The 144179-nt window shown below is 34.9% G+C and overlaps 7 protein-coding genes across 7 annotated transcripts; 1 reads left to right on the top strand and 6 right to left on the bottom strand.

Moving 5' to 3' along the window:
* Positions 1–4330: 4330 nt before the first annotated feature.
* On the bottom strand, positions 4331–11110 carry LOC134280394 (uncharacterized). Its single transcript, XM_062762803.1, has one exon. The coding sequence runs from the start codon at positions 11108–11110 to the stop codon at positions 4331–4333; it is 6780 nt and encodes a 2259-aa protein (XP_062618787.1).
* Positions 11111–27150: 16040 nt separating this feature from the next.
* LOC134280393 (protein HtrL-like) lies at positions 27151–28220 on the bottom strand. The gene is made up of 2 exons (XM_062762802.1): positions 28202–28220; positions 27151–27950 (listed from the first exon to the last, which is right to left on the bottom strand). The coding sequence occupies exons 1-2, from the start codon at positions 28218–28220 to the stop codon at positions 27151–27153; spliced, it is 819 nt and encodes a 272-aa protein (XP_062618786.1).
* Positions 28221–38613: 10393 nt separating this feature from the next.
* On the bottom strand, positions 38614–59720 carry LOC134280392 (intraflagellar transport protein 122 homolog). Its single transcript, XM_062762801.1, is given in 30 exon segments — positions 38614–39079; positions 39632–39796; positions 39943–40028; positions 42083–42211; positions 42425–42536; positions 42670–42835; positions 43114–43214; positions 43481–43578; positions 44158–44166; positions 45080–45220; positions 45318–45420; positions 45846–46017; positions 46235–46401; positions 46621–46782; positions 46923–47076; positions 47532–47650; positions 48648–48805; positions 49872–49906; positions 50305–50453; positions 50558–50616; positions 51045–51224; positions 54932–55070; positions 55487–55678; positions 56260–56335; positions 57001–57080; positions 58052–58185; positions 58409–58447; positions 58574–58650; positions 59098–59328; positions 59585–59720. Coding segments are annotated over 30 exon segments (3573 nt in total). The 5' UTR covers positions 59644–59720; the 3' UTR covers positions 38614–38998.
* A 1497-nt stretch (positions 59721–61217) lies between these two features.
* On the bottom strand, positions 61218–78652 carry LOC134280398 (contactin-like). The gene is made up of 24 exons (XM_062762806.1): positions 78577–78652; positions 78110–78204; positions 76609–76694; positions 76234–76385; positions 75690–75797; positions 75202–75528; positions 74401–74502; positions 74019–74255; positions 73544–73649; positions 72951–73141; positions 72303–72569; positions 67107–67400; positions 66053–66216; positions 65699–65822; positions 65260–65430; positions 64833–64970; positions 64557–64651; positions 64264–64362; positions 63751–63901; positions 63496–63617; positions 62851–63040; positions 62521–62636; positions 62009–62186; positions 61218–61517 (listed from the first exon to the last, which is right to left on the bottom strand). The coding sequence occupies exons 1-24, from the start codon at positions 78650–78652 to the stop codon at positions 61357–61359; spliced, it is 3750 nt and encodes a 1249-aa protein (XP_062618790.1). The 3' UTR covers positions 61218–61356.
* On the top strand, positions 69119–71697 carry LOC134280397 (uncharacterized). Its single transcript, XM_062762805.1, has 2 exons — positions 69119–69232; positions 69562–71697. The coding sequence occupies exon 2, from the start codon at positions 69581–69583 to the stop codon at positions 71636–71638; it is 2058 nt and encodes a 685-aa protein (XP_062618789.1). The 5' UTR covers positions 69119–69232; positions 69562–69580; the 3' UTR covers positions 71639–71697.
* Positions 78653–82400: 3748 nt separating the features above from the next.
* Positions 82401–83537, bottom strand: LOC134280391 (acetylcholine receptor subunit beta-like). The gene has a single exon (XM_062762800.1). The coding sequence runs from the start codon at positions 83535–83537 to the stop codon at positions 82401–82403; it is 1137 nt and encodes a 378-aa protein (XP_062618784.1).
* A 12026-nt stretch (positions 83538–95563) lies between these two features.
* Positions 95564–98486, bottom strand: LOC134280390 (uncharacterized). Its single transcript, XM_062762799.1, has 2 exons — positions 97144–98486; positions 95564–95579 (listed from the first exon to the last, which is right to left on the bottom strand). The coding sequence occupies exons 1-2, from the start codon at positions 98484–98486 to the stop codon at positions 95564–95566; spliced, it is 1359 nt and encodes a 452-aa protein (XP_062618783.1).
* Positions 98487–144179: the final 45693 nt, after the last annotated feature.

Raw genomic sequence — 144179 nt, 5'->3', positions numbered from 1 at the left:
AGCTTAAAAGAAACAAGAGAATGGGAAAATCTACTTTTGTTTCAAAACTACCATTATTCCTCTCTAGTATAACAACATAATTTTTTAAAAACTGTTATTCTACATAATGGCTTAACAACGCTTAGCTTTGGGGATTTTGGATTTTTGCCAAATTGAGAAAATTGCCATTTTAGACCCTTTTTCTAAGCGATTTTTTAATACTTTGCACACTGATTAGAAATTCAGGAAACAGTGCATTGTATAGATGGTACATAAGTTAGTTTAAACACATTAAAATATTTATGGGACACTTAAAAATTTTTTTTTAAAAAAGCTAATGAAAAATTACCCAAAATCTGCAAAATTTCCGTATTTCAAGGAACATATGCACATTTAATTAAGTTCATATAGAAAAGAAATGTTCCTTTCTACCTGTTTTGATGTCATTTACAGTAAAATTAGTCCATATCTAGGTGAAGTGTCATGTAAAAATATTCACATCCCATTTCCAAGAGCATTAATACATGTAAATATGTTCTTAGATAGGAGAACTGTGAACACCTGCACAAAATGCCCCCCCCCCTTTCCGTAAAATTGACAATTTTGAAGTACATGTAGACTAACCAGGGCATGTTTCAAGTTTCCTGAAACTATCTCCTTAGATTGAAACTAATATGAAATAAAATTTTCCCTATCCATTCTTTATTACTATGGAAACAGGAATGCAAAATTTTTTACCATGGAGACAGGAATACCAGATTTTTAACCAAAATGGCTGCGTTTAACATAACAATATTCCCAAACTACACTTATTTACTCTTTTATAAAACATGTGTAATGAGTTAAATGTAAATGTGAACTAAATTTTTTGGCATCTTAAATTTGCATCTTTATGATGTTGCAAAATTATATTGCATTTTGTAATGCTATGTCAAATAATTGCAAAACCTTGTGGCTTTTACTTTTTCAAGATTTGGTCAAACTTGAAAAATTCTGAAATGAAACTAAAACATGCAGGACATTCATAATATTTTACTCATTTCAACTTGTTGCTTTGTATAATTATTTATTAAATTCATGGGCAACTGCAAACCACAGATACTTTGAATGAAGTCAAAAATTTACCCCCTCCCCCTTCTGATTTTTTCATTAAAACTTATGAAACACTGCTTTAAACTTGAGAAAAATTACATTGGTTAAAAAAAAATCACATCCTCTTGGGTAAGTTATCTTGGATTTAAACATAAATATCCAACAATGGAAAACTTTAAACATAGTGTTTGGCATATAATTGATAATTAGGTATGCAATGGATCTTTTGTATTCTGTAAAGTCAGTTGAAACAATCCCCCCATGAGACACTCTCCCCTACAAGTATCATTTTAAGGAAGTTCTTCCTTTTATTTTACTAGGTTCCTGCCAACATCTCATCACACCAACTATATCAACCTCCTTTTCTTTTTTTCACATGTAAATATAAATTCTGAAAACAAGAGAACTTTTTGCTTTTTTCTTTTTTATATATGCAACATTTAGAGTACATTTATTCTCAGCTACGGTACATATCATTAGATTTACATGACAAATTCTACTGTTTCTGCTGCTCTGAAAATCTTGACTCTGATTTTTCAATTTTAGAGTTTTAGTTGGTCAGGCATGTACCAGTAATGACCTACATTGACATACGCAAGTAACAATGATAATTAGTTAATGAGAATTATGCTGAGTTGAGTTTTTTTTTTGGCAAGGTACAGAATAAAGCTTGATAAGTTCTAAAACATATTGTTATACAACATAAGATTTGAGGATGCCATCACATAATATGATAAACATGTTCCTATTATATTTGAACTTTGACGTCTCAAACACTGATATCTTGAAGACAGTGGGTACAAGTATGTTGAAGTAGGTTGGAATTCAGCTTTCACTTGCCTGGTTTCAAACCTAAAATATGGCATCCCTTCTCAACCTGCAATGGTAAATAATTCCTGCACTTTCCAATATACTAGTACACCGATTTCAAGCTAATTTAATGTGTATGTATACAATCCTTTAGAAAGTTGTTTTCTTTATTCTAGTATAATAATTCTTCTGTTACTGGACAGGTATTAAATTTTGTTTAAAAAAAAAAGAAACTAGTGCTAATTGTAACGGGAACCGTTACAGATGTTCCCCAAACGCTCCCCAACTCCCTTTCGGTGCCATATTCCCTGTAAGTTTCATTAAATAAGACAAACTCTGTGCATTTTTGACTTTAACAACGTTTTTCTAGAAGGATACTAATTATATTCAATTTTTAGCATTGCACCCAAGCGCATGTGAATGCATGTGCGTTATGACCATATCATCTTGTCTTTCAAGAGTATTTTAAAATATACTCGTTTCAAATGCACGCACGTGCGTGCACGTGCATGATGATCATACCTTTTTGTAGGAGTCCCTTACATCTATCTATGTTCTAAATCCCATCCTGTTTGGTTGAAAAACAAGGGAGTTATAGCCATTTAAAGTTTCAGCCAATCAGATTGCAGCACACGTGCATGCGCGTAATTTCATGATTTTTTTAATATCATTTTGTAGGATATCCTAATGCATGACTATATTTTAAATTTCAAAGAATTTCGTCAAAAAAACAAAGGAGAAATAGCAATTTAAAGTTTCAGCCAATCAAATTGCAGCTCACGTGCATGCGCGTGATTTCATGATATTTTTTTTCTACATCATTTTGTAGGATATCCCAATGCATGACCATTTTGGTGTCCTATTTCTTGTGCGGTTTATTAGATAAGGCAATGAAGAATGTTTGCATTTTAAGACATTCCATCTATTGTACAGTGTATCTCCAGTGTACCAGATGAGAGCCATTTTAAATAAATAAAAATGACCCCCACTCCGACGTACCGGTAGAGAATCATTTTGATAATAATAAAAAAGGCCCCCACTCCGGCGTACCGGGTGAGAGCTATTTTGAATAAATAAAAAAAGCCCCCACTCCGGCGTACCGGGTGAGAGCTATTTTGAATAGATAAAAAAAAAAGCCCCCACTCCGGCGTACCGGGTGAGAGCTATTTTGAATAAATAAAAAAAGCCCCCACTCCGGCGTACCGGGTGAGAGCTATTTCGAATAAATAAAAAAAAAAAAAACCCACTCCGGCGTACCGGGTGAGAGCTATTTTGAATAAATAAAAAAAGCCCCCACTCCGGCGTACCGGGTGAGAGCTATTTTGAATAAATAAAAAAAGCCCCCACTCCGGCGTACCGGGTGAGAGCTATTTCGAATAAATAAAAAAAGCCCCCACTCCGGCGTACCGTGTGAGAGCCATTTTTAATGACAAAGTCCCTGTTTTGCTCTTGAAGACCCGAAATAAGTGTCGGATTATTAAGTATAATAGGAGGTGCACAACGGCATTATGTAATAAAGAATCTGTGAAATTATCATAAAATTTTATTCAGTGGTGTAGGAGGAGTTGCGGATAAGAGATGAGTAACCATCCATGTTATAGAAAAAGGCAGTGTCAATGTTTTGCTGTAGAAAATTCAAAATATGTGTCCGATCAAAAAGTAAAATATGAGGTGCACAATTACACTATATAACAAAGATTTTGTGAAAGTCTCATTTTTGTTTAAGATATCCATTCAGTGGTAACTGTAAAGAGGAGTTGCAGAAAAGAGATGGGTACCCGAAAGCGTAACAGACGAATGGACATTTCGATTTCTATATATCCTCGCACTTTTCTAGCGGGGGTATAATAAATAAAAAAAAAAGCCCTCATCTCGGCGTACCGGATGAGAGCCATGTATTTTCCTAATTAATTTTTTTGTAGCTTGCACCTAAAATTTAATTATTTCCTCAGAAAGTATTCAAAGTGTGGTTGAATCTTTTTTCTTATTTGAAGACAAAATCGAGTTGGAGATATTTGATAGAGTGGAGATGCTAAGAACACTGTTTCGCCCTGTAAGGGCTCGTCAGGTCGCCTGGCAGACGACGACAGTGTTTTTTTTTTTTTTTCTTTTTTTTTTTTTTTTTTTTTTTTTTTTTTCTTTTTTTCTTTTTTTTTTTACAATAATATATACAAGTACATTAAAATATACACCTACACATGTTAGTCTTTCTCAACATTCGGTTAAATGGACATGATAGGATTGATTGTGAATAAATTATACACATAGCATGTTTATATCGATTTACAATAGAATATTAGAGACATCATCTTTACGACTTGACTTAAATTTATCAAAATGAAAAAAAAACAACATATTTACAGCATTGCAATGGACAATTGTTTTAGATTTAATTTACAATGTACATTAATTTATATCGTTCACTCAAATGCATATTCAGTCAAAGTGATTATGTTTTACATTCAATGTAGATAACATCGTGAAAACTATAATAAATGGGTTTCACAGTCACTCTTGGAAGCTCATCAAAACCTTTTACTAGAGCCAGATCGAGGCATGTCCCAGACTCTGTTGTTGGTGATTTTACAAGCTGTTGGTAACCATATTTGGTAAATATTTCCTGCAAACACGGTGCTGTGTTGAGCGCGTTATCATTAAAATCCCCAAGAATGATAACTGGTGAAGATATGTCTGCAGCGATCCGGAGAAGAAGACTCTCTAGGCGCTCTTTAAATTTGGTTAAAGAGTATATTGGAGGGCGGTAGATAACCAGCACTGCTACACTGATTGGTTTCTTTATCATTACCGCTACGCACTCCAAATTTGCAGTACGGGTATCGTATAATGTACTTTCCACGTCTCTTGTAAATATTGCAACACCTCCTCTTTCCATTGTCGCAAATTGTCGAAATGTCTGGTCAGCAGAAGAGTAGGCTTCTTTTCGAGGCATTGAATATACCATCGAGTTTGGTAAGATTGATTTTGGGATATAGTCATCTTTTTTCAACCAGGTTTCGGTGAAACATATCACGTGTGCATCATTAAGAATCTGTGCGCTTTCAATGTCCCTTTTGTGGATAATAAGGCCTTCTGTATTGTGTAAAGCTATCTTTAACGAGTTACTTTCAATGTTTGGATCGTTCGGGGGGAGAAAGTCTGGCATATTTTCCAAAGCTTTTTTGATATCTTCAGAGGCAAATATGCTATTCATATCAAAGTTTATTATGCGTAATCCTTCAAGGGCAGTTGCTCTGCTTAGTGCAACATATGCCATGCCAGGCTGAAATACTCTGTTAAGTGAAACAATTACACGATTGGAAGTCATTCCTTGTACTTTGTGTATTGTTGCAGCCCAGCCAAGCTTGAGAGGAAATTGCCTTCTAACTGCATTTTTACCAGCAAGAGAATCTTCAAATAGTGTGATTCTGACTGCACCTTCTGATCCTGGTATGTCTGAGACTGCTTTGGATTTTGCTTTTCTTCCTATTGTGTTGTTGTCAAATTTAACGTAAACAGCTCTAACATTATTTTCCTGAGGTTGGTCTATAGCAGTAATAGTTCCAAATGCGCCATTCACAAGACCGTCTTCGGTGTCGATATTTCGAGTTAACATCACCCTTGCATTCAGTCCTAATTTTAGTACTTCTGGGAGGTCTTCTTGTGATGAGGAGCTGTAAGGTTGGTACCTTAAGACCAAGTTTCCAGTTACACTACTCCTTGTATAGTCCTTTGCTGTGGATAAAATACAAGGATGACAAATTGCATCGACCATAGCCTCATTATGCGTTGCAACATCTTTATTCAGAGAATAAATGTGAAGAGCATCTTGCATATTCTTAGGTGCCAAATCACATGATACAGATTGCAGCATTTCAATATCTTGTTGAAGTAACGGTTCTCCTCGACCTCGAATTCGTAAACGATTCAACATCTCTGCAAATTTAGCATCGTCTTTCTGGCGCATAATCTCAGTCAACGTAGCTTTAGAGAACAAGGGGTTCCAAAGATCCACCATAACAGACTCCTTAACTTTATAGAGTGGTGATGCTTTCACTGGTGGCAGTTGGTAGAAATCTCCAAAGGCCAATACTGCAACATTCCCAAAAACTTTCTTTGACTGCTTAATTTGAGTTAATCTGCCGTGGACATAGGTGAGAAGTTTATGGTCCACCATTGATATTTCATCAATAATGATGAGTTTCAAATTTTCATACTTTGCTCTTAATGTGTTTAAAATATTTTCTCCCAAAGGTGTATAAGGAAGTTTAATGTTCTTGCTGATACCAAATGCCGAATGGAGAGTCATGCCCCCAATGTTGAAAGCAGCTGTACCTGTTGGAGCTGCTATAAGAGTTGTCGCTGAATCGGGGTTTTCTACTGTTTTAGATAGAATTCTGTTTGTCTCATGGTAAATACATTTAATAAGATGTGATTTTCCTGTGCCAGCACCTCCAGTTACAAATACATGTAGAGGCTCGGGATGCTGATTCCATGAAACTTTTAGAACCCATTCTCTAACTTGATAGAATATTCTTTGTTGCTTTTCGTTCATGTTTCTCAGCGAATCTTGGATTTCTTTTTGGGAGAGTTTTGGCCTCTGATATTGTGTAACACATTTAGTCATACTTTTCTCTTTTTCTGAAGATGCCAAAAGTTCAATATCAGGTGAAATTTCTTCTTCGTTCTCTTTTTCTTGAGTAAGCTGCTTGTTTTCCTCTTGAATGTTCAGTCTCTCTGCCTCACACTCTGGGGCAACTGCTGACCAGGCATCTTCTCCAATACGGCCCTCTTGAACATCTTCCCAAGCTCGTTCCAGGTCCTGTACATCTTTCTCGAAGAGACCTCTGTTTTGATTAACAATATCTAATACATTTTTGTCCCCAACTTTTGCATGCTGAATATATTCTTCTAAGTCTTTAGACGCTAAGTCTATTGGTCTTCTGTGAGGCAAGTATAGTTGTAACAGAGACAAGTAGAAGTCGTTTGGATTTTTAAGACGATTGAATCTTGGGTACCGAATAATAGCCTCTTTTCCCTCCATTCTTCTTTTAATATATCCTAATCCTTTCTGGAGTTCATGAATTGAGGAAATGTCTTTATTCTTTTTGGATGCCTTTGGAGGTCTTGATTTTGGATAGAAGCAATAGTTGGAACAGAACTCTGCTAGACATTGGTCATCAAAGTCTTCTGTATCAGGGCGAGAGTAATACTTATCCATGATAGATGGCATCCATATATCCTCGCTGCTTCCTTCTTTTGAATGAAGAGCACTCAAAGGAAGACTCATTCTAAAAGCATCATTTCCTGTAGGGATAAAAAGAACCTGTCTTGAACATTCTTTCAGATGCATACTGCAAATTCTGTATACTGCTTCTTGGGCCGACACCTCTCTGTTTTGTATATAAACGTGTGATATTTGTTTCATTGCCGAAGCTGCGTCTTTATTTCCCTCCCTAGCTTCTTTTTGTGCATCTGCTAGCAGTTCTCCGATTTCTGCTTCTGCTTTGCTGATGTAAGATAGAATGTAAGCTACGCATGAGTACGGGTCCATAATATATTGTATATCCATGTTGGCGTTCCAGGCTCTGAGTAGGGTTTGATTGTAATTATTTACCCAAGTGTCAGATAGACCTCTTTTGTGATATATGCAGTTTCTTTTGGTGATAGTTTTCAAACTGTCTACAAATGCTGAGTAGGAGACGTTGCATGACTGTAGGATGTTATCTATTGTTGATTCTTCTACATTCTCTGTAGAGCTAATGATACTCCATACATCTTTTACTATTTGTTTTGGTGATCTTTGATTTGCTGCTTTGCACATTTTGTTTATTTCCTCTATAGTTGGCATATCTGATCCTCCCTCTTTAAATTTTGTTGTATCTTTGTCGTCAGGCACTTTTGCGATAAAACTCTCCAAAATGGGAGGTCTTGGGAAGTTGAATCTGCATGTTGTAGAATGTTTCTTACATGACTTTGTATGTGATTTATTGTGCATTTGAACTGCTTTTACAATGTCATTAAGATCGGGATCTTTTTCAGGATCAGGCAGAGAACAGGTGATGTATTTATCGACAAACGAGCAAATTTCTTTGTCTGTGTTTTTGCCTAGTCTTGGAGCGTTCTTTACCCACAACAAACAGTGTATGTGTGGGGAACCACGCTGTTGGAACTCTGTTCTATAGAAAAAGTCAGTGACTTCTCCAACTGGTTGCGCAGGAGACATGATGAGATCGGTAAAAAGTCTTTGTACCCGATGATTAAATAGTCTTGCACACATAACTGGATTTTCTCTAATAAGTTGACATTTCTCTGTCCATTCAATATCTTGTATAGGTCGAATATCATTTTTGTTCTTAAGTGCATCAATTGTCTCTTCCCAACGCGTTTCACCTGCAGAGAAAGTCACAAACCATGTTGGTATTCCTAGTTGACGAATCATTGCATATAGATCCTTCATGGTCCTTTGCCAGTATGGTGGCGAGCCTCTTACGGGTTGTAGAAAGCGAAATCCAGCGTCTGTCTTTAATATCTGTTGTAAGTTTTCTGAATTAGTAAGCATTGAGGCTGTTATTTTTTTCCCATCATCTGTTTTTGCCTTTCCTTTTCGCAGAGCAATAGATAAGTTTGATTTTATGTTACTCATCTCTATCATAAACTGTGCGAAGAAAATAAATTTATTGTCTTTTGCAAAACGTGTGTCAGCACAAAACAGGCGTGAGTTAAAGTATTTTGAGGGTGAAAGTTTTATTTTTCTTTCTTCTGAAAACCCGTATTTTCCATTTGGAAGAAGGGCTGGAAATGCCATTGCCTCTGCCCCCTTTTCTTGAAAAATACTTTGTGGCGTTTGCCCTTCACCAGGTGCTACACAGAAAATTTTGTTATCTGTGTCAAGAAATTCCTGTCCTAGATCAAGAGGTTCTGAGCACGTTTCTATTGGATGAATTTGTGCATCTTTATCTTGTGAATCACTTTCTGCACTTTCTGAGTCTGCACTTTGTGTATCGTGAGGGTTTTCATCATCTGAGCTCTCTTGCATATTCTCCTCCCGTACTAAGTCCGAATCATTGTTTGTGTCAAACCAATTGTCGTTTAAGGTAATTTGAGAGTACCAACAGTTATTTTCCACAAGGTATTTGACAGCCTCTATGACTTTTGTAGGACGTATCCACTCATACTGTTGATATCCTTTGTATGATAGTTTTCGTTTCAGTTTCACTTTAATCATCTGGGCACCTTCTATGCTTCTAGGGAGTGAAGACGTTACACTGTTAATATTGGAAGGTACATTCACAACTTGGCCTTTCACACCCCGTTGTCCACCACGGGGTAGTGATAAAATTTTCATGAATGGAATACGAAGTGCGACTAGTTGCCTTTCTAGACTGTTCAGGCTACTCAGTTCCTCCGGCATTGGATTGAGATGCAATCCATTGGCAAGAGCTTGAGGGGGCATGTTGCCACAGCTCAAATGTTTGTCACAGGTTATGCATATCCATTCTTTCGAGTCGCACACAAAGTTTCCTATCAAACATTTCTTAGCATTTTCTGCATATTTGCTTTCTATATATTTAGATTTATTGCACAACTTAACTTGTTCTTTAAACAATATTCGTGCACATACTGTACAGGTGTATTTCGGAGTTTTTCCTATATTTCTCAGAAATGTCTGCAAGGCTTTGTCTAAGGATTTTCTTCTTAGTCGGACAGTTTCTTTTTTCTTACGTTTTATACTCCTATCGCTGTGATATTGATGAGAGAGATACTTCTTCAGCTTGTATCGAAATAATGGTCTTGATGCGTATCTTTTCAAGGACGAAGCTCTGACACATTGTCTGAAATCTGCGTTTACTTTATATTTCATTTTGGAGTATGACTTCACATGCTGCTTAAAGTCTTTGTCTTCATTGTATTTTTGTTTAGAATAGTTTTTCACATTTTTAGACGACTCTTTAACACTTTGACGAAAGTCTGGATTGGCTTTGTACTTTTTCTTAGACGACTGTTTAACACTTTGACGAAAGTCTGGATTGGTCTTGTACTTCTTCTTAGACGACTGTTTAACACTTTGACGAAAGTCTGGATTGGTCTTGTACTTTTTCTTAGACGAGTGTTTAACACTTTGACGAAAGCCTGGATTGGTCTTGTACTTCTTCTTGGATGACTCTTTCACACTTTGGCGAAAGCCTGTATTGGTCTTGTACTTCTTTTTAGATGCAGTTTTCATTTTGTTCTGATAGGTATAGTCCTCAATGTACCGTTTTCTTGCAATTTTTTGAATTGATTGCCTAAACACTGCGTTTGACAGGTATCTCATTCGTGATAACATGAGTTTAAGGTTTCTATATGTGCTTGATGTTTCATAATGGTGCTTCACACGTTGTTTTTGTTTACGTCTAAACGCAGTGTTAGAGTTGTACTTCTTCTTTTGTCTTTCATTGTTTGTCTTCCTGATATATTCTCTGCTTTTAACATCACTATGGTATTTAACTTTCATTTTAAGTTTCTTTGCTTCACGCGCAGAAGAGTCACTAGCATACTTTGTTCTTTTGCGATTCCTTTCATTTTCCCTATTTGAAAAATAACGTTCTTGGTTTTTCAGATTCTTTGAATTTTGTTTAGCGACTTCGAGAACGACTTCGTAATGATTCAAATTATGATGATACAAGTAAATACCCAAAGTGTTTGCAGGTTCAGGTGGGCTGTGTCGTAACCATTTCCATTGCCATCCATATTTGGTATAGACGTAAATTTCTGTATTTAACATGTAAGCAGCTGCAAAAATTTCTGTCTCTGACGCCCAAGTACCTATCACTCTCATTGATGAATCATTTAAATATTTTTTTCCATCTCCTTGACAGGTGTTTGGTAAAAATTCTTGCAAGTCTGCAGAGTGAGTAGAAATAAAATCACACACATTTGCCCTTATTTGGCTGTGAAACTTCTCTGTTCCAGTTAGGATAAATGATAGTGCATTGAAGAAACAGTTACCATTCGGAGAAGTTGGTTGAAGCTTAGAGGGGTGTCCTAGCTTTGTAGAAGACGTATTATCATAAAGATGATGATCATTTTGTAAAGTCAATTTTTGTTCCTCTCTTTTTTGAGCAGCCCATGATTTAGTAATTGGACTATACGTAAGAGTTCGTGGTTTTTCCTCCCGTTTTCTCCTTTTCCTATATCTTTCTTTGGCTTTTTTCTCTCGACCACTAAATGTTCGTTTCCTTTTGGACATTGGTTAATCCTTACACTAAGACGGGTCCATCTGAAAAAAGATATTTATTGTAAATCTATATTTTTTTGGAGACACTTTTACAGTTATTAAGTGTCTCTTTAAGAGCTCTTCTGAAATCTTGATAAAGATTAATGAAAGTTAACATCTTTCAATTTAAGGAGATACCCAGGGACTTTAGAAAAGCTCTTTCAACATACAATAAAACAATCATTTATTGTATTTTCTATTATACAAAAGTTCGATAGAAAATAAAGTTTTTATGAAGAAAAATTATTAATAAGACCTAGTAAAAAATTGACCTCTTCGGGTGATGTATTAAGCATTACACAAAAGGATTTTTTTAACATATGTATTTGTACATAACATACATTAATTGCTCTATACACAACTATAACATAATTGCTTTAAAACTATGAGTACATATTCACGCATTGATGTTAAACAAAATCACAAATGCAAAACAAATAAGCTCTATTATAGTCGTTAAAGTTTTTTCTCTGTTTTTTCTCTGTGTTCAGTTTTCTCTCCTATTCTTTGGTTTTTGCGGTATTCTCCTCATTTCTCGCCTCTCCTTTTTCATTTTGCTTTCCTTCTTCATTGGCACCTGTATCCAGTTCTATATCTTCAACCCAGCTAGAATCAAGGTCTTTTTCTAGATCTGTACATTTTGCCTTCAGTTCCGTCGTCGTTTTTTCTAATTTCTGATTTTTTATTTTGAGTGCTTCGACTTCCTTCTTTAATGCTTGAAATTTTCGTTTTAACGTCGCTTCTTCCTTTTTGGAGTCGACTGTTCTTTTTTCCATCGCTTCAAACTCTTTCTTTATATTTGAAACCTCTTCGCTTAGTTTATTTGTAAGAGTGTTGAACATTTGTACTTGCTCTTTGGACATCGATTTGCTTTGTTGGACCTTAAAACTCAACCCCAACACTTGCAGCAATGTTCCATCGATTGAATCCATTATCTGGAAAAGAAGTTATTTTAACAATACTGCGTAGAAATATATTCTTAAGGTATTTTAATACGCATACATACCAATTTTTTTTTCTTCGTTTTTTCCCCCTTAATTTATATTCCCCCTCCTCGGTTTACAAGTTAACTATTATAACCTTTTGACAAAATAGGACTGTATTTCGTATTAAAATACCTTTTGCGTTGTATTCTCACAAATAGTGCAAATTTTTTTTTCCAGTCCACCGGGACAAATTGGCTATTTGCCATCACACATTCACACTTTTAAACCAGGGAAAAAATGATTTGCGCATACAAATGATGCTGGAAGTATTTAAAATGAAAGACTTTCTTCTGTTTAAAGGAATTGGTGTGAAGGTGTGACGCCCAGCACCGCGACGGGGACGCCAGCCATATATTTAAGCCATGTGTAATTTTTGAAATATTTCAAGAACAATATACTTTGTATTAAAACGGTTTTAACATGTTAAGATTAAATTAAAATTTTTATTACACATGACTTAAATGGTGCCATAATTAGATTCCACGGTGACTGTTACAACAAAATGTCTATGAAAAATATTATATACATGTTATCCACTAATACTTCATCTCAATACATTAAAATTGAAGAAAAAAAACAGTATCTTTCATTACAATATATACAAATGACTCGAAAGCATTGGAACAAATACAATTGAGGTATGGTATAATAGAGAACAATACCAGTATAATGTCTTTTTGAACAATGTTCGGAAAATGAAGATATTTACATCACTAGACCTTCAAGTCATGTAAAAAGCAAAAGATAACGGGGACTATCACAGCTAGTCCGAGTCGCAGTCGGACTCATTTGTGATTTACTACAATAAAATGCAAGCAAAATAAATTACATTACAAACAATTCCCAATATATAATTATAACCGGGTTCCCAAAATAATCGGGTTTTGAATATGGTCCCGAAAACCACGACATTTGCATCACTAGACCTTTTAGGGCAAGTAAATTGCAATAGTAATCAGCGACCATAAGTATGCCCAGGTCGCGGTCGGGCTCATTTTTGCTTCAATGAATATTTGCGACCACACTGCTTTACCCGGGTCGCGGTCGGGTTTAATTGTCTTGCTTTACTTGTTAGCGACCACACTGCTTTACCCGGGTCGCGGTCGGGTTTATTTGTCCTGCAATTCTTGTTAGCGACCACACTGCTTTACCCGGGTCGCGGTCGGGTTTATTTGTCCTGCAATTTATATTAGCGACCACACTGCTTTACCCGGGTCGCGGTCGGGTTTATTTGTCAAGCAATTTATATTAGCGACCACACTGCTTTACCCGGGTCGCGGTCGGGTTTATTTGTCCTGCAATTTATATTAGCGACCACACTGCTTTACCCGGGTCGCGGTCGGGTTTATTTGTCCTGCAATTTATATTAGCGACCACACTGCTTTACCCGGGTCGCGGTCGGGTTTATTTGTCCTGCAATTCTTGTTAGCGACCACACTGCTTTACCCGGGTCGCGGTCGGGTTTATTTGTCCTGCAATTGCGACCACACTGCTTTACCCGGGTCGCGACCACACTGCTTTACCCGGGTCGCGGTCGGGTTTAATTTGTCCTCCAATTTATTGCTATGTTAGCGACCACACTGCTTTACCCGGGTCGCGGTCGGGTTTAATTTTCTTGCTTTGCTTGTTAGCGACCACACTGCTTTACCCGGGTCGCGGTCGGGTTTAATTGTCCTCCAATTGTCTTGCTATGCTTGTTAGCGACCACACTGCTTTACCCGGGTCGCGGTCGGGTTTAATTGTCCTGCAATGCTTGTTAGCGACCACACTGCTTTACCCGGGTCGCGGTCGGGTTTAATTGTCTTGCTTTACTTGTTAGCGACCACACTGCTTTACCCGGGTCGCGGTCGGGTTTAATTGTCATGCAATGCTTGTTAGCGACCACACTGCTTTACCCGGGTCGCGGTCGGGTTTAATTGTCCTCCAATTGTCTTGCTTGTCATGCTCCCTCTTACAGTAAGGTTTGGCATGTGGGATATACCTACGTTAGCAGTATTGAGCAGTTTTTACCTTTGTGTCCCCTGTTGTGTCCCCTCACTGCAGGCTAGAAGGCACTCTATGGTGGTAGCTAGTAATCGGCAGTCGTCCACTGGCAAGCTTCTTAATGGTCGAATTGATGGTCAAAGTAGGAAGAGTGGATTGAAATAAGTATATTGTAAACTAATGCGCCGCGTCCGAGCCTCGAACCAGCGACTCTCTGGACTTGTAGACGAGATTAATATTTTTTTTATACTGACTGAGCTACGCCGAAGCACATTTATATAGGTATTGTATTGCCTTTAAACACAGTTGGGTGAAAAAGATTTTCATGAAGGGTGCTATTCGCCGCAGGCAGGGCTCGATCCAGGTACCTTCGGGTTTGTGGACGAGACCTTAACTGACTGAGCTACGCAGTAATATGAATAATTCAGGAAATAAACTGAAGTCATTGTGTCGCTATTTTATTATTTTTGTCACTGTGCTGATCTGAACTTAAAATAACCGCTTTATTATTTAAATTGTAGAGGATATATTATTCTTAAAACCAAACTAATACAAACTTAGGAATAATTAATAATGACAACTTTATCCCACCTAAAATTAGAAACCTAAATTGTATACGCAATCAGCAATCTAATTCAGGTTATAATTGTTTCATCAAAGTAGCTGATATTGAGTTTGTCGAAATATTTATATGTTCACGGATTATATAGAAATCATTATGAATTTCGGTTTCAATTGCATGCACTTATTTTATTTTCTTTTTTTTAGCGATCGAGTTATATCCACACTGAGGTGCCTTTTCATGTTTTAAGTGACCTTATGATGAACCAATTTATCACAGAGAAGTCACTTTTATTTTATTGATCCCTTTATACCTATATGGAGGGAAACGGTTCAGACAACAATGCAGGGGCGTAGCAACAGGGGGGCCTGGCCCCACACTTATTTCCCCAACATTACCTTTACTATAGGAAATGTTAATTGAGAGGATGGTTGCCCCCCCCCCCACTTATTACCATAGTATAAATGTTACCAATGTAGGTATAAATGTACGAAAAAAATTGGAAGTGAAAGAAACTTGGCTTTGAAAATGTTGGCCGCCCACTAACCCCCCCCCCCCCCCCCCTCCCACGAAATAGGATTTTCGAGTTTGGGCAACTTGTAATTTTCCTGTTTTTTTGGGGGGGGGGGGGGGCTTGTTAAGTTAATCAGGTGAGTAGCAAAAAAAATTCTCTGGCAGGCCCCCCCACTTTCAAAAACGATGCTACGCGCCTGCAATGTACGCAATGATGCATAAATTCTCACTTATTAAAACTCCAATATTTGAATGTAACAGGCACATGACATCGCTCTTAAAATTAGGAGAAGGGGGATGTGAATAACGTTGTAATCATTATGTTTGACTTTAAAAAAATTCGTGAAAAAAAAATTAGAATGTTCAGATACTTTTAAATATTTCAATAAAGCGCAATAATGATAATTACTTTCAAGCTTTGATTTGAAGCATGCAGATAATCTTCCTTTTTTGGCAAGGATTGCAAGGTTTCCATATTATAAACAAAAGTGAAAAATTGGGGTACACCTGGCTTTTGAATGAAAATATCCAGTATGACGGAATTATCTCCTGCTAGTAGCATGTGTCTGTGTCAAAATGATCTGAAATAAAAGCTGTAGAAAAATCAAGAGGTATTGATTTGATTGTCTATTTTAATTTAAAAGGGTTTTGAATTCTAATTTCCTTTTCCCATGCACTAATTCGCTTCTACAATGGAGTTGTAAGAAAGCGGTTTTATTACTTGAGAACATTGGATTTAATTTTTTCTTATAACAACTTTGTACCCTCGTTTTTGCTGTAAAGGTATTAAAATCCTTTTTGTTGTCTTGTACAGGAAGAAAAAAATAAGATGTGTATTATCCGTTCTGTATATTTTGGATCCGCACTAGGTTACTATTAAATGTGTATATTTCCCTTTTCCGATTTTTTTAATTTTGCTTATAACATTGAGTATTCCATTAAACTTTTAATTCATTTGTAATGTTTAATGCAAATAAAATGACATTTAGGGTACGACCATTTGATTCTGAGAGTGGGGTTGGCATTTATTTTTCGAGTCAGATTATTTATTTTCATGCCGGTGAAGGAGGGATTATTTTTTTCCAGTAAGATCAAGGACAAATTATTTATTTTCAACATTTTCGAGGACAAATTTGCCAGCCCCCCCCCCTTCAGAATCAAATGGTCGTCCCCTTACGTCTTGTAGCACAAGCTAGAACCCCCAGTTTTCATAGTACTTGAAGTGACTGGTTAGTGATCCATACGCACGTGCACTGAGCGCTCACCATGTAGTTATGTTACACGCTAGCCTGCATACTACAGAGGGTGATTAAGGATCAAAGGGTACATATACTACTGGCCGCTGGTAGACTTAGAATATATCCATTTATTTAAATACAGTGAGAACTATTTGAATTTCAGTCGTGTACATGCACATCATTGCATTTTTATTAGTGATGTTAGTTTCCGTAACTTTAATTAAACAATTTCGCAGCTTAAAAAAAATATATATAAGTATCTATCAACCTTTTAATTGCATTTTTAGCATGTCTATTTTTCAAAATGATCTTTTCTTCATTCTCCTTTTAGTACTTCATGATGAATCTTCCCCAAAAATGAACATGATGCAATGGCGCCTAAGTATTTGTTTCGCTTAAATTAAATCAGTAGAATATTTTAGACCAATGAGTTGAAGGTCTCGTTCAATTAAAAAAAAATGATGTCTTGGTGCAGAAAGATATACTACCGGTATACGTGTTTCAACCGTTTTGCAGTATGTACGTGCATGCATGTTAATTCTTGCATTTAATTTTGATGGTCGCATAATGCAGGAATCCATTATACGTATAATTTATTTTTAAATTTTATATTGTTTAAGCATTGCACGCGTTCTCACGATGCATGCATGTCCAGAATGAGCATATCAGGCGCGGATCCAGACATTTTTCCAGGGGGGGGGGGCATAAAATATATCGCAAATTTTAGCATTGCACGTGAGAGCACGTGCAACCATATGCAAAATGATCATATTATTTTATCTACACTATCAATATACTTTAATGTACCTAATATTAAGGCATATTATCGAAAAGTATTCAAAAAGAGGCTAAATCAAGTGTATTTTTGATTTTACTCATTGCACGTGCACGCACGTGCATGCATGTGCATGATGACCAAATCATCCTGTAGGAGTCCATTATGTCTGTCTATGGTCTAAATCCCATTCTAATTGGTTGGTAAACAAGGGAGTTATAGCCATTTAAAGTTTAAGCCAATCAGATTAAAGCGCTCGTGCATGCGCGTGACTTCATGATAATTTGTATATATCAAATTGTAGCATATCCTAAGGTATGTTAATATTCAAAATTTCAAAGCATTTCGTCAACAAACAGAAAAGATATTGAGATTTTTGTTTCAGCCAATCGGAGCGAAGCGCACGTGTGTGCGCGTATGTTCTTGCTAATTTGACATTGTCGTATTATCTACACTATAAATATATCCTTCTATAATGAGTTTCAAAGCATTTAATTAAAAAATGTAAAAGTTATGGCTATTTTAAGTATATCAGTCATTTCACTCATTTCACGTGCCCGCACGTGCAGGCGTATGCGCGCAAAATGACCTTCGTTCCGCACACCTACACTACACACCTATTAACCCTAAAAAGGTTTTAGCTACACACCTATTAACCCTAAAAAGGTTTTATGATACTTAGTTGGGTGAACAATATCGTGTCTATATGAAATGAATTTTTGCATTCAAATAAAGATTTAGATGTATATATGTCAAAGTAAAATAAAATAGTCAATAACCTTTCAGTACTTGCAGTACTATGATTTTTTTGACTGAAAAAAATAAGCTTCCATAGGTAACTTATTGTATGCATTGATGTTTATGTGTAAGAAAAACATGCCTGTTTATACTACATACATGTACATGTACACTTTAGTGAGAAAAATGTTGGTATCTAAAGCAGTCCTCTCAGTACTTAAGGTACTTTGATTTTCATTGCAATTATGTTATCTCAATCCTGATATAAATGAGTCTGTATGTCTTGATTTTTGTATGCAGAAAAAAAGTAAACGTAACCTTCATGTAATTTAAAGTAAGAAATGCCCCTTTAGTACTTTCAGTACTTTGATTTTATAAATGCAAAACGAAAGTAGCTGAAATCTACAAAAGGAGTGATCTGATTTCAAAACAAATTATTTATTTGGCTATTGTGGACCTATCTCTATTATGCCTAGAAATATCTTGAAAAAATTATGAAAAACAAAAAAGTCGAAAATTGACCGAAACACAAATTCACTTCCGGTGCGGACAGGAAGTATCAGAAACACATGAAAACTACTTCAAAACAAAAAGAATGTCATGACCTAATAATCCTGAAAATTTCACACCTTTCAACCCGTTTTGAAAAATTCAAAAAGTCCATTTAAAATTTAGAAAATCGGCCAAACTTCAGACCGCAAGCGCATTTTTCAAAAAACGGAATTTTATATAAACTTGATATATCAGCCTACTAACATGTGAAAATTTGTGAAAATATCCAACCATTCTGATAATCGCGCTTCAAAATTTGGGATCAAAATAATAATAATAATAATAAAAAGAAACAATACAATCATTTACGTCTTCCGCACGTGAACGGAAGCGCTTAATGATAACTAGGTGCTAATTGTAACGGGGACAAAAAAGTACGTTACAGATTTAACCCAAAAACGCTCCCCAACTCCCTTTTGGTGCCATATTCCCTGTAAGCTTCATTAAATAAGACAAACTTTGCATTTGAGACTTTAACAACGTTTTCCCAGAAGTGTACCAATATTCAAATTTTAGCATTGCACGCGTGCACATGTGAATGCAGATGCGTAATGACCATATCATCTTGTCTACACAATCTATATATTTCAATATACTAAATATTTTTTAATCCAAAAGTATTAAAAAATACTCTCATTCAAGTGTAATTTTGAATTTACTCATTTCACGTGCACGCACGTGCATACATGAGCATGGTGACCATACCTTCTTGTAGAAGTCCATTACATCTATCTATGTTCTAAATCCCACCCTGTTTAGTTGAAAACCAAGGGAGTTATAGGATTTTAAGTTTTCAGATTGCAGCCCAAGTACACGCACGTGTATGCATGTGCATGGTGACCATACCTTTTTGTAGAAGTCTATTATATCTATCTATGTTCCAAATCCCATCCTGTTTGGTTGAAAACCAAGGGAGTTATAGCTATTTAAAGTTTGAGCCAATCAGATTGCAGCGCACGTGCATGCACGTGTTTTCATGAAAATTGCTATATATCATGTTGTAGAATATCCTAATGCATGGCAAAGTTCAGAATTTCAAAGGATTTTGTCAAAAAACAGGAAAGATATTGAGACTTTAGTTTCAACCAATCAGAGCAAAGCGCACGTGCATGCGCGTGAGATCTTGCTATTTTGACTACATGTATGTCATATTGTCTGTGTTACTAATATATCCTAATATTGTCAGTTTCAAAGCATTTCATCAAAAATGTAAAAAGTTACGCTTATATTCATTATATTGACCATTTCTCGTGTTGCACGTGCGCGCTCTTGCAAGCACGTGCGCGCAAAATGACCTTCGTTCCGCAAATCTACATAACATGTCTACTGACCCTAAAAACATTTCACCTTAGTCGGATGTGTAGTTTACGAGATCATTCGCGGACAAAAAAGTGCCCAGGAAGAAGAAAAATAATAATAAGAAACAGAGTAAAAACAATATGTTCCCCAACTTCGTTTGGGGAACATAATAATAAGAAACCGAGTAAAAACAATATGTTCCCAAACTCCGTTTGGGGAACATAACTAGGGCTAATTGTAACGGGAACCGTTACAGATGTTCCCCAAACGCTCCCCACCTCCCTTTTGGTGCCTTATTCCCTGTAAGCTTCATTAAATAAGACAAACGCGATACATTTAAGACTTTAACAAAGTTTTACCAGAAGTATTCAATTTCAGCATTGCACACATGCGCATTTGAATGCATGTGCATAATGACCATATCATCTTGTCTACACTACTGATATATTTTAATATGCTAAATATTACAGCATTTAATCCAAAAATATGTTTAATCTAGTGTATTTTGAATTTTACTCATTTAACGTGCACGCACGTGCATGCATGTGCATGATGACCATTCCCTGTTGTGGGAGTCTACAATATCTATCTATGTTCTGAATCCCATCCTGTTTGGTTGAAAACCAAGGGAGTTATTGCCATTTAAAGTTTCAGCCAATTAGATTGCAGCGCACGTGCATGCGCGTGATTGGATGAAAATTATTATATATCATATTGTAGGATATCCTAAAGCATGCCTATGTTTTAAATTTCAAAGCATTTCGTTCAAAAAACAAAAAAGATATTGAGATTTTTGTTTCAGCCAATCAGAGCTAAGCGCACGTTCATGCACGCGCAAGCATGTTCATCATGACCATACCTTCTTCTAGGAGTCCATTAAGTTTGTCTATGTTCTAAATCCCATGCTGTTTGGTTGAAAAACAAGGGAGTTATAGCCATTTAAAGTTTAAGCCAATCAGATTGCAGCGCACGTGCATGCGCGTGATTTGATGAAAATTCTTATATACCGTATTGTAGGATATCCTAAAGCATGCCTATGTCTTAAATTTCAAAGCATTTCGGCAAAAAACAGAGAAGATATTGAGATTTTTGTTTCAGCCAATCAGAGCAAAGCGCACGTGCATGCGCGTGAGTTCGTGCTAATTTGACAGTGTCACATTATCTACACTATTAATATATCTTTATATAATGAGTTTCAAATAATTTTAATAAAAATGTAAAAAGTTATAGCTTTATTAAGTATATCAGTCATTTCACTCATATCACGCGCACGCACGTGCAGGCGCATGCGCGCAAAATGACCTTCGTTCCGCACACCTACACTACACACCTATTAACCCTAAAAAGGTTTTAACTTAGTTGGGTGAACAGTTTCTGAGAACACTTCCGGACAAAAAAGTACCGGAGAACAAATAAGAAAAAAAAGAATAATAATAATAATAACTAGAAAAGAAACTCGTTGCGAGCAACGAGAGGTCTTCCGTCCGATTCTGACCCACCCCCCCCCCCTTTCGAAAAATCGAGCTGAAAAAGTGATAAAACTTTTTATGGAAACAAAGGAGATTGAACCCGGGTCGCCAGCATGGAAATATAAAGCGCTTACTGTTACGCTATTGGGACCAAATCTCTAAATCTACTTGTATATTACTTCTGAAACAATTCATCTGTCTTAGAATAATAAAAGGCGGTCACTATTCATAATTTTGTGTTAAACGCCACGAGTTAATCTTCGCGCCAAACTTGCTCAAGATGATCACTTCGGAACTTGTTACTTGAGTTTTAACAGTAATTTTTAGGATAGATAATCTATTAGTGATGAACAGATGATACTGTTTTCTTTCCTTTATTCGATATGTATTCAACTTTTTATTCCATGCAAAACCATATACAGGCATGTCAATGTTATATATTTCTGCACTATTGTCGCCATTTGTCTACTACTGAAGTCGGCCATGATACATTATTTCGTGCCAAACGTCACAAGTAGTTCTTCGCGCTATTCCTTTGAAATGTTTGATCTATTTAATGGATCTGATAGCTTCAATGAAAATTAGAAATGTATGTTCTTATAACCGGAATTTCGAGCGTAAGAAAGTATATTTATCACATGGTACAAATATAATATCGTATACGGCCAAGTAACACTAAAGCTGTGAATTCGGTGAGATTTTCCACGAATTTTGTATCCTGTTTACCCCCAAAGTGGAGATGAGTTACACGTTCATGAAAAGACTGGAATGTTTCACTGAAAAAAGAATTCACTCGCCCTCCGACGGTCAAGGAATCTGATACTCTTCATGTTCAATAACTTGCATTTATTACAAGAATATTTATATTACCTTTAATAAACAATCTTTAAAAAAAAATGTTTTTCTTATTTTTGTCTTTTCTATTCATTTAATATGTCATAAGACTGCGAGGTAAAATAAACAGAAGTCAAGTAATACTTCAGAAACATAGTGAATATTAAGTCAGGCAAGTTTCTTGAAAAGCTATTACTTATAACCATGGTTTAGGATAAGTTTTCCCTGGTGCAAAACAAAAGACTGTATTCATCGTATTTCCACTTGTAGTCATGTTGTATTCTACTATGAGATGCAGACAAAAGCAATTTCAATAAAAGTTTGAGGAAATCTCACATTAAAACTATACTCAATGCAACGTAATTGCGATGTAGCAATCTAAAGAATCCTTTACATTTCATAAATCTTTTTTGTAGAAGTTTCGTTTATCTAAACGCTCAGCTGACCTTCTAGAACCCGATTTGCTTAATGGCGGAGTTTACGGAGACCGCCGCCATCTTGGACACGCTTCAGATTTTTAAATGCGAATATCTAGTGTGTGGATTGATCAATTCTTAAATAAATTATATATTTGGCCTTTCCAGTTGGATCTTAATTACCATTAATTATATCAAAGAAAAATATTGAAAAACAAAAAAAGTTGAAAAAGTGCACATTTTGAATTCATTTCCTGTAGCGACCGGAAGTACTGACGACGCAAACGAAGGCAAAATTGCACATCTATAACTCATGGTCTATCATCTCTAACAAGTCTCCAGTTAATATCTTGAGCCGTTTTCGAGAACATTCGAAGACAAAATTGCATTTTAAAATCAGGAAATTGCCCATAACTTGGCACTGGTAGCGAATTTTCCAACAAACGGAATTTTATATAAAATTCATATAATGACCTATAATTCCTAAAATTTTCATTGAAATCCACCGAATAGTTTACGAGAAATCGTCTGCACAAAATTTTGTCTAAAAAAAAAGAATAATAATAAGAAACAATAGAATAACTATAAGGTCTTCCGTGAAGACGGAAGACCTTAATAATAAGAAACCGAGTAAAAACAATATGTTCCCAAACTCCGTTTGGGGAACATAACTAGAAAAGAAACTCGTTGCGAGCAACGAGAGGTCTTCCGTCCGATTCAGAAAAAAAGTAAAATCAAACTGAAAAAGTGACTTTAAAAATCGGAAACATGGGGGATCGAACCCGGGTTGCCAGCGTGAAAATCCATTGCGGTACCCATTACACCTTTGGGAACCCGCTTAAAATTAACATTCGAATATCGCGAGATTGTTTTCTTATTCAAACATACATTACATTTTTTTAAAATTCAGTTTGGAATTATAACACGAGAGCTAGCTTGCCAAACTTTGATCAAGATGATCACATCGGAATTTGTTGCTTGAGTTTTAACAGTTATTTTTAGGATAGATAATCTATTAATGATGAACAGATGATACAGTTTTCTTTCCTTTTTTCGATATGTATTCAACTTTTTATCCCATGCAACTCCATATACAGACATGCCAATGTTATATATTTCTGCACTATTGTCGCCATTTGTCTACTACTAAGTCGGGTCATGATGCATTATTTCGTGCCAAACGTCACAAGTAGTTCTTAACGCTATTCTTTTGAAATGTTTGATTTATTTAATAGATGTGATAGCTTCAATGGAAATTAGAAATGTATGTTCTGATAACCAGAATTTCGAGCGTTAGAAAGTACGAGAATATTTATCACATTATACAAATATAATTTCGTATACGGCCACGTAACAATAAAGCTGTGAATTCGGTTAGATTTTCCACGAAATTTGTATCCTGTTTACCCCCAAAGTGGAGATGAGTTACACGTTCATGAAAAGACTGGAATGTTTCGCAAAAAAAAAAAATCACTCGTCCTCCGACGGTCAAGGAATCTGATACTATTTATGTCAATAACTTGCATTTATTACAAGAATATTCATATAACCTTTAATAAACAATCTTTTAAAAATGTTTTTCTTATTTTTGTCTTTTCTATTCCTTTAATATATCTCAAGCCTGCGTAAAGAAAAATAAACAGAAGTCAAGTCATACTTCAGAAACATAGTTAATATTAAGTCAGGCAAGTTTCTTGAAAAGTATTATAACCATGGTTTAGGATACGTTTTCCCTGGTGCAAAATAAAAGACTGAAGTCATCGTATTTCCACTTGTAGTCAAGTTGTATTCTAACTTTGAGATGCAGACAAAAGCGATTTCAATAGAAGTTTGAGGAAACCTCATGTTAAAAGTATACTCAATGCAACGTAATTGCGATGTAGCAATCAAAAGAATCCTTTACATTTCATAAATCTTTTTGGTAGAAGTTTCCTTCATCTAAACGCTCAGCTGACCTTCTAGAACCCGACTTGCGTAATGGCGGAGTTTACCGAGACCGCCGCCATCTTTGACACGCTTCAGATTTTCAAATGCGAATATCTAGTGTGTGGATTGATCAATTCATAGATAAATTATATATTTGGCCTTTCCAGTAGGGTCTTTATTACCATTAATCATATCAAAGAAAAATATTGAAAAACAAAAAAAGTTGAAAAAGTGTACATTTTGAATTCACTTCCTGTAGCGACCGGAAGTACTTACGACGCAAACAAAGTCAAAATTGCACATCTATAACTCATGGTCTATCATCTCTAACAAGTCTCCAGTTAATATCTTTAGCCGTTTTCGAGAACACTCGAAGACAAAATTGCATTTTAAAATCAGGAAATTGCCCATAACTTGGCACTGGTACCGAATTTTCCAACAAACGGAATTTTATATAAAATTCATATAATGACCTATAATTCCTGAAATTTTCATTGAAATCCACCAAATAGTTTACGAGAAATCGCCTGCACAAAATTTTGTCTAAAAAAAAAAGAATAATAATAATAATAATAATAATAATAAGAAACAATAGAATCGCTATAAGGTCTTCCGTGAAGACGGAAGACCTTAAAAAACAGTAGAATCACTATAAGGTCTTCCGTCTGAAACGGAAGACCTTAATTAATATTATTTTACAAAATTGTGTATGGGTTAGCACCACAGTACCTTCAAGATCTTCTAAGACCTTGTATTCCACCCCAAACCTCATATTCATTAAGAAACAATGATGGTCTTACTTTTCTTATTCCTCAGACGAGGACCACATCATATATGAATAGTTATTTCCCATCTACAATTAAATTATGGAATAGTTTACCATACCATATTAGGAGTTTACCAACACTATCTTCTTTCATTAATGCCATTAAAAAGACTCATTATAGAACACCCAATAAGCTTTTTAATCATGGAAATCGTAGTCAAAATATTATTCATTGTCAGCTAAGAAATAATGCTAGTAGTTTAAATGGTGATTTACTGAAAGATTATATAAGTGATAGCTCAAAATGTGAAAATTGTGATTTTCATATAGAAAATGCATATCATTTTTTCTTTGAATGCCCATGTTATGTTGAGCAAAGAAACACTCTGTTTAATTGTATATCTAGTATAGACCTACAAAATCCTATTCCTATTTCCCTTAATCTTTTATTATTTGGTGATAGTAATATTTCTTATGCAAATAATATGAAATTATTTGATTGTGTTCACAAATATATATCACAAACCAAAAGGTTTCATAAATGAAGTGTAACTATGAAATACTTATTCCAGTTTATGTCCTAAATTAAATACACATTCATTGTATGTTTATAAATTGCTGTAGTTCTCATTTTTTCCCTTTCATTTCCACATTTACAAACCGGTATTCATTTGTTGTTGTGTTTTTTTTTTCTTTTTCTCTCTTCAATCATGTATTTTTTCTTTCCCCTTTAATCCATTTAAATTTGTGTCAGTTATATATAACTTATTGGTCATATATAAACCTGTTACTATATGTGTATTAATTAACCTTGTACCTATGGAGAGGGCTTATATAGGCTATGCCTGCTGCCCAATCCAATTATGTATTTTACATAATAAAATATGTTCAAATCAAATCGAAATATGCACGCAGATTAAACAATATTACAAATAGAAAAAATAAAGCGTGCATATGTAAGTCTCTTTTATTTACAAAGTCGGGCTTATAGCGTCCATCCTTCCGTATACATTGTATATTGTTTGTCACTGTCCAAATATTAAGAAAAAGTGTAATCACGTTTCATAAAAAAGATTTTCAATATCGAAACACATTTGCATCAGTTTATAATTGTAACTGCGCCTCTCATGCACCTCGCTCACCTGTATCCACCCATAAACACTGACCCCCTCCCCCTTCATCTTATCAAAGTTTTCTCCCCACTGCATGTGGTACTCAATTACTGGATTAGTATCTCTTTTAGAATAAGTCACTGATTTTATAATAGATTTAGGTTTGACAATTTCATATCGGGGATATCAGGCACTTTTTGACAATATGAGAAAAGAAAGATAACTCTCATTCAAAGAAGGCGCTTTTCTGACTTTAAGGACCCTCTCTACACCAGTGCAAAATGTTTTTTGGACATTGAGAAAAATATATTGTATAAAGGTGTCAATATTGAGCTTATCTCTTTAATTTTCACTGTATGGGGCTTGGCATTTACCCCGGGGAAAATGTCCAAAGACAACATTGTAGCAGTGAATAGAAATCACGGTTGTTTACTTCCATAGGGAAAATGCATGGAAATAACATGTTCAATTAATTCATCCTGACCACTTAAAATGTTAAGAATACCTGAAATAATTACAAATTGAGTAATATATTGTTAATTTCTATTTTTTAGAATTAAGATCTAATGGTATAGATCACTCTAACTGCAGAAAAATACCATATAATCAGAACTCTTTAGTGTGCAGTGTAGATAGGGTTCTTAAAAAAATATATGATATTATAATATGTGAAAAGGAAAATGAATGAAAATCATGCGAGCCACCTTTTCCTCCATATGTACAAATATAGTATATTTCACAACGTTGTTTCTCTCTCTCTCTCTCTCTCTCTCTCTCTCTCTCTCTCTCTCTCTCTCTCTCTCTCTCTCTCTCTCTCTCTCTCTCTCTCTCTCTCTCTCAGCTATTATGAAAACAATTTAAAGGCATCAAACCAGTGTCCACGAATATTTTCAAACAGATTAGGATTCTCTACGTAACACTGAAATGCCACATTCTGATCATCGTCCACTATGTTTTCCGTGAGGAGTTTTCGAAAAGTTTTCTTGTAGAGTTTTTCATATTTCAAAATGGCCGCCGCATCCCCTCCAAAAAACCCGCCACAAAAAGCAGGCGACATTTGAACTTTATGAGGTTCATTGATATCTTTATATAACGCTGGATCGTTCAATTCAATATATGTAATCTTGTTGTGTTTGTTTAAAAGAACTCTAGGCAGAAAGTTCTTCCATTGGGTAAGGTTATCACCATGTCCATACCCGGCGTCAATCCAGAAGAAATGCGTGCTGTTAAAAGGATTTTTTCGTACAGCATCTGACAAAAATGAAACTTTGTTGTTCATCAGGATTAAATATTTCACTGAAAAAGCTTCCGGATGATTAAGCATTTCGTTGGAATCTCGGAACTCAGGGGAGACAAGAACGTTTCCAATATGCTGTCTGTATCGATAGAACTCTAAATCAGTGAATGGTAGTGCATAGATCTGTGTTTTCTGATGTAGATTTTTTCTTTCGTTCAAGACAAATTTTTGAACCGATTCGTCAGAATAGATGATCATTTTTACATTCAAACCCAGGACATTCCTGAAATAAGATAGGTATTCGTCGAAACTTCGCCGAAAGTGTGTCCAATGTTCACGACCTATGTCGTATAGAGCCGTTACGAACACCGCCTCCTGGGTTGGTGGGGATACCTGGTCGTTTTGAACTGGATTGAAAAAAAGATGACCTCTTCGAGTTATGACTTAAGAAGGAAGCAAATAACACGAAAAAACATATGATTCGTAAAAATAAAAACAACTTCAAATAAACTTACCAATATTGAGACACAGCAAAAATAGTAAGAATATTTCGGCATACATATACCTATACATTTTAGTATTCTATACATGTATACTGTTTATTTTGTTTATACTATGACTGGTCAATAATTTGGTGCGTACTTTAGTCTTATCTCACACAGGTCACTACTGGACATTATAGATTTAGTCCAGTGGGGGACAGGTGGTCATCTGCCAAGTAGCCATGATCTCAGATTTTGAACTTTCTACATGAATTCTACAATATGCAATACAAATGAATATGAGTATTTTTACTTTTTGATTTACTTTTTAAAGAAGGTGGGTGAACAAGGATTGCAAAATGCTTATAGCCTCAAATGTATAAAAGTAATTGTAAGTTTTTATCATCGAAAGGTATGATATTTATAAGAAATTAAACTTTTCTGCGAAAATTTCTTTCTGCAAAAATCATAATCCTTATTTTTTTTAAATGTGGTATTCTTGGGGAATGAACCTAAGAAATAAAAATCCTTAGTTTACCTTCAAGACTAGCATTTTTACCAATATGCCATACCACTCAGAACAAAAAAGGCATTTCAATCATGTTTGAGATATGGCCCTTGACTAAATGGATTTCCAATATTTCTGTGAAAGATATAAATGCTGTGTCATAAACATAGGTAATCAAAGATTACGAAGCTCACCTCGACCAATGTTATCAGTTTAAGTAATGCAAATATCACATCATATTTTCTTAATATTTAGTATTCATCCCAACAACATTATTCTTGCAAGTTGTGTTTAACCCCTTACATGGTATATACACATTTCTACGCGTGTAGCGTGAAAAACATGTATAGTGTAAATAAATATTCATAACTGTTAATACTGCAGATATCAAGGACTTCAAATTCATTCGGATTCATCTGTTCCCAAAACTTTAACCTGGCCTCTTGTATGGAAAATATAGGTCAGATCCAGCATCTGAAGCAAGTCTGATAGTGTCCATCCTTAGCTGCATCATCCATGCAAGTTTGGTTTAGCTAGGGCTTATAGTTACTTAGGAATGAAAATGTAGGTCAGATCCAGCATCCGAAGCAAGTCTGGTAGTGTACATCCCTAGATACATCATCCATGCAAGTTTGGTTTAGCTAGGGCTTATAGTTATTTAGGAATGAAAATGTAGGTCAGATCCAGCATCCGAAGCAAGTCTGGTAGTGTCCATCCCTAGATACATCATCCATGCAAGTTTGGTTTAGCTAGGGCTTATAGTTACTTAGGAATGAAAATGTAGGTCAGATCCAGCATCCGAAGCAAGTCTGGTAGTGTCCATCCCTAGATACATCATCCATGCAAGTTTGGTTTAGCTAGGGCTTATAGTTACTTAGGAATGAAAATGTAGGTCAGATTCAGCATCCGAAGCAAGTCTGGTAGTGTCCATCCCTAGATACATCATCCATGCAAGTTTGGTTTAGCTAGGGCTTATAGTGTAATGATATAGAATATTGATGTTGGATTTAAATGCTTGTGAAATCGACCAATCATATCATTTTATATTTGACCAATCAGCACTTGATATCATAGCCAATCAGAGTTTTAGAATCATCAACCAATCATTAGTTATTAGAAAGAGTATAAATATAAACACCCATGAAGTATTTGGCTACTTGGTCGTTACTCATCGTTTGAGTAACACCTCCTGGACTAGGTTCTTGGGCTGTGTCGGGAAACAACACAATTGTTCGTTAGACCACTCAGCTCAGGAACCTAGTTCCTTAATAGTGTGTCTCAGTGACTAAAGTGTCTTGGTGACTTTAAATAGTGTCTTGGTGACTTTTATTAAAAGGTGTCTCAGTGACTTTTAGGGTGTGTTTTTAGGTAGTTGCAGACTGTGTCGGGAAACAACAGGATTGTTGGTTAAACCACTCAGTCTGCAACTACAGTGTTATAACTTCATATTTGATTATTTGCTTGATCGTTAGTGATTCAATTGTGGTTGATTCTTTTCTTATAATTCGTTGTCGTTAAGTTCATATTTGTTTGCTAATCATTTATCCAGATAGGACCGAGGAAAAAGTATATATACATAGTGAATTTCAGTCAGTTTCTTGTTATAGTGCCATTGTTGTTGAAGTTTGTTTGATTCATATTATAAACGTGATACTTAGGAAGGAATCCTAAGCGGACCTATTAAATAATTATTTGTACTTTGTAAAAAACGTTACAAATTTGGTGGCAGCGGTTTTAGGAATATTACGTTTATATATTTTGTATCATTTGTTGATCTATCATTTGTTTTTATTTTGTGGGCATATTGTAAAACATGGCTGACAAGGACATTACCGACATTGACAAAGAAATAACGTTCATAGAGCAGAAGCTACAAGAGTTGAAAAATGACAGTTTAAGCATTCACAATGCTAGTTTAGCCAAGGATACAAGTGCTAATAAAACAAGTACCCCAGATGTTCGATCAGATACGAAATCAAAAGATTTAGGTTTTGCATCAGGGAGATTTTCTGATATAGACTTTCACGGTGATGTTAAACCGAAAAAGCATCCCATGGGAAAAGTTTCTTGGGAAGATGAAATGTTGTTTGGTACAAGTAGTGTTCCTTCCGATGAGGGCAAAAGACCTGGTTATTTAATGTCAACACCAGTCTCTGGAAGTGCAACAGAGTCAAACATTACTAATCGCCGAAAGGATCGTCGATTTAGTAGACAAGATACAGAGACCGATATCATAACGGCAACAGAGAAGAAACCACAGACCCATATAAAACCTGCAACATTTGATGGTACTGGATCCTGGTTAGATTATTGTTCCCATTTTGATGCATGCGCCATGTTGAACAAGTGGACGGAACAAGAGAAAGGTTTATATTTAGCAGTTTCCTTGAGGGGACAGGCTCAGGGTGTACTGGGGAATTTGCCTAATACACACAAGCATGACTATGTCTTACTTGTGAATGCATTAGAGGAGAGATTTGCACCTTCGAATCAAAATGACTTGTATAGAACCCAACTGCGAGAACGCCGACAACGAGCAACGGAAACTTTACCAGAACTGGGACAATCCATAAGAAGACTCACAAGCTTGGCATACCCAACGGCGCCAAGAGATGTACAAGAAACGCTGGCAAAAGAACAGTTTATTGATGCCCTCCTAGATGCTGACATGAGATTGAGAATAAAACAAGCAAGGCCATTAAATCTCAATGATGCTATTCGACATGCTGTCGAATTGGAAGCATTTGTTAAATCTGATCGTAAAATGATAGAAAAACAAACCCACTTACGACCAATGCAGTCAGAGAAAACTGAGGGAAACAAGAAAGACAGATCACATCAGATCAGCACAAGTATATTGGTAGAGCTAAAGGATGAAATAAGAAAACTTCGTAAGGAAGTTAATGACATGAAAGCAAAGAATTCCCAGGATGTTGTATACAAAAAGAAATTTGGAGCTACCAGCAACAGACGCTGCTATTTGTGTGGATCTCCAAATCATTTCCGATATGACTGTCCACAAGGTTATAGAACTCAACAAAACGCACCAGCACAAAAGAAATACACATATAGTACAAAGAAACATCCTGTACAAAACACATTCAAATGCATCAAGTCTTACAAAGCTCAAGTTGGTGTAAACCAGAATGACCCTGAAGCTGGAATGTACGTGAAAGCTACCATCCAGGGGATTGAAGCGAATTTGCTTGTTGACACGGGAGCAACACTATCAGTACTGTCAAGTAAAGTTTATGAGGCTATACAAAACAAACCAGTTTTGTACAAAACCGATCAAATAGTCTCTTCCGCATGTGGGACCGACTTAACTGTGAAAGGAAAAAGTAGCATTTGCATTAATCTGGGTGAGAGTTTTTATAGCCAAGATGTCATCGTAGCAGATTTTTCTCTTGATGGAGTCATTGGACTTGACTTTATGAAGAAATACAATTGTACAATAGACGTAGTTAATGGGTATTTGAAGGTAAACGACAAAGTTTACAAAGTTGATTTCTGTGGCAAAATTGGTTGCTTTAGAATTAACTCCAAAGAGATGATTGTTGTTCCTGCCAGAAGTGAGATAGTGACTTATTGTAAGGTCTCAATGCCGTCAAAATCCTACGACATGAAAGAAGTTTTAGGTATGATAGAACCATCGGAGAAGTTCCTGAAATCAGGAAAGGCATTAATAGCAAGATCAGTTGGATATGTAAAAGATGGAGAAATACCAGTCCGAATGATGAATCCATCCCATGAACATCAAACAGTGTATCCAGAAACATTTATTGCAAATATGAGTTCAGTTGACAATGTTTTTGAACCAACCTCTACTGTAAATAAGCCATGCAAGGATCTGCCGTCCCATCTGCAGGATCTGTTTGAGAGATCTAAAGTTAATCTAAATGGTGGTGAAATACCTCAATTACAAAAGTTTTTGGCTAGGTATGCAGATATATTTGCGAAGTCAGACAGAGACTTGGGACGTACTTCACTGGTTAAACACACGATTGATACCAAGGACGCACGCCCACTGAAAGAACCTCCTAGAAGAATTCCACATCATTTACAGGATGAGATGAACAAGCAATTAGACGACATGCTTGACAGGAAAATCATAGAGAAATCGAATAGTCCATGGGCATCGGGAGTCGTTTTAGCCAAAAAGAAAGATGGTTCTTTGCGATTTTGTGTGGATTACAGGCGTTTAAATGCAGCTACAGTCAAAGACGCCTACCCACTTCCACGCATCGATGACTCGTTAGACAGTCTTGCCGGAGCAAAGTGGTTCTCAACCCTTGATTTGTGCTCCGGGTATTGGCAAGTTAGCATGGATGACTCAGATAAACTAAAAACGGCATTTGCAACTAAACGTGGTCTATACCATTTTAATGTTATGCCGTTTGGCCTTTGCAATGCCCCGGCAACCTTCGAAAGGCTAATGGAAACTGTTCTGAGTGGCTTGCAATGGCAAATATGTTTGGTATACCTAGATGACATCATTGTTATCGGTACATCGTTTACCAACATGTTAGAAAACCTCACACAGGTATTTGATAGACTGTCATCTGCTAACCTGAACCTGAAAGCAAGAAAGTGTCACTTGTTTCATAAGACTGTTGAATTTCTCGGACACGTGGTATCAGAGGAAGGAGTAAGCACAGATCCTTCAAAAATTTCTGCAGTACAAAATTTGTCTGTGCCTACTAATCTGACAGAGGTGAAAAGCTTCTTAGGTCTTTGCAGCTACTACAGACGTTTTATACACAACTTCGCAGAAAAGGCAAAGCCACTGAACAAATTGACTGAGAAGGGATCAAATTTCAAATGGACAGATGATTGTCAAGCATCCTTTGACTCCCTTCGACATGCACTTATCTCCGCACCAATTCTTGCCCATCCTGACTTTACACAGTCATTTATTTTGGATACAGATGCTAGCGACGTAGCAATAGGGGCAGTTCTTTCACAGACACAAAACGGAGTAGAAAGAGTAATTGCTTTTGGAAGCAGAACCTTATCAAAAGCAGAACGGAAATATTGCGTCACAAGGAAAGAGCTGTTGGCTGTTGTCTACTTTACAAAGTATTACAAACACTACTTGTATGGCAAACAGTTTTTAGTCAGAACAGATCACAGTTCTTTGAAATGGCTAATGAACAGCAAGAATCCAGAAGGCCAGCTTGCTCGATGGTTTGAATCGCTGAGCAATTTTCAAATGACCATTGAACACAGACCAGGGAATAAGCATGCAAATGCTGATGCCCTTAGCCGTTTACCTTGCAGAAAAGCATGTTGTACATCTTCTGAAAGTATAGTTAATACTATAAGTAGTGTAACACCTAAGGATAATTTGTCTTTGAAAGCCAAACAAAACGACGACAGAGATATAAATCAACTGATCAAATGGGTTGAAAAAGGTGTTAAGCCGGAGTCATCAGAGATTTCTGGTCAAAGCAACTTCATTAAGTCTCTATGCTCTCAGTGGGATGCTCTGGTATTAGAGGATGGAATGCTCTTCCGAAAGAAAAAGCACGAAAATGGCAAAGTTTCTCTGCAAGCTGTTGTGCCATACAGTGAAAGACGAACAGTGTTAGGACAGTTCCATGATGAAAGGACATCTGCACATCTTGGGATAAAGAAAACATTGGCGAAAATAAACTGCAAATACTATTGGCCAGGATTGCAGAAAGATGTTAAATTGTACATTGCTGGTTGTGAAAAATGCCAAAGGCGAAAATCACCAAATACTACTAAACGTGCCCCGATGCAAGTTGTCACTTGCGGCGCACCAATGGAACGTATTGCTACAGATATATTAGGCGAACTTCCCATGTCCAATAATGGTAACCGATATATACTAGTCGTATCGGATTACTTTACTAAATGGACAGAAAGTTTTCCTATGGCTAATATGGAAGCCGCAACTGTAGCTAAGGTGATAGTGGAAGAAGTCATAGCCCGCTTTGGAGTGCCTGGAACTATTCACTCCGATCAAGGAGTCCAGTTTGAAAGCAATCTTTTTACAGAAATGTGCCGGCTTTTGAATATAAAGAAAACACACACCACCCCGTACCACCCCCAATCGAACGGGATGGTCGAAAGATTTAACAAAACTCTTGCTACCATGTTATCAGCCTATGTCAATGAGCACCATACGGATTGGGACGAGCATCTCCCATACGTAATGATGGCATACAGAGCAGCAGTCCACGAATCAACGGGTGCAACTCCAAACAAAATGATGTTAGGTAGAGAGGTCGCTACACCTTTGGATATCGTATACGAGGTCCATTCTGATATTAAGAGAATTCCACAGAATAGATGGGTTTGGGAGTTACAAGAAAAATTAGAAGAAGCACATGCAGTTGTCAAGGAAATGACAAAAGAGAGTATAGAACGACAGAAGTGGTATCATGATAGAAAATTAAACTGGCAGTCATTTAAGCCAGGTGACAGAGTTTACGTTTACTTTCCAAAACGTAAGACTGGTACATCTCCCAAATTTACATCATATTGGCAAGGACCATTTGAAATTATTGAGAAATGTTCCAATGTTACTTATAAAGTAAACTGTGGATACAGAGGTGCAAACCAAGTCATTCATACTGACAGGATAAGGCTAATGAAAGACCAAATCCTAACATCAGAACCTTTGCAAGCGAATAACATTGCAGAAAATACAATGTCTGATTCCTCTGAAAACATTGCTGAAGATGCTGAGGAAACATATGAAAAGGAGAGTTTTCAGGCAGATGGCAAACGAAAGAGAAGCAGACCAGCCTACCTTAGTGATTATGTCTCTTTCTGAATACAGTATGTAAATAAAAATGAGTTGGGTAGGAAATACTACTGCAGTTTTAAAGTTCAATGTTTTTAACCATCTTATTTACCTATGCAAGGACGCATATTTTTTTCGAAGGCGTGGGTAATGTAATGATATAGAATATCGATGGTGGATTGAAATGCCTTTAAAATCGTCCAATCATATCATTTTATATTTGACCAATCAGCACTTGATATTATAGCCAATCAGAGTTTTAGAATCATCAACCAATCATTAGTTATTAGAAAGAGTATAAATATAAACACCCATGAAGTATTTGGCTACTTGGTCGTTACTCATCGTTTGAGTAACACCTCCTGGACTAGGTTCTTGGGCTGTGTCGGGAAACAACACAATTGTTCGTTAGACCACTCAGCTCAGGAACCTAGTTCCTTAATAGTGTGTCTCAGTGACTAAAGTGTCTTGGTGACTTTAAATAGTGTCTTGGTGACTTTTATTAAAAGGTGTCTCAGTGACTTTTAGGGTGTGTTTTTAAGGTAGTTGCAGACTGTGTCGGGAAACAACAGGATTGTTGGTTAAACCACTCAGTCTGCAACTACAGTGTTATAACTTCATATTTGATTATTTGCTTGATCGTTAGTGATTCAATTGTGGTTGATTCTTTTCTTATAATTCGTTGTCGTTAAGTTCATATTTGTTTGCTAATCATTTATCCAGATAGGACCGAGGAAAAAGTATATATACATAGTGAATTTCAGTCAGTTTCTTGTTATCGTGCCATTGTTGTTGAAGTTTGTTTGATTCATATTATAAACGTGATACTTAGGAAGGAATCCTAAGCGGACCTATTAAATAATTATTTGTACTTTGTAAAAAACGTTACAATAGTAACTTGGGAATGAAAATGTAGGTCAGATCCAGCATCCGAAGTTAGTCTGGTAGTGTCCATTCATAGATACACACCCATGCAAGTTTGGTTCAGGTAGAGGCTTATAGTTACTTGGGAATGAAAATGTAGATCAGATCCAACATCCGAAGCAAGTCTGGTAGTGTCCATCGCTAGATGCAAGTTTGGTCCAAATAGGGCTTATAGTTACTTGGGAATGAAAATGTAGGTCAGATCCAGCATCTGAAGCTAGTCTGGTAGTGTACATCCCTAGATACATCATCCATGCAAGTTTGGTTCAGGTAGGGCTTATAGTTATTTGGGAATGAAAATGTAGGTCAGATCCAGCATCCGAAGCAAGTCTGGTAGTGTCCATCTCTAGATGCATCATCCAAGCAAGTTTGGTCAAAATAGGGCTTATAATTCCTGTGGAATGGACCTGCTCCAAAAACTTTAACCTGGTCACTCATCTGGAAAATGTAGGTCAGATCCAGCATCCGAAGCAAGTCTGGTAGTGTACATCCCTAGATGCATCATCCATGCAAGTTTGGTTTAGCTAGGGCTTATAGTTACTTAGGAATGGACCTGCTCCAAAAACTTTAACCTGCTCCAAAAACTTTAACCTGGTCACTCATCTAGAAAATGTAGGTCAGATCCAGCATCCGAAGCAAGTCCGGTAGTGTACATCCCTAGATGCATCATCCATGCAAATTTGGTCCAGGTAGGGCTTATAGTTCCTTGGGAATGGACCTGCTCCAAAAACTTTAATCTGGTCACTCATCTAGAAAATGTAGGTCAGATCCAGCATCCGAAGCAAGTTCTAGTACTGTACATCCCTAGATGCATCATCCATGCAAGTTTGGTTCAGGTAGGGCTTATAGTTACTTGGGAATGGACTTGCTCCTAAAACTTTAACCTGGGACGCCGACGCTAACGCCGACGCCGACGCCAACGCCGGGGGTATAGCATAAGCTCATCTCGACTTCGTTGAGGTGAGCTAAAAAGTATTTTTAAAGTATAGTGGGACATTGTTTAATATTTTTGTACATTTTACGCATACCTTGAATATAATTTTTGAAGAAAATGAAGCGAAAACTACGACGGCGTATTCGTGCCATTTTAACAATGTAGAATTTTTTTTTTAAATCGTTTGAACGAGTTAATAAATCGTTTGTACGATTTAATAAATCGTTTGTACAATTTAATAAATCGTTTGTACAATTTAATAAGTCGTTTGTACAATTTAATAAATCGTACAATTTGTTTGTTAAATCGTTTGTACAATTTATTGAATCGTTTGTACAATTTATTAAATTGTTTATACAATTTTTTAAAATAGTTTGTACGATTTTTATAAATCGTTTGAACAATTTAGGAAACCGTTTTTACGATTTAAGAAAACGTTTGTACGATTTAAAAAATTGTTTGTACGATTTAATAAATTGTACAAACGATTTAATAAACTGACTTGTACAAACGATTTAACAAACAAATTGTACAAACGATTAATTAAATTGTACAAACGATTTACTAAATTGTACAAACAATTTATTAAATCGTACAAACGACTTATTAAATCGTACAAACGATTTATTAAATTGTACAAACGATTTATTAAATTTTACAAACAATTTTGTTAAATCGTACAAATTTTTTTTTTAAATCGTTCAAACGATTTAAAAAAAAATTTCTACATTGTTGAAATGGCACGAGTACGCCGTCGTAGAAAACCCTTTTATACATGAATGAAAAAATAGTTGGGGTATAAAGAAATGATAATTTTCCCCTCTCTGGAATATGCAATTTCAAAGATGACTAATTTCAATCTTTGAGAGATTGTTGCGCTTTGTGGACATTTGACCTGAAGCATACATTAATTCTTAATGAAATGTCAAAGAATATTTTGTTATAACTGAATTTTAATTTAGTCACATAATAAACATTTGTCCCCTTTATTCACCCATCTTTGCTTTATTTGAAAATATTGTCCCTAAACAGCAGACAAGTGAATTAAAAATATCCTCAAATACATTAGACTGGACCCCCCCCCCCTTTCCCTTTTTAAAAATCAGGGTCAGAAAATGAGCTACGGTTGCTAAATATTTGTAACTTTGTATTAATAAATCACTTCAATCAATATTTCTTCTAAAAAAGTAACTTCAAAACATTACAATTTACTTTAAAAAATTAATGGGTATTTAATTTTGAAAAAAAATTAATCATTCCAATCCATCACTTCAACAACCCCCTCCCACTTGCCCCTTTCAAAATTGATTTTAAATTAAGCATTGGTCTAACTCATCCTTTGATAGGCAACTTTCTACATATACCTTTCATTCATTTGGGACATCCTCCGAACATACGTGGATAAATTTTGATAAATCTTAAATATTTAATATTTTTTTATTGGTCATATCATCATTATACAACATTAATCTTACAGTGTAAATAAATTACTGAGAATGTTCTTCTTTTCAACAGTGAACTTACAAAAATATAAATTACAAAATCCTTTCATCACACTTAAATACAAATATCAGTTTAAAGATGGATTTACCCAAAATAAAGACATTAACAAAACAGCATCAGAGGATTTGCCGAGAGGAAATATGAAGGACTTCCCCCCACTGAAGTTGAACAAGAGATTCTGAGAGATGCATACACTATATTTTAGGCAGGACTTTCACTAGGACTTTGTATCCGAGTTTTCTTTCTTGGTTTAGATCATGATTCGTGATCACTAGCTTTTCTTCCTCATTGTAAAATGGGTTCTAATTCCTTTTTTGCTCCTTAATTTTTCAGTCCTCTAAGGTGCTCCTACAGAATGGGCAGTGACCTTTCTGAAGATACTGGAGTTCAAAGTCATCAGTGTGGAACAACTGACAATAGAACAAATAATCACATTTACTGAATGATAACAACAAAATAATCTCTATGAGAGTGAATAAAAAACTGCTGAATTTTCTTTTTTTTGTAGGTTTCAAAATATTTTTTGGCAGTGTAATGATGATTAAATTAATTAAACTACACTGCATTTCCCATAAAAAATTCTTTAATATAACTTATTATTACACTTGGGACAAAGAGTAATAGTGATCAAATACTGGCAATACATTATACTTTAGGAAATTTGAAAGTTTTGACCTAAGACCTTAGTACTGTAGATCACTTAATTTTCGCGACACCTTATTTTCGCGAGATAGTCATTGACTCTTGATTAGCAAGACAAAATTTTCACGAATTGTGGTTATTACTCTATATAATCATAAGGAATGCTATAATACGCGAGAATTAAATTTTCGCGAGCACACTGTCTCGCGTAATTACGCGAAAATAAAGTTCTCGTGAATAAATAGTGATTTACAGTATGTTTGCTGCATGCAAACCGTGTAATGATTTGACATTTTACACTAAGAAATGTAATATATTACCTTATTACACTTAGGACACTGAGTTATAGTGACATCAGGCAGTAGGGATCTGAAGAACTGGTATCTCAGTGGTTTAGGCCACTTAAGAATGTAAACCTCTGATCTAGATAAAGTTTGTAGAACAGATTTTGTTACAACCACGGGACGGAATTCTGTTTCTTCTTGCTGTAAATAGTAAAATGTAATACAAACTTAATTTCCATTAAATGAATAGAGTGCATAAAACAATACTGAATTTAAAAGACAGAAACAACCCCAAAAAACCTTTACTATCAAATTCCTATTTGCACTATAAATCCCTCTTTACTTACATCAAAGGTCATGAGTTTGGCTGAGAATGGGTCCTCATCCTCAGGTTCATCATCCTGAGCTTGACCTAAACTCAGAGTCTGGGCATCTTAAAGCCAGTCAAGGCAAACTACTACCTCCTACATTAACTCATATATGGGCCAAATTCATCACACTTATACACGGATATAGAAATATATACAAGAGGCCCACGGGCCTTATAGGTCACCTGAGTATATTGTAACAACTTTCAAACAATTAAATTTGGTTCGCGTTTTAAACCAGAGGCCATGAAATTCACAATTCACAATTTTGAAAGAGGCACCATTGCTTATCATAATTATTAACTTAGCATGCTTACTCTATTTACTTAATACCCAGAGGTAGATCAGAGTAACAAAGAGAAAATGCACTTCCACTTTATACCCAGTTGTGCACCTCACCCCAAAGGAACCACTGACCTGGGGCCACATATTTAAAAATTTTGCAAATTTTATCATAAAATGGTTGATTAATACCAAAGAGCAGATTTCAAAGCATTAATTTATTTTCAGACTATGTACCCCCCCCCACCCTTCTGACCCAGGGGGCATAAAAAAAAACTCTTTGCAAGATGCACCTTTCTTTATCATAAATATATATACATGTACTTGGATCATTGGCATAAAACCAAGAAGCAAAGGAAAATATTTTCAAAGAATTAATGTATTTTTACTTTATAATCAATAGAGCCCCGCCCTAACACCAGAACCCCTAATCCTGGGGCCATAAAATTCACAATTTTGGAAAAGGCACTCTTGCTAATCATAACTATGTACTTACTTAGTTTTTTTAATACCCAGAAGCAGAGAAGAAGATTTTCAAAGAATTAATGCATTTTCACTATATATTCTATAGAGCCCTGCCCTAGCACTAGAACCCCTGACCCTGGGGCCATGAAATTCACAATTTTGGAAAAGGCTCTCTTGCCTATCATAACTATGTACTTAATTAGTTTATTTAATACCCAGAAGTAGAGAAGAAGATTTTCAAAGAATAAATGCATTTTCACTATATAATCAATAGAGCCCCGCCCTAACACCAGAACCCCTGAACCTGGGGCCATGAAATTTATGATTTTGGAAAAGGCTCTCTTACTCATTATAACTATGTGCTTAGTTAGTTTATTTGATATCCAGAAGCAGAGAAGAAGATTTTCAAAGAATAAATGCATTTTCACTATATAATCAATAGAGCCCCGCCCTAACACCAGAACCCCTGAACCTGGGGCCATGAAATTTATGATTTTGGAAAAGGCTCTCTTACTCATTATAACTATGTGCTTAGTTAGTTTATTTGATATCCAGAAGCAGAGAAGAAGATTTTCAAAGAATAAATGCATTTTCACTATATAATCAATAGAGCCCCGCCCTAACACCAGAACCCCTGACCCTGGGGCCATAAAATTCACAAATCTGGAAGAGGCACTCTTGCTCATCATAACTATGTACTCAGTTAGTTTATTTAATACCCAGGAGCAGAGAAGAAGATTTTCAAAGAAATAATGCATTTTCACTATATAATCTATATAGCCCCGTCCTAGCACTAGAACCCCTGACCCTGGGGCCATGAATTTCACAATTTTGGTAGAAGACTCAATGCTCATTACATTCATGCCAACAGTTTGCCTGCTTAATGTTCAGGAGTAAAGAAGAAGATTTTTAAAGATTGCACTAATTTTAGAGGTTTTGGCCCCACCCCTCAGGCCCCAGGGGGGCAGGGATCATGAAATTCACAATTTTTGTTTCCCTTCACCCATAGATACTGTATAGCAAATTTGGTTGACATTGGTTCAGTGGTTTCAGAGAAGAAGCTGAAAATGTTCAAATGTTAACACACGACGCACAACGGACGACTGACGACGACAGACGAAAACGGATAGCAATAGGTCACCTGAGTTACTCAGGTGACCTAAAAATGCAAAAATTATCCTTGGAACAGGAAAACAAATTTAAAATTCTCTCATGAACTTCTCTTGAATTTATCTTTGATATGTAATTCATAAATTTTATTACTCTCAGACAAAAGATCCTGAGCATATCTTGGAACATATCTCTCTAAAACTGCATAAATCTAATGTCAGTTTGACTCAGCATGACTTTATCATTGTGATATTAAGGATACGTCCGATGCGCCCCTCCTTCCAGCCTCGATCCTCTTTCTTCTGTTTGGGTATAGACAGGTCCAGGATCTGTACAGCCTCCTCGTCCGTCAGACTGCTGTCTAACACAAACTCCACCAGCGGCAGCACCTCTGTAAAACAACAGATAAACATGTATTAAGTCTTCATTAAGCAAAGACTATCTTTATTAAATTTTGCATCTTTTTCATCACATTTTAAAAATAAATCTGTCGCGCAGATTTCCGTTTCCCTATTCGCTTATTTTCAATTTCATTTTTTTTCAATTTAACAAAAATATTGCTTTTAAGTGTAAAAGAAATTAAGTTATAAAAAAAAAACCTCACCAAATGAGACAAAAGAGTGGACAAATGGTTGTCTACAGTTGACACAGCAGTTTCCTCCATTGTTCAGAAGAGGGTTTGTGGTGGAACAGCGGTAACACATGGGAAGGAGCTCCTAAATCAAAACAACAACCAAATTCAGATTTAAACAAAAAAAAAAAACTTTCAAATTGAAAATGCATCATACTTATTAACGATACATAAAACATAAAATTAGCCATTGTCCAATTTATACACATGTACAATACCTCGGAGTCTTGGAATGCCTTGGATCGGATCATCACACTACCTAGATCTACAGCCTCCTGGAATCTACTGGGTATCCTCAGTGTCTGTAACTTCTCATAGGCGTAACGAGCCAACTTAAAGGCTCCCAGGTTCTTACTCTGCTTGGCTAATGCATATAGTGTCCCTCTTAACACTCAATTAAGGAATATTCAAAAATGAGCAATTTCTTTACTGATTTCTATAGTTCAAAATGGTTCTAACTGAAAAAATTTCATTCTTTGAAATATTTTTGTTTGCAATGTACCAGAACTGTATGGACTTGTAAATTTCTTCTGAAGTCTGTTTAAGTTATTTTAAATAAGAAGAATTAAATTGAAAGGCATTCATATTTTAAAGTAGCACATGGATCTTTAACCAAAGTTAAATGTACTGTATTAAAACCAAATCAATTAAACGAAGGATACACTTTAGAGATTCCGTGTGGTATTCCACTCTGGATCATATGAAGCAGATATCGAGAAATGTTAAACAGGGCTTCTGGTAGATGTGATGTGAAAGGCTCATCCTGAAACAGACACATTCAATTCAAGTGATTACTAGTACTGACATGAAACAACACATATCATATTGAATGCAAGGACTATGGGATATCAAAAAAACCTATTCATTAAATAATAGTGCAATAATGTACAAAGATTTTTGGGGATCCTGAAAGAGATACCCTTTTCTAAACAAATACATGTGCATGCTTGCAAATTGTATTTCAAGACATTTAAAACAAAGCTACAGAGTTAAATCTAAACTTGCTTCTCTCTAGAATGCTAGACTTACTGTATATCTTTGAATGGAATGGTAGGCGTAATACATGTCAGCCTTCCTCTGATAGTCTTGGAACTTGGCAAACATTTCTTCTCGTTTCTCTGAATCCTCTACAAAAGGAGCCAAGATAAAACTGATGAAATTAAGGTGGAAAAAAGGATGATAATATAGAGTGCAGAGCTCACAATAAATATGATCCCAGTTAAGCTACTTAATTCATGCTCCTGAGCAGTAAAAACATGACAGGTCAAAAAATATTCCGAAGATCAGAAGTTACAAGTTAAACAATAACATAATTTTTGTCAATATTCACACTTCAAGATACCAAGTATTACAATATCATAAACAGTGTAACAACAAAAAAGGATAAGAACACTCAATATACTTTTTTGTACCCCCATTAATTAACATTTTATTAAAAAACAAAAAAAAATTTATATCACAGCAAGCACACAAAGTAAAATCAGACTAAAATTCGTGTTACATGTTATCAGAAAACTAAAACTTAATTAGGTCAGGTTCTGTGCAGGGAGTATATTTGTCATTTTTTCATCGAATCTTTGGGGGTGGGGGTGTTTCTGCATGAATAAAATTTCAACACATGGGTCAACAATAATAAATCTGAATGTCACTCCAATCTTAATTGTGTGGTATAAAATGAAAGGGTGCAAGTTTACAATTATTCATACCACTGTTCTCTGTATAAAGCAGAAATTTAGAAAGATCAGACATATGTACATGTGCAAGAACTAAAACATACAACTCTTCTTCTTAATACTCAATATACATCATACTAAACATAGATTTGTAGCTCTCTAATACATGATATATCAAATTCTTTTTCTCATTTTAAGGGGTATCAACTAAAGCTCTTGTAAATCTTTCATGCTAGTTTCATTTTCCACCAGCTATTAGCATCTTTTTAGCATTTCTAAGCATATACAACCATTTCAATCTCCCAATCATGCTTAGAACTATATCTTTTACAGAATGGCTGACAAATTTGCAAACAATTTTTAACTCGCCATGATAACCGTTCATACTAGCTCAAAAAATTGGAATTCAGCGATATCTATTTCTTGAAACTCCTAAAAATGGACTTTCTGGCTGTTACATAGGTACTGTGGAATCATTTTAATTTGTGGTTGCCAAAATTTGAGGATAACTAAAAATTTAGAGTTTGTGGGAAATATTTTTCAATTTTTAAGAAGCTGAATGTCTTGTTGAAGATTTCAATTACGATTTTTGATGAGACTGTAAATTCTTGAAAATAAAACTTCTGAAAAATACTGACATAAATTCCACAGTAAAAAAGACTGGCACTATAACAAACCCTTGTTTTTCAAAGACTTATAGCTGGACTAGGGACAATGAACTTCTAATTTTTTTTCACATATCAAGAATATTTTAATGTTAGCCATTGAAGCAACAAAATAACCCTGAATACAAATACAAACCATCTTCTTCTTCTGAAAACAGGCAAAAACAACTCAGATTTTCAGAAAGGTAGTTTTATATTATATTACTACAACTGACAAAAATACAAAAAAAACAACGAAAAGCATCATGGAAAAAAATCTTAAGTGATGTTGCTCTTGTTAGGTCACCCACCTCTTGCTATATCCAGACACTGCATGGAGATTTTCCAGAAATATTACCCGGCATCATTGAAGCGACTCTCAATAACAGCATTGTGTGTTAGCTGTTCCAGGACCTTGACTGCCTCCCCCTGCAGACCAGCCTTATGGAATGCTACAAAAAAAGAACATTTCAACTCCCTTCCCTTAAATTTATGTCTCTTGTTAAAAAAAAATCAGACATTTTAACAGAAATAGTTTAGAATATTCACCCTCTTGAGCATCATCAAACTTGTCGTTCTCGGCGAGCCATTGAGCGTACGGTACATAAACCTCCTCCTTGTACTCAGGGTGTTTTTCAGCCAGAGCGAAGGCCTGCCACAGAGATACAGTCATTATTAAAAGGGATATATATTTTAAATTATCACTACTTGTCATAAAACTATCAAGAGCTTGGCCTTGCAGTAGATGTTGACATGCCTTTATTCAAATTACTGTAGATTCCTAAATATACGCGTGTAATTAATTATCGCGTAATTTCGCGAGAAGCGCCACGTGCGAAATAAAATTACTCGCCTTTATTTTTCTGGTGCTGAAATCTATGTAAAATCTCTTGATCAACTGTCCATTCGCAAATTGTTATTCTCGCAATTTGACGGTGAAGAGCCCATTCGCGATAATAAGTACTCGCGAAAAATAAGGAATCTACAGTACACCAAACAGCCAAACAGTGCATACTGCAAGACTTTAGGGGGTAAAATTTTATTTTTAACAAGAAATCAAGTGAAAGTTATTCATACATCTTCCCAGTGTTTGGCCTCTACATGAAGGTTTATGAGGGCTTTAATATCTCCCATTTTACTGTACACTTCAGCAGCGAAGGGGTACTGCTCCATTTTGGTCAAGTGCATGGCGGCTCGACTCAGAGCTTCACGGTCAGCCTTGTCTAGCTTACGGGCCAGGTCTATCATCCTGTAAATAGGTCAATTTTCAAATATATATCATTTTTGTTTTAGTCACAGGAACATTCAGAACTCTACATGATCAAGATAATAAAGAAACAAATCCAAGTTCTTGTTCATAATACCAAAATGGTTTACAAATGCAGAAGCATGCATATATGTCCATGTAAATAAATACATGTATCATTTGGACCAAAACCTTCATTGTAGTTAAAATTAAATCTTACATGTCAGCCCATCCGTGTTCCCCTACAATGTCAATAGCCTTACAGTACTCCCCAGCTGAAATGTACATTTCAGCAGCAGCCTTTGGCTCATTACTGCTCTTGGCCCAGTCAGCCTGCTTAGTAATTAGCATCTTCTTATCCAGAGGGTCTCCAGAGCCAATGTATTCCTGTAAATACAGCTTACTTACTTAATATCTGAATCCTAAATAAACATATTCCAATCGATTCAGTACACCTGGTCAGTGACAAATATCTTGATATTCTAACATCAGTGCTAACTTTTTATTGTAAAATGAGCACATGTTTAATAATTTTATTTAAAATGTAATTTGCAATTTATTATGAAAACATTTTAAGAATTCTGTATATAATGTTGTTTATTAAACCTTGGCTTGGTCAAACATCCTGAGGTCTGTATACATATTCATGGCCTTCTGTTCTCCTCCGGCTTTTTTGTACAGTTTGGCGGCCTCGTTGAATTTCCCTTGGTAACTGTACACATCTCCAAGGAAGATCATGTTGTCATTTTCACCTCTCTTTTTCCTCTCCTGAAATCAAATAAAATTCTTTTTTAAATACTGCTCTAATATTATTATTTTATTCAGATTTATCCATTCTTTTTTACTCTTTTCTCCTCAGTTGAACACACCTAACATTTCCATACACTGTAACCAGAGAAAATACAGACCTCTATGGAGTGGATGAGCTCCAGATAGCGGAGATCCTTGATTCTGATGAAGGCTTTCTTGGCCGTGTCGAAGTCCAACCCCTCAAGAGCCTCATGGGCCAGAACTTCCCAGTCCCCGTCTGTCACCCCTAAACAGGCTACCTTGTAGGCATCCCTAGAAATTAAAGGGTTCAGTGAGCTTATATGCAAGCAATTATAGTAATTCACATGAGAATATTTAAAGTCTTTTGCTTTGTTATCATTTAACTTTTTTAAAGAACATCAATGGTTATGTTAGGAGCAGAATACAATCAGCACACTTTGTTATTACACCAATCAAGATATCCTTTGCAAATACCCTACAAAGGGCTAGTACTTTCTATCATGTTTATTTTGCCCTATTACACTTTCAATTTCTTTCCTTTTGAATTTTCCCATGAACAGTTGTGTTAAAGAAAAGTTAATTGTCCCATTGTTGGAGGCAATATTAGGATGAAATTTACCCAAACACATTACTTGGAAACCATTTTCTTTACAAAAAATAATGTCCCCTACCCCTTTCTATACAAATATCTGGATAGAAATTTCTTATAAACAAGACTTGGCAGTGTGTTGGATGTCTGTACTTACTTGAAGAGTTTCTTTTCTAGGTACTGGTACATGGAGGCTGATTGTGGAACATCCACTGAGGACATGGAGTAGATGTGGAGACAGAAAATCTTAGATCCACTGAAGCCCACCACAAAACCCTGTAAACACAATATACATTGTTAGATCAAAATCTTAGATCCAATGAAACCTATAAAACCCCGTCATAAAAACACACAATGTAAATTTTAATTCTACAGTGTCATATAGAAAATTAGTAAGTAAAGTACAGATTTATGTCAGCCCTACAAACTAAATTATGAATATGCTGTCATCCTTATTCTATTTTATACTGAAACCATCATTCAGTTTAATTAAACCAAAAGGGCCAAGTACATGTTATAGCAAACAAACAATAACAGCAATAATTTCATGAATGTAAATGTACATGCGTGTACAACTGTGTTCACATTTTTTTATGGATGTATCTTTTTTTTCAAGTACATATTAATAAATGTACACTGTGTTAAGTGAAAAAAATCCCATCTAAATCTAAGTTGATATACAGCTGTAACCATGACCATTTTTCACAGCAATACCTTCTATCCCTTAAGAATTTAAAGATATTCAGCTTTGCAAAGAGTGCAGTAAAGAGTGCAGCAACTTGGAACAAGAGGCCCATGGGCAAAAACACTTAGCCAAGCACTCTCCCCCTACCCCTTTACCAGATAAATTTATGTAAAGGAAACACCTTTTTTGGAACCAAAGTAAGTCAAATGATTGAAAAAACACTAATTAGTTTGCAAATAATCAATATGAAATATTTTTCTTAATGGCCCAAGCTTAAACTATACTGAATATGCTCATAGTATACACATATACACTAAATGTAAATAAATACAGACAGTCAGACATATGGACCATTTTAATCAGAAAAGCTCACTTGAGCCTTTGGCTTTGCAGAGCTAAGAACTAATCAAACATGTCAACAAAGTACAAAAAAAAACTGAACAATCATAAATCACTCTTACCTCCTAATAACCAAAGAAAAAAAAAATTAGGATTAAATACAAATTAGTGAATGTAAGATAGTCTTTCTACATAAATTTGTATCATTTCTTTATAAGATTCCACACAAACTCCAAAGTCGACCCTTACTTGAAGCTTCTGAACATGAACTGGGAAATTGCTGGCCTTGATGTTGAGTAACCCATTCCCAGAAAAACAGAGCATGTCTTCATAGTGTGTATTCCAGGCTACACTGTTAGCATTCGGTTCCTGTAGAAAGAAAGCCAAAAATATTAAATCAATAAGTACTACTTATCTATCAACAGATTCATATTAAAACTTAAGTTTTTGAAATACATGAAATTGAAATATTGCATTCATGAAACAATTGAATTTCAAATTTTTCTTATGTTAACAAAATCAATGTCACTAAATTTAGCAAAATACATGTAAATGTACAAAAAAATTGCAGTTAAGGATGTAAACACACCTAGCTAAATAATTCCTGAAAATGATTAATTTTCGTTATTTTTGAAAATTTTACAAACTTTCAACTTTATTTAAAATGCAAAATCATTGTTTAAATGCAGCTTTCGAATCCCAAATAATTAAAATTTTACTTCACTATTTACCTCCCTGTACATTGTATATACAAGGAGAGAAAAATTTTAATGTTGATGTCATACACCAGACCGTTGTGTTTCCAAAAAGCCAGCTTTGTTAGGCATAAATGTCAAATTTCATTGACTTACTCTGCTTTAAGCATTTAACACAAAAACATTGTCATCTTTTTGATATACATATCATCAAAATAATTTTTAAAATTATTTGTTTCAATGAATTTTCAAGGCATAATTGTTAAAATTCAAAATTTTTTTTATACTTCATGTTATCTTGGTAAAAAACTGCAATTAGAGCTATATGCACAGTATATGTATATTCAAAACTTTATCAAAATTCCTGAAAGTATGTCGAAATGAGAAAAAGAGACATTACCCCCTCCCCACAACATAACAGAACCATTACCAAAAGTATATGTATATCAGTACAAGTGTTGAATTAAGATACACATTTTATAAAAAAACAATAGTGCAGGAATATACTTTTGACATAAACAGAACAATATATTAATTACAAATATTCAGGTTGGCCTTTAATGAAAAGGTGGTTAAAGGATGACCTTGTGGAGGTGAATTTTTGAAAGGTCAAGCACCCACCTGACCATTCTTCAGGCCAACCAGAAGAGCCTCGCTGCCCAGCGGGTGATTGGGCGTGACACGTACCTGCCCATTTTTAAACCAATGAGCCCCTCGCGACCTAAATATGACCTTGATGTAAATCGATATATGGACTCCATCAGCCATTCCCGCTCACATGATTCCTTGGAACTTGAGTAGCACTGATTTTTCCTATTCAAATATAGAACAATATGGTACAAAATCCTACATCTATATAAATCAATTAAATGTTAGACACGCTCTGTATGTCTTTGATTTTGACTGCACACTTAGGAACATACTGCATGCTTTCTAAACTGTAACTTTCATATTTTACATCATATAGCAAAAATGGCTGCATGTAGACATAAAATTGCAAAATATCAAACATAAACTTATAATTTCAATTTATATCAAATCTCAACATTTATTTACAAAAAAAAAAAAAAAAATCAAAGCTTGTGATTCTATTTTGCAAATGGTGCTTCAATCAAAATTATGTAGTTATGAGAATATTTAGAAGATGAATTTAAGATAATATTGTATTCAGAATTATAAAATTTATCTACAAGGTTTTTATTTCAGCTTACCTGACAAAGAATGATATTTTGGGAAAACAAACCACAAGGAGATTACACTCAAACTTCTTGTTAATCTTCTCCTTGACTTTGTAACATATCAATTTTACATCGTCCGAGTACAGCTTTTTGTATATAACTATCTTGTCCGGTAGCTGTACCTAAAATGAAAAGTTTTATCTTTCAATGGTTAAAATTTGTACTAACTTATGATTTATTACATTAATTATTTTGTATGAATGAAAGCAAATACTAAATGACTTACTGCTAGTCTGTGTCTATAAATAGCTATCTTCTTAACCAAGTCTCTGCATTTGATCCTCACTGAAATATGGACAATTTTTGTTATGTCCAATAGTACATTTACAGTCTATGTAACAGGGACAAGAAAAAATGATCTATAAAGTATTGAAAGTATTCTATTTAATCACAGCCATACATGTATATCAGTATACTTTTGTTAAAAAAGAATAAAACTTAATACTTCTATGTAATAAACAATTCACAAGAAAATCTTTAATTTATATAACATGAAATGGAAAACACAAAATTAATACCATACTTTATAAATAAATTAGAATTCCTGATTCAAAAAAAAAATAAAATAAAATACCCTGATAAGGTAATGAGAAAAATAACCCAGTAAACCTTAAAATACACGAATCAAATCCATGCAAGAAAAAAGAAAAAGAAAAAAATTTAAAACCAGGAAAATATATGCAACCAAACTAAAAATGTCAGAACCAGAAAACCTGATAGACTTCTGTGGCCTCTATATATTGGGGACTGACAAACTCCCAACTCAGACACAACTTTGTTTTTGGCTTTTGACAGAACTGAGTCTTTATCATAATACATTTCCTGCACAAATCTACAGTTGTGCAAGACTTGATATCCATTCTTTATCAACATTTCCTGCCTCAGGCATTTCACTAAAGGGCAAAAGAAGAATTTCATAAATTATAAAATTTACAGTTTCATAAAATATAAACTTTACAGCACTTGGATTACACAATGTATGCAGTACCCAAGCTATTTAAATTGAAGATATAAATTTATAAATGTATATCTGTAATTTTTCCAAAAGAAATAAAAACTTATCTCGAATTTATAATTGCATAAATATTTTGAATATCGTGGAGGCATTAGCCAAATGCTTAACTAAACAAATAGGTTGACTGAACGGATTTCAATGGGCATAAATGGAGTGTTTTGTGCCTGTAGTTTTTCATACTTATTCACTTCAGGTTCAAGAAAGATAGATTCATGAGAGCTTTTGGACTTAACATTTTTTAGAAAAAAAATTACGTCATTCTACTGATACTAAGTTTATTTTTCTGTAATTTTGCTAGTCATTATAATAAATTTAAAAATACCAAGGCCTTTCATAAATAAAACAGACATAAAACATAGGTAATCAGAGATTACAGAGCTCACCTCAACGAATGTTGTCTTTAAGTAAGGCAAAGTCACACAATTAACCAACAAAAAGTATACATTCCAAAAATGAAAATATTTTTAAAAGCAATTTTGATCTGATACTTTGAAATAGACCTACATAAAAATTTTTAACTACTTCTTCTTCATGAAAATGTAATGAAAATCCAGCATCTGAAGCAAATTTGAGAGTTTTCATCTCTTGATGCAGCATTTGTGCAAGTTTGGTTTATACAATGTTATATAAGCCTTATAGTTTTTGGTAATAGACCTGCAACCATAACTTTTACCTTGTCTATTATCTGAAAAATGTATGTCCAATTCAGCATCCGAAGCAAGTCCATTAGTGTGCATCCTCAGATGTATCATCCACGCAAGTTTGCTCATTATAGGGCTCATAGTTTATTGGAAATGAAACATGCATCAAAACTAACATTTTCACTCATCCACAAAAAGAAGGTCATTTTCAGCATCCGAAGCAAGCCTGGAAGTATGCATCCTTAGATGTATCATCTATGCAAGATTGGTCATTAAAGAACTCATAGTTCCTTGGAAATGAAACCTGCACTAAAAACTTTTAACTATTCACTCAACCGGAAAATGTAGGTCAGATTCAGCATCCGAAGCAAGCCTGTAGTGTGCATCCTTAGATGTATCATCCATGCAAGTTTGGTCAACATAGAGCTTAAAGTTACTTGCAAATGAAACCTGCAAAAAAAACATTAACCTATTCGCTCAACTGGAAAATGTACAAATTCAGCATCCGAAGCAAGCCCGGTAAATTTGCATCCTTAGATGTATCATCCATGCAAGTTTGGTCAACATAGGGCTTATAGTTACTTGGAAATGAAACCTGCACCAAAAACTTTAACCTCAACTGGAAAATGTAGGTCAGATTCAGCAGATCCTTAGATGTATCAACCATGCAAGATTGGTCAACAGAGGGCTTATAGTTACTTGTTAATTGGAAATGAAACCTGCACCAAAAACTTTAACCTGTTTACTCAACTAGAAAATGTAGGTCAGATTCAGCATCCGAAGCAAGCCCGGTAGTATGCATCCTTAGATGTATCATCCATGCAAGTTTGGTCAACATAGGGCTTATAGTTACTTGGAAATGAAACCTGCACCAAAAACTTTTACCTGTTCACTCAACCGGAATATGTAGGTCAGATTCAGCATCCGAAGCAAGCTTGGTAGTGTGCATCCTTAAATGTATCATCCATGCAAGTTTGGTCAACATAGGGCTTATAGTTACTTTGAAATGAAACCCACACCAAAAACTGCACCAAAAATGTTAACCTGCTCCAAAAACATTAACCTGGTACATGTAATTCCTTTGCTGAAATTGCAGCATCTGAAACTTTGTCTGGTACAATAAAACACACTAAAACCATCTTCCATGCATGTCTAATCAGTATAGGACAGTGCAGTACTTAAAGTGAAAACTGCTCCAAAAAACTTAACCTTAACCTGGGACGCCGACGCCGACACCGACACCGACGCCGACGCCGATTATATAAATTTAAAAATACCAACTTCGTTGAGGTGAGCTAAAAAGGAAAATTACATTACTACAACATATTAAGAAATAAATTTCATGTGATGATCCCAAAATGACTACAAATCAGAGAAAAGAATACATTTCCAGACAGCCAATGAGAATAAAGCACTATAGGACTATTGACCAATCAGACGTGAGAAGCCTCACCAAGGTAACTGTCCTGACTAAGTGAAAAATTGTGTGTTTTCTCTGCTATTGCCAGAATGGAAAGGACAAGAATTCTAATCAGTAGCTATTCAAAATGTATGTACATCAACCAAAATTCATGAAAAAAATTTATATTCTAAAAATCTAATCATATCACATCAACATGATCAAAATCAACAATAAATCTTCAATTTAAAAAGAATGGATTTAATACATTAATAATTTTCTGTTTTGTGATATACTCTTCATAGTTTTTTGAATTTATTTTATACTAAAATTGTTTTTTTTTTCAGAAATAGAAAACTGATAAGACATTTTATAATATCATACATGTTAACCTGTTGTGATGAAAAATAGGGAGATTCAGACCTCAAAAGCGGTAGCATTGCGCACGTTGTTTTACACTTGGATTTATGACGATATATTGCTTGTAATATATACATGTTTGGTCTTAAATGAAAACTACAAGAATTAATCTTTAATATCAACTGCAAAGAAGTAGACAGAAACACCTTAAGTTTGATATAAATTATACAAATTCAAATATTTTTCATGCTCATCATTTTGCTTTGATTGGCTCTTAACTTAGCCTTTTGAAGAGTGATCTTTGCTGATATAGCCTAGAAGCAATAATTCTGAATGTTTATTCAGTTATCAAACACAACAAATGATGACATAGTTTAATCTACATCTGAAACTAGTTCCCAGTCTAGACGCTCCTATCTTTCGTTAAATATATCGGATTTCCCGCGATGATCGAAAACAAAAGTAGAGATGTGCCTCATGAATTGGTCAAACGAGTGATTTCTATTGACTTTATTGATAAAACTGTGAGCTTCTGTGCTTTTATAGATGATGTCAAACGTTTTCATCCAATTCTAAAATGCTGTATCTTCTTTTTCATGGCAGTAATTTCGACAAAATATATCATAACAAATGTAATCACTGACTTTTGTTCTGTAGTCGTTGTCAAATACGTGCTTGAAATCTATGTACACATCAGTACAAAAAAAGCGTTTGTAAGCTTCCGGGTCAAATTACGTGATATCTTACGAGATTTTATGACGAGTGGCTTCAAAAATGGATACCCAAACAAACCAAAAATACTTTAGACAAAACTTATGTAGAAAAGCGGTAGATTTACGAATAAAATCGGTAGGCGGGAGATGGAGTGAAAAAGCGGTAGACTCCCGCCTAAATCGGTAGAGTTAACATGTATGATAATATATAAGTCAAAAACTTAAAGCCTAGAAAAATATTGTGCATTTTGAGAGATCTCCATATGCATACTTTAAACTTCATTCAAAAAATCTAGTGCTAATCAAGTCCCTCATTCAGCAATCTCTTTCAAAAAGCACAAAGGATAACACAGCACACTGTTCATCTACCATAAAAATCAAATCAACTTAAAGCTGCATATTTACACATTAGGCTACTATTTTGTGTGGGCATATTTACACACTAGGCTACTATTTTTGTGTGACTTCTTACCTTTCTGGTCTGTGATAAGATGCTGGATAATGACATCAGTCATGTTGTCTCTGTAGGCATATCTGTCCTTATACAAACCGTGGACAGTACTGAAAATCAGCTGGTAATAGGCGATAGTCCCATCCTGGCAACCTACAGCCTGAAAGAATAAAAAAAATTAGGTGAAGTTTAACTTCTGTATCTCAAACATTGATATCTCCTATACCATGAATGTGTCTAAGTGATTTGGAATTCCAAACCACTTTTTATTGTTTTACCCTCAATATCTTGAATTTTCGGATTTCTCTGAGTTTTTTCTTGGTTCCATTGAGTTTCAGATAATGATGTTTATATCTGCAGTTAATGTGACTTTTAACAACAGCTTTAAATTCTAATTTTCTTATATTAATATTTTGATCATACAAGAATTAAATTCTTTGACAACTGTTAAATTTTGTTTTTAGTAACAATATTTAATATTTGACACTGGTTTATCAATTATCATTATCATGTCTGAGTTTTGCTGACCACATAGTTTGAGTCTGGGTTTGACCATTAAATTGGATTTTTACTGACCACATAGTTTGAGTCTGGCTTGATTGCTGCTGACCATGTCCATGTAGACTGGTCTCCAATGACCCCCAGTTTGACCCCTTCCTTTGTGTGGAGACAGCACTGTTTGTTGGAGCCTCCCACTACCACATACTCCCCACGGGAAAACCAGCGGACATAGTTAGGGTCATAACCAAGATTTCTGTCTTTTCCAATCTACAAAATTATTATCACATTTGAAAAATCCATACATGTATATAAATACTATTCAAATGAAAATTCTCATAATAAAGTTACAGTAAAACTTGGTTATAATGAAGTCACTGGGACCCATGAAATTACTTCGCTATATCCTAATTCGTTATATCCGTATAAGAAATTTGTGAAATTTATATACTGTAGATTGGTAAATAATCACGATAGTTTTAATTTCGCTATGTTCGCGATTTTTCATTTTTCTGCGATATTAAACCCATCGTGAATTCTATTACTATTTCTTAGATACGTTTAGATGCTTACATAAAATTTGAATTAATTTCCTGCAGCGTGAAATTAAAACCATCACAATTGGTACTTTTTGAGCTATCGTGAAATCTTAACACCGTGGAAATAAAACGATTTAATACAGTAGTTGGCCAACTTGGGGATCCATGATAACTTCACTATATGTGTGAATTCGCAATATCCCTGTTTGTACTAAACAAGTTTTACTGTATGCTTAATTCTAAATCTGATTTTAACAATATTCTTTTCACTATGACATGGTTTGCCACTTCAGTTACTAAATGTATGCTTACCTGTTTCCCAGACAACTGATAGAAACATAACCTTTGACCCCAGTCTGCCACTGCTAGGACATCATAGGATTCGTCTCTGAAAATATTGTATGGCACATTAACTTCACTGACGTTTACTGGTATATCTCAATTGTTTCACTCTCAGTGTTAAAACATACATTTTATGATCAAAATGTACAAGAATTGATACAACTTTTTTTTTCTTATATATATAACATACACTGTATACCCACTCATAAATTTGAATGTGACAGTGATCTATCACTCATTTTATCTAGCATACAAAATGAGTATGTGAAAAAAATATCCCTTTCACCGAAAATCACTACCATTGTAATACATGTACCAAATAACCTGGCCAATCTGTGACTTACTTTTTATTCTTTTGAAATAAATTGATCTCAGACGATCTAAAACAATAGTATGGGACTAAAATATGTATAAGTGTATGAAAGCAAATTACACTGCAAGGTAAGGATTTATCAGTATTCATAAATACTAGTAAAAACCTTGAATTAATGGCTTTTAACAAATATACACCGGATTACACCCACTTAAACATAAAGTATACATTCACTGTTTCTTTTAAAACATATTCTTACACAAAATATATAAGTCTTTAGTTTGACAGGTTGAAGGGACTCCAGTTCAAGAATTAAAGGCTACACTATCATTTTAATTTTACCTTTAAAACAGACCCTGTATTAAAATATTAAAACTTTGGCTATCTTTGTAATGTACCTGCTTGGGTTCCATTGTAAAGACCACACTGGGGAGGTGGCAGCATTAGGTCTCTCTATTTTCACTTTCTCTTCTCCACCCTGTAAATATGAATTGGTTCCATAGAAAATATATAGATAAAGCTACCAGCTTGTGCGAATGTGCATTTACACACTGTATGACTTTTCATGAACTTGCCACAATTCCAGGGATTTATCTAGCTATTTTGTTTTACTACCGTTTTATATGTAAAGAAGAAGCAAGTTCGATCAGTGTTAGAGGCGCGAACACAAAGAAATCACCCCGAAAATTTTTAAATAAATGGAGCAAAATCCTGCATTCTTAGAGCTTCTGAGGGTCATTTGTAGACCTTTACAAAGGCCACAAAAACCACTTTTTAGGCAAAATACTAAATAACACACACAAAAAAAATTAAACCAGGTCAGAACTTTATCTAATTTTTTCTCTAAATATCTATCACAAATCAATTCTGTTTTTCATGTTTCACTACTAACATTGTTTTTGTCGTTACTCCATTTTCAGATTCATAGTGATCTATATAAGCTCCATCTTACTCATCCACACCTTTCTATTTAACTCTGCAATCACTGTATCTTTAAATCATGGACTTGGCACATGTTTACTTCAATATCAAATAAAAGCTTGAATAATATATTCTTTCTTTTAAAAGCGTTTGAATGACTAGGATGGTAAATTAGCTGTAAAACTTCAATTGGACAAAAACGGAAAATTTCAGAACGATGTTTTATATATTCTCTGTTTAATCGGAGAATTTTCTATCTGAAAAAGGGGAATTTTTGCACCTTTAACAAGAGGGGAAAGGTACCGTTTACCGGTAGTAAAAACAGCCTTGATAAATCCCTGAATTCAAATCTAATTCTTCTCTGATAAGTAAGAAGAAGCAAGTTAGACATGTTAGATAACACAAAGAAATCACTGACTATACATAGACTCACCTTATTTCTAATGCTGACTAGTCCATTACACAGTCCCAGAGCTAAGCACTGTCCATCATTTGTCAAGCTATATAACTGACTATAAATAGACTCACCTTATTTCTAATGCTGACCAGTCCATTATACAGTCCCAGAGCCAGGTACTGTCCATCATTTGTCCAGCTACAACAGGTGATTCTGCTGTTGACTTTGTGTTTGGACACATTCTTCTGTTCAGGTGACCATAACCCTAAAAGACATTCATAAGTAAAGAACCAGTAAACAAGAAACGCATTCGCTTTAAATAGTAATACAATGTACAAATATTAGTTAACAATAAATATTAGTTAACAACAATTCTTTTTACATACAAAAACCATTAATGAAAATGAAATAGAGCAATAAAATCAATTTAAAACAAATTCCATGAACATGAAGAATATCAACAAACAAAATTTAACGGAAACATATACCTTTAGCCTTACTCTTTCTTGCCTCATATTCTACAATGGCTTCAGAAAAAATGGATATTTATGAAAGACACTAACTTTCTACTTTATGTTAAAGACCATGTGTCATCATGTAAGCTTGTGTGCTTGATTGTGCTAGCAGAGAAATTTGAAGAAATTGATATTTACCAAAGTCACTGACTGCACAGCTAGCTAATTGGTGGGTAACAGGGTTGTAAGCTAAACACTGTATAGCATCATTGTGTCTGTAAGAAATAAAACCATAATAATTACCTGATGTGTCATAACATTTTAAATTTCTACATTCAGGTCTCAACATCAACCAGTGTTTTCCTTTTATTTCAAAGTAAAGGGTTAGAGATCAGTTGTAAAAGTCTAGGGTATGAGGTTTATGAACAAAATCTCTGTGTACCTTACAACAAATTGTTATTTCAAAGCGGCATTTTTGTCCATTGAAGTGGTCAATTTGGCTGGTTGCCGGTTCTTAGGGAAAACACTGTCAACTCAAATATCCACTTGTTGTCCAAATTCATTGTTTACTTGTCCAACTCGGATAAGATATTAAGAAGTTTGTGGAACATTATTTTCAAGAATGAGGTTGTTCAAAATAATTTTTGGCATAAAAAGTTTTAATTAATGAAAGGAAAATGATCAAAAATATATTTTTCTTATTTGTTTGTTGTTAAACTTACGTATACTTTAAAATTCCTTCTAATTTACTCGTCCAAATGATGACACTTTTGTCCGCTGCCCCTGAGGCGAATCTCTTGCCATCCTTGGCATAACAAACGCAATATACAGTGTCTTTGTGGCCTTTCAATGGCTGAATTAGTGTACCATCGTTTGTGTCATAGACCAATACTCTGTTTCCCGCAGCAACAATAAGCTGACTTCCATCAGGTTTGAAACAAAGATCCCAGATACTGTAAAGAAGTTCACATGTTAACTGAATAAATACTGTAACAGTAAAAGTTCTTGAAAATAAGTACTGGGAACCACATCCAAATTCTCTCTTTTTAAATGAAAAACAACCGTTTCGTTGCTCGTTTCTGATATTTCTTTAATCAGTTAAAATTAGAGAAAATTCGAACAATCAAAAAAGGTTTCTAAGGTAAACAATATTTGAATTTATCTATAGACTATATTTCACACAGTTTTAGATTCTAAATATAATTTTACCATTGGTCAACTTTATCTCTGTCGTGTACTTTATCAACCCAGGTTGGTACCGCACGCATCGCTTTGGTTATCTCATGAAAAACTCTTAGCAAGAAAGTTTTTCTGCAACAATTCAGCTATGGAATTCAGCGCACTGCGCAAGTCAATTGAAACCGGAAGTAGAAATTTTCTATTTTAGAAAATGCTGTTGTGCACACCTGCCGTTTCCGCAGAGAACACAATGCATTACAGAAACAAACATTTCATATAATGTTAATTCAATGTCAAATATTTCATATTTGGTATAACTGGAAAAAGCATTGCACATTTAAACTGGTAATAAAACAAGAAGAAATGCTATAATTTTTAGGATTATTTTAAAAACAAATACCCCCTCCTTTTTCTCCAAAGACAAAGTCCAATATGTATTATGCCCTCAACTTTTTCTTTTTGCAAAATAGTTGAAAATTTTAATAAAATCCCTGTTTTTTATTCCTAAGGTATGTTGAGGTACCTGTTAATTGTCAGTTGTTCAGAGATCATTCCTATTTGCAAATGTATCAGAGACAAATCAATTAAAGGTCTTAAAAAAAATTATGATTCATGTTGCATTTTTTAATTTTGTCTCTAAATGGCATGATGGCAAAATAATAAATTCTAGTGGTATCTTAAATATCTTTGAAATTTTTTTCTTAAATTAAATTGTAAAGTCATAAAATGTGAATATATTGGATAATCTTTGTAAATTAATTTCTCTGACCTTGGATTAATAAGAACTTGTATCTCAACTAGTGCTAGTAGTGTTTCACTCTACTTTAAGAGTGGCTGGGGCCTTGTTCAACCTCCAGGTAACACATGTACAAGTCATTCTGCATAGGAATACTCCTGTATTTTGCCTCTGAATTAATCAATATTACTGTAAACCAACTTTTATTTGCGTGCGAGAAATTTTCGCGAAGTTCGCGACAGCCTCATCATCACGAATATTTCTCGCCGCGAACCGGTACTTAAAGTCTCTCTGTCTATTTACAACAGATCGAAAAAACATCTGATCGCGAAAATTAATCGTCGCCAACTAGTTTTACCCTGGTAAATTTCGAAATAAAGTCGTCGTTAATAAAAGTTGGTTTACAGTATGTGTTGTCCTTACATAACAGTATACAAGGATGCATATGGGGGTGATGGAGTGGGATAATCAACTCTTTCAACACTTCACAGATTGAAATAAAATGCATTTTTTTTTAAATTTGTATACATCGAAAACCAGATTTGGGCTGGATGCAAAAACATTTATTCAAATATACAAGTAATACTAAACTTTTAATTTTTAAATGAAAAAACATTTCTTAAATTAATACCTATAAATGAGCACCAGCTAGACAAAATAAACAATGCAAATAACAAAATAAAGACATCTGAATTATGATATATATAATCAATGCCAAATGTGTACATAAATATATAATCTGTAAAAAAAAAAATATATATATATATATATGCTGAATGCTGAAAGACAAGTGGATTTCACATTGTTTATCATACATGTATCATATATCACATATAGCATGTTTTTACAAATTACAAAAAATAATTGTGTGTATGAAAGACATATAAATCTATGGAAATATAACTCATAAAACTGAGTTTTTATAAATTACAAAAAATAATTGTATGTATGAAAGACATATAAATATACGGAAATATAACTCATAAAACTGAAAATATATATAAATAGGGTTACATTTTGAAAACTTCCCTCTTGAATTTATTAGTCCATATAATCTGTATTTAATTTACAAAGATTTCTGGAAAAGTTCACTCAATCTGAGTAGCACTGTTATTACCATTCCGAGTAGTACTGATTGTGAAGTGACTGAGATTGAGAACAAAGTACTCCCACAACTTCTGGCTGGTAGTACTACAGTACTGGTACTATCAAAGAAGATGTAGCCACCTGCAATTATAAATCATCAATGGTTTCATTTATCATTACTTTATTGATATATATACTATTATTCCATTGATCTCAATTACATGTAATTGAATTTTTGAACTTAGTATTTTATTGGCAAGTTTGGTCATAGGTCTTGTTACAGTTACTTTAGAATGAATCAGCTCCAAAAACCACTAACCTGGTCATTAATCTGAAACATACTAAATGCATTCCCCTAACTTTGTTGAGGGGAACTAAAAACTGTGAATTAATAATGATGTTAAATGTATGTAATAAAATATGTACAGCAAAACTCTCTTATAACAAAGTCACTGGGAATTATGAAATTACTTGGCAATATACGTGATTCATTATATACGTATAAGGAATTGTTAAATTTATGCATCTGGGGATCAACGACAACTTCGCTATATCAGTGAATTTGCAATATCAGTGTTCGCACTAAATGAGTTTTACTGTATATCATAAGTATATGTATTGTAAATATTTACCCAGAGTGAAGTAGGTGGGTGGGGAGCTCATGGTGCCGTCTCCTCCCCTGCTGTACCCCAGGACCCTTAGTTTGTACACCGAGTGTTTCTTGATCCCAGTCACTATGCCCTGTACTGTCCGACCAACATCAATGTCGTAAGCCTGTCGTACATCATCTGACATCTCCCAAACACGGATCTGAAATCCAGACATGAAAAGAAATAATATCTAACTGTGTTTAATTGGATCCAATTAATATATATTTTTAAAAAATTGAAACCAATCATATTAAAAATGTACCATATTTATTTTTGTGGTTGAAATGCAATAAGCTGAAGTCTTGGCAGAAATAAAACCCTACTAAAACTGTGATTTTAATTGATTAATGATATTATTATATCTTTAACCATTTACACTCAGTCTTCTATTAAATATGAATGTGAAAATGGAGAAGAGAAATTAATCAAAATTAATATCTCCACCCTAACTTCAAACTTAGGAAGGGGAGGGGAGATTAAAATTGTATCCCTGCCTTGTATCCTCTTAATGGTTCCTCCTCCACTTCAGTTGACACGCCCCTAAATGTGACCTTGACAGAGTCTGAACTGTACGAGTGGACGTAAACTTCTGTGGGGTACATATGGGGTGCTATGAAAGAAATATTACACGGATTTAATAAAGAAAGTTGAAAATAAGACCACAATATACACTAATATATGTATGAATTTTTGTTTTATTATCGAAATACCTATGTCTATAGTTACAGAAATCTGCTTTGCATGCATATATTTAACATAAATACATTTGAATTCTTTTATAACGTGTTTACAAGTTAACCCTTTCTATGGCCTGTAGTATTTACCTCTTCTAAATGTTCTCTGAGGGTAATTCTCACTTTTCTGTCCATCTCCAGCATCATTATACACCTGTACAGTAACGTAGTACCAGGTATCTGGCAGTAAGCCAATAATAAGAGCGTGGTCAGCCTGTCCACTAAAACTGGCCTGGATTGCCTGGTTCTCGTCCTCTCCGTATCGTCGCCAGTAATTCACCTGCTCAACAAATTAAATTCAAATTATATTTTTCTTCATAACTTAAGAGATTATAATTTTGATAATTCAGCAACTCCGAAAGACAGAAGGATTTAAATTGTACAACTCAATTAAGATACACAGACTACATCTTGATTTTCTAATTTTTCCCCCTCCAAAATATAAAATAATTTCAAAATATCCTAAACCTATATATTTCAATACCAACAGATATAAGGAGGTGAGTTTTTCTTTGTATGTTTTAGTCTTGATGTCTCAACTCCTCAAATTCTTTATGATTTTCATTGGTCCATTCACATTTGAGATAACAAGGTTTGACCATTTTCATTCAAATGTTATCCATGTACACTGCCTTGAGGAGCTTTCGAAGTTCTTATTGTACAGAAATTTAAAGTACTTATTCTACAAGACTTCTAAGTATGGTACTTATTGTAAGGAATCTAAGTTTATCCTGCCTTGTATCCCCTGAGCCTCCCTTTCATGCTCTCTCTGTTGTCAGGGACCTGGTCCCAGTGTACTGTCAGGGCTGTACTGTTATAGGCCTCCACCCACACCAAACCAGGCACCGCCACAGGAACTGAAAGATCAAAATAAAAATTTGCTTTAAGTTTAAACTGGCTCCATCAAGCTGGTAAATCTTAATTTCTTCTTCTTAACAAATATCAATTCTTTCACAAAGTTTGTATCCCTTAAGAGGGAAGGAGCCTTACTGTCATCAGCGGAGTGTATGTACTGTACTGGGGAGGGTCTCCCCACACCAAACATGTTATAGGCCGTCACTCTCACTTCATACTGAATGTAGTACTGATCTGTCCCAGCAATGGTTGTCACAAACTCACTCCTGTTATCTGGCAGGATTTTCTACAAAGAGACAGGTTCAACTTAAACTGATTGCACTGGACTGACACCCCTGCAGAATCAAAATAAAAATATGCATTTATTGACAGATCCATTGACGGATATACCCATTTCAACTGTTTCAATTTGGAGACACATACCCCTTGAAATAAGCAAAAATGAACTTAACTCTGAGCTTAAGCTTCAGCTTATGACTTTAGACAAAAAGTCAATAAACAGTCTGACAGAGAATGTGATTCCAGTGTATCCTCTTTCATTGCAGAGGTATAAATGTAAAAGTTTTTACTGCAAACAAACAGATGTATATCAATTAAGATGTTAAAAAACTTTTACAAAAATATCTGGTCATTGTGTTATTTGACTACCTTTTCCCAAGCGTTCTCTGTCCGAATGTCCTGTCTAGGAAGCCTCCATTCTACAATATAACCAATACCCCAACCATTCCGGTCCTCAGGGGGAAGGGGCTACAATGTAAAATCAAAGAATGAGGGACATTAAAACATTTCTCCTGAAGCATATGGTTTTTTTTTTTAATTCTTTCACAGTTTTGGGATTTCACAATTAAAAGATGAAGTCACAGATTTAAGAAAATTTTATGTATGCAATTTAGGTCAAGGATTATAATTGAAACCTTAAGCAAGAAACAGATTTTACATACTTCCCATATTATATGTAAAGTGCCAACTTTTCCTTTTCCTCTTCTGATGTTTGCTGGAGCTTTAAATGGTGCAGAACCAGGAATAGGGTACTCATCTAAAAGAAAGACAATCAGTTTAGTTCGAGTTCAAAGGCCCTTCAAATTTCTTTGATGTTATGTTTACAACTAAGCCACCTCTTGCATAATGCTTGACAATAAAATAATTTGATTTCACTACAAAATCTTTTGATTCCATATTGAAAATAACTTGACCATTGGTAAGTTTTGACCACTCACCTGAGGTGGTACTGGCTGATCCCTCTCCAAACTGATTGATGGCTGAGACTCTGAAGCGATAGGAGGATCCAGGATTTAAGTGTTTTATGCTGACCGACCTTAATTCATCTTTTACCACCACTGAACTGATAGGTGCATCTGTACTTAATGATTACAAAGTAGCAAAAATTTTTAAGAGTCTGACAAAGAAATAGAACTGTTAACTCTAATTTATAAGTCTAATTTTTTAGGAATTTGAAAATGAACATTATAATAAGCAGGTGTAATTCTACATTTAGGCCTAGTTGCCTGGTTGTTACACTGCAATCATGAACACACTGAAGCAACTTAAAAAATTTATGAATGTCATTTGAATAAATCACATCTAACTTAAAACTGTAGATATGCATGTACAAGATTTATAAGAGTAGAATAATCTTTCACTCACTCATAATGATGTTCCATTTACTGTTGGAATGATTGGACTTGGCTGAGATCACGTAAGCTTGTATAGGTCTCCCATTGGTGGCCCCATCTTGCCATGCCAACTGTAGTCCATAAGGATCAACAGAGTTATGTCCCTTGATAACATGGACTCCCACAGGCTCACCAGGGGGTCCTATTTAAAAAAAATTAAAATATTTTACCATACATGTACATGTATTTAATAAAAATTAGCATTGCAATCCTTTTTACAATACCCCTTTTCCAACAATTACCGATACTTATAACATTAAAAGTTTATGGATTACCAAGAACATGAGATTATAAGAACATTTAGAGTTAACAATTACCTGCAACATTAAATGTATAGTAATTACCTGCACAATTACTTGCAGCATGAACTTAAGGATATAACAATTACTTACAATGTGAAAGGTAATTACCCAGAACAGTAAGAGTAGCTGATGAGGTGTCAGAGTCCAGCTGTGTAGTGGCCGTACATTTGTACACACCAGCGTGACTTAACTGTGCCCCCACAACGTACAGATCTCCTGTGTAAGGACTTCTCTGTAAGAAAAATATCACAAGTATATCCATATCCTATAACAGATGGCAATTTCTTCCCTGTTAATAATGATGTCATAAATCTATCAGAATTCATTTTCACTACTGTTTAAACAGATGGTACATGTAATTCACTTCCAATACCAATATGTTTCTCAACCACCTATTCATTTATCAATACCATAAATAGGAGTTTACTCAAATAAACCAATGTCAGTTTTGATTTAATATACCATGTTATAGTGTGTATCCTGGTGGAAGTCAATCTTCCGGTCATTGAATGACCAGACGTACACGAGGTCCAGACTAGCGCTGTAGGAGGCCCGACAGAGAAGTACGGCCGTACTATTGACCACTACAGTGGTGTCTACCGGCCGCCCCACAATCAATGTCCTGTCTGTAATATATAACAAGGTGGCTTCATTTCATGCATCACATGTTAATTCTTTACCTAAATATAATGTACAGGGATATATTAATGCCCTGTTCACACGGAGAGTTTAATTCGAATAAAATGTAAAGCTACTGCGAATTAGCTTCGCTTAGCGTTCACATGGAGAATTTAATGCGAATTAGTTTAATTCGAATTAATTTACTGCGCATTAAATTACTTCGCATTAGCTCCGTGTGAACGCTAAGTGAAGCTAATTCGAATTAAATTTTGACGCATGTGTAAGGCCAGAATTAAGTCACAGGACACGTGTTGGTAGCTATATATAGGTATTTGTGCTATATTTGGTTGAAATATTGAGGGAAAGTATGTTAATCTCTAAAATCAATGAATACCTGTAGCCACTACATGATGTATCAAAGGATGGCTCTGTATACATGACGTGATTTACAAATGACGTCATAATAGACTTACTGACGCCTGACTGTAGAAGAAAAAATTTAATTCGCATTAGTTTACTTCGCATTAGCTGTCGTGTGAACGCAATTTAATTCGCATTAATTTGATTTGCATTAATTAACTTCGCATTAAATTACTGCGAATTAAACTCGTCGTGTGAACAGGGCATCAAAATATTGCCAATATCCTTTGCTACAGGCACATCTTTTTATTTGCTTGCATATTTTTAAAAAAAATCCACCATCCCCCAGAATAAATCTAAATCAGACTTTGATATTAATGTTCTGGATGGATCAAAAGAGGGGGCATCTAACTAGATATGGTGTCTTCAACTCCATTACTGAGATTTCTCCTTAGTTTAATAAAATTTTCAACAAACACCTGAATATGTCACCATAGGGAAAATCTTTTTAAAAATACAAAAGAAAAAAACTTACCCAACACTTTCAGCTGAGTAAAGCTCTGTGCAGACCCATGAATATTAACGGCTTTACAAGTGTAGCCTCCCTGGTCTGTGTAACTCACATTGACAATCCGTAGATGACCACTGGTCAGTGGCTCAAGGTGAGAGGGGGTCCCTTCCTGTGGGAGAGGAATGACCTCTCCGTTGTACAGCCAGGTGATGTTAGGGCGGGGGGCAGCTTCTGGGTGACACAGAATAGTCACGGATCCTCCCAATGATCCAAGGGTGGTGGATTGTAAGGGGTGTTTTTTGAATGTTGGTGGAATAGCTGTGTAAAATACAGACATTAACTATCTAGTATTGAATGTAAGGCAATTTCAGATAATCTTAGAAATCATTATTGCAAGGAGAGTCTTTTAAAAAGAAAATTTGTTATTATTTTTACATTCAATTAAGAAATCAAATTAAGGCACATTGTAACATTATGAACTTGAGCATTCATTCCAAAAGATTTTGACAAACTTATAAATTACCAAGTCAGCAGACTTTCCTAGAATTATTTAAGTACATGAGTAAATGATGATTTTAGTTTTATTATAAAATGTTTCACTTGCTAATACCGGTATTTCATCCTCCAAAGTCCAAACCATTAATTTTGATAAAATATGTCCTCAGTAACAAAAATTAATAGTTAAGGATGACCAATCAAGAATAAAGTTTTCAAAAATAATTGTTGTTTTAAGTTTATTGTGCACTGTAGCTCTGCTCATTCTTAGGTAAAACTTCAAATCCCCCCACCCCACCCCCACCCTCCTCAACTTAATTCATTAAATACCTTCCCCAAGGAACTGTGCAAATTTAACTCTTTATGTGCCCGACTCAATACATGTAGTTCGGGGCAAATATTGTTTTTGTCTTTTGTTTGTCTGTTTATCTGTTTGTCTGTCTGTCTGTTGTCACCTTTGACCTATGCCATAACTTTTGAACCATGCATATTTGGTATGCATACTCCAATAAATTAAGCTCTTTTGAATGGCACCAAGGTCAATGACCTTGTGACCTTGACTGTGACCTGTATGCTAAAAATAGCTTTTTAAAACTTTCAACATAAGTGGCGTCGATAGTCTATTGGTTAAGGTGCTGGACTCCAAACCGAAAGGTTGTGAGTTCGAATCCTGGCCACGGCAAGTCGACGTTGTGTCCTTGGGAAAGACACTTTACACAAATTTCCCCACTCCACCCAAGTGTAAAAGGGGTACCTGGCTATAGACAGTGAAAGATATTGTCAGAATGTTAGTGTTCTAGTGCCTTAACGGCAGCTTGCACTGAGAAAGATGATGGATTTTTATGGTCTGCTGGGGTTTATGGTCTGCTGGGGTAATAATTGTAAAGCGCTTTGAGTAGCATTTATGCTAGAAAAGCGCTAAATATAAAAACAATCATTATTATTATTATTATAACTTTTGAACCATAAGATATAGAGACTTCATATTTGGAACGCATACTCCACTAAATAAGTTCTTCAAAATGGCACCAAGGTCAGTGACCTTTTCTGTGACCTATATGCTAAAAATAGCCTTTTTAAACCTTTGCCATAACTTTTGAACCACAGGAAATAGAGACTTCATATTTGGCATGCATACTCCACTTATTACGTTCTTTCAAATGACACCAAGGTCAATGACCTTGTGAGCTCTACTGTGACCTAAATGCTAAAAATAGTTTTTTTTCCCGAATTTTGTTGCCGCCAGGCACATAGTGTTTCACAAACACATCTTGTTATGAAAGAAAATAGTTTCTCTATCTTTGTATATATAACACAACCCCCTCCCCCAGCTCATATTTAAATTATAATTTTAAAAATTGCATAATTGATTGTTGTTTTTTTTTTAAATCCAGGCTTATATCTGTTTCAATAAACAAATGCCATATAGAGAATGCCCCTATAATCCTTTTTTTATAAGTCAGAAAATCAATGGGCTTAGTGCATGCAAACAGTGATAAGGCTACCCTGCTGTTTAAATGCGCAGCAGTAAAATTCTGTAAACACAATAAGATAACCTCTCAATTTCCCTGTCGAAGCAAAAGAAAACTCTTACTGTGATCAAATAGCATGACATCTATGGAGGTCTAGCATTTTACACCTGAATAACAATACAGGTAATGTAAATAAATGTGTCATATCTACCTTTTGTCTTTACTTTGGATGTAACAGTTCGGTTTGTTTATTTATGGTAATTTGTCCAAGAGAAACTATGCCTAATGAAAACTTACCTGGTTTCTCCTGAATATTAATGATTGAATTACATAGGTGATTTTAAAGAAAAATACCTGGGGCAATCTATATTTCACAAGGCAATTCATATTCATTCTCATTTAATATTACGTTATAAACAATTCAAGGTTTTATTATGTTATGATTCATTCATATAGTACATACGCGAAGCAGTGATTCAGCAGAATAAATTAATTCAAATCTCTAATTTTAGATTCTCCTTGCAAACAAAAATGGAACATTCAATAGCACAGGAGGTGATCACTTGTGATATCTGTTTAAAAGCCACACCCCAGAAATTCTGTAATAACTGTCAAGTCAACCTGTGTAAGGCCTGTGTCAATGAACATTTAGATGGAAGGAAGTGCCAGACGCACGAAATAGTGCCGTTCCAATACAGAAATGAGCTGATGTTCCCCCACTGCTCTGTGCACCCTAACCAGATCTGTGAGGCCCAGTGTCAGTTTTGTGAAATCCCTGTCTGTATGAAATGTGTGATCAAGTCCCACAGTCACCATCAACTGATGGAGATCGTTCAACTTGTCTGCTTAAAACGAGACGAAATTAAATCTGACATGGAGGAGCTAAGGAAAGTAGTGATACCTCACTGTAAGCAGGAGAATGAAAAAATTGTTTCCAAAATCTCAAAGGCACCAGTTAAATATGAACAGATACACCGAGAGGCAGAAATTCAGAGGAGAATATGGCACCAGGAGGTAGATGGCTTCTTCAATAAAGTCAAAAGTAAGATTCACAGTGATAAAGATAAATATATTGCGACTCTAAAATGGCAGCAGACGAAACTAAAACAGCTGCACCAAGAGCTGTGCCACAGTGTTCAGGTGAATAGGGATCTCCTGATGTCCAAACAGGCCTCTGTTGTTACCAAGTACCAGTCTAAACTCCAGGACTACATCAAACGAACTTCCATCACGGATACAGTAGTTACTACCATTCAAACAAGCCTGAAAAAAGGGGAAGAACTCTGTTTCGAAATAGACCAAATAAAGGCATCATTTACACAGACTGATGGGAAAGTTAATGACAAAGTTGAAGCTGTTGCTTGTATTCCAGATCAAGAAGATTTCAAAAAATGTACACTTAACCCCCATATCCCAATAGCACTGGAAATCGATTCTACCCTGTCAACAACAGTTGTATCTACTGACTCTTCATTGGCATCTCAAGATTTGCCAGACAGTGTTGAATTTAAATCACAAGCAGATATTTTATCCTTGAGACCAGTTCCTCATGTACTTAATAAAGCCCACAATGTGTCCAAAATACGCGCAAGAAAGAATATTTTCTCGAAATCATTGCCTAACAAAATGCATCTACACAGGACTATTGTAATATCCAATTCAACAAAAGTAACCACAAGTTCTTCTTTGTCAGCAGTGGAGCTGCTCCACAAATCTAAAGTGATATCCGCGACTCAAACCGGAGTTAACAATCTGAATGCTGTGGCGTGCTTAGGAACATATGAAGCCTGGATATGTGGAGAAAGCAAGAATATCTGCCGCATTGATATACAAGGCTTCCCTAAAGAAACTGTGATTACTACATGTAAGTATTTTCCTGGAGACATTGCTGTGACTCAGAACGGAGAACTTCTTTACACCGATATCAATGAAAGAGCTGTTAATATCATTCGGAATGGAATAAGTGAAACTTTGCTTCCCATCCTCAAGGGATGGCATCCATACACACTTTGTATCACCAGGTCGGGTGACATGCTTGTCGGGATGTTCACAGCGGATAACAGACATCACAAAATTGTACGCTATCATCTTCTAGAGGAAAAACAGGAGATCGAAAAAGACTTCAACTACGAAAACTACCTCTTCAAAGAAGGAGAGCGTCCCATCTACATTACAGAAAACATCAACAGGGATATTTGTGCTGCCGATCTCAATGCAAAAATGATGCTGGTTGTTGACAATAAAGGGAAAGAAAGGTTCCGCTACAATGGCACACAGGCAAGGCTGACCAAACCATTTGTTCCTGGTCAGGTGGTGACGGATTCCGCTGGACGTATCATCGTGACTGACCAGATGAATGACTGTCTTCATGTCCTGGATCAGAACGGCCAGTTTCTGAGATGTATTGATGATTGTCAGCTAGAGCAGCCAACGGGGCTGAGTATTGATAGAGAAGGCAGGCTCTGGGTGGGGTCATATAAAACAGGAGAGGTCAAGGTCATTGAATACATAAAACCCAGCCAAGGTCATTCACCTCCCAGGAGATGTTTGTCTGCTTTACATCCATCAATAGTCCAGACACCTGTGTGATTTCTAATACAGGTGTAAATGATCTAACCTCTAAAATGTTGAAGTTTCTGTTTTTATGTATAGGCTTTGTTACTGTCTGTGAAATTAATCTACATTGATGCTGCAATTCATGGCTTTATACTACAATCATAATATTGTGTTATTTCAAAAAATAATAATTTAGGAGATATATGTGTAAATCAATTGTAAAATTATCTTGTTTTTCTTTCAACAGCAACGAGCTCACAAAGCAATATCCCAACTCTTAAATGAGTATGTCAATGGTTACTGAAAGGAAAAAGAAACACCGCATGACCGAAAATTACTTAAATGAGTATGTCAATGGTATAAAGAACTACATAAAACCTTCAACTGGATTATCTCCCTTTATGCAAGGATAGAGAAAAGGATTTAAAATGTATACCATACAAACTGAATTTTTCGCAAGATACAATTAAGTTATTTGTTCTTTTATCAGTACATGTATGTATTAATTTTTAATGAAAAGTAATTTAAGCAATTTTCGAAGCATGAAAGATAATAACCGTCCAATGCAAAATAAATTTTGAGCTATATTTAAATTTAGCAATCTCTTTTTAATCTCGTTAAAAATGCCAAAACTGAATCTTCACTAAAATTTCTGCTTAGTATGTGTGAGATGGAGAGAAGAGGGGAGGGCACTTACAGAGAACCCTGAGCTGGCCACTACTTGTGGACACTCCGTGGGTGTTACTGGCCATACACTGATACATCCCCTCCTGGTCCCCCTTCAGACTATGGATGACCAGGACGTTCCCCGTGATGGTCATTTCCATGGTACTGGACAACAGCTGACCGTTCCTGTACCAGGTGTACGTGGGCCGTGGAATCCCGTAAGCCTGACACCTCCAGGTCAGCTCTGCCCCCTTGTCAGCGTGCTGGTCACTCAGTCCTACGGAAAACAGGGGCTTTGCTACAAAGAAAATTTTAGAAATTTATATCCCATAAAGCCTACAAAAGGGGAAGAATTATATTTAACCAATAAGAATGATTAGAATCTTTGACCAAATATAAAATCTTTTTCAAATGATGATCTTGAATGACTCTTGCTATTAGAGTTGTGGAGAGACAGACAAAATGGACTTAATATTATATCCTCAGTCATCATATCCAAAATAGTTTGGTACTAACAGGTTTAACCACCTGCTCAAGCATTTGTTTTAAAATTGAAAAGTCAATTTTCTACAATTCAGTAAAACTTGTCTAATCTTAAAGTTATGCATCCCAAAAGCTATTATGCTCTTTGTCAAGACTCAAGAGCATAAATATTTTTTTTTCAATCATCAATACCCACACTCTATGTAGAGTTGGAAATCCTTTTGGTCCCTGGTGCCTGACCGCCTGCTGCTACAGATACAGGAGTAGACCCCCGTGTCCTGAAGAGTGACCTCCGCAATGGTCAGTACTCGGTTACTGTCCAGGTACTTGAATCTGGTCCGCTGGTCTCTCACAGAGGGGACGGTCCACTGATACACTAAAGGGCCACTAACAAATAAATTTACAATATTTTCAATTAACTGTCATAAGACATTAAATGTAATTTGAATTATTGCAACAGGCACTGCATACTTCATACTCTTGTGTTTTTGATGTCATTACATGTATTGAATTTTTATTTTTGAATTTGCAGATGTCCTTTTTCCAATACCTGTCATTGGCCCATGATTTGGGCATTGATCACATGACCTTTATAACAACATTTTTTTTTATATTTGATGAAACTAAAAAAGTTTACAACTCTTCTAACCACCATGCCTCCATCGGTTCAAGAAGCAATATGTTATAAACGTCAACTGCCCTCAAACAATTATTGAACATTTCAATGTAAATATTCAGGATTTCAGTCACAAAATATTATTTATCAAAGGTATGAAATTAAACATAAACCTTCCATATGCAAAACATTCCAACTTGACATCACTTCCTACTACTGGTTGCCTTGGAAACACTTGCACAAAACTGTCTGGGATCTGAACACTCAATATTCCCGAAGCTGCAAATTAAAGACTGTGTATTATCTAGCTAAACTTTTCAAATTATTTCAACCTTGCCTTGAAAAAGGTATGATCTCAACATGAGAGTCTCTTTTTAAAACACCTAGGGTCGGTTTAACAAAATAATTTACAAGTTACGACTAGAGACCAAAATTTAATTCTGCTTATAACTTTCTTATTTATATTATATACCTGTATAGAAAATGGTTTTAATCTTTCTAAAAGATATGTAAAAAGATACTTTAATGCTAGCAATTTTAAATAAAATTTTTGAAAAATGTTACAGTAAACTAAAGTTTTTGGTCTTAGGCGTAAGTTCTTCAGTCTGTAAAATGGGCCCCTGAGGTATTTCAGTGTTGTTGACTTACGAGAGCCTAGGACTTCTAACGGAATCCCCGTACTGATACGACTGGGAGACTGGAAGGACCCCATGTAGTTATCTCTGTTGGTGGGATTTGTCAGGGTAGCCATGCAGTAGTACACCCCATTATCTCCCCGTGTCACCTCCGAGAAATAAAGCTGTCCGTCCCCTGAGATAAACACGTAGGGAGTCAACTGAGAATTTACTGGCTTTGTCTGGTCCTTTATCCAGTTATAACTTATAGCTGTAGATAAGAAAAAATATGTTATTTTTAAAGCAATATTTTTCAAAATGGATAACATGCAAGATATAGAGCCAGGATGAATAGACTAATCTTGTAACTTTTTTCAGCTCTTGAGTTTCACCCTTTATTAAGCAGTGAAACTTACGTAGACTGGAAGTGGAGGATATCTTTGGACACTGTATGGATGTTCCCTGGTATTCAGAAGGACGAACAGGGGCCGTATCAACATTGGAAAATTCTCCTAAATCTAAAACAAGAGATGTTTGTAAAACACTTATGCCCCCTCCCCTAAATTATTGGAATTTTTCTAAGTCAAAGGGGCATAACCCTGTCCAAAATAGTCCGATCGTATCCAAATCAAAACTTGACCTAGATATTCTTATGATAAATCTGTATACCAAATTTCATTGCAATATGTGCAATCTCTGCGAATAAAATGAACAGAAACTGCAAATTATTGGATTTTTTCTAAGTCCAAGGGGCATAACTCTGTCCAAAATTGTCTTATTGTACCCAAGACAGAACTCGATCAAGATATTCTTAGAATAAATCTGTATACCAAATTTCATTTCAATGTGTGCAACCTCTACAGAAAAAGTGAACGGAAACTGGTGGTGGACCGAGAGAAAGACCGACCGACTGACAGACAGCAGTAAAGCAATATGCCCTCCCTTCTTTGAAGGGGAGCATAATTAATCAGTGTTCTGCATGATTCAGTAACAATCTGGCAAGTAAACAAAGCATTTAAGGAAGGAGATGCAGTTAAACAATTCTAATTTTAATAAAAATGATTATGCATTATTCAAACTTACAGTTTTAAGGATGCAAATGTTATAAATATGGAAAGAATGGTCATCTGCCAAATCAAACAATGCTTAAAATATAACCTTCCTCAAGCAAAATTATCACAAGAAATAAAGATATCAGTGACATAAAGGTTACAAACCTGCAAAAGCCAGCACTACAGGTGGGGTAAGAATAACTCCAAACTTATTCTGAGCCATACATTGATACTTTCCTCCGTCCACTGTCACCTGTGGGTTGTCGATGCTGACCCGGCCATTGGTCACTGTGTACCGTGGGCCCACCAAGGACTGGGCCTGCCCACTGTCCCGCATAACAGTCCACCGATACATGGGCTGTGGGAGCCCAGTAGCAGCACATTCTAGGTAGACTTCTGAGGTGGATCCTAGAATTTCAGTGTCTGAGGGGAGTAAATAGAACGTTGGACCCTTGGGTGCCGACTCCTCATCTGGAAAGTCTGTTCCATATGCTGTTATATAAAAAAAAAGGTATAAATTTTTGTAAAAAGCCTGTACTTTTAAAACATTTTTTGTATCCCTCTCCTTCTTCCCAAAGGGTGAAGAAGAGGTTAGGGTTAAAGAATGAAGGAAAAATGATCATCAATGCTAAACATATTTAGGTCACACTAACTGAAGTCTCTTGAATCTTGTAGTATTCTGTAGACTTCATTCTTTGGAATTTCACAAATGTAGCTCATCAAGTTACTGCCATCTCCCTTACTCCAGCTGTACTGTCCGTCTGTAAATAATTTCATACATTAAAATTCATCGCAAGTAAAACATAGTATTAATTTTTTAACTCTGATGATTTGTGAAGTAATTCTGCACAATTTTACATCTTAACACAGGTACATAATGCATATTTTATGTCTACTGTGAAAATCATTTATTTTTGTGAAGCTAAATTTTCATGGTTGACAGAACAAGTACCCATTCAACAGGATTGAATTTTGTGTTTGGCAGAAAAACTTGACACTTTATTTGTAATTTTTAAAACTTTGTCAACTACATAAATTTCTGGGTCACAACTTACCACAAATACAACGAAAATTTAAATTCCTCCCCCTTTGGAAATTTTTTGTGAATACACAGAAAATAAATGTTGAACTATTGAGTTTAGGCACCCGACATGCATAGAATAAAAAAATTCACATATCAGAAAACAACTTGTATACCAGAATATTTGTAGATGATATGCAATCCATGGTTATTGTGATCCGAGTATGTAGTCCATTGTATATTTCCACTCAACTGGATGTCTAAATTGTCCAAGTTCAGGAAATTATCTTGCTCAAGGGAAGCAACTCCACTGGTGTACCAACTGTTTCTGAAAGTGCAGTTTTTAAAATGGACACATCTTATTATCACAATCCCTGTAGCATTAATAACCATTTACTATGAAGTCAAATTCTTGAATTCAATCAATATTTAATTCACGTTAGGATGACAGTTTATACACTGACCTCCATTATGTTCAGTAAATAATTCATAAGAACATATTTGACGAGGGTGTACCATTCCCATTTACACCAGTGCAGTACTATACTTGCCTCTCCATGTCAAAGTTAAGTAACCAGCCATGAACAAACATGTGTTCAGCAAAACTTTCCACACCCAAAACTTCAGCTCCATTTTCCTACATCAGAAAATCAATGTGAAAATTATGAATAAATCTACAAATTATAATTAAGATTTATGTGTCTGAATTCATTATCAGTGAACATATTTAATTGTTGCAAAATAGGATGGCAATGGCATACGACTTTGCTATAGCTAGCACCATATTCTATAGAAATTAGAATTTATTCTTTAGGCCATATAAAATTAATCTTTAGATTCTCATCCCCGCCCGCCCCTCTCAAAATGTCCCGCCCCGATGTTTTTTATTTTGAATTTTGGGTATTTTCATGTATTTTTATTCAGTAAGAATTTGGGTCAAAGTTTAATTTATCTCCCGTCTATATTAAAAGTCGCGTGTCGCTATTTATAGCAAAAACGCCGTGTGAAGAATGGAGAAAAATCGGCAATAAAAGCAGTTTAAATGTGTAAGGAAAAGATAATTTGTCAGTATAGAGAAGGCAGAGAAGAAAAAATAGCATAAACACATATAGATACCATCACTGGCAGGAGCAACTATGTAGAGAGATTGCAACTAAGTAAAAATAGACGAGGAAAATGACACCTGGTCAAGTTACATATAACGATCTCCAGCTGTGTGACTTAGCTTTGAAATAAAAAAAGAATTTACAACATCGTAGACAGACATAAGAGAAGGCCTAGATTTTTCAGTAGAATAATTATTAGAACATTTTTATAGATTTTGCAAAATAAGTCACGCATACACAATTTATTGGTATCCCCACCTCATTTTGTTCAGGGTGTGCCGTATAATGTGTACTTGATAATTTGTTAATTAACAATAAATAATTAACTTTTAAAGCAAAAAGTTTCTTTAAATATTTAAAAGAATATGAAAAGAATTAAATCTTTTCATATTTGCATTAAGATAATGAAAAAAATGTGTACGGGGCGTCCATTGTTTTGTTGATACTTAGGCCTATATATAAATTAACAATTATAAAAAATAAAAAATAAAATCCGCCCACCCGCCCCAATTTTTTTGCAAATTAGGATGAGAATCTAAAGATTAATTTTACCTGGCCTTATGTAAAATTACTGAATTTCTCATTTTCTCATGAAACTAGAACTACCCCGGGGTATATTTTCTTGAATTTCTCCAAAGTACATTGTACTTGCATCAAGAAGTTTCTTTTGGAAGTCAATTACATTATATCAATATATAGATGGAATTTCACCTATGGCTGATAACTTCTTACTCTGAAATATGCAAACACACCATTCAAGTGAGCTTGATAAAATACACGTAGCTTAATCAAGCTATTATGAATAGCTTTATAAAGCTTTATAGCTAAATCAAGCTATATAGCTTAATCAAGAGATTGTGCTGGACCTGCATATAGTATAGAATTTGATCATAAACTATCAAATACATGTATGCTGATATGACGCAGACATTTCAATTAAAAATACCTTGCAGAATTCTTGAGCTCCTAGATATGAGCGCTTTGGATGAAACACAAACTTGTAGCAATGATCAGCATACTCAATCCACTCAGATGGACAATCTAGGAAACAATCAGTTAAGATTTATCATTTATTTCAACTTTACAGTGAAAAAAAATCATTGTGCATTCACTATTCTTAATTTGATTACGCAGTAAATTTCTATCCAATATCATGAATATGGAACACAGGGACTTGAAACAATCTTAGAAAAAAAATCGGGTATATAGCTCCCCTATTATACTATATACCCGTTTTTTTCTAAGATTGTCTCAAGTCCCTGTGATATGGAATGTATCATAATCCAAAAAGATTATTGTCAGTTGGGAATTTTCCTTCGTGCTCACTCCATCCGTTATAAGATTTGTAATAACTTGATATAATAGGGTAAAAAGGTAATTAGGTAAAAAGTAATTAAAAAGGAACAAACAAACCAAAAATGGGCAAAGGATTCACACTGCAAATGTTTAAAACTATGCAAAACAGGAATCCCGTTATCTTCAGTGGCATTTTAACTGTAAACAAAGAATTGAAGTTTTGGCGCGGTCTACAGCGCCACCTATTGGGAATTTGAAATCCTAACCCGATCAGAATATTGATCGAATCTCTTATTGCGGCTAATGTGAAAATGAAATAATTCATTTGTAGTAAAAAACAAATGAACAAAATCATATTTTCACATTTTTAAAATAATATCTATTTGTATTATAAACAAATAAACAAAAAAGAAATAAAAATAGGAATAAATTGAACAAATTACATGTAATGAAGTCAACCCGAGGACGGTAACAGGACATGTATAATGTTATTTATGTCTCCTAAATAACACCCATCCCCTGATGTCATCTCGATTTAAATTGACCAGCCCGATATGTGATTTATCTTAAATTAAAACATATTTTAATGATTTTATCAAAAGAAATAGAAACATTTTTTTATCGATAAATATAATATCCGAACAATAAAAAATCCGAGTTTCAATTTCTTGCACACTAACCACTACGTTATATGTACACAACATCCGAGGAATCATGTAAAATTTTTACAAAAAGCATTAGCATAAGTTTTAGGAATGTGACTTTTTTTAATTATATAAAATTATGATACTTTCAAGTATATATGATATAGTAATGTATGCATATATATTATATGATGTATATAGATACCTAAAACGAATGCTTATGTTCATATAAAATATTTCGGGTATTCCCCTACTTGTATGTCTTACCTACCAATCAAGCAACCCTTTCCCTCTTGTGTGTATGTATATTGTATTTCAGGTGTATGATTATAACCGTTATATACATTTTAACAATGTACTTTCTTTTTGCCACACGAGGGCCCTTAATATTGTGACCTTTGCTAAGTGGACTTCAGTATTTCTCCGAAAGATACGAATGTTGCATTGTGTCATAAAAGTGTAATTTTCAGGTATAGTGCATGGGCCTTTGCTCCACGCTTTTGTTAACGGGAAAGGTATGTTTTCACGCAAACTTTGAAGGTGAACTTTAAAGAATGAAAGGATCAAAACCCACTATATATATGGATTTCGGTCGCTTTGATCGCCCATCTTCTTTACAATTCATTTGAATTAAAGATTAACATATCTCTCTCTCTCTCTCTCTCTCTCTCGTAAATTATATCTAATAATTTTTATGCCTCTAGAAATTTTACAGGAAAGTTTTGTTATAAAAAAATTTACCTTTTCAACAATAAAAACGAAAAATCTTCAGTCTAAACTATAAATCATACAGTGTATACTTTTTGCGCGACTTGTTAGCCTATCTTCGTATATGAACTCTGAGATAGTCTTACAGTCAGCTCTCTATAGACTGGTAATATGGAGAAAGTCTATCCAACAAATGCATGACATCGTTTAATTAAGTCTTTCCACCTTTCTGTGGAAAGACTTATTGCTTTTCTTCTGTAAATTCCTATTATATAATTTTTCTTCCGCTGATTTTTTGTTTCGACATTTATCGAAGGGACTTTTTGTTCATCGTAAAGGTCATAAAAAGTTAGGAACAGATTTGACCCAACGCATATGAACTATGACCCCTTTCGAAGTTATTGCCCCTTTCGCAAGAAATGCTCGTTATCGCTACTCCTCCGAAACCGTAAACCATAGAGGTACGCGTGCTTCACCAATGTCTTCGACTAATTTAGTCGGTTCTCCAAACTGGGAAGTGTGAAAGAATTCCTAAACTCCTTCGAGTAGTTATTGCCCCTGAAAGTTTCAAAGCTTAAAATTTTTTTTAAAAACTTTTAAACGACAAGTGGTAAAGATTTGGGACCAACTGCATGAGATCTTATGACCTTTGACCTTGAAAAGTAGGTCAAGGTCAAAGGTCAAGGTCATTCAAATTATGAAAAAAATTAAGTTTTTTTCTGTAGCTCCTTTGTTCTTCAACAAATTTTAAACATCTTTGCATCTTTAATATGTACTCTTAAAACCATTTCAGGGATTTCATGCTTGTCCCCTAAGATTGACCCCTCTAAAAGTTAATGCCCCTTTTAGTGTAAACCCTTGTTATCGCTACTCCTCCGAAACCGTAAACCGCAGATGTTCGAAACCTTCAACAATGTCTACGACTAATTTAGTAGACTCTTGAATCTATTCATTGCGAAAGGATTCGTCAACCATTTTTAGTAGTTATTGCTCCTTACAGTTTCTGATGTTTGCGAAGAACTAAAAACTTTTTAACGACAGGTTGTAAAGACATGGGGACAATGCATGAGATCTTTCTACCTTTGACCTTGAAGAGAAGGTCAAGGTCAAAGGTCAAGGTCATTGGAAAAGTATTAAAATTCTTATATATGGGTTTTGGTTAAAATGACATTGACCTTTGACCTTGACATTTGACCTTTGACCTTGACCCTCGCTCAAAAGTAATAAAGAAATATTCATTACCTTTACCTAGATTCAGCTTCAAGTGTTAATCTCATGTATATCAGTGTTGTGTGTGTGGTTTTTTTTTTTTCTTTTTTGGATAACCTTGACCTTGATAAATGACCTTGACCTTTGACCCAAACGTCACATTCAAGCTTCAGTATGTGGAGGTATTTGTAACTCTCACGTTTACAAACGCTTATTTAATATACTCTCTGAAACAAAAAAAAAAATCAATAGCGACATAGAAAATTTTTGTACAACCCAAAGGACATCACAGATCAAATTAAAATCCAGTTTAGCATGTAGAAGACACCTCAAAGAAAGTGCCCTGAGAGTTTTACGGTGAGTCTCTTAAGTACGATTAAATTCTAGTGAATATCGGCAAAATCTACATTTTTTTTCTGTCTGAAATTTAATTGTTGCTGAGTATAAAAATTAATTTAAGCTTGTATTGGCTATTTCTTCGATTGTTCTTAATGTCATCCGATTCTCCTGCTCTAATACGACATTTTAATACCAAATATTCTTGCTTTCTTTAGTATGTGGAATTTATTTCAATTTTATTTAGATTTAATATCAATTTGAATGAATCTCGAAAATAGCGATTTTTCCTGTCAAATAAATTTCCACGTTCTCAATGACACCGTTTTCTTCCTGGGATGCATGTTTCAAGTTTAATTTATGCTGGTAACTATTAATTAAATTCAAATAGAAATGATTATTTAATCTGACTTATGAGTTCAACAAATCTGTCAAAACGCACGTGGCCTTTTTCAAATAAATAAATTGCTACGCAACCTCAAATGCATGTTTTCCCGTTAATAGCAATATCATAATTGTAATCAGACAATATCCCTTACATTTTAACTTGAAAACAATCTCATTCAAACTCACATATATACCCAGTAGCTTGCAAGAAGTTTATTAACTGGTACTACTTGACTGGACAATGAATCAAGGAAATCCCGGTAACTTTAACTCGACAATAATACCAGTGATTTTCAACGGAACCCGTGGTCTAGTGGTTAGAGCGATCGACTGCTGATCCGAAGGTACCTGGATCGAATTTTACTGGAAGCATTTTTTTTTTTGTTGTTGAATTTTTGATTTTTTGGCGTTTTTCTGGTGTTTTTCTTCATTTTTTCAACCCAAATGACATGGAAAGACTTAAAAAGGTGGAAAGACGTCTTATTGTTCTCTGAACAATTAGTTTACTAGTTTCTCTTTATTTTTGATAAAACTAATTATATATTCTTCCTTTCTTCTCAGCTGAATACCTGAACCTGCACTTACAATGAAAATGCAATCATCATTAATGATCAAATTTATTGAGAAATAAAATAATCAGATTTAGGTTTCCTTTCCCTATCCTAGGTTTGTCACAATAAAGAAAACGAGAAAGGATATAACATTAGCTAGTATAGACAGGAACATGAATGCTCTGTTTAAAGTTCGGTCGTTGGTGTCCCAGCATTTACGTTTCACTTGTTGCTTTTCCTTTTTGTCTGGCTGTACGATACATGTAGGTTCCACTTTGTTTTGGGAAATATCAGAATTCTTGAAATGCTGGTGTAGAACCACAGCCTGAAAGATTACCGTCAATCCACTGAGAAAAAGTTTGTTATTCATATAAACGATGAAATAAGGAGTTGTCTCTGTCGTCGGAAAGTAGTCGTTGACGATAGTTAGAAACACAGAGAACGTTAAGAAGATGGCAATGGAGGCTCCCATTTTTTCTCCCGATTCTACAGGCAGCACGAAACAGAAGATATTGATAAATGATAGCAATATGATGGGGAGCATGATAGAAATAAGGACTTGGGTGGATTTCCGTTGAATATGTAACACGAAGTGAAGCTGTTGCAGCATTCCAAACATGGGGTCCCAAACATTCGATTGATAAACGTGCGATCCAAGCATCTGCCATTCCTCGTTGTGGTGGGAAATGAAGTGGTAGCGAGAACTTGTCTTATTTAAGGTAATGTTTTCATGAGTATGAATCAAATTAGCCATAGAAATGGAACACATCTGCTCGTCAAATGGATATTTTGTGATATCCAGTTCACAAAGAGTTAAACTTTCTCGAGATGTAGTATAAGTAACAATTCCAGTGTTAAGAACTAAAACATCTGAATCTTCACACAAACATTTGTCAACACCCAGTTCATTGATTATGCACACGGACTCTGGGGTCCAAACATAGTTTGATTTGGTTCGCAGAGATGTAATGCCATTGTAGTGAGAAGAATTCCACACAAGACGATGATCAAACCAGGTCATCGAGATCCACAATGAGGCTGCAAAAGTTTGTTTCTTTTCATTGACCTCCCTTATGGTCATAAGACTCATAACAACAGATGCATCTAGCAGGCTATCAGTGTTCCCGTACGGCGATACTCTGGCCTCGTGTCCATCGATAACATTTTTGAACAACTGGGACCGGTTGGTTGCCTCACAGAAGAAGGTAAAACTAAGAGCGATATAAAGGGTAAAGCCAAACATATTTGCTGCAACTAAAACTTGTGCGTTGCAGAGTTAAGCAAAGCAATTCATTTGATAGCTTAGGTCAATATGACCAAAATAATAATAATGACCAGTGTGTAATATATCGCAGGAGTGAGTTATGAGTGTTTCTTATTTATAATTCATGCTGGTTTATTGTTTTACATAACTTTACAATAAAACTCGAGACTAACTTCCATTGATCAATGGCGAAGAGAGTGCTTTCAATTAAATGAATTATCAGATGTGACAAGTTAGATTCATTACACGTGCTTTTTGATAACTACCTTTCATCAATTATTGTAATTAATTTCCCATATAATCCAGAAACCAACACGCAAAGATGATATACATGTATATTATAAACTTACATATATCGATATTAAAGGCTACAGTGCATAATACAAGTGTATAACAACATGAATGTGACAACTGAAAATATTCTCTATTATTGATGATATTTTAAATTAGTAATAGAGTGCCAGCTATGGTTTGATATAATCATGAACCTAAGTGGCGAGAATCAAAGGTAAATTAATTATTTATTTTGTCCAGCTAAGTACTACAGCAATTACAGTCATTTCACTATAATTCATTACCAATGAGTGCAAGACCATTTGGAAAATGAGAATTTGAGAGAAACTTTTGCAATTATTTTCATCACATTTTGCAATTTCTAAAGCATAAAATCTCCTCGTTTCAGCATAGCATATTGTGACTTGGGCATTGTGAGCAGAATGGCGCTGTACACATTTTCGCAAAACACAAATCCCTGGACACATGAGCGATAAGACCAGATAACACAGCATCTGTCGACCAATAATATCTGCAACGAACCCTCTTTATCGATCAAGTAAACGGAGTTACATTCAAAAAGTAAGATCTTTTTAACGTTGGAATTCCAAAGAATTTGCAAAATATTGACTTTATACGATATTGCTGAAAGCCACGTAACACCAACTTATTTGTAAGTTGCATGATTTTGTTTAAAAATGTAGCTGTAACTAAGTGCAGTGAAATGTGAAATATTATCAAATAAGAAACATTTATGCTGAACTCATCCCGTTTTCCCCGCATGACATATTTGATCAAGGAAGTTTATTGACCATTAAATTTTTTGCTCAACAAAACTTGAGTAAAGGAGTTATATACTTATTTCTGGAAAGATTGCTAGCATTATCCCCATAGAAACAAAAGAAGGTTTTATTTATTAAAAAATTGAGATAACGAAAATTATTCACGATCAAAAGTCTATTAAACATTAAACACAATTGGAGCATAGCAAACACAGACCTCCAAAACACCAGCGCTGGGATAAGTTATCATGAAGGAGTCCCTTGCCGACCGGTCACACTTTCCGTGCGCTCCTTATCATGATCGGGAAGGATAGAAAATCTGTCTACAATTCAGTGTATACTAGTATATAGTGCCCTAACAATTAGTATGATCCGTTTGTCAAATTGATTAATTGATTGTATATTGTTTAAAGTCCCTCTCGAGAATTTTTCACTCATATGAAGACGCCACCACTTGCCGATGGAGAGCTGCAAATTTTGTCCTATACTCGGCACTCAAGGTCATTGAGCAGGGAAGGATCTTTTTCGTGCCAGCACCTACTGCGACCCGGGGCCTCGGTTTATACGGTCTCATCCGAAGGACCGGTCTCCGCGTCCCACAGTGGGATTCGAACCCGCGACGTAAGGATTAACTCCTTACTTCGCGACTCTAGAGCAGACGCGCAACGCTGGCGACTATTTGAAGAAAGATTCATAAAACAGTTGTCCTTTGACAGATATCAGGAAAAATCTTACACAGAAACTCATCTAACTAGTGTCAAAGGTTATTATTTATTGATTAAATACTGTTATAGTTTTCAAAAGGAAAAAGGGGGAAATATCATGTGAACGTTTGCTCTGAAAATTATTGCTTGTCTATGATGGGCACTTATTGATGTAGCATATGGTATTGACAAAAGCCAAGAAAGGGGTATGATTATAAAGCACAGCTGTTGAACTTTTGAGTTGAGGTCTGAATACGGACCCCTGAAAATATAACTGGTAGAATGCTTTCAGATGCAATGGAGGAGTAACCATCCCCTATCAACAGACTAAACCCTCCAACGTGAGCCTTTCACCTAGGTCGGGCAAACAAAGGTATTTGAAGGCAATCCAGTTTGGAAAAGATGGATCGTCAGTATGCTTTCAAAATGTCAATAGTTTTACTAACACTTGTTTATACATGTATTATACAAGGTCATTGTATCGAACTTAGATTTTGAGAAATGCTGGCTTTAAAGAAGACTGTTGATATCTTGTATTATCAACGTATTTGTCAGAGGCCTGTCTTAAAAATTTTCAAACGAAGAGCATGATTTGCCAACTTAATCATGTATAATGACATTTATTAGCGAAACATTACACGTATATTCAACCATAGTTTTTGCACCTTCCATTATCAAAAGTTATTGGGTCTATTGTTTGAACATACAATGTATATTGTCTAAGTGTAAAACATACGAATGTAAGTTGAATCCTGAAGATTTATGACTACTTCTAAATAATTTTAAAAAAAATATTAATGTACAACAAATGTTAAAAGACATAAGCCAACATAAATTTTCTCTCCATTTGCCTGAGTAATGTATCTCCAATCCTGTTTTTTTTTAAATATCGATAGCACTTTTTTTTGCACTGACGAAGCCCCATTTCAATGCCTTCCCTCTTTTTATCCATATCTCCTCCACGATCTCAGGAAGACTAATGCTGCTTCTTTAATCCTTGACTCTTTCAATTTTATCTAACCAATACTTTCTGATTTTGGTTTTATTGATACCTCTGGTACTGATCCTGTTGGCCCTGCTCCTGCTCCAGCTGAACTTGATGCACTTGCTCCTCCTGAACTTGATGTTGTTAATCCAGAACTTCCTACACCTGATCCTGTTGGTCCTAACCCTCCTGATCCTCCAGGCCCTGATCCTGTTGGTCCTGACCCTCCTGATCCTGTTGGTCCTGACCCTCCTGATCCTGTTGGTCCTGACCCTCCTGATCCTGTTGGTCCTGACCCTCCTGTTCCTGTTGGTCCTGACCCTCCTGTTCCTGTTGGTCCTGACCCTCCTGATCCTGTTGGTCCTGGCCCTCCTGATCCTGTTGGTCCTGACCCTCCTGTTCCTGTTGGTCCTGACCCTCCTGTTCCTGTTGGTCCTGACCCTCCTGTTCCTGTTGGTCCTGACCCTCCTGTTCCTGTTGGTCCTGACCCTCCTGATCCTGTTGGTCCTAACCCTCCAGGTCCTGATCCTGTTGGTCCTGACCCTCCTGATCCTGTTGGTCCTGACCCTCCTGTTCCTGTTGGTCCTGATCCTCCAGGTCCTGATCCTGATCCTGTTGGTCCTGTTCCTGTTGGTACTGATCCTCCCGTTCTTGTTGGCCCTGACCCTCCTGACCCTGTTGGTCCTGGCCCTCCAGGCTCTGATCCTGTTGGTCCGGATCCTCCAGGTCCTGATCCAGATGGCCCTGCTCCGCCTCTTAGGAATCCTCTGGCTCCTGGTCCTACTGCACCAAAGCCTCCTACTCCTTGTCCCCCTGTCTCTGGTGCTTGCACAGCAGGTCCTTCGTTGTGACTAGAACTTGCACCTTCTCGAGTCAATGCGATGAATGCCACAAAAGATATAATATTTACAACTATAATAAAGATCAAAAATAATTTTTCAAGATTCTTTTCATTCATAATTTTCCAGTATTTATGTTTTAGTGGTTGTTTTGAACAATTTTCAGTGTCCAGACAGGGTTTGACTTTATTGGAAGAATCCTGAGAAACATCATTCAATCGGAAATAGCGATGTATCACGACGACTTGAAATATGACTGTTAATCCACTGAGAGTAAGTTGTGTGTCCAGATAGATGATGAAGTATGGTGTTGTGTCCGTAGTTGGAAAGGAATCGTTGATGATAGAAAGTAAAACGGCATAAGTCAAGAAGATTGCCATGGAAGTTCCCATTTTCTCTCCAGATGCTATCGGTAGCATAAAACAGAATATGTTTATGATTGATAGAAGGATGATTGGAATTATGATAGAAACAATAGCTTGAGCCGACTTCCGTTTGAGACGTAATATAAAGTGGAGTTGTTGCATCAAGCCATATTGTCCTGACGGTATTTCAATTTCAGCTATATTCGATCCCAGGACTTCCCATTCCTCATTATTATTGAAGGAGATCAAGTGGAAAAAAGAATCAATCTTATTTAAGGTGATTGATTCCAACAATTGATGTAACCTACCAATGAAAATCATACACTTTTGTTCGTCAAATGGATATTTTGTTATGTCCAATTGGCAAAGAGTCAAACTTTCACGATACGTCGTGTAAGTAACAATTCCAGAATTCCTGACTATAACATCAGATACTTCGCTAAAGCATTTGTTTATGCTCACTTCATTTATGATGCATATAGATTTGGGGGTCCAGACGTATTCTGATGTGGTTCCAAATGAAGTAATCCCATTATAATGAGAAGAGTCCCACATGAGACGTTCATCGAGCCAGCTCAGTGAGATTGCGATAGAGTTAGCAATCGTCTGCTTCTTCTCATTCACCTCTCTTATCGTCATAAGACTAAGGAAAATGGACAGATCTAGAGGGTTTTCTTCAGTTTCATAAGGCGCCACTCTTGCTTCATGGCGATCTAGAACATCCTTGAACAACTGAGACCTGTTGGAACACTCACAAAGTGTCCAACAAAGAGCAACACAAACCAACAGCACCGCCATTAGGATCCCGAAAGCTACATGTACTTGAAACAAAGATTCTATACTCTATCACATGATTTAAATCTGATCTACTTTTATAATCAACAATTTATCTAAGGCAGTCATCAATTATTTATACTTTGGTACATATATGAATTGTAATACAATCAGAATTTGACATACATTTGGTCAGTCTTTGTGATACCTATATAAACATTATCGTTATAATTAATTTCGGTATAATCAATGAATCAAGGCTTGCAATAAAACATTGTTATTTTCATTTTGATATTCAGTGGTGATCTGTTTTCTTCTGATAAGCAGCCATCATTTCCTGGGGATATATTTATTGATGAATAAAGACTAATATTGAAAATGTAAAATCAATTATGGTCAATATCGTACTTAAATGAAATGATACCCACAACTCTGAACATAATGGAATATGTTCATGTTAACATTTCTTACTGCATATAATAGTTGAAAGAGTTCAAGACAATGAAAGTAAATATTCTTTATCCATCAACCTGTTTGGGTCTCGCGAAAGTTGTTGTTTTATTACTTTATTATACTTCGCGTTTCTGGAGAGAAACATTTTTAATAATTTTTAATAAATGGCAATTTTTTTTATATACTTAAAACAAGTTAGTCCTGTGTCGGATAATACTAGTAGCAATTTAGTGTCGTTATTATCTTGAAAGGTAAGAATCATGATCGATTAAATAAAATATTTTTGATTCGCGATACTTTGGGAATGTTATACACAATTTTGTTCAGCAATTTCCCCGAACTACTATCTTACCATATCATAGTATTTTAACTTCCAAAATCAAACAATATACAATACAAATAGATTAATGATATTTTGTTTAGTATTATCCTTGAAGATTTATTTATTTAAAAATGCTGTTCATAGAACAGGTCAATTTTTAACTTTACAGTATCAATAAAGTAAAAGATCAACATGCTTTATTTAATGCTTTAGTCCCATTTCCTGGCCGGTGGCCATAGATCGGTGGTAATCGGCGGTAATCCGTGGTGTGAGCGATGCCCCAACATCGGTCCACATCGGTCTAATAGTCCTTAAAGTATCCGTCACATTATCCAGCGATGGGGTATACGATGGGCAACGAATGCGTTTTTTTTTCCCATAAAAATGCATGGTTGCCGACCGGACTTAAAAAGGCCCAGCGTTGCATTGCTAATCATAAAACGTTTTTTTTAAACGTGTTTTAGGGTAATCGTCCGATGTATATTACATCGCTCTTACATTGGTTAACATCGTTCGCACTTCGGTCGACTACGTGCCAATGTTTGGACGAACATTTACTGTTGATCGGCAGATGTCTGTTGCCCACCACTCAACCCCTGGATGACATCAGATTCAACATACACTTGGCGATGCTCGACCATACATCGGCCAATCCTTGAAAGATGTGTTAATGATGGGTTGCCGAAGAGGAGCGATGTGGAAATCGGTGGAAACATCGCGGATTTTTAACTAAAGCTTTTCTACCGATGACCCCAAAATTCGCCGAATGGCCTTAGTCACCATCCGATTACTATAAGTGTCAGGCCGGCAACCACACCATTTTTATCAAAAACGCATTGTTTTTTTCATCGTACATGTATACCCCATCGTTGGATAATGTGACTGATACTTAAGCAAAAAATGAACATGTATAAAACCTCTGTCAGATTTCTCGGCCGGTGGCCTTAGACCGGTGATACTAGTAATCAGTGATAATCCGTGGTTTGAGTGATGGCGAATCGGTGGGGATCATCGGTAGAAAATAAGCTGAAGTTAAAAATCAGCGATGTCTCCACCGATGCCCCTCATTGCTTTTTCTTGGCAACCAATCAATATTACATCTTTCATGGATTGACCGACGTATTGCCGAGCATCGTCAAGTGTCCGTTGAAACTGAGATTATCGGGGGGTAGAGTGGTGGGCAACAGACATCGGCCGATCATCGGTTGATGTTGACCAAACATTGGCCCATAGTCGACCGACGTACGAACGATGTTCACCAATGTATGAGCGATGTAATATACATCGGCAGATTACCCTGGAACTTCGATTGTTTTATAATTAGCAATGCATCGCTGGGCCTTAATTTGTAAGTCCGGCTGGCAACCACGCATTTCTTATCACAAAATGCATTGGTTGCCCATCGTATACCCCATCGTTGGATAATATGACTGAAACTTTATGGACTACTAGACCGATCATGGGGCATCGCTCACACCAAGGATTAACTCCGATCACTAACGGTCTACGGCCACCGACCGGGAAATGTGACTAAGGCATTGTCCTGCGTGGCACCAATTACCGGACGGACATATGGGATAGTTTTCACCAATCATCCAACTATGCTCGGCAGGTAACGTTCATACATTGGTGAACGTCAGCCGCTCATCGGTCGACTATGGGCCAGTATTTGGTCGAACATAGACTGATGGTCGGACGGTGTCTATTCCTACCACTCACTCCAGATGACCTCAAATTCAACTGACCCTGGAAGATCCTCGTCAAAACAATGGCTGACCCCTGAAAGATGTATTATGATTGGTTGCTGATTTGAAGCGATGTAGGCATCGGTGGAGACATCGCTGATTTTTACTACAACTTACTAGTATTTTCTCCCGATGACCCCCACCGATTCGCCCGATGGTTTCAGTCACCGTCCGATTATTATGGGTGTCCGACCGGCAACAAGGCCATTGGTATCGTATTGCATATCGTATACGCCATCGCTGGATAATGTGACTGATGGTTTAGTCAAGCAAAAAGTCTTGAATATGCAGATATTTCAAGGTATGTTTTTTCAATTGAGGAAATTGATAAATTTCATTCCTTTTTCTGCTCTATATATGCAGGTATATTCCAGTTAATTCGGAAAGATGGATATCAAGCATGGAGTCTACCATGCACTCAATTGTTTATTTGCATGCCCACTTTAAATAGATACAATAGATAAGGCATATATTGCAAACAATTGCTACATCTTTAAAAATTGTGTCCTTATATAATTCTATATTCAGTCTAACTTTTCCAGTGTTTTACTGAGCGGGCATATTAAAATTCGATGTTGACCGCAGAATGAGAAGTTGGTGCTGGGCCATTTACGTCCCAGGGTGGGCGGGGTCGGTTTTTATTTGGCATTGTTGGCGTTTTACAGTACTGCTGCGCGGGTAAAAGAAATTTAACTCAGTCATGATACGTCAAAATAAAAAGTAAAAGATATCTAACAAAACATTTATTGGCTGTGTTCTCGAATATAATTGTGTTTTTTCGATCCCTCAAACAAAAAGTTTGCCTGAGGCGGTCCAACAAAACGCATGTTGCCATCGAACTCTGTCAGTAGATGTATAATTTTTAACTACATGTTTGATTAACTGATTGACTTCAGCAACTGCCTATTTTCTAAGTACGTATAATACTTCCTTAGCACGTTTGTTCTAGGTAACGACTAAGTCCAATGAGGTGGTATAAGTGCACTAATTTTGCATACATTTTTTTCCGATGAAGTTCGAGGTTTTAATTCTGGCATTTTTTTTATGATTAACCACAATTTTGACTTAAAAGGAAAATAGATCTCTCAAAGTATTTTCCTTAATGTAATGACTTCTATATGCAAGAAACGACACCCCTCCCCTTCATGAGAAGGAGCACACGGGGGTATGAACTGTCGGCAGCGAATGCTCACTCCTCCATGGCATCTGATCCCACCTCTGATGTTTTAGAGGTTCGTGTTTTCTCTGCTCCTTATTATGTACTGTTTGATAAACTTTTGATCTTGAAAACTGTTTGTATCTCCATATGTTTCATTCTATATCTCCATAACCTACAAGCAGTCAAGGGCAAAAAAGGTTATTTCATTTCCATATTATGATGAGTTTTCATCAGTTTGTTTTTCACACACACTTATAAACACACCCTCTCTTACAAAGATAAGACATCAGAAGTTCATCATCAAGAATCATCACGCCTCCTCCGAACGACATACAATCTTACGATGTGGAACAACTGCATCGTTTGAAAAGGCGACAAAATGCCTTCCATGAATTACTATTGAAATAGCTGTATATAACTGGGTTTATAATATGATTAAAAAGTGAAAAACGGGCACAGAACATCCATCCAAAATACTCCCAAACCGACAAATCAAAGTAATCAAAATCTGCTTTAGTATACCTCACTAATAATAGTATGAATGGAGGAAAATAAGAAATGATATAGCATAAAATAATCGTCGATATCATTACATTGTAACGTCTGATTTTGCCATTTTGCTTGAGGTCTTCTTTTGGAGCATTAGTTAATGTCTTTTGTCTTTGAACCGCATGTCCAGTGGTCATATTCGAAGAACTGGGAATTCCTTTTGCTTCTCGTACATTCTTTGAGCAAGTCACATGTACTTGGTTTGTAGTATGAAAGAAGTGATCATCATGTCTATTTGTTTCTCGGTACTCTTGAAGATGTATTTGGTTTGGTGTGACGTCACGCTCTTCTTCAAAAACAGTCTCAAAATTCATCACCCGTCTAGTGAAAAACATTCTAACCTTAGCTACAAAAAGTCCGTAAGTAACAGTTATTGCAGAAATAAGAGCAATTGTTATGACAAAAAGAGAAAGCGCATAAACTCTGCCTAAAACCGAATTCTCAACGATAAAGAAACAGGTCGTCGCAACCACGTGTTTTGTTTTATATTTCTGTATGTATGTCTTATTTCCGGATATAAGCAGTATTGGAGAAGCCATTACAACACAACCTATAGTGCCGAAAATGAAAATCTTCCAATGTAAGTTCCCAAAAGTTCCGTGTGGTTTGCAGATAAAGAGAAACCGTTGTATGGAAATGACTAGGATAATTAAACTTGATAGCCCGGATGTAAGGAAATTTAAATAATACAGAATACGACACATGGCGTCACTTGGAAAATTTACCCAGAAGATATCTCCTAAAACATAGTACGTCCCATAGGAAATACAGGCAACACAATCCACAAAAGCTAGAATCAACAAAAATCGTTTTTCTGAATTTTTCTTCCATTTCTTTTGGCAGAAAATTATTGTTCCTGTATTTCCGAAAATTCCAAAAATAGCACTGAAAATAGACAGAGCACAGCTTACAATCAGCGCCTTCTCAAAATCTCGGTAAATAACACGGATGTCAGTATATGGTAAATATTTCGTCGTTGTTAAATTACCAACCATTCTTGTTTCTGCGAACTGCAAGGGCAAAATACGTTTTAGACATTTCCATGATACCTCTAACATAACATTTGGCATTATTCCTACAAGTTCTAATGGAAATTGTTCCAAATCTGATTTATTATTCACCTTAATAAATTGGCAGATATCTTATCAATTTTAAATAATTAATAAATCTAGTTTCACTCTATTCTGGTTCATGTATCGATTTCTAAAATTAATTGTCACGAGTGATTACACCATAGGGAACAATTAGTCGCCGGGGCCGGAGACTTTATTTCAGAATGAATATAGAAACCAACTTATCTGCTACTCTAATGACTTTTATATAAACATGATACTTCAATATTAAACGCAAAAGCTGAAGCTTTAGGATATAGCAGAATAATCAGGAAATTGTTTAAAATTGTGTGAGTACTAGATTTCAACACGTATTACTCTACATACTCTATACCCCCTTTTTGAAGTATATATACTCAGTACTCTATACAGCATGATTTAACCAGTGCAATTATATTCTGAAAAGGTGAAGCTAAGTAAACGAATAATGATCAAAGTCATAAACTGAAGGAGTCAGGAAGATTTTTCATTTCATGTAAAACATTGTGAATATTATTTTAAGGGGAAAAAAACAAGGGCGGCTAAGAAAAAAAAAACGCAGACAATGTCCATAATGCTGTCATATGAAGGGAAACTCCAGACTTTAAAGGCAAGGTACTATATACTTTAACATTTATTATGCATTTATTAATGCCGGTATATATTTCCTGACGTTCTAGTGAAATGAACAAGAAACACAATTTTTATTAAATCAGTTGTGTAAACTCTTTCTTACACATTTCATTACTTTTAAAGGAATGATCGTAAATGTAATGAAAACTTATTTGAAAAATAACAAAATATAATACAGCAAGTTTAATTTTCTAGAATTCCATCGTTCATAGAAAAAAAAAAGAAAAAAGAAAAACTGGTGCGTCGCATTACTTGTGAACAAAAGAAATTGATGCGCGGACACCTCGGGTGAAATTTAAGTTTGAGTTTGATGTCAAGAAAAGTGAAGTTTATTCCAAAATACTAAATTTAAAAAAAAGGCGAAAGAACCAGAAACAAAAATATTTGCATAGGAATACTACATGTAAGTTATGAAAACAAAATTTTACTCAAATTTCTGCATCTTCAATCCTTTGTGTAAAATTAATATTCAAGTTTAAAGAAAAAATGTGACAATTATTTTAAATCTTAGTTCAAACAAAAAAAGAACAAAAAAAGCTATTATTTTATTTTTATACATATGTTCAATGCATTGCAAATTTTATGAAATTTATGACAAAAATCATAATGAACAACTTTGTATGCATTCAATAGAAGGATATTTTCTTAATGATTATTACTAATGAGTTGTTTTTCTGATAAAAATCTTCTTCGTTTTTTCCTTAATCGCCTTCCGCAATTCGGCATCAAAATAACCGTAGATAAATGGATTGATAAAATGGTTAATAAATACGAAACGTCCAACGAGCATCCAAAAGAAAAACTGTACTTCTGTGAAATCAAAATAACGAAATTTGCTCAGGGTATACCTTAAAATTAATAGAACAAGACTTGGAAAATATGAAAACATATAACAGCTTATGATGACAGAAAACATTAAAGACATTCGAGTCACCATCCTTCTCTTTCGATTGTTAGATGCTAGCACAATATCAGCATGTGATCCAAAATGATGTGTTCTTTTATTATTGTGACATTTTCTGTCCTGGTCATCACCACATGGATGTTCCACGTGACCGGAAGTAGTGGGTCTTGATTCCGAGTAAGTGGTGAGTGATGTTGGTTGATGTTCCAGTTCTATAGTGCTTACTGTGATTCTTCGACTCTCGGTATTTTTCATAGAAATAACACGGCGATATTTTCGTATAAATGGGCTGTAAACTGAAATTACAGCAACTATGTTTGCCAAGGTAATTACAAGCAGAATGTATGTATATGTTGCATGTTCTGGAATATTGTTAGCAACAAAGTAACACTCCATATAAACTACAGATTTTCCATGATATTTTTCTTTAGTCACTGCGTTCCCTGCAATGAAAAGCACAGGAAAAGAATAGATAATTGCAACGATCGTGATGATGAATAAACTGGTTCTCTTCCAAAACAAGGTGAGATGGGGGCCATACGGTTTACATATCAGAAGATACCGCTGGACAGATATAGCCAGTATGATGTGACCAGATACTGCGGAAATAAACACATGCATGAAATACAAGAGACGACACAGGATGTCACTGGGGAAATGCATCCAATAAGTATTGGAGAGGACATACAGAAATCCCCCTGACACGCAGGCCATGCAGTCCACGGTAGCCAAATAAGGGATATAATAACGCTCGTCATTTCCTCTCCATTTTACAATGTAAGAAATTATTATCACAATGTTTCCTATTATTCCCACAACGGCACCCAGTATTGTCAAAACACTGTTTGAAATAAGTGCCCTTCTGTAGTCTTCGTAAACAAAATAAAAATCAGTTAAATTCTGATCACTCATCCTTGAAATGTATTCCTTACCATATCCGACTTAAATTTGAACTTTTGTCCATAACAAGTCAATGTTTTCATTTAAGACAATTTTTTTTAATTTACAAAATGAAAAAAAATAATTCCAAGCTCAACCTTTTTTTAAATAAATGGAACAATTTGTACACAAACAATATCCTTCAGTCCGATGTGTCAGAGATTAGATTAAACTGTGTTATTGTCTCTACTTTTTACAGAAAACCAATATGGATTTTCAATGTTTTGACTCTTTTTTCCATCTTGAACCAATCTCCTGTTTCTCGGAAGCTAGGTCAAAACGGGGGTAATGACGTTTATTCACCTGTTGTTGTGAAGATAACTGCAATGTCATTTTCCCACCTAAACACATTAGTCTGGTTTTTCTGGGACAATTTTGACAGCAGACAAAGACTTACGCCATCTGTTGTATTCGTGAAATCATCTCTTAGTGAGCACTTTTCTTGCCACATGAAATTTTTTAAAACTAGAATTGCGACAGTGACTACATGTACTTTGAAATTCTTATATATATAAATGATAATGTTGTATTTTTGTATACTGTAATACATTTGACATTAAGTGTCTAAGAATAATAGGACCTGGGAACATACATGAAATATGACGTCAAATCAATAGAGATTAACAGGATAAAAATCAACATGACAATCCAAACCTATTGCGACTATATTCATAACTCATCAGGTCACAACAGTAAAACGGCTGGGCTTACCTGAATATATTCAACATTTAGCAATGCAAATAATAATATCATTTAATTAAGTATGTAAGTGTTTTGCAAAAGATAATATTTCTTATAAAAACATAAAACTTTTTTTGGCTCGTGATTTACACAGAGCATTATTTTTTCTTCTTTAACCAGCACCAGAAGCATTTAGAAAACTCAGCTCTCAATTTCACATCAAAATAACCATATATGATAGGGTTGATAATATGATTAATAAACACAAATCGAGAAAAGAAAAACCAAATGAAATACTGAGACTCTGTGAAGTCTAAATAGTTGAAATTTTTCTTACTGTATCTGAGAATCAATATTACAAGTGACGGTATATAGGACAATACATACACTACAATAATCGTCAAAAACATCACATTCATTGTTGTTTTCATTCTTTCAAGCTTGGAAGATGATCTAAAGAGTTTCATTCCATTTCTAAATGTCCACGTTTTGTTTTTGCCAGGAATCTTTTCAGAATATAATGTATTATTCTTGCCATCTGCGATTCCAACTGTCTCATTCCGATTTTTGGCCGTGGAGCTTGAAGGATTTATTTGCTTAGTACTTGTACTTTCAAAGTTATCCTCTTTTCGGCTGGATTTACTACAAATATCCAGAGATGAAGAATTATTCGGATCTATATTGTTTTGAATTTCTTCACCTTCATTTCTTTGGTTCACAAAGGCATCTATTTGATGAGAGGCACCCATATCGTGGCCTTTTTCTTGATCATTGACAGTAATTTCAATAACGGAAATATTTGCCCCATCGTTTTGCTTTCCATTCCCACAGTTATCTACATTTCTCTCTAATACGATATCGTGCATGTTGTTTTGGCTGTACTCGTCCAGACTTATAAGATCTGTTCGTGAATTCCCTACAGTCTCTACTGCATCGTCCGTTTGTATGTCCTTTAAAATATCATTCAGCCACACCCGATGCTTCCCATCAAAGGTAGAACTAATACTATTTTCGATGTCAGAAATTGTGTTGTCGCGGTTTCCACAGAAAGGAAAGACAGTCTTGCATGTTTGTGATGTTGAAAAAGAACTATGGATAACTTTGATGATTGGAAGATAAAGAGCCATGCAGACTATTGCATTGGTCACAGTAAGAAAGAGTAGAATTGCACTGTACGTTATTGCAGCCCCCGTGTAATCTACGACAAATACACACATCCTGGTGGTGATATTTCTTGACAAGAACACACGGTCGGTACTTTTGATTCCAGACATTGCTAGCGATGGTGCAGCGTATAAAATCGTGGCTAGCAATGTTACCAGAACGGCAAACCTCTTCCAGAACAGTGTCATATGAGGACCAAAGGGTTTACAGATCAGTAGGTATCGCTGGAGAGCTATGATCAGAACCATGTGACCGGAAAAGCCAGAAATGAACAACTCCAGGAACCAAATAACACGGCAATGAAACTCTCCAGAAAAGTCAAACATGTATGTGTTTAAAACTGTGTTTCCGTATCCATTTATGATACATGCTGTTAGATCCATTGCTGCCAACACAGGGATGAAGTAGCGCTCAGATTTATCCTTAATACGAAAATAATAAATCACGATAATTATGAAATTTCCTGTGATTCCCACCGCAGCTCCGAATAACGTCAAAATGGAACTTGCCAGTAAGGCATTGGAATACTTCTCATATACTAAGCTATAATCTGTTGTGTTTCCCATCAGAGAAAGAATTAGCAATTTAGAAATGATTTTGGTTCGAGAACACGTTCATGTCAGCTTATTTGCACACTTTAATTTAATGTTTAAGTCTATCTCGGTGGCTTTGTTTTTTGTTTTAAATTTAAAGGTCAAAGATGTTTCTTGAAGCATTTTTTTCATTCAATTTTTGTCAATATCCGTTGCAAATGTAAATATATGTAAATTCTCGATGTCGATCTAGACATATCATTTAGAAAAAAGAACATCGTTGCATTAAAGTCTCCTTTGGGCCATTTGCTGTTATTAAGGATTTTAAAGAACATACCTTAGAGTACACTTTTTCAAAGAGGTACCTGTATGTGTTACCGAATAGCTTTGAAATTTTTCTGTTAGGCAATATTGGCGCACCTAAAATAAAACATTGTTTACTGATTTAAAGATATATTTTTGTATTGATTTAAAGAAAGCAATAGAATTTTTGTGATTGATTTAGTATTGCATGTAAATATATATTATCAGATAAATTTAAAGTAAAACCATACCGCAAGTATTTTTGTCATCATCTGGAAATTTAATTGCCTGTAAAATTAAATGCGACATTATCTCCGATTTGAAAATATTTTTTGAATGCTTTGCAAGAGACAAAATTAATGAAAGATTTGTTTCATTGCTTAAGAAAAGAAACAAGAATATCATTCTGTTTATTTTTTCAATATATGAAAGCATTAGGGTTAAAGGCCCTGTCACACCAAGTTGCGTTCACACGGAGTCATTACGGCGTTGTTAAATTTTTTAAATCGCCGTGGAATCGCAGGGAAATTGCACAAATTTCTGTAAAATTTTCACAATATGAAGATGTCACGGCGTCCCTACGGCGACGGACGCGATTCTACGGCTATCTCACGGAGTTCTACTGCGTTCCCACGGAGATCTTTCGGCGATTGATTGCGCTTCCGCGGAGTTTTCACGGCGCGTTAGGAGTTTTCACCTAGTGTTCACGGCGTTCTCACTGCGCTGGCTGCGTTCACAATACGTTTACAATGCGTTCTATACTCATTGATATATATTCAGAAGGAATGTAAAACATTTATGTTTAAAGATTCAAGTTACACGATGAAAAGATTTCTAATAAATATTCTTAATAATTAGAAAAATGTTCTATTTTAATAATTTAGTACTAAATTATTAATAGTTTTATGATTAAACTGCTTTTTTTCCCCAATTTTTTTTGGTTCAGATGTGTTGTTAGATTTTCTTTGAATTTATTGTGAATGTAAAAACAAATATAAATAAACACACTGAAAAGTTGTCTACAAAATTTAACTGAAACAACAGAACAAGTTCTGGTGTAATTTTATCTTCTTTTTTTTTTCACTTAAATGCTCCTAGTGCAACAAATAGGTTGGAATTATTGCTGATCAAATATGATCCCATTGCTCTTGTTTTGTGAGCTGGCTGACAACGCTCTAACAACGCCGTGAAAGCGCATTGTGATCGCAAACGGACGCTGTAGAGACGCCATGGGAGCGCAATGATCGCAGTGACAACTCCGTTCTGTCGCCGTGTAGTCGCAGTCGAAAAAATCACAAGACGATAAATCTCATTAGAAGCGCCGTAAGAACGCAATAGAAATGCAGTGACATCTCCAAGGACTCCGCGACATCTCCGTGAGGTCTCCTTGGAAGCGCAGTCTACTATCACTGCGTTCGTACCGCGATCATGTGCGTCTTCATGGCGTTCGTACGGAGCTCCCACTACGTTGTTGGAGATCTCACAGCGCTGCTACGGCGATCATACTACGTTTCTACTGCGTTCTTATCAGACCGCGATCACACGGCGCGTACTTTGTGCATGCCCAAAGTGATCGCCGTCCCCTGGCGTTCTAGGAGACCCTACGCGACACTACGGCGTTCAGTGGAGATCTCGCCGCGTTGTTACGGCGCTGTAGGAGACTCTACTGCGATCACCTCGGCGTTTTTCATTTTTTGAGGACGCCGTGCAGTCGCCGTGAGGACGCAGCCCTGGTGTGACAGGGGTTTAAGGACAGATGATACAAACAGACTTTTGTCAAAGAATTTCAAAATAACAACTTGGGTCATGTTTAAATGTATAAAATGAATTACTTTCACCGCATTATGTTTCATTTTTTATTCAAATGTGCACAAAAATACATTTTAAAGTGAAAAACATTTGTATAGATTAATAAGGATGGTTTCAGGGCAGACTTTTGAACATCACAGAAGGTTTACGTTTAATCTGAATATCCGTTTCTTTTTTTTGTTGAGTATAGTAAATATATTAACTTACCAGTGGCCCCAACCTTCGAAAAACTCCAGGAAGTATGCGTCTCCAACATTTGTCCAGATACAAAGGCAAATGACAGAATTACATGGAGATGGCAAACCAGAAATTATATAATGCCAATTGAAATTTTCGGAATGTAGGGATGAGGCAAATTTATGAGGAATCAAAGATAATTTTTATAAACAAGTAGAAAAAACGGCATATTTATTCGGACAACTACATTTATTAATAAGTCAGGGAAAACTGTTATTTTCAGATGGAGTTGTTTCCGCCTATTATGGTTCCCTGTGAGAACAGTTATTGAATTAACAGGAAGTAGGGTCATATGTAAGTAATTAGTTCAAGAGGTTTGATCCAAAAGATTGTGAAATTTCTTTCTATAAAATCATCGTGATTTTATCAAAGCAAAGAAAAAAACATATTTATAAAATAGAGTCATTATGCACCAATACTGGGAAATTTCACAAAGTTCCATAAACCATTAAGCTCACACAAGCATGAACAGTTGTAAAATCCTGGGACAGTCTGACGTTACGTTAAGTTAGGTATGTCACGCCATGTTCTAGAAGCATCTCATCCTCAAGTTCAAATCGACTTAGAAATTCTACTGAAACTATTTTTTTTCTTCATTTCTGTTCTCAAGAAAAGTCTAGATACCCTCTCGCACTCACTTTCTTCAAATTACAACCATGGTTCAAAACATACTTCCCGTCGTGTCATATGATGTTCTGATTTCAGTAGCAGTTTCAAGCACAGTACGTTGGTTGTCCACGTCCATTAACGCTTAATTTGTCTACTAGGAATAAATAGCCCTCCAAAAGGCAAGCACATATTTCTCCAACCTCCATGGAAGTTATACTAGATCCTAAAATTTCTTACGCTACTGGAAATCTAGTTGCTTACTGCATATTTGTCTTGCCTGTATCATTTGTATCTGCGTTTTAGTCAGAGTGTTGCATATTACTCAACAAGTGTGATACGAATTAATATGTTAAATATGTCATGCTTTCAAACCCGGATTTACTGATCTTGAAAATAAATAGCTAGCGACGATTTAAAAATTATTTTCCTCATCAAGGTTATAGTGAAAAAACTGCAGAATTAAATATGACTTAAAGTAATATTGAATGTTTTCAGCAATGAGAGCCTTTTCTGTTGCAGATAGAGGGAGAGATAGAGAGAGTCCGCGTCTCTATACGTGTCTGCTTTTATACATTACAACGAGTTCTGAAATGAGTTATTCTATACTTCTTACCCTGTTATTTTTATTTTTATCAAACCCATTTTAATTATAAACCATTTCAGGGTATGAACAAATATGTTTATTTGTATATTTTTTCTGTTAGTTCATTGAAATTTTCTGAAAGCAAAAAAAGCTTGTTTATACAAAGGAGCACATATGTTTGTAAAATTATTTTAATAATAATAATATTATTATTATATATTATATATTTAATCTCAGAATAGTGCTTTAGTTTAATTAATCTAAATATTATTTCCCTGTTCTGTCGTGTCTTATAGAGTACGTGCAAGAGAGATAACTCGTTTGGTTCTTTTTTGCAAATTTGATTTTTCCTTATATTGTTATAAATGAAACAAACAAGCGTAGTCGTTAGCGGGGTGTTAACTATTATTTTTTTTCTTTGCATTTCAAAGTGCATTTCTTATTGCTATTCCTATTTCAAATCCTATGCGTATGTCGACTCGATATATCCAGGTGAACTTGAAATAAAATATAAAAAAAAATCCCGCATCTGTTACTATTTCAATATTTTACTACAAAAAGACGTTAATGGCAGCATAACAAATTACAACCAAGCTTTATGATAAATGTCATGATTTTAATGTTTCAATCCTCAACTTCCGTTACTTAAAAAGCAATATACACTTATCTAATGCATACGGGGCTAACGTCTCTCAGTCGATCCGACACGCAAGAGAATGCTCTAGGTTTGAACAATTTTTATGAGAGGATTTCTACTGACAAACAAGTGGATGAAACAAGGATATCAAGTCTCGTTTGAAGTCATCCTTTTGTATGTTTCTTGGTCGAAACAAAGATCTTGTCAGCAAAAACGTCCAATGATTAGGTCAAATGCTGACTGATGTTTATCATATTAATTATAAGGACCCTGTTGCTCACTGATTTTCCTATTTACCGATCTTGACAAGTAGCACACAGCGGTTAGTAGAGGATGCTCACCCCTTTATTGCACCTGATGTCATCTCTGATATTTTTGGACGTCCATGTTTGCTCTACTCCCGATGATATTGTTTAAATGGCCTTTCAACTTGAATACTGTTTGTTATTTCCATATTACATTGATAAAACATATACTGGAAACCGTTATGTGTCTTTGTTTGTATATGTTTTATTTAGTTTAGAAATCCAGGATAAGTATGCTAATTCAAATTCATCACGATTGACTGTTGAGAATACCATGGGTATACAAAGAGTGTAGGGTAGTATTTTGATCCTGAGTAAGTTTACATATATAATTAATGTTGCCCGAAAAAAAGTGAATTATTGTTTTGTTATAAACAAGTTGATGACACAACGATATCAGCATCGTTTTGTAAGTTTTGTGGTAGATACCACGACCGTGTCAGCAAATAAAGTTTATAGTAAAATTAAACGATGACTGCCGTTTTTCATACTAATTGTAAAATCATTATTTACACACTGAATTGCCGACGGATTTTATCGTCGTTTCCCGATTATGACAAGGAGCACACGGCGCGGGTTTGACCGGTCGGCAGAGGATACTCACTCATCAATGGCACCTGATCCCACCTCTGATGTTTTGGAGGTCCGTCTTTGTTCTGCATCTGATTTGTATTGTTTAATGGAGTATTTTGAACTTGAAAACTTTTTATCTCCACATGCAAAGGCCGTTCGGAAAATATTGAGATATTTACTTCATTAACGGCAGGGATAAATTCAGAAAAATTCGTCAACATTTTAAAAAGAATAAATCAATTAGATCTGTACGCGCGTCAACGTTATTAATTCCGTTACGGTAAAAACTGATGGTCGTCCGGAGCTTATGATTTTACTCCGAATGAATTATAGCTTTTAAGAATATATACCAATGAAATAAACCCCTCAGCATATTTTTTATCGTTTTTATTTTTTTATCGGGTTGGTAAGTCTGGAAAAGAGTTCTATATAGCGCTACAAAAAATCTTAGGCCTCTAGCTGGCTGTTCCGCCATGATGTCAAATTCTATTTTATCGTCGTTGTCAGATTTCTTTACCGCGCTTAATTTTTTTTCAATTATCTCCTTATTTCTGATCAGAATTCTAACAAATTTGCACAGCATGAACGCAAAATAAAATTGGAAATATATATTCATAAATTTAATTCTTTTTGCTCTTACCGTATATGGGTCCGCCGGGGGTTGGACGTTGGTGTTACATTTTTTCAATGTCTGATTTTGTGACTATGACTGTGCCGATTACCCCTACCATCGATACATTTATATACCATGGAAGTGAAGAATTTTATTTTTGTAAAATGTTTCTTGCTTTTATGATTTTTTTTAAATGTTTGCCAACCTATATGCAAATTTTCACCGAAAGAGGTTTAGTCAACGTCAAAGACAAATATACACCGTGTCTCAATAATTTCGAACAGCCCTCGTATGTCATGAAAAAGAAACCAACAAAAAGAAATTTTTATTTTGTTTTAAATTATTTATCTGCATCTTGAGTCTAGACCAGGTACTGGAGAATATTACCTTGAATGTGCTGCGCCAAAATATTTTTTTTCTTCTAATCAGAATCCCAATCAATGATTATTAATGTGAGGAAACTCTCTTTGCTGTCAAAACCGAAAATTAAATGACTGTCATTATTTTTTGGAGGAACTTGTATAACTTATGTTGACTGTTTTAAGTATTTTTCATGTTTAATGTAAAACGTTCTCGTTTGTTTATAATGGTATAGTAAATTTTCAAAAGGTAGAAAGATATAACGGAGGCAAAAACACATTGACTTTTGTACTTTCAAAGCTCATAGCTAGACCGATATGAGAAGAGTGGAATGGGTTTTCTTAATCATTAATACGCAAAACCACTATTGTTTCCTTGAATCTGAATGGAATTGACATAAACAAGTAATACTGCACTAAATTAGTATTGACAATTACTTGAAAGTACAATTTGACCCTTTTTTGATTTATAACTGTATATCAGACAAACTACGATCAACTTATTTCTCTTCCTTTTAAGTAACAACTCATTTTTAATATTTCATATTCTCAATATACAGTCAAAGAAATGCTAGCTCTTTGAAGTTTCGTATAATTGCTATTACAAAACTGCATTATTATTTATAAGGGAAGTCACTTAGGCTTGGATTGTCCATATTTAATATGCTACAGCGTAGAATACAGGTATTCAATACATTTGGCCCAAAGTGTCTATGGTATTTCACAGTTATGTAGTGTTAATGCCATTAAAAAAAGAGTCATCTGATAGGAAACATGCTGATCAACATTTGAATTTTTAGCACGATCGATAAACAGAAGTGACACGTTGTTACATTGAATTAGCAATTATTTTATGCGATAATCGCATTGCGATCACAAAAAAATCGATTTTGAAAGAGTGCTGGACCTTTTATGTCACAGACGTGTAATCACAAATTAGATAGTCAGACTCCTTGTTCGGAATAACAGCCATTTTTCCAATCATTTAAAATCCGCTTAAATACTGATTAACCACTGTGTCATCTAAAACTTATTCTGAAGTAAAATATATTAATACGAGGGTTGATCCAAAAGTAATGTCACAACTTCGATAAAATTTCTAGTAGACGACGTAAATCAACGAAATTATACATGATCGAAGCTATATTTATTACAAATCAGTCCTGAAAAATTCAAATTAAAATGATCCATACTTTTTAAAATATCGAATTATATACAAAGTGCAATTACGGTAGTCGCCGCACCTAAATAACGTCATATGACGGATACGCGCCGTCATACACTTGAACGCTTACCCTTTGTTTCGTATACAAATATTTGAGATTTACGAACACATTCACACATCTTTTTATAAGAAATGAAATGGACCCAAATGAACCCAAATGGACCCAAATGGACCCAAATGACGACCCAAATGGACCCAAATGTAGACTTTATTTCAATTAAAATAAGAATATTTATTTTTGCATTTAGATATTAATATCGTTGAATATTCAGAATAAATAAAAGAAAAGCTGCTGAATGTGTTTTATGTTTATCACAAAAATTCAAAATATTGTATAGGCAAAAATGCGTACTTTATTCATTACATCTAAGCGAATTATTTTAAAATATAAGAGTTTACCAATCGGAAAGTTTCACAAAGTGTTAATCTTTTTGAGTAAATCAGGTACGTAGCAACAGGAGGGCCACCTCCCCCCCCCCCCCCACCTATTTCCCAGTGAAAATGTTCATTGAAAAGCCGACACCCCCCCCCCCCCAAACACACACTTTCAAAAACGATGCTACATCACTATAAATAATTAATTAATTACTATTTCATCATAATTTAGTCCATTTGGGTCGTCATTTGGGTCCATTTGGGTTCATTTGGGTTAGTGTTATAACTAAATCGATGATTTAATTATCATATCAGTGGTAAATATGTAGGTAAATTAATCATGCAATAGATCTTGATTTGAATATATTATTTTGGTAGGATATGAATATGGGACCTGTGATATCGCTTTACATTTAATGGTTTTTGAGGCCGCACTTCTTTATGGTTTTATAGATGCTTAAAATCCGTCTACTTTCGTTGTTAACAGCAGTGTAGAGTGCAGAGAGAAGGGTTTATTTACTTCAGCACTTCTGGATTTACGCTAGTCTAAATATAGATTTTTTCATCAGTGCTGTTTCCTGTGACGCGATAAAATGGCAGTGGTTACCTGTCGTTGGTTTTTTAGGGCGCTTGCGCCCGTGAACCAATGTCAGGGTACCAGTCTATGGCTTGTGTATAATACCTATATACACAGGATGTTACCTGAGCCCCTGAGTGTATTACCTGTATGCGTTTTCCTACGACTTTGTAAACCGAGGATTTTTTTTTTATGTTTAGCTCATGAATTGAATTGCGAAATAAAGCATTTTTGTTGCAGACAGAATCCTCCTCAATTTCTTTCTTTGCAAATAATTGATATTTTGATTAATTCGACATTTTTTATATACGGTGTGTTTCTTAATGAAGTATTATAACGAAAAAAATCTGTCGTTGTAATCTGGCGACAAAAAGGAAAGTAATACAAATTACACGTCGTCTACGCAAAATGAAAGAAGAAAGTGAATCATAAAACAGTATCTCTGTAAATAACAATGAAACTTAGAAACGATGTTTTGAGAATAAAATGTTGAAGTAGAAATATTGTTTAAAAAAATATCTTTTTAAGATAAACCCTACTTGATTTTTCCATAACGCATGGTCGGTAAAAATGGCCAGGGCTTCGGACAGGGGTTGATTCCCCAACAGCTATGAAACGGGAAAAGAATCATCTGCATCGTTTTTTTTCTTTCGGGATTCATTATTAATTTCAAACATTAAATACAAAGCAAGATGTTATATTCCGAGTAATTTCTCTTCTAAAACTTATTATTATACCGTAACTTCGTCACCATGTCTCGAAGAAAAGCAACACGTACAGGTTTGTCTAATAAATATAAATTCGCTTGACTCATGAACAATGTTACAATGTTGTCATACTTGTTTTAAAAAAATAATTTTATTTAACGAGGCCCGATCTACTTGATCTGCGCATACGTTTCAACGCAGCGTCGACTCAGGCACGTCACAATACCCTTGACTGCCGTCACAATTGAACATAATAACGTCACAATTAAAATGACGTCAAATTGCGCTAAAATGTTTCGCCGATCTTGCTTACCTGGTTGCTCTATAGACTATGCATTGAAAGCTGGCATTTCTATTATTTTTTTAAATATTTAAATAAATAAACAACTTTGGAACCTAACTAATTTTGAGGGATCAATTTTTTGGTACAGACTTATTAATTTTATCCCGTTTTATTTCAATTTGTGAGTTTAAAAAACAAACACTGCAACTTAAAGTAAACAATTTTAGTCTTTCTCATTGAACATGTTGAAGTGTTTATACACACTCTTTTCATTGCAGACTTAAATATGCATGGATAATCTTCCGTTTTAAAAAAATAAATAAGTCTATAAATCATTTAAATTGAACCCCCGAAATATTTTAATTTTCTATATATTACATGATAGAAAAAATTGCAATTTTGTCGCCTTTACCCCCCCCCCCCCACTACCCCTTTTTTCCACGTAAAACAACTTCGCATGCAAAGAGAAAAATAAAGCATGTCGAGAAAATTATTTCATAATGTAAGAATTATTTATTTTTTAGAAATTAATACAGTATTGCAATCGTTTGTTGGTGTTATGTAAACCCATCGCGACCTGTAGAATACGTAGTTGGATAGAATAAATCCAAATTTTGTGTTTTGACATGCCCCCTTTTGACTGCAATAAGGGCTACCTCCAATTTTCTTTTCATTTTTTATAAGAAGAATGAAAATTGCATGATATATGTGAAAAACAAAGAATTTCATCGTGTATTTTTTTTTATTTGTAATTTTTTTTGTTTATTGAAGAGTTTTAGTATGTAATTGTGTATAAAAACAAGAAAAATGGTCCATTTCTTGGCAGTGCCCCCATTTCACTACAATAAAGGCAAGGTAACAAAATTTCATTTTAATTTTTCTAAGCATAAAACATACAAGTACATTTCCAAGAATTAAATTTTTTTATCATTCCGTTTTCGTAATTTTCAACTAGATCGGGCCTCGTTAATTCCATGATACTAGCTTCAAACGCAGGTCGGTTTATTTTTTAATTAATGGAAGAATAAATGTACGTTGACTCATGTTTTGACACGGATATTAAAATTATCGATTGTAATCGTGATATGAAATCCTCCCTTTTAAAATTAAAGAACTTTATTCGGTAATAACCAATATTTGCCCCCCAAATCAAACTTTGATGGAGATATACTTAATTAAGTTCTTAAACAGGGGAGTATATGCTGACTTCAAAGCACTGAATACTTTCATAAGTAATGACGCCATATGTATGTAATGACGTCACAAATATGACGTAAATTTCAGTTTTTTATGAATTTTACAGAAAAATGTACAAATTTCGTCGATATTTTGAGTAGAAGTCACCGAGCGCATATGTGTTCAGGATTAATATTTTGATATAATGTGTAGAATGATAATATCAATGAAATATGACAATATTGTTCCTGAACAAACCTGCGCTCTATAAATTTTAAAGCTAAAATTGTTGAAATTTTGTCCATTTTGTCTGTCTGAAAAAGGATATAAAATCGGACTAGTTTGTGACGTCTTCAAAACAAAAATTGTGAATACACTGCTTTGACACTATAATATTTTCTGTTAATTTATATTTCTCATACAATTTATAGAATTCAGCACATTTTAGGAAGTTTTTAAAATTTGACTTTTGTGGGGGCAAATATATGCAATATACCGCATATAGTTCTTTATAATATACATAATTATAGCCATGATTTTCTTGTCATTTATTTAATAATTTGATAGATTGATTATATTTATGGCATATTCTTATGAATTAAAAAAGAAAAGAACTATTTGATTGCTTCTTTATCACGTTGGCATACAGTGCGGTAGGCATCAAACGCCTGAAAGTTAATTCGATGGTCGGTACGATCTCCAGACAAGGTACACAAGATATACACAACAGCAGCTATGGAACGCCAAATTAACATATATTCAAATATTTGTACCTATCTTCAAATAATTATACCTATCTTCAATTGATTTGTACCTATCTTCAAATGAATTGTACCTATCTTTAAATCAATTGTACCTATCTTCAAATGAATTAAAGATAGGTACAATTCAATTATACCTATCTTTAATTCATTTGAAGATAGGTACAATTGATTTGAAGATAGGTACAAATGCAATGAATTGAAGATAGGTATAATTGATTTAAAGATAGGTACAATTGAATTGAACCTATCTTTAGTTACTAAGATATTGGCAATAACAACTACTCCCTTTATCACACGTCATTTCCGATACGTCACAGCTGGCGCGAAAGTTTATCGGAATCTTCATCTGGCTGCAATACAAGATAAACTTACATGATGTACATGTGTATTTTTATAAGTATATGATGCTTTTTGCACATTTTGAATTAACCTTGTTCATCCTTGTTGTCGTCGCTCTGTAGGTTCTGTGGGTTTCCCTCCATTCTCAATATTGTCTCCAAGGGAGCGTTCATTATTTACCAACAACATAAAACGAATTGAACCTATCTTCAAATCCTTATGGGATATGTCTTAATTGAACCTATCTTCAAATCAATATTGTACCTATCTTTAAATCAATTATACCTATCTTCAAATGAATTAGAGATAGGTATAATTCAATTGAACCTATCTTTAATTGAATTGAAGATAGGTGTAATTCCATTAAAGATAGGTATAATTCATTTGTACCTAGGTATAATTATTTAGAGATAGGTATAATTATTTATACCTATCTTCAATTCAATTGTACCTATCTTTAATTCAATTGTACCTATCTTTAATTCAATTGTACCTATCTTCAATTCATTTGAAGATAAGTACAATTATTTGAAGATAGGTGCAATTATTTGAAGATAGGTACAAATATTTGAATATATGTTAATTTGGCAGCAAACTAAATGTCAATCAAATCAAAGTATCCAATCCCAGGCTTAATTTCAGATGATTGAAAGGGGTTCTAAGACCAGGTAAATTTGAAGGAGGTGCTTATTTCCTCCCCCTTTAAACATTATTAATAACTAGAGCAAACACGGACCTCTAAAACATCAGAGGTGCTAAGGAGTAGATTCATTATACAACGATAAATCATTCACTTACACTTTCCCAAATGTAATAAAAAAAAAGAAGTGAAGATTGCAAGATCATTCAAATGTTGATATATCATTTCATTTTTTATAAAGAGACCAATATTGGATGAGTATACAGAGAAAAAAATACTAATAAGACCATTCCTGGTTGTTTTAAAGATTTCTAATGAACAAGCAATGAAACAGCCAGAGGTACATTAAAGAATATTTTAAAGTATATGTAAAATAACCGTCCTTATCTTTGTTATTTTGGTCTGTTAATTATCCTCTCTTTTATTATTATGACGATTTTTTTCATAACAATTTTGTTAACCTGATTGATTTGATATAATTATACGAGTACATCAACGAAGTCTGTTTTTTGCTTTATGGTCATTTGAAAATAGAAACGTTAATATTTTATATTCCGAATCCTTTGATGGTATATTGTTAAAGTTGATGTAAATTTGGCATGCAAGACATAATACCTGGATCAATGATACAGGTATTGAAAATTTCTTTGAAGCAGATACGCTTCAGCAAAAACAAACCACACCGTGGGCGAAATTAATCACAGATTTAGAATTTGTAAGTATTCTTTCTTATCAGTAATACACTACAAGTCTGTCATGCTTCTATATCATTTCATTGTTTATTCAATTAAAAAGATTCACTTACAAATATTTACTTTACATAGGCGTCGGAACCGGGGGGGGGGCTAGGGGGGTCTTAGCCCCCCCACTTTGGAAAAAAATTTTGGTACTGAAGTTCGAACCCATCCCCCCCCCCCCCCCCCACGAAATAGGATTTTCGTGTTTGGGAAATGGACATTCCTTTTTTTTTTTTTTTTTTTTGCTTGTCAGGTTTTTTTTGAAGGTACAAAAATTTTTTTTTTAACACTTAGCCCCCCCCCCCCCCCCACTTTCAATTTGCTTCCGACGCCAATGCTTTAAGAAAATTATAATCAAGTATTGTAAAATCCACCTCGTACAATTATTTACCATAACAAAATTATAGTAAATTATGGTGTAGGTATTTGTTTATTGTTTTATCGTCAGAATAGCTGTATTATGTTTCTTTTTCTTATTTCTTTAAAAAGAGAACATATTTGATAAAGAAAAAATTACGTTGAATTATATTGTGTACAAGTAAATTAACTTATCATATACATTTATATCTATTTTTCATATTTCTGATATAATTCTTGACGACAAAGTTTTATAGAAAGTAGAAGCAATTTTGAAAAGTTAAGACGTTATCTTATACATGTATCTACATGTATATTTATTAAGCTAAAGAATCTACTTTTTGAAACCACTTTCCATTTTTAACACCCAGTTGCAACTTTCAAAGCAATGTGTGACCTATAATATCTGCTAATTTGTCAATATTTGTATTCACATTTTCATTTGTTTCTTAGGGTCCAAACAGATTTTTTTTTTATATAAATCTAATCATAAAAATAAGGTTACGCATGACAGCTGTTTTATTTGGTATCTTGAATATTGCATGATGTTGAACACATTGCTTATGTATTAATCAATTTACAGCGTTTATAAAGGTCAATGTTTTTGTACAGGAGATCACGTTCTTGTCCCCCGCTTTCGCGAAAGCGAGGGGACATTAAATCTCATTCGTCTGTCCGTCGGTCCGTCCGTCTGTCCGTCTGTCCGTCAGTCTGTCCGTCCGTCACAAAAACTTTAACCTTGCCCATAACTTTTGATTTAGTGGAGCTATGATTTTCATATTTCATATGTGTATTCCTTGTGACAAGACCTTTCTTTGGGTACCACCAAATTTGACCTTTTGACCTTGACCTTAGAGTTTCAACTACTTTTACTAAAAAATTCAAAACTTTTACTTTGGCCATAACTTTTGAATGGTAGGTACTAGGACTTTCATATTTCACATATTTATTCTTTGTGACAAGACCTTTCATTGAATACCAACAACTTTGACCTTTTAACCTTGACCTTGGAAATTTACGTACTTATGAAAAAACTATATCCTTGACCATAATTTTTGAACGGTAAGGGCTACGGCTTTTATACTTCACATATGTTATTCTTGTAAGAAGACCTTTTATTGGATACCAAGAACTTTGACCTTTTGTCCTTGACCTTGGAGTTTTAACTACTTTTAAAAAATTATAACCTTGGTCACAACTTTTGAACGGTAGATACAAGGACTTTTATATTTCACACATGTATTCTTTGAGGCAACACCTTTCATTGGATACCAACAACTTTGACCTTTGGACCTTGACCTTGGAGATTTACGTACTTCTGAAAAAACTTTAACCTTGACCATAACTTTTAAACGGTAAGGGCTAGGGCTTTTGAACTTCACGTATGTAATTCTTGTGAGAAGACCTTTCACTGCATACCAAGAACTTTGACCCTTTGACCTTGACCATGGAGTTTTAACTACTTTTTAAAAACATTAACCTTGGTCACAACTTTTGAACGGTAGAAACTAGGACTTTCATATTTTAAATATATGTATTCTTTATGGCAAGAACTTTCATGGAATACCAAAAACTTTGACCTATTGACCTTGACCCTAAAAATAATATCTTGCCCACAAAGATACCGAAAGCGGGGGACCCCAATTCTTTGAATTTGCTTGTTATAATTTACTTTTAATGTAAAATTGATCTCATTCAATTCGTATCAACAAATGTTCCCTTTTCATTCCATTCAATTTCATACAAAGAACACAAAGGATTGTAATATGCATGGGGGTTGGACTTTAGAATATTGCATATTAATTAATCACAGGCTGATGGTGGAGTGTTTGTACGTGAAGTAAAGTAGCATCCAGTTGTAAATCTATAAGAAATGTTTTATTGTTGATGTTATTTCATTATCTTATTGTTTACTTGAATTATTGATGCAATACACATTGCACTTCGACATTGTATTAATGTAAACAAATGCTGTTTTTGTGTTACTAGACGATCTAGCGAGATATTGTTGAACAGACAGTAAGGGACAGTGATACTGAGATGTTGTATGTCAGTTTTTCATCATTATCTACCATATTACGACTGTAATTTACTTACTTATTTCAGCATTATCACATGTGTTGTAAATTGGGCGCCTGCCATCTTTCTTACGAAGAAATTAGTCATGTGACATAAACATTGTTGTTTTACAATTGATAAGATCGAAATAACACTGTCCGTGTCCTCAAATATTCATAATTGATACTTAAATGTTATTTTATTGCAGTATTGTCATTTAATTATGCTGTATTTGACGAAATGTTTTGGAACTTGAATGTGTAGCGTAATACTTATGTGTTTGCATTATTGTTCGGTATTACTACGCCATGGATTGTGTGTGTCCGTTTTATTACAGATTGTTTGTTGAACTTGTTTTCTAATGTATATCGAATAGAATTTATAGCTCCCACTTTACATGTAGAAAGGACATTTTGAGCGATGTTATTTTCTTTGTATTACACAAAATGTATGTAAAGTAGTTCCGAGTTGCTCCAGAAAGGACAATTATTCATTGGTTGTTGTGATCACGTGACCATTTATGGAAGGTTATATATGTAAGCAGCGAACGCCAGTTTCATCACGACGATCGTAACGATCAGATCATATTACGTCATCAACATCACTGACTGTAAATTACTAGTGACTTAGGTAAAAGAAAATAATGTAAACTAATACAAATTAAGTAGTGTATAATTTCTCCACCGCACGGACACCGCAATCCACTGTGTTTTATTAGGCCAGAGATGTTAAGCTAGGACTTTATATACTCATAGATGTACTGACTGTTTTGTTATATTTCATTGAACTTTGAAGTCTTTATTAAATGAAATATTTGAAACGAAAAATGGAACTTGGTTATGATTTACAAGGATGTGAAGTAAATTATCAAGGGTGTTTAAATACATGTGACGGGCTGAGGATGCCCCCCCCCCCTTTTTTTTTTATATGTGGACGGATGTCATGAGTAGTCCTGATAAAAATATAATTTTATAATTTATTGAATTTACACGGGATGGAAACATTGTAAGCTGATTGGCATTTGACAGGGTGCTGAGGAAGCTTACAATTTTTGGTGTCAGAAGTGGGATGTCCTACCATATACGAGGACATCTAGGATACGAACCCGTACTTTAATACCTGTCAAGTACTGAAATAGAGTGGATTGCGGACTGTCGTGTGGTGGAGGAAAAAAAAATCTATTTTTAAAATAACGATGTACATATGTTCTTGTTACTGTTTTTATAGTTAAAAATGGAGGATGCTACTTCGCCGGATCCTGAAGTATTTATAAATGAACATAAGGAAAATGTTCAGTTAGGCCAAGGGGACGAAACAGATGTCTGTGGGAGGAACACTGATGACGAATATTTAATGGCAAATGAAAATCCTTTGGAAAGAGATGACAGTGACGACGAAGGAGGACATAATTTCCGTCGGCGATCTGATTATCAGTTAGCTGACGACGCACAAAGTGATCACAATCGCATTTCTACACTTATGATCAAACCCGAACCCTACGATGGAAAAGAAAGTTGGGAGGAATACTTTTCTCACTTTCAAGACTGCGCTGAACTTAGCAACTGGGACGACAGGACAAAACTTCTTTTCTTAGCCGCTAGCTTACGTGGACAAGCCAGAACTTTCTACATGAGCCTAACACTTGAGGAAAGACGCACGTTTAATATTCTTGTTCAGCGTATGGACCACAGATTTGGTAGCTCAAAACACAAAAATAGGTGGCTTTCAAAACTGGAAATGCGTAGGCGGATGCCTGGAGAAAATATTGCAGATGTTGGAGACGATATACGGCAATTATCACAAAAAGCTTACAGTAACTTGGACATTGACGCTCAGGAATCACTGGCCCTGAACCACCTGTACAAAATTATTCCCGTTGAAATGAAATGCCGTTGTATTGACAAGGAGTGTAGCACTGTTGCAGAAGCTGTAGACGTCATTGAGAGATACGAGTCAATAATGGGGGATGGGGATAAAAAGAAAATAAATGTTAGACATGTGGATCAAGAACAAGCAGTCAAACAGCCCACTGGAGAGCAAAAATCAAATAACTTAGAGGATACAATCAAGTCACTAATCAATAGATTAGAGAAACTGGAAAGTGCACAGAGAATGGAACCTCGGAAGGGCAATAACTCTTGGACTTGCTTCATCTGCAATTCACCAGATCATCTCATGAAGGACTGCCCAGACCGATGGACAAGAGGACAACAGATGACCCCGACCTCTAACCTGAATAAAAGACATGGCAGTGGAAACATGAGAGATAACAGATATCATTAAGTCAGGAGTCGGCACAAGAGGAATGTCTTTCTGTTGGAAATGAACATACTAGGAATGGCCACACAGGGGATATAACTCTCTTACGGGACAATGGATTTTATACAAAAGGAAACATATTTGACAAAACAATATATTTTCTAGGATAGTGGATCGACTGCATGGATTATTTAGTTAAAAATTTTACTAAACTCTCAAAGGAAACTAGCTCTAACATACGGCCTGCAACCTCTGACATTCAGGATGTAAATGGGAATTTAATAGAGAACATCAGGACCATTGTACTGGATGTATCTTTTGGGAAAGAAGCATTGCCACACGAATTTGTAATTTGCAAAATTTCACAAGATAGGATCCTTGGAAAGGACTTTCTTCTTAACTACATCACAAAGATAAATTGCCAAAGGATGGGTTTGCTGTATTAACTTCAAAATGAAAAGGACCTTGTAACAGGACAACTAGATGACTTGACTTAATTTATAGGATAGGTTGATGATATATCGAGGCATCAACTTGCAACCCTGGTTCAGGAAGTTCATACCACAAAACTAAATGATGTCGGACAGTAGTTTGATGATACCAGATTTTTTTTGTTTTATTATATTGACACATGTCTAAGATGGATGTTGTCCTAGGTGGTGCACCACACTAGGTGAATGTGTAGATAGTGACTGGCCATTACTATTAGTGCACATTAGGACCTCAGTTGTCTAGGGCTGGGCCGGACTGCAGGTGGACCTCAGTTGTCTAGGGCTGGGCCGGACTGTAGGTGCATGGACATCAGTTGTCTAGGATTAGACGGGACTGATGGGAAACAGTTGTCTAGGGCTGGGCCGGACTGATACTTTTGTTGATTTCAATCTACTACTGGAATAAAATTATAAATGGATAATTGATGTCACTTCCTGATCCTGGGAGGAATCTACAAAAACAATGAAGAATAAGACCCGACTGATTGACTGACTGATTTCCATAGGAACCTACCTTTATCAACTACATCCAATTCTAACTAGAATTTCCAATCTTGTACTAGCTTATGCACAAGGAGCTGTATACTTTATACATGGGATGGATGGTGGATTTTCATGGTGGAGACGAAGAGATGGAGAAAGAAGTAACAGAGAGATGAAGAGATGGAGACAGAAGTAGCAGAGAGACGAGACGAAGAGATGGAGACAGAAGTAGCAGAGAGACGAGATGAAGAGATGGAGAAAGAAGTAGATGAAATGGTATCAGACGAGCAGGCAGATGTGTGAGAATTACCGAAAGAAGCGGTTGAGTGCAGGAAGAATAAAGATTTCATTGATGATGGAAGTAAGAAACTAGCAGAACCAGACGATTTTGATTAAGACTGTAAATTCAGGAGAATTTGACTTTTTAAGTGGGGGGAAGTGTAATATGCATGGGGGTTGGACTTTAGAATATTGCATATTAATTAATCACAGGCTGATGGTGGAGTGTTTGTAAGTGAAGTAAAGTAGCATCCAGTTGTAAATCTATAAGAAATGTTTTATTGTTGATGTTATTTCATTATCTTATTGTTTACTTGAATTATTGATGCAATACACATTGCACTTCGACATTGTATTAATGTAAACAAATGCTGTTTTTGTGTTACTAGACGATCTAGCGAGATATTGTTGAACAGACAGTAAGGGACAGTGATACTGAGATGTTGTATGTCAGTTTTTCATCATTATCTACCATATTACGACTGTAATTTACTTACTTATTTCAGCATTATCACATGTGTTGTAAATTGGGCGCCTGCCATCTTTCTTACGAAGAAATTAGTCATGTGACATAAACATTGTTGTTTTACAATTGATAAGATCGAAATAACACTGTCCGTGTCCTCAAATATTCATAATTGATACTTAAATGTTATTTTATTGCAGTATTGTCATTTAATTATGCTGTATTTGACGAAATGTTTTGGAACTTGAATGTGTAGCGTAATACTTATGTGTTTGCATTATTGTTCGGTATTACTACGCCATGGATTGTGTGTGTCCGTTTTATTACAGATTGTTTGTTGAACTTGTTTTCTAATGTATATCGAATAGAATTTATAGCTCCCACTTTACATGTAGAAAGGACATTTTGAGCGATGTTATTTTCTTTGTATTACACAAAATGTATGTAAAGTAGTTCCGAGTTGCTCCAGAAAGGACAATTATTCATTGGTTGTTGTGATCACGTGACCATTTATGGAAGGTTATATATATGAGCAGCGAACGCCAGTTTCATCACGACGATCGTAACGATCAGATCATATTACGTCATCAACATCACTGACTGTAAATTACTAGTGACTTAGGTAAAAGAAAATAATGTAAACTAATACAAATTAAGTAGTGTATAATTTCTCCACCGCACGGACACCGCAATCCACTGTGTTTTATTAGGCCAGAGATGTTAAGCTAGGACTTTATATACTCTCATAGATGTACTGACTGTTTTGTTATATTTCATTGAACTTTGAAGTCTTTATTAAATGAAATATTTGAAACGAAAAATGGAACTTGGTTATGATTTACAAGGATGTGAAGTAAATTATCAAGGGTGTTTAAATACATGTGACGGGCTGAGGATGCCCCCCCCCCTTTTTTTTTATGTGGACGGATGTCATGAGTAGTCCTGATAAAAATATAATTTTATAATTTATTGAATTTACACGGGATGGAAACATTGTAAGCTGATTGGAGGGCCGAAAGTATTTCCAATCCAGTGTGATTGCAACTTACAGTGAGACGGAAACTAGGTAGGAAGGGTTTGCAATGCAAACAACACACATTCTTGACCTTTCTCAGCATCAAGTAAAAATCTTTCTATACATGTGTTTTATTTTTACGATTTATTTTTGATCAAGAATTTGTGTTAATTAGTATTCAAGCTCAACGCAGCATTGTTAAGGTCAAGATCTAGTAAGTGGAAGGTGCCTTCAGATTTTTCAAATTTAAGAAATCAATTCCTTTAATGATGCTTTATAACATTAGTTTGGTCAAAATAGGTGTTTTGGGGCATAATTTTTATAAAAAAAAAAAAAAAAAAAAAAAAAAGACGATGAAAAACCATATTTTAAACTGTCATTTTCAATGAAATATTAAGAAAACTAGTATTGAAAATGGGAGTTTTTTTTCCATATCAGACAAAGAAAATGCCCCCAGATTGCCTACAGTTTTTCTAAAAACGGTAATTTGTATGTTCTTAGTCTCTACTTTAAAATAATGTTATATTTAAGATAGGTATCGGGACTACTTTTCATGTGATTTTAATTTGAATTCCATGAAAATACTTTATTTTTCTACATATTTCTATTAGAGCCGTAAAGTACGGGAAAAAGAAAGTTGAAAGTGATTATGACGTCATAATGGATTTAGCTCTGAAAAGTTATTCTAAGGTCATTTACTAGATCTTGACCTTAAGGCTGAAATAAGGAGGCAGGGCCTAATTTATACGGGAAAAGTTTACTGTGACGTCACACTAAAATATGACTTTTATGTGTTCCTCATAATACCAGAAAATGAAATAATTTGCAACTTTAAACTGCATTAGCATAATAAACAATAATAAAACTTATTAATGCATTTAAAAAAGTTGCTAGTTAAATCACAAACAGATCACTGATCTCGGTGAAATTGTCAATCATGACGTCATTTTGGTAAAAATGACGTATTTCATGTGCTGTGAGAAGCAGATTGAGGAATTTTTAACAATAAAAAATGCGTTTTATTATAAAAAGAATGTTATTTACAGGTTGTAAATAGGCTATTAATACCAGTGTATATTTTTTGTTCAGTGCGATTATTCATTAACTATCGAGAAAATGTATTTAAATAACTTTGTCGTGTTTTTATGTTCAGGTTAGGTATTATATTTTACATCGGGGTGCATCATTAAATCGTTCTTTCGCTAGGGCATACACTAAATAAGTCTTAAACATTTTTTGAATATTAATAAAGGATATATGTTCCTTAACTTGAAAAATGCTGCTGCTTTCTTTAAACCGAGAGGGTGACTTTATAAGTACACAAAATATTTGGTAAAAGTCACACATATTTCGACATGGACCTATTTACTTGAAAATTTAACTATTAATATGCGAATTCTATTCAAAGCAGCAGCACTTTCCAGGAAGTACAGAGTATACAGAAACAATTAATAGCTTGCATTTTTAATTTCAAATAGGGTATGCCCTTGCGATATTAATGACCTACATTCAGTACACGTACTATGCATTCATCACGTGACTGTCCATCGATGGGACCAAACTTCATACAGTACAGAGTAGGTTATACTATGCTATTTCCATAAGTATTTAAGTTCTGTGATGATAAAACAGCTGAATAAAAATAAATTCAGTTTAAAAAACAAAAGCAGTGCTGCGAAATCTCCAATAAACAATACAAAAAAAGAAGCAGAGCAAACAAGGACCTCCAAAACATCAGAGGTGAGATCAGGTGCCATGGAGCAGTGATCATCCCCTCCTGACCGTTCACATCCGCCGTGTGCTCCTTGTCATGATCTGGAAATAACGGAAAAACACGTTTTTATTCAGTTTGTAAATAACGAACTAACAATTAATATGAAAAATTTCAGTCGATCAGCATTTGCCCTAATGATCAATTGCATTTGTTGACAAGGTAAGTTTATCGACGAACTTACGAAATGATTGCTTTAATTGAGACTGCTGATCTGATATTCTTGTTTCATCAACTTCTTTTTCAATAATTAACTTCGTTTTAGAAATTGTACATACGTAGAGCATGCTCTCGTGTATCGAATCAGCTAAGAGATATAAACTCCGTATTCAGGTGATGAAGGTATATTGCTGCTTAAGTAAAGGAAGACGGTTGAAAAGTTAAAGTCATCACGTTTATCATAGAGTTTTGTAGCGAAATTACCATTAATGTATTTTTCAAGTAAAATATGAAACATTTGTGTCAAACTCTGTAGTATTTTTTAACTTACATTCACCGGGATATATCGTATCGGCATAAGAATGGAAAAAAACATTGTTAATTGAAATACGTCGTCGATAAACATGTATCTAAATGTCGAGTTAAAGGCCACAGCAAGTGTTTTCTTCTTTTCACGTGTACGGTTTTGGACGATTTCTTTATGTGAATACAAAAATAGGTCTGCTAATAACGGGGTGCAATTGGTACCCATGGGAATTCTAGTAGATTTTTGGAAGACCTGGTCTCCAAAAAACCACGGATATTCTCAATCAGAAACCCATGCATCTGTTTGGTGTCAACATCAGAGTACTTGTGTATACAATCAGAATGTATTCAACAAAATAATATTGCAAATGACCGATGACAAGGTAAGTAAATACATGAGTTCCATTTGATTGAAAAAAAAAACACTTGTCAATGATGTAAACGAAGGCCTGGACAACTATAATTCATGTAATTCTAGCTCCAGTTCTCCAGGCTTCCTCTGATAATCACATGTACATGAATTGATCTTTTTAAACTTAAACAAGTATTGTTTTAATAATTATATCCTCTTTATTCTCATGTCTCTGTGATATAATTTAATATGTATCTAATAATAAAAATCGTGATCTGATGCTACACCCCGTCCCCGGAGACGTGATATTTGTATAATTAAACAGTTTTCAAACAGTGATGTCTCTAGTTTTTAATTTATTTTGATAAAGGATATACTTGGTCAGCAAACCCATTTTTCTCCTGTGCAAATTTTTTAGTACTTTTGTTAAAAGTCTGTTTCCAGCCTATATTGAATTCCACATAGCAAGTTGTATGGTGTGGAAATCAAGCTCAATATTCTGGTAAGTATTAAATAAAATTTTATTTTGATGTGAAAAGGAAAAGAAAAAAAAATTACTTATCATTTTATAAAATGAATGCGTTTTGAATTGGTTTGGAATAAATAATCGCAACATTAATTGAAATGTTCTTACTTTTTGTTCCTTTACTATTAAATAACTTTTGCAATATCATTACTGATAAAAAAAAATGATTATAAAATGTTCCTTATTCTTAATTATTAAAATTATTGTATTTGTGAATAATAATTTTGATTTTAAACATTCTACAAAAAGAAATTGACAGATAGTAGTAAGGAGGGTGGATCAACCACGCCCCATGTTCAATATGAAAAGGACTGTCAATAAAAACCACCGAAAACTGTTTTCCTGATTAGTATTATGCATCCAAGTTCTGTAACGTACAAGAATATCTATGTTATTTGTGCTCTTTTTCCTGAAAATGAATTTTACAAGATCTAGACGACTCTGTGCACTTTCTTCTTCTATGTTAAAATCGATTTTCTGAGTTCTTCACTTTTTAATTAGATACTTCTCTAAGAAATACCAGTCCCTGGTATGTACATATCCACCTTGGTAATCTAAAAGGAACATCAGTTCGACAGAGCTTGACGTTAATAAATTTGCTTCCTTATTCTGTTTCAACTTTGAAGAACAATCGCTTGGTTTTTTGTGTTGGGTAAGACATGTAAGGTCTTGGAATTGGAATCAGCTACCAGTAAAACCTCAGTTGAAGTATCAGAAGTATCTTTAATGAGCCTGTTAAATATATTTTACTATAAGAGGAAATGTATATGAATAAAAAAATATTGAGTATTATCAGAAGTAGCCGGAAGCATATTAATTACATATTTGGGTTCAGTGGACTACATTGATATTGATTTAATTTACTCTGAACATATAATTCTGTTTGCACATTGTACATTGTTGATTTATTGATATCCCAGATTATAACTATGAGATCATCCTTTCGGTTTCCTCCATGATGATAAAGACGTGTTTCAAAAATCCCATTATTTTTTAAACATTACAGTTTTGTTTGATTGTTTCTTGTTCAACGTCCCTTTAGAGAATATTTCACTTATATGTAAATGAAATTCAAATATTTGCACACTTTGTTGCAATTACTAGAAAGTTGAACTATAGGACAAAATGCGTAACATCACACATATATACTGATTTGAGATTTTTAAAAGTATAATTTTGGAACAATTTAAGGAAAGAAATGCAAACAAGTGTGTCTGATTTCTTAAATGTTATTAAATGTTTCAAGTTCACAGGGTTAAAGATCAAATAGAAACAATTCAATCAAAATTATGCAAATTGTATTTTAAAAAAAAAACAAACACTTACAGTATGTACTTTTAATTTTCATTTAATTGATTTTACTTCAGGTTAAAGAACAAAGTATGAATTTGTCAAGGCATTTCTTGCTAAATGTTAGTTCACCATACTGTCTCTGTTATACTTACCAACCCATTTTAATTGTTTCCTCTTTAAGTGACAATCAAAGATGTGGAACGAAATCCTTGCTTCAAAAAGTCTATTTCTGAAATCATTTGCACCGTATTGCAATTCATTCTTCGTGAAAAGAAAACGTGGACATTAAAATTTTTTAGATTAAGTTTATAAAGGTCCATTATTTCTAATCTGATAATAGTTTGAAGGCGGTACATTTTGTCGTCGAGAACAGAATGTACATTTGAATAATTCTTTCTAAAAAAAACAATTGAATAAGATATAAAAATTTTAAGCAAAACTACTTTTTGATGATATCTAAAAACAATTCATGCAAAAATGAGAGTAAAAATTATAGTCATCAAAAGTGTTAACAAACTGTAACATTAATTCAAAAAATTATTGGTTCATTTCTTGACAACATAAATAAAAACATATTTTCCAAGAATTTTTTGTTAAAAAGGTAAAAAAAAATTTTTAGTAGTAATATTCTCTATACAAAATCTGTTACTTCCAATGCTATCTCTTTTATTCAATATTCAGTATTTTAAAGATGCTTGAATATGATTTTCTTTCATTCCGAGGAAATAATAGTGTACTAAGTTTAAAAATTTTTAATAAGTATCATTTCTTATAAATCAAATGTATATGTACATATATGTACATAGAGAGAGAGAGAGAGAGAGAGAGAGAGAGAGAGAGAGAGAGGGAGGGAGTGTCTTAAGTTTTTTTGTACAATGTATATTCTCTCTGCCACTTAAAAAATCAATTAAGGGTTGAACATCCGGATAACGTATTATCACTTTTTAAGACGCATTAACAAGAGTACTTTGTTACGCAAATTAAGATCAAGAGAAGATGAAAAAAAAATACCCGTGAAAAAAAAATATAGTGGTTTACTTCCATATCGATGAGAACAATATTGATTTCAAGACTTGTTACACCATTGATAATTGCTGCAATATTCTCAATATATGGGCCAGAGAACGTTAGCACGTAAAACTGAATCCACCGAACTGAAAAAAAGAAAAGATAATACTTTTGCATACTGATCACCTAAATACAACTTCGTAAAGCTTTTTTCTGATATAATTTCTACCCGCCTTCTTGATTTGAATTCTAGATAATAAGTTGAAGGCTTTAGGTATTGACTGAAAAGATGGTGTTCTTTTAACGTAACCAGTAGATGCGTAAAACATTTTTTTGTGAACATACCTGATCACCTTTAATAGCCCTGGTCGGCTTAGCGACATGTTGTCCTCATCACATCTTTTTTTCAGGATCTAAGTGTCTATCTTGATGGACTTCTTTTTATGTATTTGCAAGTTTCTTTCTGGTAAGTTTTATTCATTTAGATATATCTTTGTTTTATTTTTCCCTACATGTTCTCTTGTTGTATAAATATAATGTATGTCCACAAAAAGGAAGCTGACCATTTGAAGTTTGCTTACTTTATATTTTCGTTTCTAGAGGACACCCTAAAATAATTTGAAGGGAACATAAAATATGTAGGCTAATTCTTGTAATAAATTGGTGGAACCAATGTATTGCAGTAATTCAACATTTACAGGAAGGGTTGTAGATAATTCAGGTACATAATCACAAAATCAATACATTTTAAAGAAATTCAGCATTCTACCAAGATTGTTTTAAAAATATACATTCTAATGAGAATTTTTCATTCACCCAGCTCCTGATTTTAATGACCTAAGGATTGGAGTACCTTAGGGCCACACAATTTATATTATTATTAAGTTTCGTTATTGGCAAACTTTTTAGTATTCATACGAAGTAGATTTTAATGAAAACAATCTTCTAAATGAAAAGATGTTCCTTGTTATGACCTTCGACATTTAGATGTATCGACGATTTTTCATTAATAAACTATATTTATTTTTATTCCTACCTTCATTCGATATATCCCATTTATCTATTCACACACATACGCAACGTGTCATTACAAGTCTTTCCCACAGACTTTTTTTTAATTCTAAATTTATTTCTTACCCCATATTTCCTTAGAAAAGATTGAAAAAAATTAGCCTTCGTTTCCAGTAGTTTTAAATACATATCAAAAATGGAAATCGTATTTTCTTTCTTAAAGAAAACTAAACAATAATATACATCTATCAGGTGTTTCCTTCCATTTGATTCAGAAGAGGTGTAGAAGAACGGGTTTTAAAAGATCCTTCTTGCTACTTTTTAAGTTTTTTTCTGCACTCAAATTAATTGGTTTTATAGTTTTAGTGCTTAAACATCGGCGAGATCATTGGATTTCACACACTTTTAACTTAACATTGTTTGCCAAAACACGAGAAATTTCCATAGGAGGAAAACATATCACGTCTAAAGAATACTCTCCATATGGAAGAGAACTGAATAACAGGAAAGATATAAATAAGTTTTCTTAACGTTCCCTTTGTTTCATTTTGCAAAAACACTTCATGACAAAAAACAAAAAAGGAAAATTGAAAAGGTATGAATTGATTGTCTATCATGGAATGGAATTTTTGGTCAATTCACATAAAGATAGAAAATTATGGTTTACTTCGCAAAGTACTATTAAAAAGATCAATAAAAGGTCTTTGGATGAAATAAGGCCATATTTGGCGTATTTTTTGAGAAGTTCAGAAAAGCGAAATTAAAAAAACTTTCTATTTGCTTTATTATTATTATTATTATTATTTTGCATATTACTCAATTAAAATAAATCACGTTTCAAAGAATAAGAGATTTAAAACAATATCTGTTTATTGACCAACTCCATAAAAGTAATAAAGTTTAAAGTCATTGAACTATAGTCTAATGCCCTGTTCACACGACGAGTTTAATTCGCAGTAAATTAATGCGAAGTAAACTAATGCGAATCAAACTAATGCGAATTAAATTGCGTTCACACGACAGCTAATGCGAAGTAAACTAATGCGAATTAAAATTTTACTTCTACAGTCAGGCGTCAGTAAAGCTATTGTGACGTCATTTGAAAATCACGTCACCTTATGCAGAAGCAGGTGCATTTGACATAATGCCAAAGTGTCTGTACACACATTTTAGTGATTAACATAATTTTCCTCACTTTTTCACTCAAAAATAGTAAAAGTACTTAAAACTGACTAACATGTGGCATTTGACTTAATTTTGCCACTATGCATGCCTCAAAATTTAATTCGAATTAGCTTCGCTTAGCGTTCACACGAAGTAAATGCGAAGTAATTTAATGCGCAGTAAATCAATTCGAAATATATACATTTGTGGTATCTCTCTATTATATAAACATACGGAGAACAAATGTCTTCAATTCTGTATGAAGTTTGTTTGAGTTCAGAGGTCAATACGTGACCTAATCACACGGCGCAATAATATTTTCCGGTTCATAAATATAAAATGACTTACTCTACTTGCTTTTCATGTATAAAAATGAACAAAATATGCAAGTAAAATAATAATTATTTTATTTACAACATTAACAAGTATTTTATACAGTTTTTGGGCAATCGGTTTAACCTGTGTACATGGAGAATATACCGATAAAAACTAGCATTTGTTTACAAGTTTTATGTCACTTTTTTCAGCTGTACAGTCGCCAACGTTTATCCTTATTTTTTGGGTAGACTTTGAGTTAAATATTCATGATAAACTACAATTTTTTCATCAAATTCTACTCACGATAAATGTGTAAATCTGTTGCAGTTGGAAAATATCAAAGCAATGCAATCACGCCACGAACAGCTGACAAAGTACACCTCGGCGTTGTCGTAGTTCAATGTAAGCTTTCGCTAGTGTCCCCGTGCTTTGTTTACATCATATATTGAAATCGTAGGTTAAATGTTTTTTTATCTTAAATACTTGATTGCAAATTAACTGGCACGGTCAAGTGTTTCCATCCTTCGGATCATCCATCCCTTTCTGGCGACCGAAATTTCTCCAACTTTTTATCATCGATCTTCGGACGTCTTTTCAGGATTGATTATCAATTTTCACGAATAGAAATATTCCCAGACAACAATCTGTTCACTATTATTTATCACAAGTAGCCTTTCACAAAATAGTCCCTTAGAAATAAATTCCTTAGCCTGATGAATTCGAAGCGTGACCGCCATTCAAGCCGATTTGTACGAAAGCCCAGAAGGCTCATTCGAGATTCGAGATTCAAAATACGAGATTCGAAATTCGAGATTCGAAATACGAGTTTCGAGATTCAAGATCCAAACTAACCAATCAAAAGCGGATTCAACATTTGATTACTCCCCTTTATTATGTTTTTACTATCAAGAAATCGTTTAAAATAATTATAACCAATGGGTCATTTGATTAAATTACAATGCAAAAAAGAGTGTTTTATATATATTAGAAGGAAATTTAAATAATTATTGGATTTTTGCAGCAAGATATACTTCAATTTATATTATAGCTTCTTAAATATTAAATAGATTACATATATCAGGAGTATATATATTTTTGTATTATCTTCTACACTTATTAATTTTTTTTTTGTATTTCCGCGCATAGGAAAACCACAGGTACTTGTGGACAGGACCCCTCTCCCCCCCCCCCCCCCCCTCGATATTCAATACCAGGGCTTACTGGACAATTTTTTTAACAAATTATATTTATTACACTTATTAATGTGTACAATACGAAAACATCACGGGCGTAAAACCCCCAGAATAATCGTTTAACCAAAAAAAAAAAAAACCATTATACATTACCCCACCCCACTATACAAGAGAGGTGTCATTTAAGGAGAAAATATGGGATTATTACGAGATGCAGAGTCAATCCGATAGCATGGACTAAGACAGAAATATATGTAGAGACAGTTAATTTTAATCAACATTTTAAGTTAAAATAAATGCATGGTTTTAAACCTAGAAATAGCAGCGGGCGTACAACGTAAACAAACTGGAGTGCACGTGGCATATTTTCTCTCTTATAATGTATAGTGGGGTATTTTTTGTGTTGAGCAATTATTCTGGGTTTTTACGATTTTTTTTTTTTTGGCATTGAACACACGATGAATAAGTGTATTAGATATATGTTGTGAAAAAAGTCCAATAAGCCCTGGGGTTGAATATCGAGAGGGGGGGGGGGATGCCCTGTCCACAAGTACATTTGGTTTTCCTATGCGGGAAAATACATAAAAATTAAGTTTAGAAGACAATACAAATAAATATATATACTCATGGTATAAGTAATTTTTTTAATATTTAAGAAGCTATAATATAGATTGAAGTATATTTTTCTGATCAAAAATCCAATAATTATTAAAATTTCCTTCTAATATATATAACACTCTTTCTTGCATTGTAATATAATTAAATGACCCATTTGTTATAATTATTTTAAACGATTTCTTCATAGTAAAAACATAATAAAGGGGAATAATCAAATGTTGAACCCGCTTTTGATTGGCTAGTTTGGATCTTGAATTTCGAATCTCGAATTTCGAATCTCGAATTTCGAATCTCGTACTTTGAAACTCGCTTCTGATTGGTTAGTTTGGATCTTGAATCTCGAAACTCGAATTTCGAATCTCGAATTTCGAATCTCGTACTTTGAAACTCGAATCTCGAATGAGCCTTCTGGGCTTTCGTAGATTTGGGACACCTTGCGTTATTTTTCAAAATCTGCGACGGACGGTTAGTGCAATAATTTATATTCGAAAGTATTCAATCGTCTGTCTCAAATGTATATATAAGTAATAAATAACGAGTTTATAAACTTCAGTGGGACTTGAAGTGGGTCGGTACGTGATCAAATCTTCTGAGAAGGCCTTTGGCCTTCACAGGATTTGATCACGTTACCGACCCACTTCAATTCCCATTGAAGTTTATAAACTTGTTATTTATTTCTTAATTAAACTAATTTGCATTAAATTCTCCGAGTGAACGCTAAGCGAAGCTAATTCGCAGTAAACTTACGTTTGATTCGAATTAAACTCTTCGTGTGAACAGGGCATAAATGTGGGGTTATTCAAATTCAAAATCGGCAAAAAGAAAATGAATTTGAATGTAAGTAGCATATGTCATGTATTTCTTCACTCAATATTTTATTAATATTTTTAAATCAGGTAGTGTTTGTATAGATTTTTATAAAATTACGTATACATGTACATGTAATTGTAAATATTTCTAAAAGTAAAAAAAATATTCCTCGAGAAACAGCAAGAGTAATTTTTTAAAATTTATTTTAAAAGAAACTCCCTTATTCCAGACATTTTTTACATGGAAAATCATGAGAGGAAAGGTCTTTTTAATAGCTAGACATTTTTAACTGTTAAGAAAGAGTGTGGATGGCGAATTGGGAATATGGAGTTTCATTTTTCTCAACAAGTTACAGTGAATAAAAAAATTTTGTAATTTTCTTCCACAATTAAAAAGATAATGTGTTGAAATCTTAAGTGTCTTGTTTCACATCTTAATCTTTAGATGTATTTGAGTACACATTCAATCCAGATGACGCGATTTGAAGTTCAGGGTCTCTGAGATCTTTTTATCTTTTTAGAGGCATTTGTTAGAAAAACAAGATGTGTTTGTGAAACACTGATGCCCCCGTATGGCAACATAGCGAAGGTTAACCTTTCCCAAATGCAGATCAAATATGTTGGTACCCAAAGTAAGGCCTTTTCACAAGAAATACAAATGTGAAATATAAAACCCTAGCACCACCTGTTCAAGGGTTATGACCAAGGTTAACATTTTTAAAAGGTAGGACAAACTCCGGGGTCAAGGTCAAAGGGTCAAGGTTGTAGGTTTCTAAAAAACAAAGATGTGCTTGTGAAACACTATGCGCCCGACGGCAACAAAGTTAAAAAATATATTTTTAGTATATAGGTCACAGTCAAGGTCACAAGGTTATTGATCTTGGTGTCTTGTGAAAGGGCTTAATTAGTGAAGTATGCATGCCAAATATTAAGTCTCTATCTTTCTTCGTTCAAAAATTATGGAAGGTTAAAGTTTGCCGACAAAAAAAGCTATATTTAGCGTATAGGTCACAGTCAAGGTCACAAGGTCATTGAACATGATGTCATTTAAAAGAGCTTTATCAGTGGTGTATGCATACCAAATATGAAGTCTCTATCTTTATTGTTCAAAAGTTACGGCGAAAGTAAAAGTTTGCAGAAAAAAATATTTTTAGCATATAGATCACAGTCAAGGTCACAAAGTCAATGACCTTGGTGTCATTTGGAAGAGCTTAATTAGTTAAGTATGCATACTAAATATTAGGTCTCTTTCATTCATGGTTCAAAAGTTTTAGTGAGGGTTAAACTTTGCAGACAAACAGACAGACAGACAGACAGACAGGAAAAAACAATATACGCCTCGGATCTTTCGATCCGGGGGCATATAAAGGCCTTGTCTCAAAGATTACATATTGGAAGTATGAAAGCACTAGCCCTTACCGTTCAAAAGTTATATGACCAAGGTTAAAGTTTGTAAAAAGTAGGTCAAACTCAAAGGTCAAAGGGTCAAAGTTGTTGATATCAAATGAAAGGTCTTGTCACAAGGATTACAAATGTGAATCGTGAAAGCTCTAGCCCTTACTGTTAAAAAGTTATGGCCAAGGTTAAAGTTTGTAAAAGAAGATCAAATTCCAAGGTCAAGTTCAAAGGGTCAAAGTTGTTGAGATCCAGTGAAAGGTCTTCTCACAAGGATAATTTGAAGTATGAAAGCCTTAGCCCTTACAGTTCAAAAGTTATGACCAAGGTTAAAATTTTCCTGTTAATACGGAAATCTCCAAGGTCAAGGTCAAAAGGTCAAATTATTGGTTTCAGATGAAAGATCTTGCCAAAAAGAATTGATATTTGAAGTATGAAATTCCTACTTTCTACCATTTAAAAATTAGGACCAAAGTAAAAGTTTGGAATTTTTGCGTAAAGTGGGTCAAACTCCAAGGTCAAAGGGTCAAAGTTCTTAATATCAAATGAAAGGTCTTGTCACAATAATTAAATTTGTAAAGTATGAAAGTCCTAGTTCTTACCCTTCAAAAATTATGTGTAAGGTTATATTTTAAAGTAGATCAAACTCCAAGGTCAAGGTCAAAGGGTCAAGGTTCTTGGTATCAAATAAAACATCTTTTAACGTGAATTACATGTGTGAAATATGAAAGCCCTAGCACTTACCTTTCAAAAGTTATAGCAAAGGTTAAAGTTTTCTCATAAGTACAGAAATCTCCAAGCTCAAGGTCAAAAGGTCAAGGTTTTTGGTATGCAATGAAAGGTCTTACTATAAGAAATACATACTTTAAGTATAAATGTCCTTGTATCTACTGTTCAAAAGATAAGGCCAAAGTAAAAGTTCAAAATTTTTGTATAAAAGTTGGTCAAACTCCAAGGTCAAGGTCGAAAGGTCAAAGTTGGTGGTACCCAAAGAAAGGTCTTATCACAAGAAGTACACATGTGAAATATGAATGTCATACGTCCACTAAATTAAAAGTTTTGGGCAAGGTTAAAGTTTATGAGAACAAACAGACAAACAGACAGCAGAGAGACAGACAGACAGACAGACGGACACGACAAAAACTATATACCCCCGAAACAAAATGGGTCAAGCTCTAAGGTCAAGGTCGAAAGGTCAAAGTTGGTGGTACCCAAAGAAAGGTCTTGTCACAAGAAATACACATGTGAAATATGAATGTCATTGGTCCACTAAATCAAAAGTTATGGACAAAGTTAAAGTTTTTGAGGACAAACAGCTTAACAGACAGACAGACGGATGGACACGACAAAAACTATATACCCACGAAACTTCGTTTACAGGGCATAAAAATACACACATTTCAGTTACCTTTTTATCATTACACACATTTCAGTTACCTTTTTAGCTCACCTGAGCCGAAGGCTCAAGTGAGCTTTTCTGATCACATTTTGTCCGGCGTCCGTCTGTCCGTCTGTCTGTCTGTAAGCTTTTCACATTTTCGACTTCTTCTCAAGAACCGCTGGGCCAATTTCAACCAAACTTACCACAAAGCATCCTTGAGTGAAGGGGATTCAAGTTTGTTCAAATGAAGGGCCACGCCCTCATTCAAGGGGAGATAATTGGGAATTAATGAAAATTTGATAGTATGTTTTAAAAATCTTCTTCTCAAGAACCACTGTGCCAGGAAAGATGAAACTTATGGGGAAACATCCTCAGGTAGTGTAGATTCAAGTTTGTTCAAATCATGACCCCGGGGGTAGGGTTGGGCCACAATGGCCGACCAAAATTTTACATAGAAATATATAGGAAAATTCTTTAAAAATCTTCTTCTCAAGAATAGCAAAGCCAGAATTGATCATATTTATATGGAAGCATCCTCAGGTAGTATAGATTCAAATTTGTTCAAATCATGATCCCCGGGGGTAGGGCGGGGCCACAATGGCCGACCAAAGTTTTACATAGACATATATCGGAAAATTCTTTAAAAATCTTCTTCTCAAGAATAGCAAAGCCATAATTGATCATATTTAAATGGAAGCATCCTCAGGTAGTGTAGATTCAAGTTTGTTCAAATCATGACCCCCGGGGGTAGGGCGGGGCCACAATGGCCGACCAAAGTTTTACATAGAAATATATCGGAAAATTCTTTAAAAAATATTCTCAAGAATAGCAAAGCCATAATTGATCATATTTATATGGAAGCATCCTCAGGTAGTGTAGATTCAAGTTTGTTCAAATCATGACCCCCGGGGGTAGGGCGGGGCCACAATGACCGACCAAAGTTTTACATAGACATATATAGGAAAATTCTTTAAAAATCTTCTTCTCCAGAATAGCAAAGCCATAATTGATCATATTTATATGGAAGCATCCTCAGGTAGTGTAGATTCAAGTTTGTTCAAATCATGACCTGCGGTTGTATAAGGGCGAGGCCACAATGGCCGACCAAAATTTTACATAGAAATATATAGGAAAATTCTTTAAAAATCTTCTTCTCAAGAATAGCAAAGCCAGAATTGATCATATTTATATGGAAGCATCCTCAGGTAGTGTAGATTCAAGTTTGTTCAAATTATGACCCCCGGGGGTAGGGCGGGGCCAGAATGGCCGACCAAAGTTTTACATAGAAATATATAGAAAAATTCTTTAAAAAATCTTCTCAAGAATAGCAAAGCCATAATTGATCATATTTATATGGAAGCATCCTCAGGTGGTGTAGATTCAAGTTTGTTCAAATCATGACCTCCGGGGGTAGGGCGGGGCCACAATGGCCGACCAAAGTTTTACATAGAAATATATAGAAAAATTCTTTAAAAATCTTCTTCTCAAGAATAGCAAAGCCATAATTGATCATACATGTATTTATATGGAAGCATCCTCAGGTAGTGTAGATTCAAGTTTGTTCAAATCATGACCCCGGAGGTAGGGCGGGGCCACAATGGCCGACCAAAGTTTTACATAGACATATATAGGAAAATTCTTTAAAACCATCTTCTCAAGAATAGCAAAGCCATGATTGGTCATGGGACTACTTTTGGATTTAAACTTTTCAATAATAAACCAATTTCTACTTTTTCCTAGCCATAGTGCTCAGGTGAGCGATGTGGCCCATGGGCCTCTTGTTATAATTTCATTATTAAATCTGAAAAGAGTGTTTTATAGGAAGATTTATATTAAGATATATTTATATCAAGATAGTTTTTCGTAATTTACGTACATTTAATGTCGCATGGACACAAACTTAACTTACATGTATATACTGTGTTTCTAAATAAATAAAAAGGCAAAAGGACCGAATGCATAGTTTTGAAATAGAATATTGATTTCGTGCCTTAATTATTATAAAGAGGAATCGGTGCAATGCTAGTGGATGCCATTTAAATTAGTGGGTCAAAAAAACGCTTTGATGAATGAATCGAACTTTTCATGTTGAGTAAACTGTAGTTACCTCAGTACAATGAATTAAAACCAATTTTTGTAAATAAAATTCTTTGATTAATAGTTTGCCCCTTCCCCTGAGAGTCACGTTTTAAAGAAAGAAAAAGGCACTTTTGTTATACGGACTTCTTTTAAGTACGTTTTTAAATTCCTGGCCTTTTTTAATGTTTAAATCTAACGTCTTGGTACAAATAAGTCGACATGTGATCTCCAGGAAGAAAAAGTTTGACTTCTTGTTTGTTTTTCTTGGATTTATATTCTTTTATCATGAATGCACATTTCTTTTAGGTATGTTAAATTAGACCACATATAATTTTTTTTTTTTTTTACATAATATGCTCTGTTATGTCTTCGTTTAAAACTACTTTTTATTCTTTTTTATTCTACAAAAATTATGATAAGCTCTCTCTGAAAACAATTTTCCTCTTTAAAATGTTCGTAATCAACACCTAGAATCACACCCACTGAATTAGAAAGATGTACCAAGGTATATAACATATAGATAAAGATATATAAGTAATAAGTCCATCTTGCTTTTCTACCATTCAGATTTGGCAATGTTACATTGGAGTCGACCCATTAGAGTAAAAAGATATCCAAACTGATGTATGCATAGCAAAATATATAATTAACATAGGGCAAATACAGCATTGAAGTTTTAGAGGCCCGCGTTTGCTCAGCTTCAAAATTTGTACTGTGTAATGGACCTTTGATCATAATAAAGTAACTAGTAGAAATCAAAGAATTACTTGTCAAGTGATCACGGCTCATATATTTAGCATAATCCTTACGAGATCCTTGCATGGGTACCAATTGCGTTCCGTTATTAACAAACCTATTTCTGCATTTATTTGAAGCGAAATTTGTTCAAAATCATATACGTGAAAAGAAGAAAACACTTGTTGTGCCCTTCAACTCGGCATTTAGATATATTGACGAGGTATTGTTAATATACAATGTATTTTATTGTTCAAAAGTTACGGCAAAAGTTAAAGTTTGCAGAAAAAATTTTATTTAGTATATAGGTCACAGTCAAGGTCACAAGGTCATTGACCTTGGAGTCATTTGAAAGAGCTAAATAAGTGGAATATGCATACCAAATATTAGGTCGCTTTCATTCATGGTTCCAAAGTAATGACGAAGGTTTAAATTTGCAGACAAACAAACAGACAGACAGGACAAAAACAATATAAAGGCCTCGGAACTTCAGGTGCATGAAAAAGGCCTTGTCTCAAAAATTACATTTTGGAAGTATGAAAGCGCTAGCCCTAACCGTTCAAAAGTTTTATGGCCAAGGTTAAAGTTTGTAAAAAGAAGGTCAAACTCAAAGGTCAAAGGATCAAAGTTGTTGATATCTTATGAAAGGTATTGTCACAAGGATTACATCTGTGAAACATGAAAGCTCTAGCCCTTACTGTTAAAAAAGTTATGGCCAAGGTCAAAGTTTATAAAAAGAAGGTCAAATTCCAAGGTCAAGGTCAAAGGGTGAAAGTTGTTGAGATACAGTGAAAAGTCTTCTCACAAGGATAACATATTTAAAGTATGAAAGCCCTAGCCCTTACCGTTCAAAATTATGGCCAAGGTTAAAGTTTTTACGTTAATACAGAAATATCCAAGGTCAAAAGGTCCAAATTGTTGATTTCAACTGAAAGGTCTTGCCACAAAAATGATATTTGAAATATGAAATTCCTAGTATCTAAAAATTAGGGCCAAAGTAAAGTTTGGAATTTGTGTGTAAAAGTGGGTCGAACTCCAAGGTCAAGGTCAAAGGGTCAAGGTTCTTGATATCAAATGAAAGGTCTTGTCACAATGATTAAATTTGTGAAGTATGAAAGTCCTAGTTATTACCCTTTAAAAATTATATTTAAGGTTATATTTTAAAGTAGGTCAAACTCCAATGTCAAAGGGTCAAAGTTCTTGGTATCTAATAAAACATCTTTTCAAAAGGATTACATGTGTTAAATATGAAAGCCGTTTAAAAGTTATAGCAAATGTTAAAGTTTTTTCATAAGTACAGAAATTTCCAAGGTCAAGGTCAAAAGGTCAAGGTTGTTGGTATACAATGAAAGGTCTTACCACAAAAAATACATATGTCAAGTATAAATGTCCTTGTTTCTACTGTTAAAAAGATATGGCCAAAGTAAAAATTCAAAATTTTTGTGTAAAATTGGGTCAAACTCCAAGGTCAAGGTCAAAACGTCAAAGTTGATGGTACCCAAATAAAGGTCCTGTCACAACGAATACACTTGTGAAATATGAATGTCATAGGTCCACCAAATCAAAAGTTATGGGAAAGGTTATAGTTTTTGCGGACAAACAGACAGACAGACAGACGGACACGACAAAAACTATATACCCCCGAAACTTCGTTTATGGGGGCATAAAAATACACGCATTTCAGTTACCTTTGGTCAAACTCCAAGGTCAAGGTCGATAGGTCAAAGTTGGTGGTACCCAAAGAAAGGTCTTGTCACAAGGAATACACTTGTGAAATATAAATGTCATAGGTGCACTAAATCAAAAGTTATGGCCAAGGTTAAAGTTTTTGCGGACAAACAGACAAACAGACAGAGAGACGGACACGACAAAAACTATATATAATGTACCCCCGAAACTTTGTATACGGGGCATAAAAATACACGCATTTCAGTTACCTTTTTATCATTTTATTATTAAATCTCAAAAGGGTGTTTTATAGGAAGATTTATATTAAGATATATATATTAAGATAGTTTTCGTAACTTACGTACATTTAATGTCGCATGGACACAAACTTAACTTATATACTGTGTATCTCTAAATAAAACAGCAAAAGGACCGGACGCATAATTTGTGAAATAGAATATTGATTTCATGCCGTAATCATACAGAGGAATCGGTGCAGTGCTAGTGAATGCCATTGAAATTAGTGGGTCAAAGAACGTTTTGGTGAATGAATCGAACTTACGAACAAATATCATCTTTTCATGTTGAGTAAACAGAAGTTACCTCAGCACAACAAATTAAAACCAATTCTTTTAAAAATAAAATTCTTTGATTCATAGTTTGCCCCTTTTCTTGAGAGTCACATTTTAAAGAAAGACAAAGGCACCATGTCTTTGCCTTTTGTTACACTGACGATTTTGTAAAAACCTTTTTAGATTGCTGACTTTTTAAAATGTTCAATCTAACGTCTTGGTACAAAGAAGTCGACATGTGAACTCCTTGGTACAAAGAAGTCGACATGTGAACTCCAGGAAGCAAAAGTTTGACTTCTTGTTTTTCCTGGAGTTATATTCTTTTATCATGTAAGCACATTTTTTTTTCAGGTAAGTTAAATTAGACCATATTTAAATTATCTTTTTTTTTTTACATAAAATGTTCTGCTATGTCTTTGTTTAAAACTACTTTTTATTCTTTTTTTATTCTACAAAAATTATAAGCTCTCTCAGAATACAATTTTTCTCGTTGAAAGATACGTAACCAACACATACACTGTAAAACCTCCCAACATGAATGAGATGTACCTAGGAATATAACAGATGGATAAAGATATATAAGTAATAACTCCCTCTTGCTTTTCTGGCAATTAGAGTTGTCAATGTTACATTGGAGTCGATCCATCAGAGTAAAAACACTTACCAAACAAATGCATGCATTTGCAAAATATATATGATAGGACAAATACAGCATTGATTTCTATCTTGAAAAATCAATTCTAAATAAATGTATTTATATGATGCAGTCTATTTTACCATTTTCATACATTCAAGTGGTAATTGGGAGCGATGTTTAATTAATTAATTTTTTTTTATTTCTTTGTATGTTTAACGTCCCTTTCAAAATTTTTCCTTTCATTCATGTTGAGACGATACCACTTGCTGTTGGATGACTAAATTTTTCAGAAAGTAGAAAAATGTTAAACTAAATATTAGATCAATGTTTTAATACTAAAATTAACGACGTATTAGAGGGGTCAGTTAAACATGCAAAGGATGAATTGATTAGTTTTCGTAATTTACGTTCATTAAATGTTGCATGGACACAAACTTAACTTATATACTGTGTATCTCTAAATAAAACAGCAAAAGGACCGAATGCATAATTTGTGAAATAGAATATTGATTTCATGCCGTAATTATACAGAGGAATCGGTGCAGTGCTAGTGAATGCCATTGAAATTAGTGGGTCAAAGAACGTCTTGGTGAATTAATCGAACTTACGAACAAATATCATCTTTTCATGTTGAGCAAACTGAAGTTACTCCAGCATAACAAAATAAAACTAGATGCTGTCATGAGACAGAAATACCCGCACTAAGGTGTTTGCCTCTAAAACACGCTCCTACATATTGGCCGGCTTTCCAAGGAAAAAGTCAAAATAATTCTATAATTTACATAGGCGTCGGAACCGGGGGGGGCTAGGGCCGGGGCTTTTTTCCAAACATATACTTAGTATAGATATTGAACATTGCTTCATAGGTTTAGCCCCCCCACTTTCCACAGACACATGGCGGTATAGGTAAAAAAATGGGAAAAAGGTAGTGTATAGAAAAAAAAATTTTGGTACTGAAGTTCGAATTCAACACCCCCCCCCCCCCCCCCCCCCGAAATAGGATTTTCGTGTTTGGGAAATTGATGTTTTCGTTTTTTTTTTTTTTTTTTTTTTTTGCTTGTCAGGTTTTTTTTAGAAGGTATAAAAAATTTTTTTTACACCTAGCCCCCCCACTTTGAATTTGCTTCCGACACTAATGATTTACACGTATTCATCAAACTGAGTATGAAATTCTCTGACCGGCCCTGTGACCTATAACTCAGAACCTCTTATATTTATTTTACATGCTTAATTCATTATATACCAGTTTGAATTCTATTAATGATGTAAATTAGATTTTGATAAATGTTTTGCTCATAATAGGACCTTTTTAAATTTATTAATCCCCCCCCCCCCCGTCGACACCACAATCACACAGCACATACTGTTTGGAATAGGCTAGATGGAAAAGTTTTGTTAAAACATCGTTTGTTATGAATTAATTTAAAATTTGTTCTTGTACTATACATGTTAACATGTAAATTTCTACATCACATCACGTTGCGTCACCCATTATCATATTTTTAGATTAAACACCATTTGGCACACCTCGGCCGATTCCCACTTCATCTGATAAGGTGACGGAATCGACGAAGGTTTGTCGAATGGAATTAGCACATGGCTGCAGTCTGGTGTGCATTGGATTAATTCATTTTGTGTTATAATTGGATTTATATTTCATGAAGTTGACGAGACAAACATATATGGCAGTCGGTAAGTACAAGTTTAAGTATAGTGGGGAGTAAAATAAACCCAAACGATTAGGTTAAAGTTCAAAAAGGGTCAAAGATCATCGCATGCCACACTAGACGAATTTCATATTGTGAAGTTATCTGCCATTGTCGATGTGACATTCAGTTACTGCCAATACTGGTGCGGATCCAGAATTTTTTTCGGGAGTAGGGAGAGGGGTTCACATCTCAGTCAAAAAATTTCCAGCCCAGAATTTCCTGACAAGCAGGAGAAAAAAAAACTGAAAACAAATAAACAAAATAAAAACAATGATAGTGTGGTCAATGTTTTCTCAGTTAGGGGGAGGATGTCCAAAGTCATTTTTTATTTGCTTCAGTATATAGTCTTGTTTAAATAACAAAGCAAATTCCAGGGGGGGGGGGGGATGGGGGGGATTCCAATCTCCCTACCCACTCCCTGTCCCTGAAATAACAATCTATTTTGTGATTCCAATTAAATAGTATATTTTTTTCCATTTGACTAATTATACATATTTTGTTTCTTGTGTTTATATTATGTCTGTCTATTTGTCTGCAGAAATTATAACCTTGCCCATAAGTTTTAAGTGGGATGGGCTATACAAATGGCTTCTACATTTTATAGGTTTATTTCTTGTGACAATTAAGACCTTTTATTTGGGTACCATTAATTTTTACCTGAAATCGCTTGACCTAGGATACACATTTTTACAAGAAAAATACCAAACTTTAAACTTGGCCTAAATTTTGATCAATAGGTGCTAGGGCTTTCATGCTTAACATGTGTATTCATTGTGAACTGTCAACAGGTATAAATATGTTTGACCTTGACCCTAGAGTTTTAACCACTTAAAAAAAAATTAACCTTGGCAATTAACTTTTGAACAGGAATTACTAGGGATTTCTTTATTTCACATGTGCATTCCTTGTGACAAGACTTTCTTCTGATACTAACAATTTGAACCCTTTGACCTTGAACTTTGAGTTTGACATATATTTGAGAAACTTCAACCTTCGCCATAGGCTTCCATACAGGGACATCAGTGTTTCACAAACACATCTTGTCTTCATTATTATTTGGTGGTGTCTCCATATGAGGGAAAAATTCCCAAGAGAGATGTATTCACAACAAACAAACAAATTACTAAAGAAAATATAAAACATGAATATGTTGGTCATGCATATCTCTGCATGAAAAAAACAGCTTTTCAAATACTGCAACCATATTCTAACCCTTTCAAAACACTCATTTGAGCTTTTCTGGTTTCCTTAACATATAACGTCTGTCGTGACGTGTCGTCCATCTGTTTGTCTGAAAACTTTTTACATTTTTAACTTCTCTAGAACCACTGGGCCAATTTTACCCTATTCATATAGAAATATGTATATTTGTATGTCAGACTGTCCATCTGTCTCAATAAATTTAACCTTGGTCATCACGGTCATATCTACTGAATATTAAACTTATGTATTAGTATTTACCTGTGAGAATGGCATGGTTTTTTATGCACCCGGATCGATAGATCCCGGGCGTATATTGTTTTTGTCCTGTCTGTTTGTCTTTTTGTCTGTTTGTCTGTTTATCTGTTTGTCTGTTTGTCTGTCTGTCTGTTATCAACTTTAACCTTGGCCATAACTTTTGAACAATAAGAGATAGAGACTTCATATTTGGTATGCATACTCCAGTAATAAAGTCCTTTCAAATGACATCAAGGTCAATGACCTTGTGACCTTGACTGTGACCTATATGCTAAAAATAGCTTTTTCCACTGTTTGTCATAACTTTTTAACCATAGGAGATAGGGACTTCATATTTGGTATGCATACTCCACTAATAGAATCCTTTCAAATGACATCAAGGTCAATGATCTTGTGACCTTGACTGTGACCTATATGCTAAAAATAGCTTTTTACACTTTTTGCCATAACTTTTTAACCATAGGAGATAGGAACTTCATATTTGGTATGCAAACTCCATCGATAAAGTCCTTTCAAACGACGGCAAGGTCAATGATCTTGTGATCTTGACTGTGACCTATATGCTAAAAATAGCTCTTTACACTTTTTGCCATAACTTTTGAACCATAGGAGATAGGGACTTCATATTTAGTATGCATACTCCACTGATTAAGTTCTTTCGAATGACACCATGGTCAATGACCTTGTGACCTTGACTGTGATCAATATGCTAAAAATAGATTTTTTGAACTTTGTTGCCGCCGGGCGCATAGTGTTTCACAAACACATCTTGTTTTTTTTACCTGTGACCTAGAAGTTTGACCTACTTGCAAAAAAATTAAATTGTTATAAATTCATCATTTTGAAAGAAAAAAGTTAGGGCATTCATAACATAATGCATGTATATTATTACCTGTGATAAGACCTTTCCAAATAAATCATGACTTTTACTCTGTGACCTTGAACTTGAAGAGGTCAAGCCTCTACTTTTCAAAAATGTTGCATTTGCTTATAACTTTTGATTGAGATGAGATATGACTCTCACATTTGACATATACATTAATTACTCATAAGAATTCAAGGTGTTTCCCAGCATGTGATGCTTTTTTTACCCCTTGATGTTGATGTTTTACATAATTTTCAAAATATTTAACTCTCCTAAAAGATGATTAGGCTTCTGAGTAACATTAAGGAAGACTTCAGGGAAGACAGGGCTTTTTGCACAAATAACGTCATTTTTCGACCCATATTTGACCCCCCAGGGCAAAATCTTAATTCCAAAACCTTACTGCACATCTACCTGACACCACCCACCATCTCCCAACAGATGAATAGGCTACTGTGTAAAATGTAGGAGAAGTTCAGGGAAGACGGGGCTTTTTGCATAAAAAAAGTCATTTTTTGACCCCCATTTGACCCCCCAGGGCAAAATCAAAATTCTGAAACCTTACTGCACATCTACATGACCCCACCAACCATCTCTCAAAAGATGAATAGGCTGCTGAGTAAAATGTAAGAGGAGTTCAGGGAAAACGGGGCTTTTTGTATAAAAAATGTTATTTTTCCACCCCAATTTGACCCCCCGGGGCAAAATCAAAATCTAAAATCTAAATTCAGAAACCTTACTGTACATCTACATGACACCACCAACCATCTCCCAAAAGATGATTAGGCTACTGTGTAAAATGTAGAAGGAGTTCAGGGAAGACGGGGCTTTTTGCATAAAAAACATCATTTTTCGACCCCCATTTGACCCCCCGGGGCAAAATCAAAATTCCGAATCCTTACTGCACATCTACGTGACAACACCAATCATCCCCCAAAAGATGATAAGGCTGCTGAGTAAAATGTAAGAGGAGTTCAGGGAAGATGGGGCTTTTTGCATAAAAAACGTCATTTTTCGACCCCCATTTGACCCCCCAGGGCAAAATCAAAATTCCAAAACCTTACTGCACATCTACATGACCCCACCAACCATCTCCCAAAAGATGATTAGGCTACTGTGTAAAATGTAGAAGGATTTCAGGGAAGATGGGGCTTTTTGCATAAAAAACATCATTTTTCGACCCCCATTTGACCCCCTGGGGCAAAATCAAAATTCCGAAACCTTACTGCACATCTACGTGACACCACCAATCATCCCCCAAAAGATGATAAGGCTGCTGAGTAAAATGTAGAAGGAGTTCAGGGAAGACGGGACTTTTTGCACAAAAAACGTCATTTTTTTTACCCCCATTTGACCCCCTGGGGCAAAATCTAAATTCAGAGACCTTACTGCATATCTACATGACACCACCAACCATCTCCCAAAAGATGATTAGGCTACTGTGTAAAATATAGAAGGAGTTCAGGGAAGACGGGGCTTTTTGCATAAAAAAACATCATTTTTCTACCTCGATTTCACCCCCTGGGGCAAAATCAAAATTCCGAAACCTTACTGCACATCTACGTGACAACACCAATCATCTCCCAAAAAATGATAAGGCTGCTGAGTAAAATGTAAGAGAAGTTCAGAGAAGATGGGGCTTTTAGCATAAAAAACGTCATTTTTCGACCCCCATTTGACCCCCCAGGGCAAAATCAAAATTCCGAAACCTTACTGCACATCTACATGACACCACCAACCATCTCCCAAAAGATGATTAGGCTACTGTGTAAAATGTAGAAGGAGTTCAGGGAAGACGGGGCTTTTTGCATAAAAAACATCATTTTTCGACCCCCATTTGACCCCCTGGGGCAAAATCAAAATTCCGAAACCTTACTGCACATCTACGTGACACCACCAATCATCCCCCAAAAGATGATAAGGCTGCTGAGTAAAATGTAAGAGAAGTTCAGGGAAGACGGGGCTTTTTGCATAAAAAACGTCATTTTTCGACCCCTATTTGACCCCCTGGGGCAAAATCAAAATTCCGAAACCTTACTGCACATCTACATGAAACCACCAATCATCCCCCAAAAGGTGATTAGGCTGCTGAGTATAATGTAGAAGGAGTTCAGGGAAGACGGGACTTTTTGCACAAAAAACGTCATTTTTCGAACCCCATTTGACCCCCCGGGGCAAAATCAAAATTCCGAATCCTTACTGCACATCTACGTGACAACACCAATCATCCCCCAAAAGATGATAAGGCTGCTGAGTAAAATGTAAGAGGAGTTCAGGGAAGATGGGGCTTTTTGCATAAAAAACGTCATTTTTCGACCCCCATTTGACCCCCCAGGGCAAAATCAAAATTCCAAAACCTTACTGCACATCTACATGACCCCACCAACCATCTCCCAAAAGATGATTAGGCTACTGTGTAAAATGTAGAAGGATTTCAGGG

This window comes from Saccostrea cucullata, unplaced genomic scaffold (assembly GCF_032062105.1).
Source record: "Saccostrea cucullata isolate Sc308-1 unplaced genomic scaffold, CSIRO_AGI_Scuc_v1 ctg1432, whole genome shotgun sequence".
Lineage (NCBI taxonomy): Eukaryota > Metazoa > Mollusca > Bivalvia > Ostreida > Ostreidae > Saccostrea > Saccostrea cuccullata.
The sequence above is the reverse complement of the archived record's forward strand: the minus strand, read 5'-3'. Positions and strand labels throughout refer to the sequence as shown.

Excerpts from the sequence above, each read along its gene's own strand:
- LOC134280394 (XM_062762803.1), bottom strand. The coding sequence starts at position 11,110 with ATGTCCAAAAGGAAACGAACATTTAGTGGTCGAGAGAAAAAAGCCAAA.
- LOC134280397 (XM_062762805.1), top strand. The coding sequence starts at position 69,581 with ATGGAACATTCAATAGCACAGGAGGTGATCACTTGTGATATCTGTTTA.
- LOC134280398 (XM_062762806.1), bottom strand. The coding sequence starts at position 78,652 with ATGCCACTGAAGATAACGGGATTCCTGTTTTGCATAGTTTTAAACATT. Across the intron at positions 64,971-65,259 it reads TAAATGGAACATCATTATGA|ATGCACCTATCAGTTCAGTG; the intron begins GTGAGTGAAAGA and ends CATTAAGTACAG. Across the intron at positions 63,041-63,495 it reads GGAGGCTCAGGGGATACAAG|GTGAATTACTGGCGACGATA; the intron begins GCAGGATAAACT and ends TTTGTTGAGCAG.
- LOC134280391 (XM_062762800.1), bottom strand. The coding sequence starts at position 83,537 with ATGTTTGGCTTTACCCTTTATATCGCTCTTAGTTTTACCTTCTTCTGT.
- LOC134280390 (XM_062762799.1), bottom strand. The coding sequence starts at position 98,486 with ATGGGAAACACAACAGATTATAGCTTAGTATATGAGAAGTATTCCAAT.